This window comes from Leucoraja erinacea, chromosome 1 (assembly GCF_028641065.1).
Source record: "Leucoraja erinacea ecotype New England chromosome 1, Leri_hhj_1, whole genome shotgun sequence".
Classification (NCBI taxonomy): domain Eukaryota; kingdom Metazoa; phylum Chordata; class Chondrichthyes; order Rajiformes; family Rajidae; genus Leucoraja; species Leucoraja erinaceus.
This window is the reverse complement of record NC_073377.1, coordinates 21,488,274-21,632,452: the sequence shown is the minus strand read 5'-3', so window position 1 is coordinate 21,632,452 and position 144,179 is coordinate 21,488,274. Positions and strand designations below refer to the sequence as shown.

Sequence of the window (144,179 nt, the reverse complement as noted above, 5' to 3'; positions counted from 1 at the left end):
AACAGCGAGAGTACACCACACACACACACACACCTCGAGAGAACTAAACCCAGGGCCGTCGGGAAACCCCGTGGCAGACCAATGCCCCTGTCCCTCAATCGGCGAGGGGGATGATCCAAGGAGTGGCCTACCCCCCAGGGACCGCCACAATGTGATAGAAGGAAGTAAATCAAGCTTGAACCAGTTAGAGTAGGAGTCGATACCCTACCCACAATACCATGTGCTCTAATTTTAGTCACCAGTCTCCCATGCGGGACCTTATCAAAGGCTATCTGAAAGTCTAGATACACTACATCCACTGGCACCCCTTCATCCATTTTACTTGTCACATCCTCAAAAAATTCCAGAAGATTAGTCAAGCATGATTTCCCTTTCATAAATCCATGTTGACTTGGACTAATCCTTTTACTGCTATCCAAATGCTCCATTATTACCTCTTTAATAATTGACTCCAGCATCTTTCCCACCACCGAAGTCAGGCTAACTAGTCTGTAATTCCCCGTTTTCTCTCTCGCTCCTTTCTTGAAAAGTGGGATAACATTAGCTATCCCCAGGAACTGATCCTGAATCTATTGAACATTGGAAAATGATCACCAATGCGTCCACTATTTCTAGAGCCACCTCCCTGAGGACCCTGGGATGCAGACCATCAGGCCCAGGGGATTTATCATCATTCAGTCCCATTAGCCTACCCAATACTATTTCTTGCCTCATGAAAATTTCTTTCAGTTCCTCTTCTCCCTTAGAGGATCCTCTGTCCTCCAGTACATCTGGGAGATTGTTTGTGTCTTCCTTAGTGAAGACGTATCCAAATTATTTATTCAACTCTTCTGCCATTTCCTTGTTGCCCATAATAATTTCACCCATGTCTGCCTTCAAGGGATCCACATTTGACTTTGCTACCTTTAACCTTTAACATATCTAAAGAAGCTTTTACTGTCCTTCTTTATATTCCTGGCCAGCTTCCCTTTGTACTTCATCTTTTCAGCCAGTATTGCCAGTTTTGTTTCCTTCTGTTGTCCTATGAAAGTTTCCCAATTTTCTCTTTGCTGTGCTATACATCTTTTCTTTTAGTTTTATTCTATCCCTAACTTCTCTTGTCAGCCTTGGTTGCCTCCTACTCCCCTTAGAATCTTCCTTCTTATTTGGAATGAAATGATCCTGCGTCTTCTGGATTATGGCCAGAAATTCCTGCCATTGCTGTTCCACTGTCATTCCTGTTAGGATCACTTTCCAGTCTACCTTGGCCAGCTCCCCTCTCATGCCTTCTAAATCCCCTTTGTTCAGCTGCATCGCTGACACTTCTTATTTAACCTTCTACTTCTTAAATTGCAGATTAAAACTAATCATATTATGATCACTACCTCCTTACATCTCAGAAGCATTCTACAAACTCTCTTTCTTGGTGTCCCGAACCAACCTGATTTTCCCAGTCTACCTGAATATTGAAATCCCCTATCACCACAGTGGCATTACCTTTGTTACATGGCAGTTTTAACTCCTGCTGCAACTTACACTCTACATCCGGGCTACTATTTGGTGGTCTGTAGATAACACCAATTTGTGTCTTCTTGCCTTTGCAATTCCTCAACTCAATCCACAGTGACTCTACTTTGTCATTCCCTATATCTTCCCTCGCAAGGGACTGAATTTCATCCCTCAATAGCAGAGCTGACCCCCCCTCCTCTGCCCATCTGCCTGTCCTTTCTATAGGATGTATAACCCCTGAATATTAAGTTCCCAGGACAGATCCTCCTGCAGCCACTCCTCAGTAATCCCCACAATGTCATATCTACCAACCTCTAAATGAGCCTGAAGCTCATCTACTTTACTTCTTATACTTCGCGCATTCATATACTAGCAATGTTACAAAATTTTGAGATTTAAAAAATCAAGTCTGCAATTTATCCCATCAGATAAAGCATAACAATAAGTTTAATTTGACACCTAATTCACTTTCATATCTCAAGTAATAAAAAAGTTATGGCCATTTTCATACTCGGAAATTAGCATCTTGTTCCTTATTGATTTTCTATGGAAATAACAAAAAAGCTGTGATCGTGGACAGTCAAAAGCCCATAACCTTCTTAACAATTAAGAGAACTGAATGAAATTTTCAGTTATCATAGATTGAAGCATTCTGAAACAAATATAAAATAATCTTACTTGGATGACCTGAAATTAAAGTATATAATTAGTTAGTTACCCAATTGTAGCTAATTTCAAACTTCAATTACTAGATCTAAACATCTATCTATTTCTTAATAAATGATTAACATTTTTAAATAGCCTAAGTGTCCAAATAATATTCACAAATAATTCACAATAAAACATGATTTTTAAATCTCATTTACATCAATTTATAGGCCAAATGGAAGGAATTTAGTGTTCAATTGCTGTAAATTAAAGTCAATTTAAATCAGCTTTCTAGTGGGTTCCTGTGAACGCGCTGGTTTAGAACGTTCACATTGCGCTGGATTTGTGCCCTCAAGTGCCCAGAAAAATACTGCGGGATATAAAGAGCCCAAAATGAACTACTCGCTATAGAAAACTTTATATACAGGGTTATTTACAAGCCCCATTTAATGTAAAAATAAGGTACATACCTTTAATTGTTTGCTTTATAAAACCCTGGGGCTGCGAGAGGTTGCGGGTTGAGAGAGTGATTTTTAAACTACTATAACTATTATACACGGCCATAAAAACTAATAATACCTTTTGCGACGGGGTCTTTCAGTGATTTTCCGTTAATGATTTACTAGGCTGAACATTTTCGATTGCAACAGCCTAGTAAAAATCGTGTTTTAAACCCGCCCCCTCTAAACAGCGCCAAAATCGCGCACACGGGGTAGGGCAGATGCTCAGCCACGATTCAGGTAGGTTTTGTAACATACCTACATATACAATACTTTTAATTCCTTACGAATCTCACCTTTCACATCGATCCCTATTACACTTGGCCATACTCTCCTATCCCTTTCAGATTCAGATTCAATTTTAATTGTCATTGTCAGTGTACAGTACAGAGACAACGAAATGCATTTAGCATCTCCCTTGAAGAGCGACATAGCAAACGATTTGAATAAAAAATAATATTTTTATATTAGCTTTGTGAGCTTTCTTTCCCGTTAATTCTGGGGGTCATTAACAATCCCTTTACTCTCTTTCCCTTTAACTCCGTCCTTGACTATCCCATTTGACACCCCACCCCCCTTATTCAGTTTAAAAGCACCCGTGTAGCAGTGGCAAACCTGCCTGCCAGAATGCTGGTCCTCCACCTGTTAAGGTGCAATCCGTTCCTTTTGTACAGTTCCCCCTTACTCCAAAACAGATCCCAGTGATCTTAGAATCTAAATCCCTGCCCCGTGCACCAGTTCCTCAGCCACACGTTCAGGTCCTGTATCTCCCTGTTCCTGCTCTCGCCAGCACGAGGAACTGGAAGGAAACCGGAGATAACAACCCTGGAGGTCCTGCTTTTCAGCATTTTTCCGAGCTCTCTAAAGTCACGCTGCAGAATATTCATCCCCTTCTTTCTGATATCGTTTGTACCAACATGCACTACCACTTCCGGCTGTTCACCTTTGCCCTTGAGGATTTTCTTCTCTCTGTCCATGATATTCTGGATCCTGGAAGCAGCACACTATCCTCAAATCCCGTTTGTTGCCGCAGAAACCCCTGTCCGTACCTCTCACAATGGAGTCTCCAACTACCATGGCGTTGCCTGACATTGACCTCTTTGGTTTTGGCTCAACAGCCCTTTGTGCTTGGCAAGCAAGTCCGCCACTCAGTGCGTTGACGTCTTCTATCCCGATAGCTTCTAAGTGGGTGAACCTGATCTCAAGAAGTACAACACCCAGGGACCTTTGCATTTCATGTTTCCCTCCCTTTCTCACTGTCACCCACCTTCTCCCTTCCAGTACTTTAGGTGTAACAATCTTGCTGTAGGACTTGTCGAGACATGTGACAATAAAGTACCATTGAACCATTGAAATAGTTATGCAAGATCTATGTATGCTGAAACTACGGTTTAGGTAATCTTATGGACATAATATGCCCCTTTTTACTCTGAAGCATTAGTTAAAATGATCTTTACAGTGAGGAGATACTTGCTCCTTTTTGGATCATCTCTCCCTTATATTCATTTTTGTACGCATTACCTGATCAAGGGCAGAAGGTTTAAATAAATACTTTATTGTCTCATGCGACAAGTCACAGTGATATTCTTTGTTTTTCATACCCAAGGTACACAAAGAGTGGTTTTTAGGCAATGGTCTGTGTTCTATGCTTATGCTAAGTGTTCAGAGTACTATGTTTACATATTCTGTTATGCTGCTGCAAGTAAGAATGCCATTGTTCTATCTGGGACAGATGACTCTTGACTCTTGTTCAGATTCAATTGTTTTTTATTGTCGTTGTGCAGTGTACAGTGCAGAGACAACGAAATGCAGTTACCATCTCCCTAGAAGAGCGACATAGAATATGAGCAATAAATAAATATGTTCATAATATGGGTTTTAAAGATCAATAGTAAGCATTCTCAGTTGCTTACTCCATCTTCCCACTTTTTCATCTTTACAATACGCATAATCCTTAAGTCTCAGAAGTGGAGATTTTTCAATTGTGACAGAATTCCGTTTGCCATATCTTGGCTGTGACACGACCAGGGACAATTAGTGTCCCAATAGAAGCGGTTTTGTGATGTGGGCACATGCCTCTTTAAACTCTGCCGACAACACGTCAAGAACTGCTCACATAGAATTCTCTCTACGTGATGTGCTTCTTGCATTCTGCAATTATCTGAAGCGACAGGAAGTAACAGGCAAGTTGGAGAGTGGAACTCAGAAAACCAAACCACAAACTCAAATCCTCAAGCAAAACATGAAGTGCTGGAGGAACTCAGCATGCCAGGCAGCATCGGTGGCGAGAATGGACGGGCGATGTTTTGGGTTGGGACCTTTCTTCAGACTGTAAGATCTGTCCTTACACCTCCTCCCTCACCTCTATCCAGGATCATAGATAGAGTGGATGTGGAGAGGATTAATCCAGTAGTGGGAGAGTCTAGGACCAGAGAGCATAAGCTCTGAATAATAGGATTTACTTTTAGAATGGTGATGAGGAGAATTTGTTTAGCCAGAGAGTGGTGAATCTGTTGAATTCATTGGACATTGTCAAAGGAGCTGAAGTGCTACAATGCTGAGATCTATATTCTACACTCTGTATCTTCCCATTCCCCTTGGTTCTACCTATTGTAATTGAGTTTGACTTGATTGTACTAATGTGTGGCATTATCGGATCTGATTGGATAGCATGCAAAACAAAGCTTTTCACTTTACCTTGGTACGCGTGACAATAATAAACCTAAAACAGAATTTTTAGTACACCCTAAACAATTGGTGGAGCAACTCAACAGGTCAGGCAGCATCACCGGAGAACTTGGATTGGCGCTGTTTCGGGTTGGGACACTTCTTCAGACTGATTGTGGTGGGGGACTTAGTAACATGTTATTAGGCCAATAACTTCAGCGAGCGGCGTCAGCAAGACGAAGCAGGGCATGATCTAATTCACGAAACGTGGTGGAGTACATGCTCCACATGCTGAGTATAGACGTTGGGAGGTCACGTTGCAGTTGTGTAAGACATTGGTGAGTATTGTGTTCTGTTCTGGACACTGTCTTGTAGGAAAGATGTTGTCAAGCTGGAAAGGGTACAGAGAAGATTTACGATGTCGTTGCCAGGACTAGAGGGTCTGAGCTATAAGTGGAGGTTGAGTAGGCTGGAATTCTATTCCTTGGAGTGCAGGAGGATGAGGGGTGATCTTATAGAGGTGTATAAGATCATGAGAGGAATAGATCAAGTAGATGCACAGTCTCTTGCCCAGAGCAGGTGAATCGAGGACCAGAAGACAGGTTTAAGGTGAAGGGGAAAAGATTTAATAGGAATCTGAGGGGTAACTTTTTCGCACAAAGGGTGGTGGGTGTATAGAACAAGCTGCCAGAGGAGGTAGTTGAGACGGAGACTATCACAATATTTAAGAAGCAGTTAGATGGGTACATGGATAGGACAGGTTTGGAGGGATATGGACCAAATACTGGCAGATGGGGCTGTGTAGCTGGGACATGATGGCCAGTGTGTGCAAGTTGAGCTGACGGGCCTGTATCACTGTATCCACACTGTATCGCTCTACGACTCTATGACTCTATGACTTCAGTCAACAACAACAGTGCTGTAGTGGAAACGAGTGACAGCTTCACCACGATCCCCCACCACATGCAATCTGAAGGGTCCCAACCTGAAATATCACCTATCCATGTTTTCCAAAGATGCTGTCTGACCCGCTGAGTTAATCCTGCAATTTGTGTCTTCTTTTCATAAACCAACGTCTACAGTTCTTTGCTTTTCCTTTTGTTACACCTGTTTGTTAAATAAATGGGAATGATTTTCTAAATAACAGGGATTCAAGTAACTATAGCAGAGAAAAAATAACAGAGATGAAAGACTACAAAGAAGTGCTGATCGCTGATAAATTATTTCAAAAGTGTTAAACCCACACGTAACCATTGGGTTGCCCACTTTAAAAAGGCTGTAAGTGCCGTGAGCCAGTGAAAGACTTTGGGTTCTCCTGGAGTGTTTCCCACTGCATGCTGTAAAGGCCTTGAATAAACCCATTTGTTCGAGAAACTCACTACTGTTCGACGAGATGTGCTGTCCTGATCTTCAGCAGTAGTTAAGAGGGCGACTGAGCTCCATGTGAATGGCACATTCAGGGTACATGTCAACCAGCCAATTTCCTCCAACTAGTGGTACTCTGAGCAGGGTACAGTGCAGGATGACCATCAACAAGGTGGCTCCTCACCAGGTAAATATGTTTCATCTTACCACTCGTAGTTAGAGTAAATCAATATTGTTGTCAGTCGACCGTAAGCTCTACTAAAATAAAAAGTTGGAGGAAAACCTTTGGAGGCGTATAGATATTGGTATAATGAAGAGTATGGGCTACACCGATCCTATGGAAAGGATGTAAAGAAATGATCCACTGACTGTCCCAGCAGCTTAATTTTGTACAGTAGTCAGGATGACAGAGGGGCAGACTACACAGACGGACTATGAGGAACCTTTGACAGCCTCAAAGAAACAGATGATTTAAAAAGAAATACATGTCCTAATGAGGAAAAAAAGCAGGAATCAGGTATTTTGGGATGTCAGCTGAGGTATAGGAGTCTCAGGTGTCGGCAGTAGTGTGGGAGAAACGAGGGAACAGTAAAGGAAGAGAAACCAGAGGGTATGTGTTTAAAATGTGGGAAACCGAGTCACTTGACTGGGGAATGTAGGTCATTGTGACAGCAACCAAGGAAAGGAACAGGATGTCTCACAGTTTTAAAATGTAGTGGGAATTGGAAGCTGTTAGAATCTGGGGATGTTAATGTATGTCTTTTCATGAACAATAACTTCCAGCATTCTTGTGTATCAAAGCCATGAGAGTTTCAATGATTTCCTTGAAGTGTGTGCGATTGTGTTTACTCTTGTCTGAGTGGAAATTGCATTGTGATTGAAGTGTGTGAATGCTCTGTGAATTTCAGCATATAGCATGAGGTGTGGAAACTCGTGAGTTAATTTTGATTTAGAGTAAGTAGCATAAAGTATGTGGCTGCAGAGGTTGTTACTTGTTAGTTAAATCTGTTCTGGAGAATATTGAATTAATCCTATGGAACAGATGGAAGAGGATGTACCGAATGATTCTGTTCCTCTATGTAAAATACATTTGCAGTACAGTACCTCTTGTGTCTAAGAGGCAGTGACACTTTAAGAAGTAGAGTGAGTTGTGTGAGTGGGTCCCCTGCAGCTCATTCATCTTTTATTCTTTGGACTACACGGCTGAAGCTTTCAGTGTGGAAACTAAATGTTTATTATTTTCTTATTTTTCAGAATAAATGTCCACAACAATCTTACATTAATTAAATAATGTAGTGGCGCAGTGCTAGAGTTGATGCTTTACTGCACCAGAGACCCGGGTCCGATCCTCACTACGGGTGCTGTCTGTATGGAGTTTATACATTCTCGCTGTGAATGCCTGGGGTTTCTCCATGTGATCCGGTTTCCCCCCACATTCCAAAGACTTGCCGGTTTGTAGGTTAATTAGCTTTTGGAAATTGTCCCTAGATTGTCCCTAGTGTGTAGGAAATAACACGCGTATGGGCGATTGCTGGTCAGTGCAGACTCAGTGGGTCGAAGGGCCTGTTTCCACGCTGTATCTCGAAATTAAACTAATCTCAGCACTGTCTTATGCTTTTCGCTGTTATCGGTTGGGGCAGGTTTAGCCTGCTTCCTTTAGCCTGCTTCCTTTTTCCATTGTGTAGGAAGGAACTGCAGAAGCTGGTTTAAACCGGAGAAAACCTTTTCACACAGAGAGTTGTGAATCTGTGGAATTTTCAGCAATGGAGGGCAATTCTCTGGAGGCTTTCAAGAGGCAGTTAGATAGATCTCTTAAAGATAGAGGAGCGAAGGGATATGGGGGGAAGGCAGGAACGGGGTACTGATTGTGAATGATCAGTCTGATCACAGTGAATGACAGTGCTGGCTTGAAGGGCCGGATGTCCTACTGCTGCATCTATTGGCTATTGTCTATAGAGTGCTCTGAAGAACATACAGAAGATGGAATAGGCCATTTCAGTCATAAGGAGAGACTGATTTTGCTGACCTTGGAGCAAAGACCTGAGATGGAACCATTTGAGGCAGCATAAATTTGAAATGTAGGCTTTAAATGGGATCCGAAGAAAAAGGGACAGAAGTTTAGGGGTAATATGAGGGGGAACTTCTTTACGCAGAGAGTGGTGGCGGTGTGGAATGAGCTCCCAGTGGAAGAGGTGGAGGCAGGTTCATTGGTATCATTTAAAAATAATTTGGATAGGCATATGGATGAGAAGTGAATGGAGGGTTATGGTACGAGTGCAGGCAGGTGGGACTAAGGGGAAAAAAATTTGTTCGGCATGGACTTGTAGGGCCGAGATGGCCTGTTTCCGTGCTGTAATTGTTATATGGTTATATGGTTTTCACCCTGAAAGTGATTGGAATCTAAAAGTACTGCCTAAGAGGATAGTGGCAGCAAGTAATCTGACAAGGTTTAAGAGTTTCTGGAATAACCCAGGCATAGAAGACTATGGATCAAGTGCTGGTACATGGACTTGGTATAGAGTCATAAAATCATACAGCCCAACAACTACGGCACAACTTGCCCAAGCCGACCAAAACGCCCCATCTACAGTAATTCCACCTACCCACAGTTGGCCTATATCCCTGTAAAACCTTCCTATCCATGTACTTGTTTGAATGTCTTTAAATGTTACTAGTCCAAATGGGACCCGTTGTGTTCCGTCCCCTCAACGTGCGGGGGGGGGGGCCTGAGGTGGGGGGGAGGGAGGGGACATTCCCTTCCCATCCATATAACTATCCAATTTATTTTTAAATGATAAAAATGAACCTGCCTCCACCACCTTCACTGGAAGCTCATTCCACACAGCTACCACTCTCTGAGTAAAGAAGTTCCCCCTCATGTTACCCTAAACTTCAGTCCCTTAATTCTCATGTCATGTCCCCTTGTTTGAATCTTCCCTACTCTCAGTGGGAAAAGCTTTTCCACATCAACTCGGTCTATCCCTCTCATCATTTTAAAAACCTCTATCAAGTCCCCCCTTAACCTTCTGCGCTCCAAAGAATAAAGCCCTAACTTGTTCAACCTTTCTCTGTAACTTAGTTGCTGAAACCCAGGCAACATTCTAGTAAATCTCCTCTGTACTCTCTCTATTTTGTTGACATCCTTCCTATAATTAGGCGACCAAAATTGTACACCATACTCCAGAATTGGCCTCACCAATGCCTTGTACAATTTTAACATTACATCCCAACTTCTATACTCAGAAAAGCTTTCTTTACCACCCTATCTACATGAGATTCCACTTTCAGGGAACTGTGCACAGTTATTCCCAGATCCCTCTGTTCACCTACATTCTTCAATTCCCTACCATTTACCATGTACGTCCTATTTTGATTTGTCCTGCCAAGATGTAGCACCTCACACTTATCAGCATTAAACTCCATCTGCCATCTTTCAGCCCACTCTTCCAACTGGCATAAATCTCTCTGTAGACTTTGAAACTCTACTTCATTACCCGCAACCCCACCTATCTTAGTATCATCTGCATACTTACTAATCCAATTTACCACACCATCATCCAGATCATTGATGTACATGACAAACAACAGTGGAGCATGTTGGTGCATGTCTGGCCAGAACAGCATTCCTTTCGCATGTTGAAGGGTTATTTCTGCAGCGGGATGCCCCCAGGACAATGTCAAAGTATTTGCTGTGAAGAGACTTAGGGATGACCATCTTGTGTCCTTCCATTATCACGCCGTCCTCAATGACCAGTTCATCGCGGACTGGGAAAAATGGTTGGGCAGCTTGTGGCAGGTGGTGCTGTTTGTGTGGCCAGCTGCGGCGGATGACAATGGCCAACGACTGTAGTGTTTTGTCTGCAGCTGTTTGTGACACTAGGATGTCTAAAGCGGCAGATGGGAGGCAGGAGACCATCATAACTGTGTACCCCTCATACTCATCATCAGACAGGTGTTTTCACAGGTTGGGAGAGGTGCCATTGAGAGGGTGTGAGCTAAGTGCATGTCCCTACCACGTTTGTAGGTTAGTCTGATATCATATCTCTGTAGTTCCATCAACATGCGTTGTAAGCGCGCTGGCGCCGTGTGGATCGGCTTACTGAGGATACTGACCAGGGGCTGGTGATTGGGTTGCCAAAGGTAAAGTCCTTGAATTTCTTGCAGGCAAAGGTTACTGTGAGTAGCTCCTTTTCGATTTGAGCGATGCGCTGTTCAGTGTCGGTCATGGTACGAGAGGCATAGGCAACTGGTCTGGAGCACTTTCCATTGTTTTGTAGACAAGCAGTGCCCAGTCCATACTGGGAGGCATCACAGGTAAAGGTGACGGGTAATTTGGTATCAAAGTATGCGAGGGTTGGAGCACACGTCATTAGTTGATTGAGGGTTTCAAATGCCCTCTGCTAGTGTTGGTGCCAGGACCAGTGCGTATCCTTGTGGGTCAGTTGTTGCAATGGGGCAGATAGCTCGCTGATGTTTGGGATGAATTTCCCAATTTACCATGCCTAAGAATCGTTGTAGACAGAGCCGGCTTTAAGCCGATTGGAGCAATTTCTCCCAATTGGGCCCCGCGTCTAAGGGGGCCCCGCGTTAATTTTCCGTATTTCGTACGGAAATACAAATTTGCTTTGTTAAATAAATATATATTTTAAAACATTCGCCATACGGATTTTTTTACAAACCGAACATGGATAACAACCACTGCACGGTGATCAGACACAAACGATTTGTTAACTACTACTGTAGCACTTGTTAACAGCAAGTAGTTATACAATGTGTCATCAATGCATCGATCCACATTCCTCAGTAAATGTAATTGTGTTTTGAACAAGTATTAATAACGCTGCGTTTCTTTGAATACAATTCACGTGGGCATCATTAATACTTGTTCAAAACATTATTACATTTACTGAGGAATGTAGATCGATGCATTGATGACACATTGAGAATTTCTTAAAACTCACCATCATGATTGAAGGCTTCTTCTTGGTGTGCAGCAGGTTAGTCATTCAATTTACCTACCGACACACATTGTGTGTCTCTCTGTCTTTCACTCTCTCCCTCTCGCACGCTCCCTCTCTCCCGCTCCCCATCTCGTCTCTCTCTAGCTCTCTTGGCATTCCCGGAAATATTTATGTTTTGCAGTAGACAAAAATGCTGGAGAAACTCAGCGGGTGAGGCAGCATCTATGGAGCGAAGGAAATAGGCAATGTTTCGGGTCGAAACCCTTCTTCAGATCCGGCCCGAAATGTTGGCTATTTCCTTCGCTCCATAGATGCTGCCTCACCCGCTGAGTTTCTCCTGCATTTTTGTCTACCTTCAATTTTCCAGCATCTGCAGTTCCTTCTTAGACGTTTTGCGGTGATGGCTGCATCTGCGGTTCCTTTCTGTTGGGGGGGGGGGGGGGGGGAGGGGAAGAGTCCTGCCCCCCTGGCGGCTCCTGATAAGTGATATGTTCCCTCTGCGGGTGCCGCCTTGCCCGCTGAGGTCCTCCAGCATTTTGTGTTTTTTGTTTGGCTCTGAAGTTGAAGGTGGTCCCCACTGTGTCTACCTTCAACTCCCTGTCTGTGGTGGCTCAGCGGGACAGGCAGGGGCTCTGGGGAGACGGTTGTATTTCTGGTCGAGACCCTTCTTCAGACAATCACAAGTACTCTCACCGACGAGAGTTCAGTCTGAAGAAGGGTCTTCTCTCCAGAGTCGCAGTGCTGCCTGTCCTGCTGAGTTACTCCAGCTTTTGTCTATCCTCAATTTCAGAGTTAAATACAATTTCTCATGGGGGGCTTATAGCGGCCCCCCGCCCGCCCGCCACCCCCTTCCTGCCCAACCTCAGCCTCACGGATCTTAGCGTATCCCTAGTTCCTAAAACCCATTTCCATCACTGATTGCAATATATATTTAACACCACATTGCAGGTTCTACAGAGATTTTGATTATATTGAGTGGATGTTTCTAGATTAATTTATGGGAACTAAACATTAAATTCCTTCCATTTGGCATATAAATTCAATAGGGAACAAGACGCTAATTTCCGAGTATGAAAATGGCCATAACATTTTTAATACTGAAGATATGAAAGTGAATTAGGTGTCAACTTAAACTTATTTTTATGCTTTATCTTTTGGGATACATTGCAGACTTGATTTTTTAAATCTCAAAATGTTGTAACATTGCTGGATAATGTACCTGCATCTTGGAGGCCAAAGGTTAGGTTGTTCGCCAAGATGGATAGACTTCGTTATCCCTCCCTACAGCAACATCAAGAACGATGTTGCTACACTGAGGGATAGCCAAGTCTATCCCTCATTAGCCAAGGCTATCCTTCATTGCTAGCAGCTGATGGGAATCGGCTGTAAAGTGGGAAGTGGCTGTGAAAGGACAGCGCTGCTGGGGTGGGGGGAAGAGTTCCTTTCACAGCGTGTGGGTTGTCTGTCCAGGAGTAAAGTTTTGATGAGGGCAGGAGCATTGAGAAGGAGGCGGTCAGTGATCATGCCAGCAACCAGCTCAAGAGCGGGTCAGCGTGCGATGGATAACAGGACAGCGGGCAGTGGAGCTTACTCCATATGTCAGTGCGAGTAACCTCAATTGATCCCTTGTTCATGCTGACACAGGAGTAAGCTCCACCGCCAGCTGTGATGTTATCCATCTGACCTGCTACGCTCTATGATCTTTGCTCTTGAGCTGGTCCCCTCACTGTTCTGACGGAGAGCACTGCCAGAGGTGAGCGGGCCGGCAGAAGGCGCTCAGATGGAAGTCATTTCCGCTGTCTGGTGATGGCGGTCGCATGTAGCCATGCAAGCTGCTTCCCTCCCCGGCCACAATGCGGTGGTTCCGTGCCTGGAGCGCCGCGGCAGCGCTGAGTGAGTGGGTTACTGGCATGAACCCTGACCCCCCTCCTTCTCAATGCTCCTGCCCTCCCCGCAACTTTACCCCTGGCTAGACTCCCCACACGCTGCAAATGGAACTCTCCCTCCAATTGGTCCCTTGAACTAGTATAGTCATTCAATAAGATCACAACTTGTCCCGGTGTGTTCCAGTTTTTCCCACCATATTTCCACCTGCCGTCACCCCACCCAGTCAGTAATTCAGAATGAAGGAGACTGGGAAGCCTTGGGCAAATTGAATTGTTACTTCATTTATTTTTATTTTTACGGACAATCTGCGCAGGCGCGGTTTAAGATTTTTTTTAAGCCAACTGACTGTCATATATTTCACGACACGTGACTCATTTATAATTATTTATTTATATTTCTATGAAACTTGTTCCCAATTAGGCCCTGCACCTCCTAAGGCTGGCCCTGGTTGTAGAGCAGTCACTTCCGCAGGTGCTGGCATTTCGTTGATGGCAATGGTTTTAAACGTGTCTGGTTTAAGTCCATTGTTGGTGAACACATGGCCCACATAAGTCACTTTGTTGACCCGGAACCTGCATGTGAATGGCTTGAGTTTGAGATTTATCTCCCTGGCACGATCCAGGACCTGTTTCAGGTTTGAGTCCTGTTCTTGTGCCTTGCGCCCAGTGACCAGGATGTCGTTTACAATTATGTAACATGGGTAGCTATCAAAGAGTTGTTCCATAGTACGCTGGAAAACCTCACTGACTGAATTGATGCCAAATGGCATACGTAAAAATCGGTAGCATCCGAAGGGCGTCGCGAATGTGGTTAACATGGAGGATGCATGGTCTAGTGGCATTTACGAAAATGAGTTATTTGCATCTAGGACACTAAAAACTGTGGCTTTACCCAGGTTGACAGCGACTTCTTCCACCGTCCACATTTAAAAAAAAAATTATTTATTAAAAAATAATTTATTTAATTTCAACATGATACAAAAACCAACAAAAAACAAAACTGTGGTGAAATACCCACCACCATGTTACAAAATCATCAAACAGCTGTGTTACAAATATTCTAATAACTACTATACAACCCCTTTAAAGGGGCAGGCATCTGGCTCGGGCAAAGCCCTCTTCCGCCTGGCGCTGTGACTCGCCGATGGCCAGCTTGGCCAGGCCTAGGAGCAACCCAACCAGGACATCTTTAGCCCCGCCTACTCCCTAGATCCCATTACCAGTTCTTCGTTCACTGACAGCAGAGCCACTCCTCCCCTTGCGGACCCTAGGTGGAGTGGCGGTGCTCCTTGCCCTGCGGACCCATCCACCATCCACATTGGGTGGTTTGGCCGTTTGATGGCAGTATTTAAATCCTCAGGGTTAATGCAGATTCTTATTTCATCTTTGTTCTTCTTGACTGCTGCAACCTTGGTGGAGACCCAAGAGGTGGGGTCGTTGACAGGGGCTATTACATCCAGTTATTCCATTCTGTCTAATTCAGCTTTGACGCGGTGCTTCATTGCGTACGGGATTTTGTGAGGAGAACAAACAACAGGTATAACTTCCTTGTCGTTACAATGCTGTATTCTGTGGGAAGCTTGCCCAGCTGATTGTCAAAAGGGTCTTTGTATTGTTCGAATAGTTGTTGGGTAGGACTTTGAGAGGTCGACAGCTGTTACACTGTTTTGCCAAAGAAAACTAGGTTCATATTACGGCATGCCTCATTGCCCAGAAGAAGTGGCACTTCCCTTTTAACAATAAAAAATTCCAAGTTGTAAACTTGAGATGCTAGATGGCATTGTAACCCACGCATACTTTGATGCCAAATAACTAAATTTCATGCCATCTCACCAACATCTTGTACAACTGTAAAATAACATCTGACTTCTATACTCATTACCCTAACTGATGCTGTTCTTTAAGCTTGCTCTACCTTTCAATTTGATCTGATTTTGGCCTTCAAAATTTGCTGTCTGTTTTGTAAAACTGTTGATCTCCTTATAGTCCAAAAATCTAAACCGATCACTTGAGGTAATTTCACACCAGCTCATCTGACTATTGGTTGGATGACCAATCGATATTGAAATTGAGAGGGGTAAAAACAGAATGGCAAACCATACCTATCAATTTACTAATCTACCAGTATTGAGATATAGAAACATAGAAACATAGAAAATAGGTGCAGGAGTAGGCCATTCGGCCCTTCGAGCCTGCATCGCCATTCAATATGATCATGGCTGATCATCCAACTCGGTATCCTGTACCTGCCTTCTCTCCATACCCCCTGATCCCTTTAGCCACAAGGGCCACATCTAACTCCCTCTTAAATATAGCCAATGAACTGGCCTCAACTACCTTCTGTGGCAGAGAATTCCAGAGATTCACCACTCTCTGTGTAAAAATGCTTTTCTCATCTCAGTCCTAAAAGATTTCCCCTTTATCCTTAAACTGTGACCCCTAGTTCTGTACTTCCCCAACATCGGGAACAATCTTCCTGCATCTAGCCTGTCCAACCCCTTAAGAATGTTGTAAGTTTCTATAAGATCCCCCCTCAATCTTCTACAATTCTAGCCAGTACAAGCGAGTGCAATATGTTATCCTAAGCATGGTATAGATGAAGTATATCAAAATTACACCACAATATATTGCAGAAAATTTAGCGAAAGTGAAATGGAGAAATGTGGAGAAAGTTATTAACAAAGCAAATTATTGGAAGTGGTGGTGGTGGAAGCAGATTAATTGGCAGAAAAGAGATAAACTTTTCGAGATTTTTGGAGGGAAAAGACAAGACCCCCACAGACCAGATGGGCTAAATAGTTTCCTTCGATGGTGAATTATTCGACGTTTCTGAGTGTAAATCAGTGTATCCAAAATAAATAACCATGGAAATAATAGCCAAAGTTTGTGCTGAGTTATTTTCTGCGTTTGTAAGCATGACACCAAGGGAGAGCTACAGTTTCTCATTGTTTCTGTTTTTCTTTGTGGCATAATTAATATGTTAAAATCCAGACCCAATTCTTGCATGAGTAGATGTTTCTCCAGAGCTTTAGATGGATCTGATCGGTAAAGTAGGGCGCTGAATTAGTTGTCATTTCGAAGTTTGAAATGACAGCGTACGTTTGGGGAAATGTCAGGCCATGTTATGTAAATACTTAAACATAAATTAAATGCAGTCGGTTTTGACGGTGACAGCCCCTAATCCTTAGATCCACTGAATTTCCTTGTGTTATATGGTAATTTGAACAAAACCCCGTTTATAACGACCATATGTCAGTAACAGCCTGAGGCATTTCTTTGATGACCTTTTGCTTCTTCTAGACCAGTTAGGAAGATGCATTTAATCAGCAATTCAAAGCTGTCACAATTGGTCCACCATGGAACAGCTATACCAAAGGATACAATCTGTCCCTGTCAGCATCGAGGTCGATCCTCTGATCATATCAAATGGTTACTTACACACCATTGACAATTCACACCGTTTCCCCCCCCCCCCCTAATATTGACCACCTGTCTATATCAGCCACAGAGGGGCTGTTCAAATGTACCAGATCAGTTTAACTCCATGCACAGAAATGTGTCAGTTCATTAGGATTGAGTGCGCATAAGCACAGCTAGAAAAATACTGCCATCTGGCCACTTCACCATCTACATTGCAAGCAACCCCAAACAGTGGATAGAGTAATGAAAGAGTTAACATTTTTCGTTCTCGCTGTCGGGTCAATGTTTCAAGTGGGACCCTTGATCAGAAATAGCCACTTCTGAGGAAAGGTCCCATCGGAAACATTAACTTGTCTCCCTTTCAGATGTTGATTAATCTGCAATGTATTTTCAGTGTTTGGGGCTTGCGGTTACATTGTATGGAAAGAAATAACAAGCCCTTTTTTTGCTTGGTAATCTCATTAATACCATTCCACCTGTGATAATGTATACCTGATATTGATCCCTGTTCCCTGTTCTAATGAACATATGTGTCATGTGGTGAAAAACATATTGGAGTGATTTAAACCACTTAACCTTCTCAAAGCTGCTGATCATAAATCTCAAAACACCTACCTTCGCACATTGGCAACAAGTTGATTTAGGCAGCAGCCATATTACAAGCAAAAGAAGGCAATTTACTGTATAACTTGAGTTTCATAACACATGGTCCAATGCAGTGCAATTAACTGCTTAAAAGGTGCTGGAATGAATGAAATCCAGCAGTACCAGTCCATATAAAAGCGGTTTGGTGCTGCACGAAACAGGTGGTGTATTTATGGTGGGAAATCAGTGGAAACTCCAGAGAAAGCTCAAATTTCCCATCTATAGTTATAGCTGAAGGAATGTTCAATAGTGTAAAGTAAGGAATTTGTGTGGCATTGTGCCGATTGAGCTGATCAAACTTTCCAGCAACCGGAGCAAGAAACTGTCACACAGTATCTTTACACTCATTTAACTCTGCATGATGTTACCTTGCGTCATAACTTCAAAAGGGTGGCACTGTAGCACAGTGGTAGAGTTGCTGCTTAAAGGGCCAGAGGCCCAGGTTCTGACTGTATGGAGTTTGTACGTTCTCCCTGTGACCTGCGTAGGTTTTCTCTGGGTGCTCCGGTTTCCTCCCACACTACAAAGACGTACAGGTTTGTAGGTGAAATGGCCAGGTTTAATTGTAAATTGTCCCTTTTGTGTGTAGGATAATGTTAGTGTGCGGGGATTGCTGGTCGGCGTGGACTCGGTGGGACCGAAGGGCCTGTTTCCGCGCTGTATCTGTAAACTAAACTAAAGTAGCACCAGAATTGTGCCATTCGGCCCATCAAGTCAACTCCTCCATACAATCATAGCTGATCTATCTTTCTCTCTCAACCCCATTCTCCTGCCTTCTCCCCACAGCCCCTGACAATCCTTGAATGGCAGAGAGGGTCCAGAGGAGGTTTACAAGAATGATCTCACGAATGAGTAGGTTAACTTACGATGACCGTTTGTAGGCACTGGGCCTGTACTCACTGGAGTTTAGAACAATGAGGGGGGGCTTCATTGAAACCTACAGAATAGTGAAAGGCTTGGATGTGGAGAGGATGTTTCCACTAGTGGGAGAGTCTAGGACTAGAGGTCATAGCCTCAGAATTAAAGGATGTTCTTTTGGGAAGGAGATGAGAAGGAATTTCTTTAGTCAGGGGGTGGTGAATCTGTGGAATTGTTTGCCACAGAAGGCTGTGGAGGCCCCGTCAGTGGATATTTTTAAGTAAGAGATAGATAGATTCTTGATTGGTACGGGTGTCAGTAGTTATGGGGAGAAGGTAGGAGAATGGGGTTAGGAGGGAGAGATGGATCAGCCATGATTGAATAGCGGAATAGACTTGAATGGCCTAATTCTACTCCTATCACTTACGACCTTATAACTTTATGTTGTCTTACTGATAATCTTTTACATCAACTTCTCTTTCCTCAGCGGTGATTTAAGGTAATTCAACTCACTGGTTCTCTGACCAGAACATACGGTGTTTATTTTGCTCTCTTTTTTGTATTTCTTTTTCAAACTTTATATTATAATTTTCAATCCATATGGCGAGTATGTAGACATTGATTAATTTCCACTTTCTCTTCAGATATATTGACCTAACTGTTTCTATCTCCGATTTGCGATCTCCCCCCCCCCCCTCCACACACACCCCTGCAGGGATGTATTGAATAATTAATTTAAAATTATTTCTTTAGGGCAGCTTTCTGAAGCTTTGAAGGTAGATGCAAAAGTAACTCAGCGGGATAGGAAGCATCGCTGGAGAGAAGGAATGGGTGACGTTTCAGGTCGAGACTCTTCTTCAAGCTTTACTTGACCATTGGGAGAAACACGGAACTCCTCAGGAAAGTTATTTAATTATTTATTTAACATGAACAAAATAAAAGACAAAATATTCCAACTGATGGTTAGAATTTGATAATCCATTGCTTTGCATTAGAGATAGTTTGACATAAAGTCTCCCGTGTAGTTTGTATTAAATTGTAAATTGTAGATTGGCCAGTTCTGTGATGTATAACATCCATGCCTCCCATGTGAACACATTGTAGATACATTGTAGTTGGCTATGTCATTTATCGCATTGATACCTCGTGTGAAGGTGTGCGGTGAACACAGGTTGTTAACATGATCTACAGCATTAGTAACCCCTCTGTGGGTGAATATAATGGATGCTGCTCACTTATGTAATATATAGCATGCTACGGTGTATGCAGGCATATTGTGGAAACCAAACATAGACACAAAATGCTAGAGTAACTCAGTGGGACAGGCAGCATCTCTGAAGAGAAGGAATGGGTGACGTTTCGGGTCGAGACCCTTCGTCAGACACAATGACAATTGTGGAAACTGAATGGTTACATCAGTTTATCAGGTTCCCACTTGATAACCCCACGACATGTTCTGTGGGGTTTCATGTTTATGTGCTTGTTCACATGTAGGTAGCTGATTATTACATATGGAGTCAGTTTCCAGGAAAGGCCATGATGTTAGGCCGCAGTGGGGACAAACGTACGATATGGAAAAAAATTGCAAGTCCGTCGAGGTAAGAGATTGAAAAAAAAGGTTTCTATCTCTGCCTATCTCTGCCTTAAAAATATCCACTGACTTGGCCTCCACAGCCCTCTGTGGCAACGAGTTCCACACATTAACTACCCTCTGACTAAAGAATGTCCTCATCGTCTCTCTAAGAGAGGACCCGTTGATTCGGAGGTTACGACCTCTGCTCCAAAAATCTCCCACCAGTGGAAACATCCTTTCCACATCCACCCTATCTATGCCTTTCATTATTCTGTAAGTTTCATTGAGGTCCCCCCTCAACCTTCTAAACTCCAGCGAGTAGAAGCCCGGTCCTGTCAAACGCTCATCATATGCTAACCCACTCATTCCTGGAATCATTCTTGTAGGCTCAATCAAGGTTGAGACATGAAGGGATATGAGAACAAAGCTGAGACGTTCAATAGCCACATTACATCATCAGAAAGTAAATGGACGATGTGTTGGTTGTTACCAGGCATAAGATTGGCAGGCAGATATTGGAAAATCTGGAAAATACCGCACAGGTATTGGAAAATTGCAGTGCCTACATTACATGCTGAACTGCATGAACATCAGAGCATCATTCTGCAGAAACCCATTGACAGACAGCCAGGGAGATCGGAGCCCATATCGTGGTGGCGACCCTGTCCTGGGGCCACTCACGTGGTGAAGGATTGCCCGTTTGGCATGTAAATGCAAGCATTTCCCAGCAAAATCCAACCCAATGGCTCTTATCTTCCCAGTATTCAATTGAAATAACTCTAGTTCATTTTACTTTATTGTCATGTGTACAGTGAAAATGTACAGTGAAAAGTTACAATGAAAAACTTTTGTTGGGTGCTGTCTAGTCAGCAGAAGGACGATGCATGATACAATCGAGCCATTTACATTGCAAAGATACATGATAAGGGAATGACATTTAGTGCAAGGATAAGCCAGCAAAGCCCGATCAAGGATAGTCTGAGGGTCACCAATGAGGTAGATCGTAGTTCAGGACTGCTCTCTGGTTGTGGTGGGATGATTCAGCTGGGAAGAAACTGTCCCTGAATCTGTAGGCGAGCTTTTTGACACTTCTATACCTTTTGCCTGATGGGAGAGGGGAGAAGAGGGAGTGGCCAGGGTGTGATTTGTCCTTGATTATTGCTTTCTGCTCTTCCCATACTGAATATTGGAAAAGTACTCCAGCGATTTAAGCCCCATGGAGGAATGAAGAACGCTGGTGCAAAGGTAGAGCTGGACAGTAGAAGTACTTATCCATAAATAGGAAATCTGCAGTGGAGCACAATTGTAGGCCCCTCTTGCACACTTCCAACAGTTGGTGAAAACTATTAGGGAACTTTTAACTTTGTTTTTGGAATAGTTTATTATTTAGAAAATGTAAATACTGCTCCAGCAACCAACAATCTCTCCCTTCTTTTCTACACAATTATGTAATTCTATACACGTTTAGTCTCCTGATATGTTATTTACTTGAGGAATTCAAGGTAGAATCTTATTTTTGATGACATGTTAAGCTAAATGCTACCCAAACTCCATGTTGTGTGCTCAACTGGTTAGAACACAGGGGACTGCAGTCAATCTGCAAACTCTGCTTTCCATTATAATGGAAAAATATATTTAGAAGTCAAATGTGTAAGCCAAAAATAGTAATTTAACACTCCCAATGGGAAGGTTCAGTATGAGAACGCATGGGTTTGAGAACAGGGGCTAATGTTAGAGTTTTATGGCCAAACTTTATTCTCTTGTGAGAGTTGTGGAATTACTCTTTAAATAGCATGAAAGTTACCCTTGATTTTATTTGTGAGGTGAGTTTAATGATTTAATCAGTTGAAAATGCTATTATAAATAGTCATCCAGATTGCAAAAACAAAAGGTCTGGGAATGATTCTGTCTTCCTGTCGTGACATCAGAGTGCATTAAAATCCTGTTTCTAAATTTCCTTTGAAAGCATAATCAAAATGGAATAAAATAAAGATACAATGAGGTGTGACCACCATGATTACTTACATGTGTCGCTATTAGTCATTGTTGATGAGATTGATACATGTAAGACCATAGAACCATAAGACATAGGAGCAGAAAAAGGCCATTTGGCTCATCGGGTCTGCCAAGCCATTCATTCATGGCTAATATTTTTTTTTTTCTCTCAATCCCATTCTTCTGCCTTCTCCCTTTACTAATCTAGAATCTATCTAACTCCACTTTGTGTGGCGAATGACAGTGGTGAATTTGTCAGTGAGGGTATTAGGTCGCCATAGTGGGACAGGCCCTTAAGTCAACAAGCAGATGGGCGATGGGTAAGTAAATTTAGATATGAGTTACATTCAGGCAGCAGAGATGTAGATGACCTTGCTTTTTGTGTTAATAGCAGTGCCTAATTTCAAAATTAAATACTAAATGGCCGACAATTGATTCTCATTGTTTATATATGCTTTGTTTCATTTAGTTTAGAGATACAGTGCGGAAACAGGCATTCCAGCTCACTGAGTTCGTGCCGACCAGCGATCCCTGCATATCAACACTATCCTACAAACCTGTACATTTTTGGAGTGTGGGAGAAAATCAAAGATCTCAGAGAAAACCCACAAGGTCGCGGGGAGAACGTACAAACTCCATACAGACCGTAGTCAGGATCGAACCTGGGTCTCCGCCGCTGAAATCGGCGTAAGGCAGCAAATCTACTGCTGTGCCACCATGCCGCCTTGATGAGGTGGGGGAGAGTGGAACCTTAAGGGCCTGTCCCACGAGCATGCGACTGCATGCGGCAAACGCGACCAAACCGATCGAGAGATCCCGTACGAGTTGACGTGAAGTTCGAGCGAAGTCCGCGGGACGTTCGCGAGTGACGTACGGCGTCAAGAAGCTGCGTACAGCATCAAGAAGCTGCGTACGGCGTCGAGAAGCTCCGCACGCCTGTCGAGGTAGTGCGTACGGCCTCAATGCGGCTGCGGGCCGGCAGGACATTGCCGCGCGGAATGTTTGGACAGTGTCAGTTTTTCGGACCAGCTCCGCACAACTCCATATGGCTCCAGAGATCAAAGTGGGACCGGCCCCGCGAGGCCGTGGGGCTCAAGCGACCACGCTATGTTGCGCTTGCCGCATGCAGTCGCATGCTCGTGGGACAGGCCCTTTATGTGAACAATTCATGAAAAATATCTGATCCCTCCCTACTTGAGTGATAATCTAACAGAAAACAGCATAATTTAATGTATGTCTCGTCTCATATGCCCTTCTTTGTATTTTTACGTATTTTCAGGAGCGAAGCGCAATGGTTTCATGCTCCATTGGAATCCCAATTGAATGAAGTGCAGGTCAGCAAGAGGTCAACAGGTTCATGGTACTGATTCCCCAGCTGATTCAATGACCTTGTGCCATGATATATGTTTTCCACATTGCATTCCAGGAAGTCACTTTGTAATATCCCAGTTTAGACACGGCATTAATATTCTTTCAAATTTCGTTGTACAAATAGTCACTCTTATATAAATTCTGTAAATCTTTAACTTTCCATGCAATTATAACTATCTAATCTATCAGAAATACAACTCTTCAGTGATGGTATATTACTAGTAAAACCTGACATTAATTTATTTTGGAAATCAATTCACAGCTAGGAAGAATGTTTACCTTGGAGTCCCATAAACATTGTAATTATTGACACTGGTATAATCTCCAAGCCTAATCCATCGCTTCTTCATTCAAGGGCTGACTGCTTCTGAGTTCAGTATCTGATCTTCCTCCATGCTCAATGAACAACTGTTAATGTGGTCGCCACTACTTCACTGGTGCCCTTGGATAATTCCATGAGCCTTCCAACTACGCAAACCCATCAATACACCACAGAACCATATCTGGAAACTTATCCCACAAACCCATTTTTTATTGGTTTGATAGCTTCTGCCAGACTTCATTTATTATGCTTACTGGGATTTTTACTAGTTGATAGTGATCGTACTGCACATCACATACATTCCATAGGTCAATTTAGCATTGAGCTGGCAAGTAGCTTCCTTACTATCTTGCAACAAATTAGTTGTCACATCAATGAGAGTAACACTGACTGCCTTTTCCTACTGAGGCTCTGATTCTCACAAATGGTTTCTGAGCTTTATGTTCATGTTCAGTGTTATTATTGTATTGAGGCACAGTTATTATGCATTGAGGTACAGTGACATGCTTTGTTTTGCATGTTATTCACTCTAGTTCCACAGTTCTGCAGTGACTGGCCATGCCTCTCCAGTTCTCATGTCTTCACAACCAAGTGGTCCTGCATCAAACTTTCATTTGATTTCCTGAATGTTACAATTTTTTCAGGCTCTTTGTTTGGCCGCTGTCATGGCTCTTTCAGCCCCCCCAAAAAATTAAAATGTAACAGCAGACTTTTATTCGAATATAAATATGCAAAGCTGGTCACTGATAAGTCATAGCAATTTGGAAGTTGGGGTGTGTTTTGGAGGTGAGGTTGTAATGGAGGCATTTTAGTTATTTTACTATTTGGCACTTCAGGTGGACTTCACAACATTAGAGAAATTTCCCTAATTTGACTTAAACTTAATGGGTGCAGCTGCTGTTGAAGTAATAATTTCTATGGATAGTGGAGGCCAGGTCCCTCTGGGAGAACATTAAATCTTTCCCAACATGGAGGCCCCACCTTTCCCCAGATGATCAGATGGGGCTGCGTCCGAGTCATAGAGTGATACCGCGTGGATACAAGCCTTTTGGCCCAACTTGCCCACACCTACCAACATGCCTCATCTACATTAGTATCACCTACCTGCCTTTGGCCCATATCCCTCTAAACTATCCATGTACCTGTCTTAGACGTTGCAATAGGACCTGCCTCAAGTACCTTCTCCTGCAGCTTGTTCCATATACCCACCACCCTTTATGCAAAACAGCTACCTCAAGGTTCCCATTAACTCTTTCCCCCCTTAACTTAAACCTATGTTGTTTGGATCTCAAAATACCCAATGACCCCAGGTTAAATCACTGATGATGTGTTCAGGAGCATTAATAGATGTATTTTTATCTACCACCAGAATTATTTTTCATTAACAAAATCGTATGATGTAGTCTCTGCCAAACTTTCCAATTTCTACATTATTCTACAGATACCTACCTTTACTCCCGTAATAAGTAGTTATTATTTGAGGTAAAATGTTAAGATGCTTTATTCCACGTTTTTGTACCAAATCTGGAACAAATTTGATTGAAATTACACAATACAGAATATTGAATTTGCAGCAATAGTCAGCATTTATTTTCTGTTCCTAATGACCCTGGAGGGAGCCCCAGTCATTAAAGACCCAGTCTCTTCTGGTGAAGGTATCCAACAATGTTGCTGAGAAGAGAGTTCCAGGATTTAGAACCAACAACAGGGAGGGACAATGCAATATATATCAGCGTAATGATCACCGTATGCCTCAAATGGAAACCTTCAGGTGGTCATGTTACCGTGTACCTACAGCCCTTTCATTTCTTGGTGGAATTGCAAGATCTTGTAGATGCTACAGGAGCAAGTAACTGCAGTCCTTCTGAGAGTGTGGTTATAATCAACATTGATGACCCTTTCTGAAAACAGAATCAGTCTAAGAATTTTGCGTTTAGAGGCTAACAGACAAGAATGGCTGAGAAATAAATTGAGGTAAAATTCTGGGAGTGGATCTACCTTTGGAACCGGCTTTGTTTCATATTAGGAGATACTCCAGCAGTGACAGGTATTCAAAATCAGAAATATTTGCTTGGGGTGATGTTGTTGATTGCTAAATAGATGCTAATAGTGCAAGGAGAAAGGAAATGCCACCAAATATTCAACAGTGGAGGGAAAAATTGAAAAATGTATACTTGATGGAAAGTATAATTGCTAAACTCCTGTTGAGGACCGATGCCTTTAATATTATATGGAAACCGGTACTATTACATATGCCAAGATTGATTAAAGATATGATTGGATGAGCTTGCTCTGGTGCCTGTGAATAAGATGATTCTATGATAGAATGTTAAGAGGATTTGATGCTATGATAATAAACGTTAGGTGATTTGTATTTTGTCATTTTGATATAGTATTTTGTGTTTCTCTTTGTTTTGACTGTATGTGTATTTTGTTATGTCAATAAATGTCGAGTTAAAAAAAAAAGAAGTTATTTATAACTCAATCCTTATCAACGTGAGATCCAGCCAGCAAGTGTTCAATGAACATGGACTAAATAGTGGATAGGTTGACTTTAATGAATCTGGAGGGTTTTAATAACTCAGCCTCAACAAATTAATATACGATTGTGGGGTATAAACTCATAATCTCTGAGTAACTGAACAGTATTATAATATTAAACTCTATGTAGCACATGAGACCGCTAAACTTTGACATTGAAAGAATTCTACAACCAAAGTGGAACAACATTAAGTGCAGCTTTGTAATAAATTTATATGTAATCGTTTCTGAAGTGCAACCAATCGTAATGTTTTGCAGTAACAATTTATTGATTGTTAATGGGATGTTTTCATGCCTGAAATTATTTCTGTGATACTTACATTCATTCTTCTTTTCAGGTCATAGAGCTGCAGAACCCGTGGTTCCACAGGCAGACTGTTCAAAGGTAGATATGGCAGTGCAAGGTTTATCTGACGATTCCGTCCGCTGCTGTCCCAAAAGTACAACCAGTGCCACTGGGTTACAGAAATCACACTACATTCATAGAAATTATGGAATTTTTAGAAAAACAAATAATTTATTTGCTTGGGTCAGCATCCGATAAACATGCTTTTTTATTAATTACTGGCACCAATTAAATCAACAGATTTCAATTGCTTTCTTCACTGCCTGCTGCACCTGCATGCCTACTTTCAATGACTGGTGTACCATGACACCCAGTTCTCGTTGCATCTCCCCTTTTCCTAATCGGCCACCATTTAGATAAGTCTACTTTCCTGTTTTTGCCACCAAAGTGGATAACCTCGCATTTATTCACATTATACTGCATCTGCCATGCATTAGCCCACTGACCCAGCATATCCAAGTCACCTTGCAGCCTCCTAGCATCCTCCTCACAGCTAACACAGCCCCCCAGCTTAGTGTCATCCGCAAACTTGGAGATATTGCATTCAATTGCTTCGTCCAAATCATTAATATATATTGTAAATAGCTGGGGTCCTAGCACTGAGTCTTACAGTACCCTACTAGTCACTGCCTGCCATTCTGAAAATGACCCATTTACTACTACTCTTTGCTTCCTGTTTGCCAGCCAGTTCTCTATACACATCAATACTGAACCCCCAATACCGTGTGTTTTATGTTTGTATACTAATCTCTTATGTGGGACCTTGTCGAAAGCCTTCTGAAAGTCCAGATATAACACATCCACTGGTTCTCCCTTATCCACTCTACTAGTTACATCCTTGAAAAATTCTATAAGATTCGTCAGACATGATTTACCTTTCGTAAATCCATGCTGACTTTGTCCAATGATTTTACCACTTTCCAAATGTGCTGCTATCCCATCTTTAATAACTGATTCTAGCAGTTTCTCCACTACCGATGTTAGACTAACTGGTCTGTAATTCCCTGTTTTCTCTCTCCCTCCCTTTTTAAAAAGTGGGGTTACATTAGCTACCCTCCAATCCTCAGGAACTACTTCAGAATCTAAAGAGTTTTGAAAAATTATCACTAATGCATCCACTATTTCTGGAGCTACTTCCTTAAATACTCTGGGATGCAGCCTATCTGGCCCTGGGGATTTATCGGCCTTTAATCTATTCAATTTACCTAACACCACTTCCCGGCTTACCTGGATTTCACTCAGTTCCTCCATCTCATTTGACCCGTGGTCCCCTGCTATTTCCGGCAGATTATTTATGCCTTCCTTAGTGAAGACGGAACCAAAGTAGTTATTCAATTGGTCTGCCATGTCCTTGTTCCCCATGATCAATTCACTTGTTTCTGACTACAAGGGACCTACATTTGTTTTTAACTAATCTCTTTCTCTTCACATATCTATAAAAACTTTTGCAGTCAGTTTTTATGTTCCCTGCCAGTTTTCTTTCATAATCTATTTTCCCTTTCCTAATTAAGCCCCTTGTCATTCCTCTGCTGGTCTCTGAATTTCTCCCAGTCCTTTGGTAGGCTAATTTGTACACTTCATATTTTGTTTTGATACTATCCCTGATTTCCCTTGTTATCCACAGATGCACTACCATCCCTGATTTATTATTTTGCCAAACTGGGATGAACAATTGTTGTAATTCATCCATGCAGTTTTTAAATGCCTTCTATTGCATATCCACCATCAACCCTTTAAGAATTAATTGCCAGTCAATTTTGGCCAATTCACGTCTCATACCCTCAAAGTTACCTTTCTTTAAGTTCAAGTCAAGTCAAGTCAAGTTTATTTGTCACATATACATACGAGATGTGCAGTGAAATGAAAGTGGCAATGCTCGCGGACTTTTGTGCAAAAGACAAACAACCAAACAAACTATAAACACAATCATAAGAAACATATTCTTTTACATGATAAATAATGGAAGGAAAAACATTCAGTAGAGTTAGTCCCTGGTGAGATAGGCGTTTACAGTCCGAATTGCCTCTGGGAAGAATCTTCTTCTCAACCTCTCCGTTCTCACTGCATGGCAACGGAGGCGTTTGCCTGACCGTAGCAGCTGGAACAGTCCGTTGCAGGAGTGGAAGGGGTCTCTCATGATATTGTTGGCTCTGGAGTTGCACCTCCTGATGTATAGTTCCTGCAGGGGGGCAAGTGAAGTTCCCATAGTGCGTTCGGCCAAACGCACTACTCTCTGTAGAGCCTTCTTGTCCTTGGCAGAGCAATTCCCAAACCAGATGGTAATATTTCCGGACAAGATGCTTTCCACCGCCGCTGCATAGAAGCATTGGAGGATCCTCGGAGACACTCTGAATTTCCTCAATTGCCTGAGGTGCCTTGCCTTACTCACGAGTGCTGAGGCGTGTGATGCCCATGTCATATCCTCGTAGATGTGGACTCCCAGATATTTAAAACAGTTCACCCTATCCACAGGATCCCCATTTATCCTCAATGGAGTGTACGTCCTCGGATGATGTGCCCTCCTAAAGTCCATGATCAGCTCCTTTGTTTTTTTGATGTTCATATATTCGTGGACAAATTATTTCATACTCCGCGGGATTAAAAAAACAAACTCAAAAAGAAATACTTATATTGGCTGACGTGCTAAAGAAATTGATAAAAAATATTCAAAAGCTCCTAGTTTAGAGTATAAGAATAGAGTTGAACTTCAATTGAGATATGATTTGTTATTAGTATCACTGATTGAGAACCAGCTACTTAAAACCAAAAGTCAATTTTATATACATGGTGAAAAATCTGGTAAATTACTCGATAATCAGTTGAAAGCGGTGTCGGCCAAACGTCAGATTACTAATGTGAGTAAACGGGATGGTACACTAACTGTAGACCATGACGAAATTAATAAATCCTTTCAGGAATTTTATACCTCCCTATACCAATCAGAATTTCCTACTGATTCCAATATAATGCATGAGTTTTTAAAGAAACTGAACTTGCCAAATTTACCACATAATGAGTCTCTGTTGTTAGATGAACCCATCACGGAGGAAGAAATAGAGAAAGCAATTTTTTTCAATGAATTCTAGTAAAGCTCCCGGTATAGATGGGTTTACAGTAGAATTTTTAAAGTATTTTTCAAGTTTATTGTCTCCATGGCTATGCAAGGTTTTTAAAGAAGCCTTTTTAAGGAATAAATTACCACAATCCTTTTATGAAGCATCTATTTCTTTAATTCTTAAAAAAGATAAAGACCCTACTGAAATGACATCATATAGACCTATATCACTGTTAAATGTAGATTCCAAAATTCTTTCCAAAATATTAGCTATGAGATTGGAAAGTATTTTACCACAAATTATTTCTGAAGATCAGACAGGTTTTATTAAAAATCGTTACTCATACTTTAACATTAGGAGATTAATGAATATCGTATATACAGCGTCAAATAAAACCCCAGAATGTGTCATTTCACTTGATGCCGAGAAGGCGTTTGACAGAGTAGGATGGGAATACTTATTCAATATACTTGAACAATTTAAGATTGGTCCAAAATGTATTTCTTGGATCAAGCTGATATATCATATACCTCAGGCTTCTGTACTTACCAATAATCAGAGATCCCCTTTTTTCAGGCTCTTTCGAGGTACTAGACAGGGCTGTCCTTTAAGTCCTTTACTGTTTGATATTGCTTTGGAACCTTTGGCCTATTAGGGAATCCCCTAATATTTTTGGTATTGACCGTGGGAATAAGACACATAAGCTATCTCTTTATGCAGATGATCTGTTATTATTTATTTCTAACCCTGAGAAATCTATTCTGGCAATAATTGTATTACTTAATCAATTTAGTAGCTTCTCTGGTTATAAACTAAATCTTAGTAAGAGTGAGCTTTTTCCATTAAACCGGTGCTGTCTAGTTTCGAATTATGGACAGTTTCCACTTAGATTGACTACCGAAAGTTTTACTTATTTAGGTGTTAAGATTACCAAGAAACACAAGGATTTATTTAAAGCTAATTTTATGCCTTTAATTGACCATAGAAACATAGAAACATAGAAATTAGGTGCAGGAGTAGGCCATTCGGCCCTTCGAGCCTGCACCGCCATTCAATATGATCATGGCTGATCATCCAACTCAGTATCCCGTACCTGCCTTCTCTCCATACCCCCTGATCCCCTTAGCCACAAGGGCCACATCTAACTCCCTCTTAAATATAGCCAATGAACTGGCCTCAACTACCCTCTGTGGCAGAGAGTTCCAGAGATTCACCACTCTCTGCGTGAAAAAAGTTCTTCTCATCTCGGTTTTAAAGGATTTCCCCTTTATCCTTAAGCTGTGACCCCTTGTCCTGGACTTCCCTAACATCGGGAACAATCTTCCTGCATCTAGCCTGTCCAACCCCTTAAGAATTTTGTAAGTTTCTATAAAGATCCCCTCTCAATTCTTCTAAATTCTAGAGAGTATAAACCAAGTCTATCCAGTCTTTCTTCATAAGACAGTCCTGACATCCCAGGAATCAGTTTGAACCGTCTCTGCACTCCCTCAATGGCAATAATGTCCTTCCTCAGATTTGGAGACCAAAACTGTACGCAATACTCCAGGTGTGGTCTCACCAAGACCCTGTACAACTGCAGTAGAACCTCTCTGCTCCTATACTCAAATCCTTTTGCAATGAAAGCTAACATACCATTCGCTTTCTTTACTGCCTGCTGCACCTGCATGCCTACCTTCAATGACTGGTGTACCATGACACCCAGGTCTCGCTGCATCTCCCCCTTTCCCAATCGGCCACCATTTAGATAATAGTCTGCTTTCCTGTTTTTGCCACCAAAATGGATAACCTCACATTTATCCACATTATACTGCAATCAAACAACAGTTTACTAAATGGTCTCCAATGTCCTTATCTTTAATTGGCCGAATCAATGTTATTAAAATGTTTATCTTACCTAAATGTTTGTATTTATTTCAAACAATACCAATTTTTATTGCCAAATCTTTCTTTGATATTATTGATTCCAAAATTGCTTCATATGTATGGCAGAATAGAAATTCCAGACTAAGCAAAAAATACTTATAGAAATCAAAAAAAGACGGTGGTTTGGCACTGCCGAACCTTAGATTCTACTATTGGGCAGTTAATGTTCGTAATTTAACGTTTTGGACAAAAGATTTAGAAGATACCCAATACCCAATGGATAAATCTTGAACATGATTCTATACAAGGGCTATCATTGGCTTCTATTCTAGGGGCCTCGTTACCTTTTACAATTATGGGATTGAATAAATATATGACTAACTCAATAATAAGACATACATTTTGAATATGGTTTCAATTTCTTAAGTTTTTTGGACTGAATGATTTTATCTTATCGAGTCCTATCTTATCTAATTTTCTCTTCCAATCTTCTAGTACTGATCAAGCCTTTCTGTTATGGAAGGGATTAGTGGCTTTTCGTGATTTGTTTTTGGATGGTTGTTTTATGTCTTTCGAATAACTCTCCAATAAATATAATTTACCTAATTCACACATTTTTAGATATTTACAAATTAGACATTTTTTGAAGGCTACTCTACCCTTTTTTCCGCTACCTCATCAAACCGAAATCTTGGAAAACATTTTACATTTGAACCCTTATCAGAAAGGATTAATAACATTTATGAGTTGATTTTGAAGTTACAAATAGATATATTTGATAAAATTAAGAATGACTGGGAAAGAGAACTCCAAATTTCTCTATCTATAGAGAAATGGGAGAGGATTCTTCAATTAGTTAATACTTCCTCAATGTGTGCAAGACACGCTCTGATACAATTCAAGGTGGTTCACAGAGTTCATATGTCAAAAGATAAGTTAGCTCGATTTTATGGTCATATAAATCCTACCTGTGACAGATGTAACTCTGAAGTGGCCTCACTGACCCATATGTTTTTGTCCTGCCCACTTTTGGAAAAATATTGGAAAGAAAATGTTGATACTATTTCTGTAGTTTTCGGCATTGATTTACAACTTCATCTTATTACTGCATTCTGCTACCAATGTTAGATTCTATTCATTTGGCCCGTTCCGCCCATCGGCTGATTGCTTTTACCACATTAATCGCCAGAAGATCTATTTTATTTAAATGGAAAGGCTCTAACCCTCTAACCCTCCGACCACACTCAAATTCAAAGTCAAAGTCATTGGTACTCTGAAACGATATCATGTTTAAATTTAGAAAAAAATCAGGAGTGACATTGTTGAACCCTTGGTTACATTTGATAAGACTTGGGGAAATTTTATTCAACACTTTCACACAACATAAATTGCTCCCTCTCCAACAGTTATAAAAATTATTTTACCTTTATATGGTGGAACGGACTTGACGACAAACAGGGACTTAAATTGTTGAAATTCTCAGCTCAGATTCTGTTTTGCTTTTTTGTTACTAGTTAGGGGTGGTTTTGTTTCTTCCTTTTTTCTCTTTTCTTTTTTTCTTTTTATCTTTAAGTTTTTTTTCTACATAGATGTTTTCTTTTAAACATTTATCTATATATAGGTCTATATTCAATGTGTATTTTGATACTGGACTCATATTTAGGTTATACCCGTTATTAATGTAATCCTGATCCCTATGTATCAATATCATTGTTATGTTTATCATAATTCTTTTTGTTTTGTTTTTTGTTTTGTTTTTGTTTTTTGGAAAAAAAGAATGAAAAGATTTAAAAAGAAAGAAAGACAGCAACCGTAGTCAGGATCGAACCTGGGTCTCTGACGCTGCGAGCACTGTAAAGGGGCTGTCCCACTGCGGCGACCTAATCTGCAAGTTCAGAAGAGTGTCTTCGACCTTCCAACTCGAGGGCACTCACCTGAAAAACCTGAAGCTGGATCGACTGTCCGCATTGAAACCGCGAGCTGGATCGACCAACCGGACACACACACACACAAACACCTCGCGAAGGCGGGGGCCAGGAAAAGCCGGGGAGCGCTTTCTGAAATTCACACCTGAAATGAAAAGGAAGGTAAACGGCTGCCACAGTGTATGGTAAATCCTTTAGAGAGGGGGGGGGGGAGAGAGAAGGGGGGGGGAAGAGGAAGGGGTGGGGGGGGAGGAAGAGGGGGGGGGGGGGAGAGAAGGGGGGGGAAGAGAAGGGGGGGGGAGGAAGAAGGGGGGGGAGAGAGAAGGGGGGGGGGGGGAGAGAGGGGGGGGGGAGAGAGAAAAGGGGGGAGAGAGTAGTGGAGACCACTTTTAAGAAGTCAGACAAACGTTTAGCGGGCATTTTACCTACCGGTCAGTTTTCCCTGGTCCTGAAAACTCCAATGAGCAAGCCAAAATGCCCGGTCAGCGAAGGAGATTGCCTACGGCTGCCCTCGACTGCCTGTAACTAAATAGCAACCCCACTCCACTGCACTACGAGTCAAAATGAACCATGCCGTCCAATTTTTACTCGCGGAAAATATTTCAACATGCTGAAAATTTTCCATGACCTAGTTGAGATCGTGAGTATTCGGAAACTTCCCTCAAGCATGAAGGAGAGTTCCAGTGACTTCACAGGACATCCTAGGACCTCGTGTCGACCATGCTGCAAGTTTGAGTCGAGGGAAAACTCTTCCAAACTCGCAGATTTGGTCGCCGCAGTGGCTACTACCGCTGTAACTTAAGTAACTTAAGTAACTCTACCGCTGCGTCACTGTGCCGCTCTATCTCCCATAAATTTCATCAGACCTTGAGAATCTATCCACCCAAAAGGCCTAACACCTCTTTCTAAATACTGAAATGCTCTAGGATATCCACTTACGTACCCCGAGCTCACCACCTTCAACACCATTCTCTCTGGGGAATACAGATGAGAAATATTAATTTCCCATTTGGTCACTACCATTACTCTTGTTTCTTCCTTGCTCCTCTAATGTATTTATAGAATATCTTGAGATTCTCCTTAATCTTTCCTGTGATAGATATATCATGTTCTCCTTTTCCCTCCTAATATTTTACTTAAGTTATTTCCTGCACCTAATGAAGAGATTATCTTGTTTTCAGTTGCCTATAACTATCATGGGCTTTTTGCCCCCTAAATGGTTGCACTGGTGGGAGAGTCTAGGACTGGAGGTCATAGCCTCAGAACTAAAGGGCGTTCTTTTAGGAAGGAGATGAGGAAAAATGTCTTTAGTCAGATGGTGGTGACTCTGTGAAATTCTTTGCCGCAGAAGGCTGTGGAGGCCAAGTCGCTGGATATTTTTAAGGCAGAGATAGATAAATTCTTGATTAGTACAGATGTCAGAGGATATGGTGAGAAGGCAGAAGAATTGGGTTAGGAGGGAGAGATAGATCAGACATGATTGAATGGCGGAGTAGATGATGGGCAGAATGGCCTAATTCTACTCCTATTCCTTATGACTTTATGACCCTGAATAGTCCTTGTCAAACAGGGTTCCCTCATCTTACCAACCTTGTCTTTCACACTTACAGGAACATGTTGGCGATGTATCTTACTTTTAAAAGACTCTGGCTTATTGGATGTCATATCTGCAATCAGCAGCTCCCTATCTACTTTTGTCAGGTTAGTGTCTTAACCTATGGAAATCAGAGAAAGAGACAAGGAAGTATAGATGCTGGTTTACAAAGAAAAACACAGAGTGCTGGAGTAACTCAGCGGGTCAGGCAGTATCTCTGAAGAACATGGATAGGTGACGTTTTGGGTTGGGGCTATGGAAATCAGCTTTCCTCCCCCCTGTTCAAAACTTTAACCTGTGGACCAATGTTATCCCATTCCAGGACTAAGGAAGGACTTATCATTTATTTTATCTGTATGAAATAATAAAACCATTTCAGGAATATACTTTGACATAAATCGGAAAATAATCTAACTTTCATCGCAAACAACCCTACAAGTGTACAGTAGATGGCGCTGTTGACCAAAATGCTTCTATTTCAGCTGCATTGTTATTTATATTTATTCCATTATTCTATTAATGTCTCTCAATCTTCCTTAGCACAATGAGTTTTGCGTTAAGCAGCGGAAAATGGAGAACGTGTGAAAGCTCTTGGGAAATGAGGCTCGTGGAGCTGGAGAATTGTTTGAACACGTTGGACCTCAGACTATCCTTTGCTGGCTTTACCTTGCAGTAAATGTTATTCCCTTATCATGTATCTATGCACTGTAAATGGATCGATTGTAATCATGTATTGTCTTTCCGCTGACTGGTTAACATGCAACTAAAAGCTTTTCACTGAACCTCGGTACACGTGACAATAAACTGAACTGAACTGAGTACATTCATTTACATTTATTTGTGAAACAACTGCAGATTCGTATGGCTGGATGGTGACCCCAAATTTCACTGTACCAATTGGTGCATGTGAACAATAAATGTCTCTTGAATCTCTCTTGAATGCTGGAAAAATCGTAGGAATAGGTGACGGGTCGGGTCTGAAGGAGGGTCTCGATCCGAAGCGTCACCTATTCCTTCGCTCCATAGATCTTGCCTCACCCGCTGAGTTTCTCCAGAATTTTTTGTCCACCTTTGAGTACTTTTATTTATTTTTCGGCAAAAAGACAAACCACCTGAGAATTTATGGGGACAGCCAGCATCTGTAGAGGAAAATGGATGGACAACATTCTGGGTTTTTCACTCTTCTATGGATTGATGTAGTAGAGAGGAGAAAGAGGATGGGGGGGGGGGGGGGTGGTTGGGGGGTTGGGGGGAGTTGGCAAGTCATAGATCTAAGGAAGGAGGGGGTAAATGGCAGATGAGTAGGGTTGGGGAGAGAAGGTTGGAGTTAGTAACAAAGGCTGGAGATGATTTGGAGAAGACAAAGGGGTGGGAATGGTGGAATATGATGCGAAAGGAAGGCAGGGAGTGAAATGCAGAACCAGTGAGAGGGATGATGGGTAGTTGGGAACTGGATGGGCAGGTGGTGGGGGGTGGTATGAAAGGACAGTGTAAGGACTGGAGAATGAGAAGTGGATTAAGGAGGTGAAAGAGGAAAAGAACTAGGTGACAAGGTTGGGGCAGTAGAAAGAAAGATGTGTGTGGGGTTGTGGAACTGGGTAGATAAGAAAGAAAAGTGAGGCTTACCTGAAACTGGAGAATGCAGTGTTTATACCATTGGGTAGTTGGCTACCCAAGAGAAATATGAGGTGCTGTTCTTTCGCTTTACATGTGACTTCAGTCTGACTAGAGGAGGCGAGGACAGGCAGGTTGGTATGGGAATGGGAAGAGGAATTGAAGTGGTTTGCAACTAAGAAATCCAGCTTGCCTTAGCAATTATAGTGTAAGTGTTTGATGAAGCAGTCTATGCTTGGTCTCAGTGTAGAGGAGGCCACGTTGCGAGTACTGTATACAATAATACAATAGACAAGGATGGAGGAGGGGATGATTGTGTAATGCGATCTCTTTTTAAAAGTTTTAAATGTAAAATGGCTCAATTTTAATATTATAGCCATTTTTATGCTCCCTCTTTTTATATGGTTCTGTTGCCTTTTATGATGTTTCTTGGTGTCCTCCTCAGCTGCATATTATCGTGAACTCAAGGTTTCATCAGTGTTGAGAATATAAGTACTGAAGCATTCATGTAAACCTCTGTCTCACCTGTAAGGGCTATTTGGGTTCCTGAAAGGAGGCGAGAGACCAGGTACAATAGGTAGTGTAGATGTTGCACATTTTGTCATTGCAAGGAAAGTCCATGGGGATAGGAAGGGGAAGATGGGAGGAAAGAGTGAACCAAGGAGTTACAGTGAGTGTGCTGCATGTCTAAAGCAGAAAGGGGTAAGGACGGGAAGAGTGCCTGGAACATGCTGCAAGGGCAGAGCTGCCAACTCTCACGCATTGAGCGTGGGACTCACACATATCGCCCAATTCTCATGCTCTCACGCTGATCATAGAATTTCTCACGCTCTGTCCAAGTCGGATAACAATCAAGCATTTGGCCCATGTTGACCAACCTGGGTCTCACTGCACACCTGGTACTACTCCTGACCCTGACTCCTACTCTCATTCCTGACCCTGAGTCCATCCTTACACCTGGACCCCTATTCTATCCTGATCATAGCTGCTTACCTCACTGTGATGGAAGGCAAAAGTCTTATCTCTTCCCTTTGTTCTACTAAGATCATTCATGTGCTGCACCTGTTGATCCGAGCCTGGCTCTACTGTGGAATGTAAATAGGAATGTAATTTAGCCTAACCTTATTCATAGCTAATCCAATTTAAAGCATAAATATTGCATTCAAGTGTGTTAAAAGACTCGTATGGGAGATCCGTCCCATTGTCGGCGTTGACGGCGTTAGAAGTCAATTTTTATTTTACTCCAGCAATTAAATTATCCAGCGATGTTTTTTAAAAACTTGATAGAACGGATGTTGGAGCGATTTCTCTGCAGCAGCTAAACAGCCTGAGAAAATCGCAGGCAGGAGTAAACGGCATTTTAATCCCGCCCCCCCCTCTCAAAGGTGCCAAAGTCGCGCACACAGCCAGTGGCAGAACTGCAGCGCCGCTGAAGGTAAATTTTGTAACATACCTGCATAATGAAGGATGACTCTTACCCCAAACACTTCCTCTTGCATCCATTGCATCCATTTGCGGCGGCACAGTGGCGCAGCCATAGAGTTGCTGCCTCGCAGTGCCAGAGAATCGGGTTCGATCCTGACTATGGATGATGTCCGTGTAGGGTTTGTACATTTTCCGTGACTGCATGGGTTTTATCCAGGTGCTCCAGTTTCCTCACATATTCCAAAGACATGCAGGTTTGCAGTTTAATTGGCTTCTGTAAATTGCCCGTGTTGTGTAAGATGCGAAGCAGGGATAACATAGAACTTGTGTACAGGTGATAGTTGTTTGGTGTGGACTTGATGAGCCAAAGGGCCTGTTTCCGTGCTGAATTTCTAAAATTAAAAACTAAAAACTAAAACTAAATTAATTCTCCAGCTATATTCTGTTGCTGCTCGATTTGGTTAACTGTGAGAAATCAAGATGTGTATATGGAATATAATTTGATTGACTTTGATTGCATTGTTGTTGACATAACATGCTGCAAACCACCTTTGCAGTTATGCTTCCAATATTTGCCTTGCTTGTAACGGTTTTAGTGAATCTTTCTGCTACCCTATCTTTATATTATATGGATGCGGCTATGGTGGTGGCTGGAGATTTTAATAAATCAAATCTCAAGAAGGTCATGCCGAACTTCTACCAACACATCACGTGTGCCACCAGGGGGGAGAGAACTTTGGACCACTGCTACACACCGTTCAGGAAAGGCTACAAGGCCGTTTCACACCCTCCCCTAGGAAAACCACGCTGACCACGTTGCTATTTAGTTCCTATTGCCAGGAGTAAGATAAATGTCGACTGCAATATGTTCAAAGCAAGAGGATAGTTCGGGAAGCGTCACGGACTTCATCACAACAGTTTAGATTAGAGAAAGAGGCGAGGGACGTAAATTCACTAGTCCAATCCTACACACCAGGGCCAATTTACAGAAGGCAATTAACCTACGGAATGTGGGAGCACCCTGGAAAAACCCATACGGTCCCCGACCAGTCAGAGGCCATGCTGCAAGATGCACTGAGTGATGTCGACTGGAATATGTTCAAAGCAAGTTCCAGTGATGTCAGTGAGTTCGCGGAAGCAGTCACGGACTTCATCGCAACAGTAACCGACAACATCGTCCCCACGGTAAGGGTAAGCACCTTTCCGAACCAAAAACCCTGGGTAGACAGGTCTGTTCGTGTGGCCTTGAATGCTCGTACCGCTGCCTATAACTCAGGCCTGGCATCCGGAAACATGGACGTCTACCAGGCAGAGTCCTACCGACTGCGAAGGGCGGTGAAGGACGCAAAGAGAAGATACAGGGACAAGATGGAGTTACAGATGGAGCAGTAGGACACCAGAAGCCTGTGGCAGGGGCTACGGATTGTAACCAACTACCGAAGCACCCCTCCCTCATCCGCATGTGCCGGCACCTCCCTAGCTGACGACCTGAACTCCTTTTACGCTTGTTTCGAGAGGGGCAACACCACTCCAGGTCTGCTGACTATCGACAATACCGCCAGCGGGCTGGCTACCGAAGCTGAAGGGAGGAATGTGCACACATTCTCGCTGTCCGAGCACGACGTGAGGAGGGCACTGACACGGGTGAACACAAGAAAAGCTGCAGGCCCCGATGGCATCTCGGGGCGAGTACTCAAGTCCTGTGCTACGCAGCTAGCTCCAGTGCTCACTACATTATTCAACCTCTCCCTGGACAAGTCCGTGGTCCCTGCCTGCTTCAAAAAATCCATCATTGTACCGGTACCAAAAAATGCCTCCCCAGCCTGTCTGAATGACTACCGTCCGGTGGCCCTTACCTCGGTAGTCATGAAATGCTTTGAGAGGCTGGTGAAGAATCACATCTGCGCCTTCCTCCCTCGGAACATGGACCCGTTGCAGTTCGCATACCGTCCGAACAGGTCCATGGACGATGCGGTCTCCCAGGTCTTGCACACCGTTCTCTCCCATTTGGACAGCCAGAAGGGGGGCTACGTGAGGATGCTGTTCATAGACTACAGTTCAGCCTTCAACACGATAGTCCCCACCAGACTGGCCGGGAAGCTAATGGAATTGGGGCTCAACACCTCCCTGTGTGCCTGGGTCCTGGACTTTCTCACCGCCAGGCCCCAGGTAGTCAAGATGGGAGGGAATACATCAGAGTCCCTCACCCTGAGCACAGGATCGCTCCAGGGTTGCGTCCTCAGCCCCCTATTGTACTCCCTGTACACACATGACTGTGTGGCTAGGTTCAGCTCCAATTCAATAATTAAGTTTGCTGATGACACTGTGGTGGTGGGCCTGATCTCAGACAATGATGAGAAGGCCTACCGGGAGGAGGTGGCTGATCTAGCACTCTGGTGCCAGGATAACAGCCTCCTCTTGAACATCAAAAAAACGAAGGAGCTGATCATGGACTTTAGGAGGGCACATCATCCGAGGACGTACACTCCATTGGGGATAAATGGGGATCCTGTGGATAGGGTGAACTGTTTTAAATATCTGGGAGTCCACATCTCTGAGGATATGACATGGGCATCACACGCCTCAGCACTCGTGAGTAAGGCAAGGCAGCGCCTTTACCACCTCAGGCAATTGAGGAAATTCAGAGTGTCTCCGAGGATCCTCCAGTGCTTCTATGCAGCGGCGGTGGAAAGCATCTTGTCCGGGAACATTACCATCTGGTTTGGGAATTGCTCTGCCAAGGACAAGAAGGCTCTGCAGAGAGTAGTGCGTTCGGCCGAACGCACTATGGGAACTTCACTCACCCCCCTGCAGGAACTATGCAACAGGAGGTGCAACTCCAGAGCAAACAAAATCATGGGAGACCCCTTCCACCCCTGCAACGGACTGTTCCAGCTGCTACGGTCAGGCAAACGCCTCCGTTGCCATGCGGTGAGAACGGAGAGGTTGAGAAGGAGTTTCTTCCCAGAGGCAATTCGGACTGTAAACGCCTATCTCACCAGGGACTAACTCTACAGAACGTTTTTCCTTCCATTATTTATTATGTAAAAGAATATGTGTGTTATGATTGTGTTTATAATTTGTTTGGTTGTTTTGTTGTTTGTCTTTTGCACAAAAGTCCGCGAGCATTGCCACTTTCATTTCACTGCACATCTCGTATGTGTATGTGACAAATAAACTTGACTTGACTTGACTTGACTATTAACAAACACTTGTATTCAGAACAAACATTGACCATGAGATGGCAGTACAGAGTCAGAGCTCTGTCTCAGTCACTGTGCAACATTTGTACCTACTACTCTGGTAGAATATCGTTGCACAGTTGGTCAGTCCTGGCCTCTCCTGATCATTTTTTTCTTTTGCTTTTAAACAGATCAATTTACTCCAAGTTTCTATATGAAGGTTCTGGATGATATTCTTGCCCGAATTGATTTATCAGCCTTGACACTATTTTGTCAACTTGCGGACAGTCTGAAGATATTTTATTTAATGGAAAGTGGATGAACGGGATCCTAATAAATTAAAAAGACTAGCATTTCTATGTCACCTTTCATGATCTCAGGATATCCAAAAGCGGGTTCGTTTTGCTTGGAGATACAGCATGGGAACAGACCCTTTGGCCCACTGAGTCCATGCCAACCAACAATCCCTGCATATTAACACTATTCTACACACACTAGAGACAATTTACAAGTATACCAAGCCAATTAACTTACAAACCTGTCTCTCTTTGGAGTGTGGAAGGAAACCAGTGAACCCAGAAAAAAATCCAAGCAGGTCACGGGGAGAACGTATAAATTCCGTGCAGACAGCACCCAGAGTCAGGATCGAACCCGTGTCTCTGGCACTGTAAGGCAGCAACTCTACTGCTGAGCCACTGTGCTGCCCAAAGTTAGTAGCAGATCAAGTACTTTTTGAAGGTAGACATCTGAAGCATGAGATTCTGCCTGTCCCGCTGAGTTACTCCAGCATTTTGTGTCTAGCTTTGATTTAATCCAGCATCTGCAGTTCTTTCCTACACATTAAGTACTTTTTGAAATATAGTCACTGCAACAATGTTAGAAAGATGTTGATTTTTTTTGCACCAAACCAACACTAATAAATTGCAGTGTGACAACAGTCCGATAATCTGTTTTTAGGTGTTGAGTATAGGACTTCCCATTGACCCCCACCTCACATCTATCTCTTTGGAGACCTTCAAACTATCTTTAATCAGACTTAGTTCAGACTTTATTGCACTTTATTCTGCACTAAATGGTACATCCTTTATCCAGTAGATGGCTTGATTGTAATTATGTACAGTCTTTTCACTGACTGAATAGCACACAACAAAAAGCTTTTCACTGTACCTCAGTACACGTGACAATAAGAATCTAAACTAAAGTAAATAAACTAAATAAATATTGTGAAGATAGCAGTTCATCTTCAAAACCATGCCTTGGGATGTATTAATCCACCCATGGAGAAATTTAACATTTCACCTGAAACATTGCAATTCCTCAATTCCGCAGTGGAGTGTGTGCATTAATCTTTATACTCAAGCCTTGAGAGTGGATCAGTCCTCAGCAGTAAAGCACAAGCTCGCTTGAATGATCACAAATCATTGTGCCTGCCACCCAAAGATTTTCAACCAACATTAACCTAAAATTGCCTGCAAAGTTAGATAAGGTTAGATAATCTTCTGCCCAATTTATAGATATGAATGAAGATAGACACAAAAAGCTGGAATAACTCAGCGGGACAGGCAGAATCTCTTAAGAGAAGGAATGGGCGATGTTTCGGGTCGAGACCCTTCTTCTGACTGGTTATAGATAAGGGAAACAAGAGATATAGACAGTGATTTGGAGAGATAAAGAACAATGAATAAAAGATATGCAAAAATGTAACTATGATAGAGGGAAACAGGCCAGTTCATTGGCTATATTTAAGAGGGAGTTAGATGTGCCCTTGTGGCTAAGGGGATCAGAGGGTATGGAGAGAAGGCAGGTACGGGATACTGAGTTGGATGATCAGCCATGATCATATTGAATGGTGGTGCAGGCTCGAAGGGCCGAATGGCCTAATCCTGCACCTAATTTCTATGTTTCTATGTTTCTATTCTTAGCCGTTTGTAGGGTGAAAATGAGAAGCTAGTGTGACCTGGGCTGTGGAGGGATAGAGAGAGAGGGAATGCTGGGGCTACCATGATACAGATATGCACCACAGTATCTATGCAGCCACAGCGTTCATCCTATTCCCTGCTATCAAACTTCTATTACAAATGTTATATGTTGCTGATCTCTTGAACCTTCTATGCTATTCTGTCTGAAATGGAGTATCACATTTCAGTGATTGTATACCTCTTAAATAATTATTGGATATTTTTTCAATACAACAATAATGAATAAGTTCTGGAAATTATTTACAATGGCAACTTAAAGAATGGCTCATGCACGGCATATCCTTGCTGAACAGTGATTTACCAATGGTTTTGTAATAGATCCAATATTTCTATATCTATCTATCTTCTATCATATCATATAATATATAAAACTCAAATCCGTCCGCCGTCCGTCCGCCTGCAGTACGGATCCCTTCCTGCCTTTTGATTCGTTCCCGTCGTGTGATGTCACAATGCCCAATGCTCGCAGATGTCCAATCGGGATGGATTCATTTACATATGCCTTTGCGCCAGCCCCAGCCCCTGGTGACCGTGTCATCATGTGATGTCACAATGCCCAAAGACATTATTGCCATAGAAGGAGTACAGAGACGGTTCACCAGACTGACTCCTGGGATGGCAGGACTTTCATATGAAGAAAGACTGGATAAACTCGACTTGTACTAGCTAGAATTTAGAAGATTGAGGGGTAATCTTATAGAATCTTATGTTTCTATGTTTCCCTCTCCTCACCCCTCTCCCTCTCCCACCCATCCCTCTCTCCCCCACCCCCTTCACTCTCTACCCCACCCCCTTCCTCTCCCCCCCCCCCCCCCTTCCCCTATCCCTCTGCCCCTCTTCCATCACTCCCGCTACCCCTCTCCACCTCCCTCCCCACTCTTCCACTTCTCTCCCCCTTCCCCTCCACTCTCCTCCCGACTCTTTCCCCTCTTTCTAATCTGAATGGAGCTGTGTATTGCATGCTCATCAATTGAAATTATCAACAATAGGATTTAAAGTTTTGGAGTTATGCTGCAAGCAAACAGGGCCTTCGGCTGAACTTGCTTATGGCAACCAAGTTGCCCCATTTACCCATATCCTACCTACCTGCATTTGGTCCCATATCCTACCTACCTGCATTTGGTTCATCTATCTATCTATCTATCTATCTATCTATCTATCTATCTATCTATCTATCTATCTATCTATCTATCTATCTATCTATCTATCTATCTATCTATCTATCTATCTATCTATCTATCTATCTATCTATCTATCTATCTATCTATCTATCTATCTAATATAAAACTCAAATGCGTCCGCCGTCCGCCTGCAGTACGGATCCCTTCATGCCTTTTGATTCGTTGACGGCTGCTCCTTCCTATCAGCTTCCAACACACTTCGAAACAAAGTTGCAATACAGGAACACTGAACTTTTCACTGCTGCAGCAGGCATGGGAGGTGCAATTGAGGGAGGCAGGGAAGTGCTGGAAACTTACATTTGGCAACGGCTTCAATTCCATTGGATGAGACGGGTGCATGGTGGAATATTGGGTTGGGGGAATCACACCATTGGGGGAGCAGACCCAACGGGTCTGCACTTGGTCTAGTATATATATAAAACTCAAATCCGTCCGTCCGCCTGCAGTACGGATCCCTTCCTGCCTTTCGATTCGTGCCCGATACTCGCAGATGTCCAATCGGAATGGCCGATGCTCGCAGATGTCCAATCGGAATGGATTCATTTGCATGTACGGCTGCTGGCTGCATTTCTTCCTTTGATTCATTGCCACGCCCAATCCAGACGCTCAATCTCCGAGATATTTTCCATTTCGGTAGAGATTTCGCTTTTCTTTCTAAGTATCTGCTCCTCATTTCATTTCGTCGTGTTGAAGTACATGTTTTTAATCAAATCCTTCTCCCCCCCCCACCCCACCCCCAAGTATTTCAAAAATAAACAGGCTTCTCCATTTACATGTCAGCTTCCAACACACTTCGAAACAAAGTTGCAAGAGAGGAACACTGAACTTTTCACTGCTGCAGCAGGCAAGGGAGGGCTGCAATCTTACATTTGGGAACGGGCTCAGTTCCAATGGAGGAGACGGGTGCATGGTGGAATATTGGGTTGGGGGATCACACCATTGGGGGAGCAGACCCAACGGGTCTGCACTTGGTCTAGTATACTATTAAAAGTCTCATCTTGTATGTATGTACATGCGTGTGTGTGTGTGTCCATATGTCCTTTTCTACCTTCATCAAAACGCTATGCGGTAACGCTTAATTTTTTACATATTCTGACTTACATTTTTCCCCTCCACGCAGTAATCAGGTTTACTTAAGATTTCATCCTATATTTCACGTGATTGATGATTCAAGTTTAAAAAAAGAGGCAAAAAACTGTTCTCACACAACGTTTTTCCAGAACTTTCCAATGATGATGTCACAATGCCACTAATAGTGCACCAATCACAATGGGCTCTCAAGCTGCCGAGTGCCACAATGACATCACAATGGGACGTTGCCAACGGTAACCGCAGCTTCTCACAGACAGCCTTTTTCCAGGAGTTTCCAATGATGAAAATCACATGAGCTCTCAAGCTGCCGAGTGGCACACCACCCGGCCTCTCCCCCCCCCCCCCTGCTTATTCGCATTCCCACACCCCCCCCTCCCCCCCCCCCCCCCCCCCCCAGGTTATTCACACTCCCTGCCCCCTCCCCGGGTTATTCATGATTAAACTTTAAAATAAAAACAAAACCACCTGTTAGAACACCAGCTTCCAGTAACGTCACAATGCCCCCACCCCCTACCCCCCATGGTACAGTGAAAGAAAATATTCCACCTCCTTCCTGTGACGTCACGGGCCTCATTTCAAAAGCAGCTTCATCAGCTCCCCAACGCACATCTTTGGGGGAGCACTGCACTGGGCCTAGTTACCATTAAAATTGATCGTAAAGAAGTTTGAAAATCTTATTGTACAATTTTTAGCACATTGTAGGCAATCAAGTGAAAATCTGTTGCTCAGTGACCCCAGAACACCAACAGAGGGCACCACGGGTTGCCAAGACAGGTTAGTGCCAAACAAGGATATTGATGGACTTTTATTAGCAATGTTACAGAATTTTGAGATTTTAAAAAATCAAGTCTTTAATTTATCCCATCAGCTAAAGCATAAAAAGAAGTTTAATTTGACACCTAATTTTACTTCGGAGTCACGTGAGTGATTCCGTGAAGACCCCAGCAGGTACTGCGCATGCGGCATTACGCAGCTGTGCAGAACGCGGCCAGCGGGAGTCGGGCTAGCTCCCGCATCCAAGGACGAGAGGTAAGTACTTACCTTAATCGGGCCTTGTGGTTTTTGCTCCAGGGGGAGCAAAGTAGAGAGGCATGGTGAGCGGCCCCGTTTCGACTCCAGCGTGGAGCCGACAGTGGACGGGGGAAAAAGCGCTACCCGGACCGCAAACGCTGCGGACCGCTGCAGGGTGCTGCGCTATACCGGTCCGCTGAACAGCTGTTTGGTAAACAGCAGCGGACCAGCGCGAAGTTTTAAAAACCCGACCGGCAGCCCTGCAGACTCCTGACTAGGAGAATCACCGCCCGGGAACCGCCACAATGCCGCCTGGAATACGGCAGGCAGCCTCTACATGCAGGTAAGGGGAAAATCTTACCAATTTACAGGTTCTACAGGAGCCAACTTCCTCCAAAACTGGCACAGGTTGAAGACAGCAAGAATAAGAGTATCTGTCTCCCCAAGCCAGAGGAGGTCATGGAATTTACCTCCAGGAGAAAAGGGGCACTGGCTGAATGCCAAGGGAGCTGACTCCTACCCCAGTGCTATTGCACTAGCCATCTCCCTTGTCGAGGGATTGATGCAACAGCGGAGTTTGAGCTATGCCTCCTCCAATTTAGCGCACCCCTTTTGCTCCCTTTTTAGAGGCTAGCTAAGGAGGCCAGGGCTGAGCTGGCTTAAGCGCTGGGCAGGCGGACGAGAACAGCAGTATGCCAGGGGAGCAGGATCAGGAAGAGCTACTGGGTGTCGTGGGCCACTACATGGCTCCTCCACGCGACCATCTTCCCAACAAAAGCCCTGCAGGAGCAGGCCTTTCCAGAGGCAAATCCGCAGGCAGCTGGGTCTAGTAGACTCGCAGACAAGCAGCAAATTCTACAGAAGGTCAAGATGTTACCACAATGCCGCCTTTTCCACGGATTATATTCTCCCAGGATAAGGACTATCCCTTTGCACTACCAGGGTGCTGACGCCTAAGATGTTCCCATATTTGGGATACTCGACTGAACAATGGTGCATATAGACCTGCCCGCAACCCCGAATATATGGGGCTATGCAAACCACTGCTGCGGGAAGAGAGGCAGCCAACCTGTGCGCCTCATGAAGGCAGGCTATGGGACGAGCAGGACATCGCATCCAACACCCAGCTGGCAGCACCCCTCGGCATCCACCAGCGATATCAAACAAGGACTGGTGAAAGCCTGGTGACCGCTTCACATCCCCCATAGTTCTTTTTAGACGGGGCCCAGAGCGGAGCCGTGGGAAGATGCGCCGCCCCACCGACAGCACCAGCATACCAGCAAACTACGCCTTCATGAAAAACAACAAGCATGGAGGTAGGTAGTCTGGTTCCTCCCAGTTTACACTAAAACAAGGGTGTTCTACTAACTGCATGGGGGGGGGGGGGGGGGGGGGGCATTTACACTTGTGGATAAAGCATGGGATGCTGTCACAAATAACTAAAATATACTCAACAGTATTAGAGGATAAAAACGAATTCAAATTGGGCATATTACCGCCAGTTCAGCAATGCGCCCAAAGGGCATTTTCTCCCTCTAAGAAAAGAGAAGTGAGAAGGCAAGCTGAACTAAAAAGGCTCATTACTAAACGGATCTTGGGAGTAAAAATGAACCATTGGAATTTGTATCGAATACATTCACCAAAACTATAAAAGATGGTGAATGTAGCATCATCATTGATCTAATATCACTAAATAAATCTGTTGAGTATATCCACTTTAAGATGGAGACGGGGTTTTGTCACTGCCAGACATCTGATCTCCCTAGGATACCTATGGGGAGCATTGATATGGAAGATGCTAACTATCTTATACCCATACACTAGGATCATTATAGATACCTAAATATATTTACCTGGATCATGGATATCCCGGTTAGGGCAACCATGGGAGCATATAGCATTTCATATGGTCTAAACCTCAGCCCTAAACTATTATAAATGGCCATGAAAATATTAAGAAAACAAGCATAATCATGGCACATATTGGATGATATCCTCATATTAGGGGAACAAAGGAATTAGCTGTGGAGCAGTTCTAGCTACGAAACAGCTCCCTAAAGCTGAGGTTCATCCCACGCCCAGATAAACCAGAATTGAAGCGTTACTACCAAGGATTATCTGGGCTTCAATAATAATTCCGTCCATATGACTGTTACTTTGCCAAGATACTTGGGTCACTATAATCAAATCATAAATGTACCCACTGAAGCTATATCACAATTAAGGTGGTGGGCAGACATATATTTGGCATAGTTTTCAGCCCTATTATCATCACCAATCCCAACTTGGTTATATTAAAAACCAATGCCAGTACTTTAGGCTGGGGAGCAACTAAACTCCATATCCAGCACAGGTAACAGATGGACCAAGTCACAAACATCGTTACTACACATACCGGGCATCAACTTCTTGGGATTGGTGATCGCCTATTGGGCTAAAAAGCATATGCATTTCAAATGCAGCACGTACATATGTGGTTACGGATTGATAATACTATGGTGGTGGCTTATATCAACCATATGGGGAGCATAATAATCATTATTATGCAACAAATTGGTCAAACAAATCTGGCAATGGTGTGTCAAAAGACATTTTAACTATCAGCTGCCTATGTCCTAGGAAGCTAGAACACAGTGGGAGACACCATGTCATGGGGTAAAATTTATGATTACATTGAATAGATGTCATAACCCAAAATATCTGCTAAATTTATTAAGCAGTTTGGAAGCCAGATATCAATTTGGTTGCACAAGATGGAATCACCAGTAACCCATGTATGTGACTTAGGAACCAGATTAGAGGCAGCAGCGATAGATGCCTATACGCTGGAAGGGGGAATTTCTGCTTTGCCTTCCTCCCTTCTGCCTCATCAGTCGGGCACTTCGCAATACAGATGGGATCTGTCTCCGAGATATTGAACGTGCCCGACCAGCCTACACTGCCATGGTTCCCAGTTCATCACGACACGGTGGGCGAGTCACCTATGGATTTCCCTAGTGGACCATGGTTGCTGACTCAACCCAGTATCAGGCATAAGCCACCCATGCCAGGGAAACATCAAACTCCTGGGTGCAGGTTTTGAATAGACCTTACCAGGGACTGGGATTATCCAAAGGAACCATTACCACCATGTCGGCATCCCTGCGAATAGTCACTAAAAGCTAACATGGGTAAAATACTGCCACGACGCAGGGACAACGAACTATTCAACCACTGACGCATTGGAGTTCCTGGAACATCTACACCATGACTAAAGGTGAGTTACAGTGCCGTAAATACAGCATGGAGCGCCTTATCTGCTTATCTAAAACAGCATGTCAGCAGAGCATGGGATCCCATCCACTGAAGGTAAACTTATGAAGGGCAACTATAATATAAGCCCCAAACACCCAGGTATATACCCATGTATGGGATATTGGTGTGATATTGACATACCTCAGAGAATGGCACCAGCCAGATCCCTCAGCTTGCTTAATCTATGTTTTTTAAAAAAGGCTCATGCTTATGGCTCTCGTACACGCTCAAAGAGTCCGGTCACTCCATAAACTAGACTGGATACATGGTGATTACCCCAGACGCATCAAGTTCATATTTAGGTCTGGTAACATCTAACTCGCAGGTATATGGATTCGGCACGAACTAGCAGGGTCGAGATCGCCTGTGTTTTCCGTGCTGTAGTCGTTATATGGCTATATGGACCAGGAACGCCCGATTCACTGGTGGGATTCCGGGCCTACCCACCAGAGTCCAGGTTGAGTGTGGTGACCCATCTACTACTATATATAGACACAACCCACTATCTCAGAGGGAGAGGAAAGCCTATGGGTCAACCACAGTAACCCAAGATGGGGTACGAGCCAAACCACTCCAAGGTGGCTCAAACAGGTACCGAAAGCTGCCGGAATAGATATAATACATTTAATCCCATTCCACTAGGGCAGCATTGGTATCAGCGGCTGAACGAATGGACATCCCGGTTGACCACATTTTCAATACAGCAGAATGGTCAAGGGAACCGCGTTCAGAACATTTTTTATTATAAACCGTTGATAAACCTGATTTAATTGCAGGAGAATATCACCAACTGCAATATTAATTTAAGCTCAGAGGAGCTCTTTTATGTTGTTATTGTTAACAAATACCTTTCTGTTTCTTTTGAAAGCAGATCCACTGGTTGATTACGATAACACTTCCTCCCTCATAAACTTCGGCAGTGAGTGAAATAAAAACTGTTACACGGTTTGAAATCACAGACCTTTGAAGTCTTCACGGAATCACTCACGTGACTCCGAAGTAAAATAGTAAGATTAAACGAGTACTTACCAGTACGAAGTTTGATCTGTATTTTATGAGGAGTTACGGTGAGGGATTAAGTGCCCGCCGCTCCCACCCTCATTATACAGATCGAACTAGTAAACTGATGTCTCGTGATCTTTACTATCTTACTTCAAATATTGTGTCCATTCTGTGATTTCACACCGCTGCTTCGAAGTATGCCGCATGCGCACTGGAGCTGGGGTCTTCACTTAATCCCTCACCGTAACTCCTCATAAAATACAGATCAAACTTCGTACTGGTAAGTACTCGTTTAATCTTACTATTCACTTTCATATCTTCAATATTAAAAACGTGATGGCCATTTTCATAATCAGAAATTGGCATTTTGTTCCCTATTGCTTTTTCATTGACTTAACACAAAAGCTGTGATCGAGAACATTTAAAAGCCGATAACTTTCTTAAAATTTAAGAGAACTTTTCATTTATTATAGATTGTTTCATATTTGTTTCAGAATGCTTCAATCTTACTTAGATGACTTGAAATTAAAGCATATAATTAGTTAGTTACCTAATTGTAGCTAATTACAAAATTGAATTACTAGATCTAAACATCTATCCATTTCTTAAGAATAGATTAACACTTTTGAATAGCCTAAGTGTCCAAATAACATTCACACAAGAATTCAGACTATAACATAATTTTTAAATCTCATTGTCATGGGTTTATAGGGCAAATGGAGGGAATTTAATGTTTAATACCTGTAAATTAATGGCCATTTAAATCAACTTGCCTGTGGGATTTTTTGGAATGGGACCATTTAGAACGTTGAGGGTGCGGTGAATTTATACCCCCATATCTGCAGCAAATACACTGCCGGTTCTTCGGGGGGGGGGGGGGGGGAAAAATCACCATTTCACAGCTTAAAATGTGAATTAAATACATCTTAAGAAACACTTTTATACATAAAAATAAACTACTTTCTTTTACCTGGTCTTCCATAAAATCCGTCCCCACCCCCCCCCCCCCCCCCCCCAAGCGCGCCAAAATCGCGCACACGGCCAGTGGCAGAATTGCAGCGCCACTGAAGGTAATTTTTGTAATGTACCTACTTTTATCCCTATCTTTGAGGGGTAGGATTAAGCAGGGTAGGGTTGTAAATTTCAAATGAAGACTCACCCCTGCCCTTCACGAGCTCTCTAGACGTTTTCTGGATTTTGGTGGAACAAGTCTAGATTTGGTTTCTTGTTTTGTTCAAAGCATGCACAAAAAGTATTTCTTCAATATTTTCCCATGAAAAGCAAATGTGATTAAATGTGACTTAAGGCAGCCCTTTGATTAACAGTTGCAGGGAGGTGTGTGGTATGAATTCTAGACAAACTAGTACCCGACTCTATAGATTGGCGCTTCCACAAACTCACCCATTTGTGTGGTGACTTACAATGTAATTATTTATTTATCTGTGCATTTATAATATTCCTGGCTGCATTTAAGAAGGGTAATGTGATACAAATTTACCACAAATAAAAAATAGATTTTTAAACAGGGTATATGACGTTGAAAACTTACAGAGAAACGTCTCTTTTACTGCTGCATATCAGTCAATTTATTAGTAAATTACATTTATTAGTAAATTAAATATATTTTAAAATTAGATACTTTTTCACTATTATCTTTTATGTTATTATCTATTACCAACATTGCAGCGAAGTCCCTCACCCTGAGCACAGGATCGCCCCAGGGTTGTGTCCTCAGCCCCCTATTGTACTCCCTGTACACACATGACTGTGTGGCTAGGTTCAGCTCCAACTCAATAACTAAGTTTGCTGATGACACTGTGGTGGTGGGCCTGATCTCAGACAATGATGAGAAGGCCTACCGGGAGGAGGTGGCTGATCTAGCACTCTGGTGCCAGGATAACAGCCTCCTCTTGAACATCAAAAAAACGAAGGAGCTGATCATGGACATTAGGAGGGCACATCATCCGAGGACGTACACTCCATTGAGGATAAATGGGGATCCTGTGGATAGGGTGAACTGTTTTAAATATCTGGGAGTCCACATCTCCGAGGATATGACATGGGCATCACACGCCTCAGCACTCGTGAGTAAGGCAAGGCAGCGCCTTTACCACCTCAGGCAATTGAGGAAATTCAGAGTATCTCCGAGGATCCTCCAGCGCTTCTACGCAACGGCGGTGGAAAGCATCGTGTCCGGAAATATTACCATCTGGTTCGGGAATTGCTCTGCCAAGGACAAGAAGGCTCTGCAGAGAGTAGTGCGTTCAGCCGAACGCGCTATGGGAACTTCACTCACCCCCCTGCAGGAACTATACAACAGGAGGTGCAACTCCAGAGCAAATAAAATCATGGGAGACCCCTTCCACCCCTGCAACGGACTGTTCCAGCTGCTACGGTCAGGCAAACGCCTCCGTTGCCATGCGGTGAGAACGGAGAGGTTGAGAAGGAGTTTCTTCCCAGAGGCAATTCGGACTGTAAACGCCTATCTCACCAGGGACTAACTCTACAGAACGTTTTTCCTTCCATTATTTATTATGTAAAAGAATATGTGTGTGTTTATGATTGTGTTTATAATTTGTTTGGTTGTTTTGTTGTTTGTCTTTTGCACAAAAGTCCGCGAGCATTGCCACTTTCATTTCACTGCACATCTCGTATGTGTATGTGACAAATAAACTTGACTTGACTTGACTTGACTTGACTTAAAAAAAGAAGGAAATCACATTCGAGTCGATTTCGGACAGATTTAGTTGAATTTTGCAAAGGTGGGTAATTTGATCTAGGGAGGGTTCTTTAGTTTTGACAATGATGGCTTTCAAAGACATATATTTTGAACTGATGCAAAGATAACTATTACATTCAGTTGACAATGAAAAGGGCACACATCCTATCGGAAAACTGACTGCAGCCAATATCAGGGTGAAGTGAGTGCGAATTGAAAACAAAAGGTTGATTGGGTGGAACCTGCTCTACCAGCGGAACATGGAGGAATAACTATTGATGGAAAGACCTGGTGAGCAAGTTAGAGATGCCAATAATACAGGTGGAGCCACATGGATAAGTCATGCACAAGAATCCATAGCAACAACAAAACCGCACAGTGGAAAATATTGTTGGATGTGAAACATGGAACTGGAGTTAATGGGAATTACTTTGATTTGGTATGTCAGTGTGGCAGGGCCCTTCTACTTTCCTTCCAACACCTAGTTAGTTTCTTAAGAGGGTAAGCGCTTAGAATGACAAGGTGCAATCCAGAGGGAAAATAATTTAAGGAGCTACTGGCATGTTCATGGTTAACCGGGTGGTGCCGGCAACGATGTCAGCCTTGCCAACAGTCTGTCTGTCTTTTTTTCTTTTTTTTTTTTTGCTATTTTTAGCATGTTTTAAAAGTTTGTGTTAATGTTCTCTGGTTTGTTTTATGTGGGATTTGCGGGGGGGATCGGGATTTAATTTTTTTTTCAATCTCTTACCTTGCCGGAGATGCAATTTTTTTCCCGGATCTTATCTCCAGTCGCCCTGCTGCCTAATATTATGGAGCTGGCGGCCTTGCTCTGGACTAACCTTGAGCCCCAGCGCAGAGACGTGGATTTACCATCGGAGCCAATCCCTTGCCTGGGATCGACGCTCCAACCGCGGCCTGCAGATTTCAACATCAAGGAGCTCGCAGTCTCGGGTAGAGACCGGTGTCGGGAGCTCCAAACAAAGCATAAGGTTCGACCCAGGGTCAGATCGCCTGGCGCCGGGGAGCTGAGATTCCCCTCCGATGCGAGAGCTTGATCGCCCCGACGCGAGGGCCCAAACGCCACCGGCAACGGGAGCCAAGAACGCCTCATCAACGGAAGGCTCGAGGCCCCCGACTGCGGGAGAACAAAGAAGGCAACAGATTGAACTTTTTTTTCGCCTTCCATCACAGTGAGGAATGCGAGGAGTCACTGTGGTGGATGTTTATGTTAAAATGTATTTTGTGTGTTTTGTTGCCTTTTATTGGTATGACTGTATGGGAAATCAAATTCCTCGTATGTTGCAAAACATACTTGGCCAATAATGTATTATTATGATTATGATTATGATTCACTCTCGGAAGATGGCTGACTCTGCACAAACCTGACCACTATCTATTCAAAACAGTCAGAACGCACCAGAGGTCTATTCATCTGCGAGGGTACAGTAGGAAAGTTGAAACATTTCAAAGGGAGTTCACTCCAGTCTCGTCATCCACATTAGTTCAAATTACAGCCAAGATTACATCTTTAACATGTTTCAAGTTTGTACCCAAGTGTCACAAAAATACTACAAAAGCCTTTGTGGAAATGTGAACATGATCTTTAAGCATGAGTGCAGTTCTCTTTCCGAGCTTCAGCTGGCAATTAGGCTGCCCTGTGGGAGAATGAACAAAGCGGATAAGAAGTATAATGAAGTTCAATATAGTGCATTCATTAGGAAGTGATGGGAAATCTGGATTGCTTCAGTAATAAGATAGGTGCAGATCCAATGGAATCAAGTGGCCTGCTTTTATTGCACCTCAACAAGAACCACCATGCTGAAGTATGGAATGTGGAGCAGCACAGAAGGGGGAGGCATTCGGCCTATCTTGGCCATGCTGGCAATACGGTACTTTACATTTATCCCACATCCCATATCTTCAGTTAATAGTTTTCATCCCAGATAACATTAGAGAAACCAGACTTTCTTTTCCTGCTGTTATATGAGAATTCAGGAGAATTCTCAAGTGAAGCACCAACATAAAGTGGAACCAGTTGAAAGTCAAACTTTGAGGTTGCCTGTTAGATAGAGGATTGCAGGACTTTGGCAACTTGGGAAAATAAATTTGCAAGAATAGCCAAATCCCATATTCCATTGTTGCCATATCACATGGACTTCCGTCTACTCTGCCTGACACAGTGGTACAGCTGGTGGATCCACTGCCTCACAGCTCCAGCAACCGGTTCAATCTTAAGTTTCAGCACCGTCTGTGTCCATCTGCCAGTGACTACGTGGGGCTCCCTTAGTGCTCCAGTCACCTCCCTCATCCTCAAAGTGTGGGGGTCGGTAGGTTAATTGACTGCTGTAAATTGTTCCTGGTGGGTAGGTGAGTGGTAGAATCTGGAAGTTGATGGGAAGATGGGGAGAATAAAATAAGTTAATCTAGGATTAGTATAAAAACAGGTGCTTCATGGCCAGCATGAACTCAGTGGGCTGAAGGGCTTGTTTCCTTGCTGTATCTCTAACACTGTGACATTTTGGATTTGAATAGCCTTATTCAGTGGTGTACATAAAAGGCAATACACTGTGGAAAAGGGAGGGACTTCTGCACTTTGTTCCCTTTTACTTTGATAAACCTGACGTTTTCCATTCACCTCTGTCCTTAGTTGTTTAAATATGTAGGTGTTGTCAGCAAGTTAAATAGTTGCAACCTACTCTTTAAGGGGACCAGTCTCACAGATGATTGCTTTACACAGTTAATCAGAGGCTAATACAATTATGATTACGAGCTACTAAATGACAGTGAAAGATCTTCCAAAACAAAGTTACCCTTTATCATGATCCAAAAACCAGGGGGAAGGGCAGAATTAATTAAAGTCAGCCATCACTCTAATGAACCCACTAGCTACTCCTTATCTGGCTTTATTAGGGATCTCTTAAATAACATGACTAACACTTAATTGGCACAGTAGCACTAAATAAAGTACCATTGACCATTGAAGAGCTGCAGTGGCTGCATTTCTTTTCACTGTGGCAATTTGATCGGTTGCCAGGAAACATATGTTTGGGACTATTAGTCATTGAAATCAAACTGGGTGGTATGATGGTGAAGCAATGATAGGGATCAAAGATCAATCATAACCTTGACTATTGTCACAAGGGTATTGCACATTCTCCGTGACTACATGGGTTTCTGCTCTGGTATTCTTCAACATAGAACAAGTTAGGGCTTTATTCTTTGGAGCGCAGAAGGTTAAGGGGGGACTTGATAGAGCTTTTTAAAATGATGAGAGGGATAGACAGAGTTGACGTGGAAAAGCTTTTCCCACAGAGTAGGGAAGATTCAAACAAGGGGACATGACTTGAGAATTAAGGGACTGAAGTTTAGGGGTAACATGAGGGGGAACTTCTTTACTCAGAGAGTGGTAGCTGTGTGGAATGAGCTTCCAGTGAAGGTGGTGGAGACAGGTTCGTTTTTATCATTTAAAAATAAATTGGATAGTTATATGGATGGGAAGGGAATGGAGGGTTATGGTCTGAGCGCAGGGACTATGGGACTAGGGGGATTATGTGTTCGGCACGGACTAGAAGGGTCGAGATGGCCTGTTTCCGTGCTGTAATTGTTATATGGTTATATTATATGGTTAACATCCATAAAAGATGTGTTCAAGTTCAAGTGTTCAAGTGAGTTTATTGTCATGTGTCCCTGTATAGGACAATGAAATTCTTGCTTTGCTTAAGCACACAGAAAATAGTAGGCACTTACTACAAAACAGATAAATGTGTCCATATACCATGATATAAATATATATACACATGAATAATTAAACTGGTAAAGTGCAAATAGCAGAAAGTGGTTGTTAATAATCAGAGTTTTGTCCTGAGCCAGGTTTAATAGCCTGATGGCTGTGGGGAAGTAGCTATTCCTGAACCTGGTTGTTGCAGTCTTCAGGCTCCTGTACCTTCTGCCTGAAGGTAGCAGGGAGATGAGTGTGTGGCCAGGATGATGTGGATCTTTGTTGATACTGCCAGTTTTTTTGAGGCAGCGACTGCGATAAATCCCCTCGATGGAAGGAAGGTCAGAGCCGATGATGGACTGGGCAGTGTTTACTACTTTTTGTAGTCTTTTCCTCTCCATGGCGCTCAAATTGCCGAACCAAGCCACGATGCAACCGGTCAGCATGCTCTCTACTGTGCACCTGTAGAAGTTAGAGAGAGTCTTCCTTGACAATCCGACTCTCCGTAATCTTCTCAGGAAGTAGAGGCGCTGATGAGCTTATTTGATAATTGCGTTAGTGTTCTCGGACCAGGAAAGATCTTCAGAGATGTGCACGTCCAGGAATTTGAAGTTCTTGACCCTTTCAACCATCGACCCGTTGATATAAATGGGGCTGTGGGTCCCCCTCCTACTCCTTCCAAAGTCCACAATCAGTTCCTTGGTTTTGCTGGTGTTGAGGGCTAGGTTATTGCGCTGGCACCATATGGACAGTTGCTCGATTTCCCTTCTGTACTCTGACTCGCCCCCAACAGTGGTATCGTCAGCGAACTTGATGATGGAGTTTGCACTGTGACTGGCTACGCAGTCATGAGTATAGAGTGAGTACAGCCAGGGGCTGAGCATGCAGCCTTGAGGTGCTCCCGTGCTGATTGTTATCGAGGCTGACACATTTCCACCAATACGAACAGACTGTGGTCTGTGGATGAGGAAGTCGAGGATCCAGTTGCAGATGGATGCGCAGAGACCCAGTTCTGCGAGTTTGGTAACCAGTTTGGAGGGGATGATTGTGTTGAATGCCGAGCTGTAATCGATGAATAATAGCCTAACATATGAGTTTTTGTTGTCCAAGTGCTGAGAGATTGACAGCTACTTTAAAGTACTTATTAGTGTAGGTAAACGACAAAATGAATGGAAATAGGTTGATGTAGGCCTGTAGGTAAATATGGAGAGGGGAAACTACAATCTACCTCTTTGATGACCCTCGGACTATCCTTGGTCAGACTTTGCTGGCTTTACCTTGAACTAAACATAATTCCGTTATCATGTACCAATACACTGTAAATGGATCGATTGTAATCACGTATTGTCTTTCTGCTGACTGGTTAGCATGCAACAAAAAGATTTTCACTGAACCTCGGTAAAAATGACAATAAACTAAACTTAACTGAACTAATTCCTCTAACTTCAACAAATCATCTATTAAATTCACAATTTACCCAAACCTTATCTGTTGAATTAGCCTGTATTTTTACTATACGTCAATATTATAACTACAGCAAAGTAAAGCCACAAGTTTAGTCAAGGCCATCAATGTTAAATATGAACATATTTTCCACATAAGCTTTGTAGCCTGCAGAATGTTTCCATCATTGTCAGAGTAAGTGCAAATCCAACATAATCCAGGATGAAGTAACCTTCTGTATTGGTACACCATCCATCATCCTAAACATTATTTCCCTCCACTGACAGTGTTCAGTGGCATCAGAGTGCTCCATCTCAAACACCTGCGCAAACTGCTCGGCCACCCTGCAACCCGACTCGCCCTCCCTCCCTCGACCACTCCGGCTCAGTCGCCGCTTGGCCCATCCCTGTCCTGTTCACCCCTCCCCCCACCTACTGCCGCTCGGCCCGTCCCCGCCCTACCCGCCCGCTGCCGCTGCCAGGCCGCGGGGGGGGGGGGGGGGGGGGGGGGGAAATGGAGTTGATGTTTGTCACGGTTGGCACCATGAGTTTCAATGCGGTGGTGGAGACGGTCTCCTCCGAGAATGCCGTGAGGGTGAATTACCGCAATGGCGGCGGTGGAGGAGATGGATCCGGGGAGACGGCTAGACGGGACTGCCATTGCCACAGAGGGGGGGCGGGGAAGAGGGGTGATTGAAGAAGGCGAGAGAGACAGGACCATGGCCTCCACTGAATCCCCCGTGGCCGCCGCCAGTGGTGCGGGAGACGATAGACAAGTTACGGTGAGGAGGGGAGAGAGGAGTTTTAGAGTGAGTCGTGGCATTGACTGATAGGAGAAGAGACCAATCTGCGTGGCGCTGACTGAAGGAATCTGTGCACGTGCGGTTTTTAAGATTTTTAAGCCTCGACATATTTTACAATATAAAACCAAACAGAACAAAACGTGTTGCATTCACAGCACAGACGAACGGTGAGTGACCTCACAACGTGTTGCATTCACAGCACAGACGAACGGTGAGTGACCTCACAAAAAATCGTAGCGCTGTTCTTGCAAAAATAGAAAAACCCGGCAAACCGAAAGAACACAGGATCAGAGCTTTAGTGATGTAAAGATAAATAGATAGAAGATAGATTTCCCCAAAACTACTATGTCTCATCAAATATATAGGGCAGCATCTCTTGAGATGCATACATATCTATACCTAACTAAAACTCTGATCTTGTTATCTTCCGGTTTGTGCGGTCTTTCTATTTGCACAAAAACTTTGCGATAGCGATAGCGCTACAATTTTTCACCAGTTCACAGCGCGCGTGGATTAGTCTCTTCCCCTGTCACTCCCCGGGACGTTCCATCCCTTCCTGCGCCGTCACGTCTTTACTGGAGCTGAGGAGGGCTGGCAGAGGTTTCCAACCGGCCACAATTTTCGGAGGGACCTGAAGCAGCCCAGCCCCAAGCAGCACAGCCCCAAGTAGCCCAGCCCCAAGCAGCCCAGCCCCAAGCAGCCCAGCCCCAAGCAGCCCAGCCCCAAGCAGCCCAGCCCCAAGCAACAGTCCCAAGCAGCCCAACATCGGAGACCCGTCCCAGCCCACCATCGGAGACCCTGTCCAGCCCAGCCACAGCATGGGAGACCCAGCCCAACCCAGAGTCTGAGATGTCACCGATGTCACCAAACGGAAAGCGGAGACTCCGATACCGGCAGTGGAGAACGACCAGTGCTCGCTGTGAGTCCCCATCGCCCCTCAATTCCAGCCACTACACCTCAGGTCCCCCTCGCTGGCACCCTCCTCCCCTCCCCCGTAATACCCCCCTCTACCCATGGATCTGCTCCATCTTTCCTCCGAGCTCACTCCCCCCTAACCCTTTTCACCCCTACCCCCCGCCCACACACCCCTCTCCCCTCTACAACATCCCCCTGCTCCCACACCTCCCCCGCCCCCACAACCCCCTGCACATTTGGAAAGTGTATAGGTGGTTTGCCAGAATGATGCATGGATTAAAGAGTATTAGATTTAGACTTGGATTGTTTTCTCTGGAATACCAGAGGTTGAGGCGAGGTCTGATAGCAGTATATTAAATTAGTATATTATGGGCCAAAGGGCATGCTCCCGCACTGTACTGATCTATGTTCTTTGTTCCAATGGACCTCAACAGGTTCCCACATAATACCTCCAAAATCCCTATAATTTAGGTGCTTAACCTGTCTGTCAGTCCTATCCTTTTCTATTACTTAAAAACTAATAGCATTGTGGTTATTTGCCTCAAAGTTCTCCCCCACTGACGCTTCATTCACATGTCCTACCTTGTTCACTAAGATCCAGCATTGCACTCTCTCTAGTACGGCTCTTTACAAAGAAGCTTTAGAAACATAGTTACATAGAAACATAGAAAATAGGTGCTATCTGCAATCTTCCAACACATCTGCTCATCTAATTCACGCTGACTATTTGAAGGTCTATGATATAGTCCCATTAAAGTGATCATTTGCTTCCTGTTTCTAAGTTTGACCCATAAAACCTCATTGGACTGTTCGATCGGTTTTGGAATCAAGGCCTAACCACTGAGTCCAGATGAAGTCAGATTTTATCATTAGTACAGGATATGTGTACTTCCAAAGTGATATCAACATCCTGGTGGAATAAAGATATACCTCTGTCCCATATTAGTACATTACACTATTATTTTCATAGATCTATGGAGTCAATTATGTAATATCTATGATGAGGTTTTTCTAAAATGGCTGGCTTAGTTAGAAATAAACTCCCTGGGAAGGTTGAGATATAATCATTCCTAATAACACAATGGGTATGAACATCTTCCTTGTTTATGCACACTTGTATTTTAAACTCCCAGCTTTTATTTGACATAGGGGAAGTCTGCACTGTTTATGGTAATATACTAAACATCACATGGTCTTATGCTAATATAGGAGATATTAGTTCCTTGGCAATCTTAAACCAAGTTATCTCTCTCAGGCTTTAACTGAAATTGTCACTATACTATTTTGAAAGCCTTTGCCAGTAATAGTACACTTTGAAATATTCAGACTGATTCACATTCAGAAGTTTTGTTTTTACAGGATTTCTACACGGCAAACAGCTGAATGTATGACGACCCAGCTTTAAGAAATGTTTTTTTTACTGTTGGCAACCTGCCAAAGAGGAAGTACAAAGGTGTAGCTTGAGTTTCAGAGACAATTAACATGTTGTGCAGTGTAGACAAGAAAGAAAGAGTTTCAATAGATCATCGGCTACAAAACTTTTCAACTAGCTGCACGAATGAATATCACCACGCTCAATGCTTTGGATAACCTGCTTACAAAGCGTTCGTGCTGGTAGCAGCTCGTTCAGCAGGTGCAGTATTACAGGCATTTCCAGTTTTCAAAGATCCACATCCATTTTAGAAAGGTGAGTATTATTTACTTTTCTTTTACTTAGAGTAATAATAATCCTGATTACATAAATTATTTTTGTTAGGGAAATCTGATGTGTTTTCTGTAAGAAGGATCTGCAGATGCTGGTTAAAACCAAAGCTGGACACAAAAAGCTGGAGTAACTAAGCTCTTTCTGGAATACATCCAGTGAATTCTCCTCCACTGCCTTCTGTGGCAGAGAATTCCACAGATTCAACTCTCTGGGTGAAAAAGTTTTTCCTCATCTCAGTTCTATGAACAGGCCATTTCAAACTTAGAAACATAGAAAATAGGTGCAGGAGTAGGCCATTCGGCCTTTCGAGCCAGCACCACCATTTAATATGATCATCGTTGTTCATCCAAAATCAGTACCCCGTTCCGGCTTTTTCCCCATATCCCTTGATTCCATTAGCCCTAAGAGCTAAATTTAACTCTCTCTTGAAAACATCCAGTGAATTGGCCTCCACAGCCAGGTGGCATTGAATTCCACAGATTCACAACTCTGGGTGAAAAGGTTTTCCTCATCTCAGTCCTAAATGGTCTACCCCTTATTCTTAAACTGTGACGCCTGGTTCGGGACTCCCCCAACATTGGGAACATTTTTCCTGCATCTAGCCTGTCCAATCCCTTAAGAATCTTATGTGTGTCAATAAGATGCCCTCTCATCATTCTAAATTCCAGTGAATATAAGGACCTCGACCCAAAATGTCACCCATTCCTTCTCTCCAGAGATGCTGCCTGTCCTGCTGAGTTACTCCAGCATTTTGTGTCTATTCTCAGAACATTGTCCTGAATTAACAGTTCATTGGGAGCTCAGGAAGAATTAACAGCGATATAGCATTGCATACACATAAATAACCGATGGTTAATTTCCTGTCATCGTTGATTGACGTCTAGAATTAGTGAGTCAGGACAAAGACCACTCTTGTAAAGTGGGGCCACCGGGTAAAAGAAAATTGCACATAAACCAGTAAAAGGAGGGTAGATGCGGTTAGAAGCAAATGGGGGAGAAGATAAAGGATGTGTGGAGAATGTAGGGAGGTATATATTGGTTCAAGCAATGGGTAACGGTTGATAGGTAGAAGTGGGTTACAGTCTGAGGAAGGGTCTCAACTGAAAATCAAATGAGTGCCTGTCAATACATAATTACTTTCAAAAGTATTAATAGTCAAGTTGATGACGTGCTGCATTGTACCTTTTACTGGGACACACAAAAGCACTGAAAAAAGCACACTGGACCAACAGTGGCCATATAGTTCTGAGCAGTTCCATATTCTGATCGGTTTGGTTCTTACCTTTTACTGTACATCTTTTTAGTACTGAGGCATAAACATGAAATGCTGAAAACGCTCAGCAAGATGATCAGCCACAATCATATTGAATGGCGGTGCTGGCTCGAAGGGCCGAATTGTCTATTCCTGCACCTATTTTCTATGTTTCTATGTTTCTATGACGATCTAGATCAAATGCCCTTACACAAAACTGGGAAGGAGAGAAAACAACCAAACATAGACCCGGCAATTGTTTTATTAAACACTTATGCTCAGTACGCCTTGGCCTACATGGTCTCCCAGTTGCCAAACATTTTAACTCCCCTTCTCATTCCCATACTGACCTTTCTCTCCTGGGCTTCCAGAGATGTTGTCTGACCAGCTAAGTTACTCCAACATTTTGTGTCTATCCTCGTCTTTTTATGGTGTGGGAAGAGCAAAGGGATGAAGAGGACAAATAAATATATTTGACAGGGTAAGACTGTGTTGCCATGGTGATGTTGCTAATAATGCTTTTTCCACCATGGACATGTTTGTTTTTCTTTAATATCTATTTTTTGCAGTATTTCTTCTTCTGCTGTCTTGCATAATTTATGTTTTGTGTGTTTGTTTGAGACCATCTGCCTGTGATGCTGCTGTAAGTAGGACTTTTCATTGTACTGGTACCTCACCCATACCTGTACACATTGACAATAAAATCAGCATGATTTTAGGTACCATCCCTCCTCCACCCTGTCTGCAATTTAAAACTAACTAAAGGGCCTGTCCCACAAGCATGCGACTGCATGCGACAAGTGTGACCTAACGAGGTCGCTTGAGCCGTACGGCCTCGCGGGGCCGGTCCTACTTCGATCGCCGGAACCGTATGGAGTTGTGCGGAGCTGGTCCCGACATCGCATGGGGTTCCGAAAAACTGACACTGTTCAAACATTCCGCGCGACAACGGCCTGCCGGCCCGCAGCCGCATTGAGGCCGTACGCACTGCCTCGACGGGTGTACGCACTGTCTCAACGCTGCATGCACCGTCTTGACGCCCTACGCACCGTCTTGACGGCATATGCCTAGCGCGAACTTCCTATGGACTTCGCTCGAACTTCACGTCAACTCGTACAGGATAACTCGACGTCCGCACGGCCCCCGCTTCCGGTTTAGTCGCGCTCGCCACATGCAGTCGCATGCTGGTGGAACCGGCCCTGTACGGGGATCACTCGACCTCCGCGCGGCCCCTGCTTCTGGTTTGCATGCTCGTGGGACAGGCCCTTAACTTCCTTTATTTTCCTATTCTGACAAAAAGTCTATAACCGAAACATTAATTCTGTTTCTCTTTCCTACAACCGGTGCCTAGCCTGTTAAATGTTTCCAGTATTATTTTGGTTTTCAGATTTCAATTATCTATATTTTTCTGGTTTTCATTTATCTGTTGGTATTCCATCTGTTGAAGACTCGGGTTATTGAAGAATACATTGAGGGGACATTGAGGGATGTGGAGAGGATGTTTCCATTAGTGGGAGAGTCTATGACTAGATGTCATAGCCTCAGAATTAAAGGACATTCTTTTGGGAAGGAGATGAGGAGGAATTTCTTTAGTAAGAGTGTGGTGAATCTGTGGAATTCTTTGCCACAGAAGGCTGTGCAGGCAAATTCAGTGGATATTTTGAAGACAGAAATAGATAGATTTTTGATTAGTACCGGTGACAGAGGTACTGGGGAGAAGGCAGGAGAAGGGGATTAGAAGGGAGATATAGATCAGTCATGATTGAATGGTCGAGTGGACATGATGGGCTGAATGAGATAGATAGATTCTTGATTAGTACGGGTGTCAGTGGTTATGGGGAGAAGGCAGGGGAATGGGGTTAGGACAGAGATATAGATCAGCAATGATTGAATGGTGGAGTAGACTTGATGGGCCGAATGGCCTAATTCTACTCCTATCACCTATGACCCTATGTCATCTATTATTGAGGGAACTACATCAATGTTGTTACGGATCTTGCCAATAACGGTATACTTTCTCCCTACATTCCACCTCCCAAAGTGCAGCACCTCACACTTGATCATATTAAACTCCATCTGCCATTTATCTGCCCTGTTCTGTAGCTGATCTATCTCCAGCTCTATATTTTAACAGCCTTCCTCATTGTCCGCAACTCCATTAATTTTGGATAGACACAAAATGCTGGAGTAACTCGGCGAGACAGGCAGCACCTCTGGAGAGAAGGAATAGGTAACGTTTTGTGTCGAGACCCTCCATCAATTTTGGTGTCATTTGTAAAATGACTAATCAACCCAACTACATTTGCATCCATGTCATTTATATATATATCACATATAACAAAGTTCTATTGGTCATATATCTCCAGCCAAAATAACTCCCACCACAACCCTCTGTCTTTTATGAGTCAGCTAGTTCTGAATCCAAATTACCTGGTCACAGTGGACCCCATGCGTCTTAAACTTCTGGGTCAGCATAACACGAGGGGCTTTTTCCATATGCCAGACTAAATTCCATGTAGACAGCATCCACTGCCCTGCCCTCATCCATCACCTTTGTTGTATCCTTTTAAAAAAAACCCTCAAGTTTGTAAGACATGACTTGCTGTGGACAAAGCAAAACTGACTATTCTTAATCATGCTGACTATCTCTAATTATCCCATTATCTTCCAAATGAGAGTAAATCCTAACCCAAAGGATGCTCTCTAATAGCTTCCCTACCACTGACGTGAGGCTCACTGGTCAATAATGTTATGGATTATCTCTACTCTCCTTCTCATAAACAACATTGGCCACTCTCCAGTCTTCCAGGATGTTACCAGCGGCTAGTGAAGATAAAACGATCTTTGTCAAAGCTCCAGCAATTTCCGCTCTTTCCTCTCTGAATAACCATGGGTAAATCCCATCATGCCCTGGGGATTTATCCACCTTAATGTATTTCTAAATGACCTATTGTCATCACCTCGATCTCAAACTACCCTTGCAGTTTGTAATCACATTGTTTTCTATGTCCTTTTCCTGAGTGAATAAGATGCAAAATAGTACCTTGTCTACATGTGCTGCCTCCAAGCATACAATCCTTGTTTGGACCCACCCTCTCCCGTTCCCTCTTATTGGTTAATGTACATATAAAAATCTTTTGTATTTTATGCAATCCTACTCACCAATTACATTTTGTTGGCCCTTGTAGTCCCTTTTAGGAATTCCTCCAGGGTACATCCAACAAATTCTGCCCTGAATAAACCTTTCGTACCGAGTTAAGTTCCAGTCAATATTAAAGACGTTAAAGTCACTCATTTCAACAACTTTGTTGCTTTTGCACCGTTCTGTAATCTGTCTACATGTCTGTTCCTCTATCTCCTACTGGACATGAGATACATACAGCCCTAAGTAAAGTGAGGTAACAATTGTGAATCCCTGGGAATCCATTCGTTGAGCCCTATTTCATTCTTGGGTAGAATTGCTAACCTTCATGTTGTGTCCTCTGCAATAACAGTAGATGCCATTGCTCTATTCTGCCTGGTTACCATCTCTTTGATCAATGGTAATAGGAGCAGACCAGTGCATCGGTTAATATGGTCCCCTTCAATTGGTTTATATTGTGCTAGGACAGCAATGTAATTACTAATTCTTACTTGCTCGGTTGCAATTTCAAATGTTTGAAATTATTCATGTTGCAGTAGTATTCAAGATGTATTCTAACTCAGAAGCTAAAACAGAAGTTTAAAAAATATATAACTAGACTAAGTGGGACCCGTTGGGTCCCATGTTCACAAGGGAGGGCTGGTCCCCCAACACAATATTCCACCTGTCCACCAATTCCAATATTGGTGGCCAGTGGGGGTGGGGCTTTCTGGAGCGCTGGTATGGGTGTTGTGGGCTGAAGGGATTCTTGGGGTGGCAGCTCAGCCCCTCAAGCCTGATGTGCTGGCAGCTCACTGACAGCTGGTGGGCTGGCAATTGACTCACAGCTATTCCTTGAAATTCCATTTCAAGCAGGGTGCAAGGCCACCAAATTCAAGTGCAGTTTCATACTTCTCAGAACTGCTGTAGATTTGGGAGCAACAGCAGGAGGAGATTAGCAAGAGATCAGACTGATTGGCTCTAGCCCGAGTGGGAGGAGAGAAGTGAGTCAGTGCCGGGAAAACAGTTGAAAACTGAGGAATTTGGTTTGTAAATTGGTAAATCAGGCAATTTATCAGTCAATTTAAGCAAGACTGCTCTTAGGGAGCGGCAGTGAGTGAGGGAAGTGCCCTGTGAGTAAAGTGTGAGTCTTTACTCGAGAGTCTTCGAGGAGGCTGAGGAGAGGAGACCACACATTACGCTTGAGAGGTAGAGACGAAAGAAGGAGATGTCAGGCAAGCTGATTCAGTGCATTACTTGCAGTATGTGGGAGGTCAAGGACATCGCTGGTGCCTCTGGCTGCTACAAATGTGAGAAGTGCATCCAGGTAGAGCTCCTGAAGGGCTGTGTTGGGGAACTGGAGAAGCAAGTGGATGACCTTCGGTTCGTCCGAGAAACTGAGTCGTTCCTCGACAAGTCCTACAGTAAGATTGTTACACCTAAGGTACTGGAAGAGAGAAGGTGGGAGACAAGGGAGGGAAGCATGGAATGCAAACGTCCCCGGGTGTTGTACCTCTTGTGAAAAGGTTCACCCACTTAGAAGCTGTCGGGACAGAAGACGTGTTTACACTGAGCGGCGGACTGGTTTGCGATGCAAATAGGGCTGTTGAGCCAAAACCAAAAAGGCCTAAGGCAGGCAATGCCATTGTAGTGGGAGACTCCATTGTGAGAGGTATGGACAGGGGTTTCTGCGGCAACAGACGGGATGCGAGGATGGTGTGCTGCCTTCCTGGTGCCAGGATCCAGGATGTCACGGACAGAGTGCAGAAAATCCTCAAGGGCAAAGGTGAACATCAAGAAGTGGTAGTGCATGTCGGCACAAACGATGTCGGAAAGAAGGGGATGAATATTCTGCAGCGTGACTTTAGAGAGCTCGGAAAAATGCTGAAAAGCAGGACCTCCAGGGTTGTTATCTCCAGTTTGCTTCCAGTTCCTCGTGCTGGCGAGAGCAGGAACAGGGAGATAAGGGACCTGAACGTGTGGCTGAGGAACTGGTGCACGGGGCAGGAATTTAGATTCTTAGATCACTGGGATCTGTTTTGGGGTAAGGGGGAACTGTACAAAAGGGATGGATTGCATCTTAACAGGTGTGGGACCAGCGTTCTGGCAGGCAGGTTTGCCACTGCTACACGGGTGGTTTTAAACTGAATAAGGGGGGGTGGGGTGTCGAATGGGATAGTGGAGGATGGAGTTAAAGAGAAAGGGTTTCTTAAATGTGTGAGCGTAGAGACAGAGGGGTGTAAAATGAGGGTAGAAGCAATAGGTAGCAAGGTGAAAAGTAAAAGTGGCAGGCCGGCAAATCCAGGACAAATATTAAAAAGGGCCACTTTTCAGCATAATAGTATAAGGGTTAAGAGTGTTGTAAAGACAAGCCTGAAGGCTTTGTGTCTCAATGCAAGGAGCATTCGTAATAAGGTGGATGAGTTGAATGTGCAGATAGCTATTAATGACTATGATATAGTTGGGATCACGGAGACATGGCTCCAGGGTAACCAAGGCTGGGAGCTGAACATCCAGGAATATTCAATATTCAGGAGGGATAGACAGAAAGGGAAAGGAGGTGGGGTAGCGTTGCTGGTTAGAGAGCAGATTAACGCAATAGAAAGGAAGGACATTAGCTTTGAGGATGTGGAATCAATATGGGTAGAGCTGCGAAACACTAAGGGGCAGAAAACGCTAGTGGGAGTTGTGTACAGTCCACCTAGCAGTAGCAGTGGAGTTGGGGATGGCATCAAACAGGAAATTAGAAATGCATGCAACAAAGGTAAAACAGTTATAATGGGTGACTTCAATCTACATATAGATTGGGTGAATCAAATTGGAAAGGGTACTGAGGAAGAGGATTTCTTGGAATGTATGCGGGATAGTTTTCTAAACCAACATGTAGAGGAACCAACGAGAGAGCAGGCTATTCTAGACTGGGTAATGAGGAAGGGTTAGTCTTGTTGTGCGTGGTCCCTTGGGCAAGAGTGACCATAATATGGTTGAGTTCTTCATTAGGATGGAGAGTGACATTGTTAATTCAGAAATTAAGGTCCTGAACTGATTGTGTTTATAGTTTGTTTGGTTGTTTGTCTTTTGTACAAAAGTCCGCGAGCATTGCCACTTTCATTTTCACTGCACATCTCGTATGTGTATGTGACAAATAAACTCGACTTGACTGGAATTGAACTTAAAGAAAGGTAACTTTGAGGGTATGAGACGTGAATTGGCCAAGATAGACTAGTGATTGATTCTTAATGGGCTGATGGTGGATATGCAATGGAAGGCATTTAAAGACTGCATGGATGAACTACAACAATTGTTCATCCCAGTTTGGCAAAAAAATAAATCAGGGAAGGTAGTGCATCCATGGATAACAAGGGAAATCAGGGATAGTATCAAAACAAAAGATGAAGCGTACAAAATAGCCAGAAAAAGCAGCCTACCAGAGGACTGGGAGAAATTCAGAGACCAGCAGTGGAGGACAAAGGGCTTAATTAGGAAAGGGAAAATAGATTATGAAAGAAAACTGGCAGGGAACATAAAAACTGACTGAAAAAGCTTTTATAGATATGTGAAGAGAAAAAGATTAGTTAAAACAAATGTAGGTCCCTTGCAGTCAAAGAAACGGGTGAATTAATCATGGGGAACAAGGACCAATTGAATAACTACTTTGGTTCTGTCTACTTGGGGTTGGACAGGCTAGATGCAGGAAGATTGCTCCCGATGTTGGGGAAGTCCAGGACAAGGGGACACAGCTTAAGGATAAGGGGGAAATCCTTTAAAACTGAGATGAGAAGAACTTTTTTCACACAGAGAGTGGTGAATCTCTGGAATTCTCTGCCGCAGAAGGTAGTTGAGGCCAGTTCATTGGCTATATTTAAGAGGGAGTTAGATGTGGCCTTTGTGGCTGAAGGGATCAGGGGGTATGGAGAGAAGGCAGGAACAGGATACTGAGTTAGATGATCAGCCATGATCATATTGAATGGCGGTGCAGGCTCGAAGGGCCGAATGGCCTACTCCTGCACCTATTTTCTATGTTTCTATACCACTTCAAGCAGGAAGGCCACCAAATTCAAGTGCAGATTCATACCACTTCAAGCAGGGTGCAAGGCCACCAAATTCAAGTGCAGTTTCATACCATTTCAAGCAGGGTGCAAGGCCACCAAATTCAAGTGCAGCTTCATACCATTTCAAGCAGGGTGAAACCACCATAAAACCACACAAAACACCACACTCACAGTTCAATAGACATTCAGTGTGTTCAGTTGATTCACAGCTCAGACAGTCCCTCTCCCTCCCTCATCATGCAGAGACTGAGCCACACCCACACTTCCGGGTTTTATAATCCCTCCCCCCCCCCCCCATCGGAAAAGGTGTGGCCTTCATGGCGTGACTGACAGGAGAGAGAGATTCTCAACATTTTTTAAACACTAATAACATTTTATTTTTAATTGATGGGAAGAATCCTCTGCACCTGATGAGAGGAGGGGTACTGGGTAAGATGGCCAAATATCACAGCCGCAAGTGGTAGCATTTTATCTAAAATCAATATACAGTGCAAACAGGAAGTTGTCAAGTTTAGACCACCAACCATTTGCAGTGCTTTTACTTCAACCCAAAACCCCACCAACCATTTGCAGTGCTGTTACTTCAACCCAAACCCCCACCAACCATTTGCAGTGCTTTTACTTCAACCCAACAACATTTTCATTTTCAAACTACATTCAGGGCACTCAAGGTCAGTAAAACCACACTCACAGTTTAGTGGACATGTGTTCAGTGTTATTCACTGCTCGGACTGAGAGACGTGACCCTCTCACTTCCCCCATCTTGCAGAGACTGACTGAGGCAGAACACTTCCAAGTTTTATAATCCCTGCCCCCTCCCACCGGAAGGGGCTTGGCTTTCATGGCGTGATTGACAGGAGAGAGATTCTCAACATTTTTTAAAACACAAATAACGCTTTTATTTTTCATTGAAGGGAGGAATCCTCTGCACCTGATGAGTGGAGGGGGACTGAGTAGGATGGCCATAAATCACAGCCGTAATTGGGAGCGATTTTTCTAAAATCAATATAAAATGAAAACAGGACTTTGTCAAGTTACCACCACCCACAACCATTTGCAGTGCAGCATTTCAAAGCAGTTACCACCACCAACAACCATTTGCAGTGCAGCATTTCAAAGCAGTTACCATCACCAACAACCATTTGTAGTGCAGCATTTCAAAGCAGTTACCACCACCAACAAACATTTGCAGTGCAGCATTTCAAAGCAGTTACCACCACCAACAACCATTTGCAGTGCAGCATTTCAAAGCAGTTACCACCACCAACAACCATTTGCAGTGCAGCATTTCAAAGCAGTTACCACGTTTTCATTTTCAAAACACATTAAGGGCACTCTTAGTTGAGACATGTGTTCAGTGTTATTCACAGCTCAGAGAGACGTGACCCTCTCGCTTCCTCCATCTTGCAGAGACTGAGTGAGGCACAACACTTCTGGGTTTTATAGTCCCTCGCCACTCCCACCAGCAGGGGCTGCAGAGAGAATGTCAATATTTTTTAAACATTAATAACTCTTTCATTTTTCATCGATGGGAAAAATCCTCTGAGTAATATGGTAAAAAATCACAGCCGTAAGTGGCAGTGTTTTTTTCAAAAATCATGAAACAGAAAAACAGGAAGTGGTCAAGATCTTACTTTTACTAATATAGATAGATTATCAAACACACCCATGAGATTATATTATCAAATTGTGGGTAGCATTACTTTGTTTAAAATCTTTCTCCTCCATCTCCTGTGTTTATTCTGCATTTACCTTCAGTAAATATCACTGTTATTTGTTTGTGAAATTATCATAAAAATACGTTCAAAAATTAAGATTTATTTTTCTAATATGTAGTTTTATTGACATTCTGGGTGAGTCAACTGCACATTTGGTTTTGTTTCTTCACACTTCATACAGTCACTTCAGCAACGTAAATATTTAAACACACATATTTGTTTTTAAATTCCAGCTTATTACAGTATATACATTTTCTTGCTCAGCATTCTGTCCAGAGAACAAGATAATATTTAACTGAAGAATAGCCATAGTACAATTATTTGGTACCACATTAGTTTTGTTTAGAGATAAAGCACAGAAACATGCCCATCAGCCCACTGAGTCCGCAAGGACCAGCAATTAACACTATCCAACAGCACCCGTAGTCGTGATCAAACTGAGGTCGGTAAGGCAACGACTGCACCGTTGCACCCATATTGTTTGGACATTTTTGTTGAGCATAGAACAGCCAGGAGTTGCAGCAGCTGAATACTTCCAAACAAACGGATTCACAGCAGTGAATGTAACAACTGACAGTGGACCGTGAGGTAACAAATCTGAAGCAGGACATTCAATACTGCCTGGATTAGAAAGTATTAGGTATAAGGAGTGATTGGACAAACTTGGATTGTTTATATCAGTTCATAAGTGATAGGAGCAGAAATAGGCCATTCGGTCCATCAAGTCTACTCCGCCATGCAATCATGGCTGATCTATCTCTACCTCCTAACCCCATTCCCCTGCCTTCTGCTGGTGCCCGAGAGCATTTTATTGTCAAGTGACCCAAAATGGACCAATGATATTCTTACTTACAGCAGCAGTACTGTATAACAGATTTGTAAACACAGTACTCATAAGATCATAAGAGATAGGAGTAGAGTTAGGCCAATCAGCCCATCATGTCCACTCTGCCATTCAATCATGGCTGATCTATCTCTCCCTCCTAACCCCATTCCCCTGCCTTCTTCCCATAACCCCTGAGACCTCTATTTTCTATTTTCTCTGGATATATAGGAGGTTGAGAGGAGACCTGATAAATACATAAAATTATTGGCAGTATATAGATAGATAATCGGAACCTTTTTCAACGGTGCTTTATTTGCCACATGTGCAACTGCACAGTGAAATTCCTTTCCCAGGGCTTTCGGGGCTGTTGGTGGAAGCAGCTATGATAGTGGCATTTAAGAGGCAAATGGGTATGCAGGGATACGGGGATATGGATACCACGCAGGCAAAGGAGAATAGTTCAACTTGGTATCATGTTTGGCACAGATATTGTGGGCCAATTCTTGTCCTGCACTATTCTGTGTTTTCTGTTTTAAAATTAATCTATTAGAAAGGTAGCAGAGGATAGACAGGTGCTGGTGCCCGAGAGCATTTTATTGTCAAGTGACCCAAAATGGACCAATGAAATTATTACTTACAGCAGCAGTACTGTATAACAGATTTGTAAACACAGTACTCATAAGATCATAAGAGATAGGAGTAGAGTTAGGCCAATCAGCCCATCATGTCCACTCTGCCATTCAATCAAGGCTGATCTATCTCTCCCTCCTAAACCTATTCTCCTGCCTTCTCCCCAGTACCTCTGTCACCGATACTAATCAAAATTCTATTGATCTATATCTGTCTTCAAAATATCCACTGAATTTGCCTGAGGTGTGCACAGACTGTAAGCGCATTTAAATCGGGCCTAAAAACACTGTTGTTTACTATAGCCTGTCCATAACTCGACATGCAGGTAATCTTAACCGTCTAATTTTAACCCTTTTATGTGCTTTTTAAAATCGTTTTATTGTTTCATTGACCTTGTTTTATTATTCATACATTTGTCGTATTGCTTATTTTGCAATTTTTAATTATTGACTATTTTATTTTTTCTTTCCTGTAAAGCACCTTGAATTGCTGTTTGCACGAATGGTGCTATACAAATAAACTTGCCTTGCCTGCACAGCCTTCTATGGCAAAGATTTCCATAAATTCACCACCCTCTGACTAAAGAAATGTCTCCTCATCTCCTTCCTAAAAGAACGACCTTTCTTGTAAACCTCCTCTTACAGACTAATAGCCCTGTCTCACGGTGCAAGCTGACCCACGAGGTGCCCTGAGTGAAAGACTCGTGGTTGTGTACGAGATTTCAAGTGTATGATCAAGTGTTTAACCGAGTTCCCACGGGTATGACAAGTTTGCCGTTTACTTGTCATTTCTGCGATGTTCCAAGTTCGTCTCCCGAGTTACTCTTGAGCCAACCCTGAATGAAGGTCTGTTTTAATAAGCAACAGTGGAAACAACAACTTTCTCTCTCAGCAGTTGAAGTTTTATCCTCATCCAAGTTGGCATTTACTGAATGTATACTTAGAACAACAACCATCTTGGATCGTCAAATCTTGGAAAAAATTAACACATTCCCAAACTAACACAATACCCATGCTCCCACTATATGAGCTTTTACTTGAAATGCAACCAGGAATGTAAATTGCTATAACCTACTTTGATGAGGATTACAGGCTTCTAGTACCGTATGGTAAAACATTCTCCAAGAGCTTTAAACTGTTTTAAACCCTATCTTTTGATTATCATCTTACCACAATTTTAAATCTGATGGTCTTAATCGAGGCTAGATTAATGTATTGCAGAATACAAGGTGCTGGAGTTACTCGGCTCCAGGTTTGTTTACTGGATTTAAGTATTGTTCATGCCAGTGAGGGCCCAGGTTTACGAATAAACCCTGACATTGAAAAGTAAGGTTTGTTCTACTAGGAACATTGTTTAAGCTTCAACTATTAAAATGGTATTCAGATTTCCGTTCATCGAATAGCAAACACTGACCATTCAGAATGTCTGTTGTTAGACAACGTTGATTAAGGTTAGGTTTAGGTTTATTATTGTCACGTCTACCGATATACAGCGAAAAGTTTTACTTTTTGTGTGTTATCCATTCAAATTAGGTAACACTGTACATAAATACCATCAAGCCAAACTTAAGTAAAATAAGCAGAGCAAGGAAAGATTCAGAGCGCAAAAAATAGTTCTCTGCATTTTAGCGCATCAGTACCAAAGACAAAGTCCTATATCCGTAGTGGGGTAGAGGTGAATTGGACAGTACCTTAGCGTTTGGAAGATATTTCTTTGGAATAATATATTCTTTGGAAAATATATAATGATCAAAGTATATTTAGTCAGGCGAAAATCGATACTTTTCTAATTATGCTATCGGTCGAGAGCTGAATTGAATCACAAATTCAGCGTGTTATAGTTTCAATTAGAAGCGTCCAACTAAGAGAGAAGTCTCCCCTCTTTCCAGGGTTAATCACTCCACTGTTTATAATGCTCTCTGCATTATGAAGTCCTCGACAGTGAACCCCATGGGCAATCACTGCCAAAGTGTCTGCTCACACAGTCAGTACACTTGTCTCCTGCACTAAGTCACCCCAACCCCCTCCTCTCCCTCCACTCTCCACCCTCTCTCTCCCTGATTAACACTGCATCTCCTTTACCTCTTTAGCCTCTCTCTCTATCAAGTCTGACCATCGAACCCTGGAATATTGATCTGCCATTCATGGCCTTCTCACAACCACATTTCAGCAATCGCCACAACATTATAGTCTCAAGAAATGTTTCAGGCTCTAAGTTCATCTGCACTCCCCACACTAATCCTTGCCCATCAGGACAACATATTCCTTCACCTCTCCCTGATTGTCCTTCTTTTGACACTTAGCTTCCTAACCTCTACCTTCCCATCATTCCTTCCAATTGCTGACCTACTACTCTGTTCTCACCACCCCCCCCACACACCCCTCACACCCCTCCTCTCCGCCCCCTGTCTCTTACCCTCTCTAGCTAATCTCCCTGTGTGGATCAGCTGGGGGAAGGGTGGGGGCAGCGTTTCAGAAGATATTATATAATTATGCTAATATTTATATTAAGATGACTGGAACAGAGATGTAATGCTGAGGCTCTATAAGACACAGGCCAGGTCGCATTTGGAGTACTGTGAGCAAATTTGGGCCCCATATCTGAGGAAGGATGTGCTGTCTCTGGAGAGGGTCCAGAGGAGGTTTACAAGAATGATCTCAGGAATGAGTGGGTTAGCATATGATGACCATTTGAGGTAATGGGCCTGTGCTCACTGGAGTTTAGACAGTTGAGGGGGGGACCTCATTGAAACTTACAGAATAATGAAAGGCATAGGTAGAGTGGATGTGGAAAGGATGTTTCCACCGGTGGGAGAGTCTAGGACCAGAGATCACAGCCTCTGAATTAAAGGGCGCTCTTTTAGAAAGGAGGTGAGGAGGAACTTTTTTAGTCAGAGGGTAGTTAATCTGTGGAACTCATTGACATAGAAGGCTGTGGAGACCAAGTCAGTGGATGTTTTTAAGGCAGAGATAGACACATTATTATTAGAATGGGTGTCAAAGGTTATGGGGAGAATCTAACCTCACTCGCATGTGACATCAGGAGTAATCCAACAATTATTACCCGTGGTGCTGCTTTTTGATCTTTTGCCCTCCCCTCTATTCATTTAGATGTAATTACGACTTTCAAAAGACATTTGACAGATGTATGGAAGAAAGGGTTTTAAGGGACACAGGGCAAATGGGTCCAGTCCAGATTGCCAAAAAAGTCGGCATAAACAAGGTGGGCCGATGGGCCTGTTTCCTTGCCATATGACGATGATTCTAAAATGTAATAATGCTCTGACCTGCAAATTAATCATCACTGATCAGAAGAGATACAAGAAAATTATCCTGCTTTGAATCATCAAAACTATTTAAGTCATTGCCTAAAGGTTTCTCTTTTGTTGCTAATTCAGGTTTTATATTATTTGCATCTGTAATGTACAACACAGAGATCAGAGCATTGGAAACTAACAGTCATGAAAAAGAAGAAAGAAGTCCATTATATGGATCTGCCATGACACACATCAAAGAAGAGACAGAATATATTAAAGAGGTACATTAATACTCATTTGATTGGCAATTTACAATGTTATTTGTTTAATCTAGTGATATCATTACTCAAAATATTCATTTGGGGCTCATGTGATGGTCATTAATTAACATTTGAAATGTCTGCCAAAATGAAAATGATGCATAAAATCATAGCAAAGTTAACCAATTTGCATCATGAGGACATCACAGTCAGTGATGGACTTCCTGCATAACAAGAGGCAGTGGTCAGGCATGGAGAGAAGAATGGGGTCCATTGGCTCCATTTACTTAGCAATTTTGGATGGGTATGAAGGTTGGCGTGGGTAGAGTGGACATGGAGAGGATGTTTCCACTAGTGGGAGAGTCTAGGACCAGAGGCCAAACCTCAGAATAAAAGACATACCTATAGAAAAGAAAGGAGGAAGAATTTCTTTAGTCCGAGGGTGGTGAATCTGTGGAATTAGTTGCCACAGAAGGCAGTGGAGACCATGTCAATGGATATTTTTAAGGTGGAGATTGATAAGTTCTTGATTTATAGGGGTGTCCAGGAGTTATGGGGAGAAGGCAGCAGAATGGGGTTGAGAGGGAAGGTAGATCAGCCATGATTGAATGGCAGGGTAGACGAGGGGCCGAGTGGCCTAATTCTGCTCCTATCAATTATGAGCTTATGAAGGAGTGGTGGTCAGCAAAGTGGGGTGGATAGTCGATGGCAGCATTCCACAGTTTCAATTTAAGCCAGTAGGAAGTCTAAATTCATATTCCGCTTTAACAGACTGTTAAATGCAAACTACTGCAAATATTAGATATTGGAAACATAACCAGAAAATATTGGAAATATTCAGTAGATCTGGCATCAACTGGTCAGAATTTAGGGCAACAATCTTTCAGCAGATAATGAAATGTCAGTGAACACATAGAAACAAGGAACTGCAGATGCTGGTTTACAAAAAAAACACAAGGTGCTGGAGTAAAGGGCCTGTCCCACTTTCCCGAGTCCTCTGCCGAGTTGAAAGGAGCTTAAAAAAAAATCAAGATTTTTGTGATCCCGACTCTTTTTTTACTCATTGGACTTTTTTGACCCGCTGGAAAAAAAAGTCCCGACTTACCTGATGCCCCGAGTACCTACGGCTGGCATATCGAGCCGCTACGATATTTCTACCGACTCCTACGGCCTCCTACAGACTCGCTACGGACCACCTCCGACTTTGAATCAAGGGGAAAACTCGGGAGAATTTGTGAGTAGCTCGGGAAAGTGGGACAGGCCCTCACAGGAACTCAGCGAGTCAGGTAGCTTCCCTGGAGAACATTGAGATGCTACATGACCTGCTGAGTTACTCCAACCCTTTGTGTCTCTTTTTGTAAACCAGCATCTGTAGTTCCTTATCTCTATATGTTAATTTTTTAGTGACGTTTCATGTCAGGACCTTTATTCAGACAGATTGTAGGGCAAGGGTTGGCAAGACAGCTGGAAGAGAGGAGGGGCAGAACAAAGTGTGGCAGGTAATCAGTGAACACAGGTGGGGGGGGGGGGGGAATGGTTGATGAGGTAGATGGGTAGGCAAAGGGAAAAAAGGTATGAGGCTAAAGGATTAAAGAGTTGTGAATTGTGAAACTAGAAGAATGGATTTAGGAGAGAGTTAGATAGAGCTCTAGGGGCTAGTGGAGTCAAGGGATATGGGGAGAAGGCAGGCATGGGTTATTGATAGGGGATGATCAGCCATGACCACCATGAATGGCGATGTTGGCTTGAAGGGCCGAATGGCCTCCACCTGCACCTATTTTCTATGTTTCTAAGAAAGAAAGTCGGGGGAGGGGAGAAATGGGTGTGGGTCCAGGTGGGTCACGAGGGAAGAAAGGGGGTGTGTGGGGAAGAGATGTTTGTTAGAGGTCACCTAACATTGGCAAATTTGTTTTTAATACCATTGGTTTGTAAGCTACCCAAGCGGAATATGAATTTAGTTTAATTTAGAGATACAGCGCGGAAACAGGCCCTTCGACCCACCAATTCCGCACTGACCAGTGATCCCCGTACATTAACTATCCTACACACACTAGGGACAATTTTCATTTATACCAAGCCAATTAACCTATGAACCCGTATGTCTTTGGAGTGTGGGAGGAAACCGAAGATCTCAGCGAACACCCATGGGGAGAACATACAAACTCTGTGCAGACAGCACACATAGTTGGGATTGAAGTCGGGTCTCTGGCACCGTAAGACCTGTAAGACAGCAACTCTACCACTGCTCCACTGTGCCAACACTAATTCTTTATAGCCACTGTTTGATGTCAAATCTTTCTAGCATATTCTATTTTTATTTTGCATGAATGCACATTTTGTTGCCTGCATTGATAACCCTGCAAAACATATCCTGACCACCAAGATCCCACTCACCAAGCAACAATTGTAACTAGAATAACTTCAAGTCCTGTTTATTTATTGGTTTTAGATTTCATTCCTTTGAAAGAAAAGAGCCGTTTAAACAGTTTATTGCAACATTATACGTTGTATAGTAAATTACACCCTACTATAAAACTCTGTTAATCTGACTTTGGTGCTGGACTGGCAGATTTTCTAGGAGGAGGATTGGATTTTATTCCTATTAATACTCCAACACGTCTTTAATACACAACATTTAGAACTTACATGGCAGCATATTACATTTCCTCGAAAACCTGTTTTAAAAGGAGCGTGAGAATTGGATCCTGGTGGTTTAAAAAGAGTGTCGGAAACACGTTCCAGAGAGTTTAAAGGAAGCATAGGAAATAGGTTCCTGTTGAATTTAAGGATTCAGGAAATAGGGCTCTGGTGGGTTTATTAGGAGAGCAAGAAATGCAGCCCTGGTGAGTTTAAAGGGAGTACGGAAAACCAAACCAATGCTGAGCCAAAAGGATTTCTGAGGAATGTTGGCACTTGGCTCTTGGTTATTAAGCATTAAATATTTGGCTAATACAGGCATAGAGCTGGTTCTTGTTTAAGATAAAGTCTCTGGTGCAAACCAAGAGCTTGATTTATGAACAGATTATGATGTGTCAGTGTTGAAAGTCTGATAATTTCCCCCTCTCCCCCCCCTCTCTACATTGTCATCCAACTAGATGCGAATTACACTGCGGAGAGTACGAGAGCAGATGTTCACGATTGAAGATGGAGCCACTCACAGCCCATTAACTCGAGAGATAAAGGTACTATTGACTATGTTTGTTGAGCTTACTGCTGCTCCCTGAGAATGGGGAAAATGTATTTACAGATACAGCGTGGAAACAGGCCCCTCAGCCCACAGAGTCCACGCCGAACATCGATCACCCATACACTAGTTCTATGTTATCCCAGTTTCACATCCTACACACACTGGGCTATTTACAGAGCCGATTGACCTACTGAATTGAATGGCGGTGCTGGCATGAAGGGCCGAATGGCCTACTTCTGCATCTATTTTCTATGTTTCTATGTTCACTGTCATTGAAATGTTGTGAATGCCTTTGACATTAACTAATATTCAAAATCACATGGGATCAGTTTTTTGTTTAAAAAAAAGCTAAATAAAAACTAAAAAATGGAAATTCAATTGCTAGCTCTCTGTCATCTTTTTATGGCCAATTATGTATAATAAATACTGGCCTTGTCTTTGGTGCCCAGATTAGGGAAAATTATTGATTACTTAAGAGCATAGTATGGAATTTGCTTTTGTTACATCTTTTGCTATACTTAGAATTGTCTTTTGATCAGTAACGTACAACTACAGTTATACACGCAATATTGGTTGGTATATGGTTCCTAATCTGAGGAAAAACATTCTTGCCATAGAGGGAGTACAGAGAAGGTTCACCAGACTGATTTCTGGGATGGCAGGACTTTCATATGAAGAAAGACTGGATAGACTCGGCTTATACACGCTAGAATTTAGAAGATTGAGGGGGGATCTTATAGAAACTTACAAAATTCTTAAGGGGTTGGACAGGCTAGATGCAGGAAGATTATTCCCGATGTTGGGGAAGTCCCGAACAAGGGATCACAGTTTAAGGATAAGGGGGAAATCTTTTAGGACTGAGATGAGAAAATCATTTTTTACACAGAGAGTGGTGAATCTCTGGAATTCTCTGCCACAGAAGGTAGTTGAGGCCAGTTCATTGGCAATATTTAAGAGGGAGTTAGATGTGGCCCTTGTGGCTAAAGGGATCAGGGGGTATGGAGAGAAGGCAGGTACGGGATACTGAGTTGGATGATCAGCCATGATCATATTGAATGGCGGTGCAGGCTCGAAGTGCCGAATGGCCTACTCCTGCACCTATTTTCTATGTTTCTATGTTTCTATAAGTGTAAGAAGTGCAGAATGTGACCAGCCATCCACCTTATCACAAAATAAAACATAATGTGTAGGAAATACCCAGCAGGTCAGGCAGTGTTTGTGGAGAGAGGTGGAGTATGGTTTCAGGTCGATAATTCATTCTTCCATTCAGCCTGAAACGTTAACGGTATTTCTCATTTCACAGGAGCTTCCTGGCCAGCACAATGTTTGCCGAATTTTCTGCTTTTTAGATTTCCAGCAACTACAGTTTGTTTTATCCTGGTTGCTTTCTGGTCACATTATTATTACTGGAAACAAAGCTGTGGAGGCCAGGTCAATGGATATTTTTAAGCCAGAGATAGATAAATTCTTGATTAGTACAGATGTCAGGGGATATGGGGAGTAGGCAGGAGAATGGGGTTTGGCGGGATAGATAGATCAGCCATGATACATCTTGATCTGTCGAATGGCCTAATTCAGCTTCTATCATTTATGAAACAGTTGGCCTGTGAAAACTTTGCTTTGGGAAAACAGTGGACCACTTACAGCGCCAGAGACACAGGTTCAATACTAACTACGGGTGCTGTTTGTGCAGAGCTTTTATGGTCTCCCTGTGAACTTGTGGGTTTTCTCCGGGTGCTCCAGTTTCCTCCCACACTTAAAAATAAGTAAAGGTTTTTAGGTTAATTGGTTTTGGTAAAAATTGCAAATGGCTGCCAGTGTGTAGGATTTTGCCACTGTGTACGAGGTGATCGCTGGCCAGCACGGATTTGGTGGGCTGAACGGCCTGTTTCTGCATTGTATCTCTAAAGTGTTGTGATTACCAGGTGAAGAAATGCTGCTTTTCTCTCCAAGTTCTTTTATTTAATAAATTACTTTATTCAAATTACAAACTATCCTCCAATGATTCAGCAAATGAATGAGGAAGATACTAAGCGAGTTGTATTCCTCCAGGGATGCTGCCTGGTCCACTGAGTCACCCGGCACTCTCTGTTTTACTAAAGATTTGCACTGTTCTTTGTTTAAGAGCAGGACAAAAATCCGTTCAAAGGTGTTTTTTTTCGCTGGGTTAGGGATACTCTATTCTGAGTCTGAAGGATGATGTACAATTGCAAGATGTAAGTTGAAATTAACTGGACACCACATTGCAGTACTCAGAGTACTCAGAGTTAATATACACAGTGAGTCAAGTCTTTCTTGAAGCATAACTGATCTATTTGGGTTTTTTACACGTTTCAGTTGTGAGAAAGACCTCTCTGTTGTGCAGGTGACCATTAATGTTAAAAATATTCTTAAGGCAATTTCAACATTTGGAAAGGCATTCTCTAGTTTGTCTTCTGTAATTGTGTTGTAAAGTTCCATGTGAGTGAAAGATGTTTTCTTGGTTGTTTTAAACTTATGAAGAACATATGAATGGAACTGCTGAAGCTCTGTAGACAAAGTGTTGTTCATGTCATCTGGATAAGCATCAATGAGTGTCTGACAAGTCTTTGAGTACCTTTCACTTTCTGATAATTGGGAATTAGCACCTTGTTGGGTGGCATTAGGAACATCTGTCAGACAAGAGAATCTGTCTGAGGTTACACAAAAAAGCTGGAGAAACTCAGCGGGTGCAGCAGCATCTATGGAGCGAAGGAAATAGGCAACGTTTCCTTCTATTTCCTTCGCTCCAACGTTTCCTTCTATTTCCTTCGCTCCATAGATGCTGCTGCACCCGCTGAGTTTCTCCAGCTTTTTTGTGTAACCTTCGATTCTCCAGCATCTGCAGTTCCCTTAAACAAGAGAATCTGTCTGCTATTTCAGTGGACACCTTTCGTCTCCTCCTCATTTCCGTTTCTAACTTTTCAACAATTACATAAAAAGTGGAGATACGGAATTTGTCTCTGGCACTGAGAATGACCTCTGGTGCATTTCCATCGTTGGGCATTCTCTTTCTTATACGCTTACGCGTTTGAGTTGCTTTGTATTCTACATCAGGGAGCATGTCCTTTGCAAGTGATTCAAATCTCTCAAACTCATCTCTTGATGTGTGCAACTGGTCTGCCAATGATGAATACAAATCTGCACATGTTTGCAAGCTCACATTTTCACTTTGAAGAAGTCGACTTGTTCTATGAAACTTTTCTAAAGTTTCATTCCAAAAATTCAGCATGAACACAAATTCCAGTTCTTGCATCTTGTTTGCAATATTCTTTGCCTCCCTTCTAGTGTCACCTTTTTGCAACTGGTCGGCTGATAAATCTTCCAAAGCTTCCATAATCTTGAAGAAAGAGTTGATAATTGCTGCAGTTGCCACAGCATGTGCTTCCCGTCTGATGTCTGAAAGTGATTTCAACACTTTTTCATTTCCAATGCAATCTTTGAGAATTCTCCACCGAGCAGTTGAGGCTGAAAAGAATGTGTGGAGCAGTTGTACAGTGGAAAAGAAATCTACTGCAACTTGACAGCAATCCACAGCACTTCGTCCAACTAAATTTAGTGAATGAGCTGCACAGGGTACATAAATGGCAAACTGATTTGCATCCAAAATTTTTGCTGCTTGCCATTGTAACGTCCAGACATGTTGGCAGCATTGTCGTATGACTGCCCTCTGCATTTAGCAAAATCCAATTTACAATCATCACATAAGTACTTCAACACCTGCTGTGCCAGAGCTTCACCAGTGTGGTTTTGTAATTCCAAAAATGTGATAAATCGTTCAACTGGTTGTCCATCTTGCAAGTATCTGAGCACTATGCTCAGTTGGTCAACATGCGAAAGATCAGGCGTTGAGTCCACAGACAGACTGAAGTACCCAGAAACATGAATTTTGTCAATGATGATGGAGTGCACTTTCTTTGCCATTAACTCAATAAGTTCCTCACATATCGTTTTGGACAGGTACAAACGGTTGCCTTTTCCAGCATTGCCATACCGTGATATGTGAGCAGCCAAGAATGGGACAAACTGACATCAATTCGAGTAGCCCCAAATAATTCCCATTATTGAGAGACCCAAATTTTTCCACTTTTCCTCGGAATGCCAATCCTCGTTCAGCCAGTGTGCAAATGACTGCTATAACCCGCCGAAGCACATTCTCCCAGTAATTGTACTCCTCTTCAATTTGGGTCTTCAATAAATATGTCAACATGGCATCTCGGTGAGTTGTACTTTTTTCATGGTTGTCAATTACAGCAGTGTTTTGCCAGTCACTGAATCCTTCATTTCTAGCAAAATGCATTGACCCTTTGGGTGCAAATAGTTTACAAACAAAACAGTAAACTGATCCTTTTGAAGGAGAGTACAACAGCCATTCTCTCTTGTAGTGTTCACCATTGGCTTTTATTCCAAAAAAGATTTTCTGTGAACAGTATCTCTTTGGCTTCCCACTGATGAAATTGTGACACGATTTGTCAAATGGCCCATTGTGGTGCTGACATTCACTGGGTCCACAAGCAACCCGATAAGTCACATCATCACCATAAAATTCATCCCACAACCCTGGGTCCTTAGCTTTGTTCATTTCATCCTTGGTCAGTTCTCTAAACTCCTTGGACAGTTCAAAAGCATTTACACATCTTGTCGTAGAACTAGGTCCAGGTTGTGGCACTTCATCATGTGCAACGTCATCATGAAAATCTGGCCTTGCACCAACACTGCCTGTTTCTGATGAAGGAGATAGATTTGATTCACTTGCTGTCTCTGAAGACTGACACTGGTTTTGATCTGGATCATCTTTCTCTTGCAGTTTGTAAGAAGAAATCTGTCAGCTTTCCTGTCTTGGCTACAACAGACAGATTATTTTGCTCATTCTCTTTTGCACGTTTTCTCTTTTGCGCACCACTCAACTGAACACCCTTCATTTTTGACATTTACATGGGGCTGAAATTAAAAAGGGGCAGAGAGGGTCATTGAAATGACTGTCATGACAACTGAATTTGGCTCCATCATTTTACTTTTAAACACATGCTATGACACTGCACCTCGCCAACAAAAAATAGCTTAAATCAGGCAAAAGTAGACACAAAAAGTCTCAAAAAAGATCGACAGATAAGAGACAACTATGTATACTAATTAAATAAAGGATCATTGAAGCTGTATGACATCCTACCAGTGCAGTGGTCTTAGATTTCCAAGGATGTCGCACACATCATGTCTGAGGCACAGAGGCCAGTCGAGAATATTCCACAACAGGAAACATGTGACAGTGTTAATGATCTTACTGACCAACAGAGGTCAGAGTGCACTGTGCCAGCAGTGCCCCTTGTGGTACACCTGGGAAGATAACCCTAGGGTGCACCATGATCAAGAAACAGCACATTATGATCACTTTACACTAGTTTTATCATTTTTTTTTTTTACAAATCTTCATTCGTTTTTTTTTCTTTTCACCCTTTTCCCAACTTTGTGGTGCCCCCTTTGGCCCTGGTGCCCTAAGCATGTGCTTAGTCTGCTTAATGGTTAACCCGCCCCTGCTCAGAGGGTGCAGTCCAATAAGAGAGATGGCAATTTCAATGAAATCCTTGAGTTGTGACCCACTCCCTCTAAACCTTTCCTGCCTATGGACCTTTCCAAATATCTTTTAAATGTTGTTATGATATCTGCCTCAACAAACTCCTCTGGCAGCTCATTCCATATGTCAACTACTCTCTGTGTGAAAATGCCACCCCTCAAATTCCTATGAAATCTTTCTCCTCTCACCTTACACCAATGTCCTCTGGTTCTTGATTCCCTTACTCAGGGTAAAAGACTGCTTATCTACACTATCTATTCCCCTTGTGATCTTGAGCACCGCAAGATCACTTTCATCCTCCTGTGCTCCAAGCAATAAAGTCTGCCCAACCTCTCCCTGTAATTGAGGCACACAAATCCTGGCAACCTCCTCATAAATCTTCTCTGCATTCTTTTCAGCTTAATGACAACTTTGCTCTGACAGGGTAACCAAGCTGAACACACAACATCAAATGGCATTTGCTAATCTTGCTAATTTTGCCTTGTACATTCTCATCTAAATACAGTGGCAAGGAATGGGAGCTAGAGGGAGGAATAACCAAAGGGAAGGTCGGTGATGGACTAGAAGGCAGGAGAGATAAAGCAATAAAAGACACATGACTATAAGTAAAACAGGGTGGTAGAGGTACAAGTAAAGAAGCTGAGACGCTATTAGGATTTGTAACTCTTCCTCTCTCTCACAGAACAATTGTCATCCCAGTTTGTCATTTAATCTGTTTTTCTGCCTTTCATAGATCTTTCTTTCCACTTATTAGTCTCCCTGCTTCTTTTCCTTGTGAATTCATTTGCTTGACACCTCTAATTTCTCCCTTTTTTAAAGCAAAGGTCCTGGACCAGAAATATTATTTGTCTCTAAATTAACATCTAATTCCTGACACATTGTATTCTTCCAGCATTTTATGACTTTATTTCAAAATCTTTCATTATCTGTTAACTACTTTGTGGTGTGCAGCGGTTTTCAAGGTATGATTTTTTTTTTCCCCCCCAACCACTAGTCCTGTAATATAATTCACTTTAAACATATATTGACATTTTGTGTTGACATATGCCTGTAAAATGCCTGGAGAACAATGTGTAATGACTCAGTGGGCGGTAACACCTGTTTAAAGCTGCACCCTGGGTGATGCAAGTCAGCTACAATGCCACACCTATAGTTCTGTGTGTTACCCCTCGGGAGTGAATACGAATTTGGATGGATTTCTGCCACACCTGCATTAATAACATTTTTCCAGTTGCTATCTCATTTATTAAATAGCTTTGGTTAGAATGGGGGAAGTTAATGGCCCTGATTTAGTTGGAACTGCTGGTCTTTGGTGGGGAAATCTGCTCTTGAATGCTTCAGGAGCCCAGCCATTTTAAATGTGGAGTTGTAGGAAACTAAGAATGTAATGCATGCATACTTTGATTATTTAGAACATAAAACAGTACGGCACCGGAACGGGCCCTATGGCAGACAATATCTGTGCCGAACTTAATGCCAAGTTAAACTAATTTTCTCTGCCAACATCTATCCCTTGATTCTGATGGCTCTTAGGTCTAACAGAATCAATGGATATGGGGAGAAAGCAGGAACAGGGTACTGATTCTGGATGATCAGCCATGCTCATATTGAAATGCAGTGCTAGCTCGAAGGGCAGAATGGCCTACTCCTACATCTATTTTCTATGTTTCTATCCATATCCATGTGCCTATCCAAACGTTTCTTGATGCCACTACCCCTCTACACTATGCAGTTCGTTCCAGGCACCACCCTCTGTGTAGTTTAAAAAAAAACTTGCCCCACACATCTCCTTCAAACATTCCCTTTCTGACAAAGCTGTGCTCTCTAATCTTTGACATTTCCATCCTGGGAAAAAGGTTCTGACATCTGCCCTACCTATACCACTCAATTTTTAAAATACTTCTATCAGGTCGCCCCTCAACCTCCAATGCTTCAGGGAAAACAATCCAAGTTTATCCAACCTTTCCTTTTAGTTAATATCTTCTAATCCAGCCGGCCTTCTTGTAAACTTATTTTGCAGCTTTGCATATGCTTCCTGTAATGGGGTTACAAAAACTGCACACAATATTCCAAGTGCGGCCTAAACTCGTTATAAACTCGGGTGCATAACTTCCTGACTCTTATACTCAATGCCAGAGCAATGAAGGCAAACATACCATATGCCTTTACCACACTAATTACTTGTGTGCTACTTTCAGTGAGCTATGGACTTGGATCCCAAGATCTCTCTGCACATCAATGCTGTTAAGAGTCTTGCCATTTGCAGGAAAACGCCTGATAAATACAGGCCAGTGATCCTAACATCTGTGTCGGAAAATTACCAGAGAATATTCTGAGGGATAATATATACATGCATTTAGATGGACAAGAGCTGATTAGGGAGAGTCAGCATGGTTTTGTACACGGGAGGTCGTGTGACATGATTCTGAGAATTCTGAAGATGTGACCATAAAGGTTGATGAGGGAAGAACTGTGGACGCTGTATGTATCGATTTCAGCAAGACATTCGACAATGTTTCACATGGTAGGCTGCTCTGGAAGGTTAGAGCACATGGGATTCAAGGAGAGTAAGGGAATCAAGGACCAGGGACATAGGTTTAAGGTGAAGGGGAAAATATTTAATAGGATTCAGAGCAGTAACTTTTTCACACAAAGAGTGGTGGGTGTATGGAACAAGCTGCCAGAGGAGGTAGTTGAGGCAGCGACTATCGCAACAATTAAGAAATAGTTAGACAGGTGCATAGGACTAGTGTAGCTGGAACATGTTTGCCGGTGTGGACAAGTTGAGCCAAAGGACCTGTTTCCACACTGTATGACTATGACTGAAAGATAGCTGAATGGATAGAAAATTGGCTTAATAAAAGGGAGCAGAGGGTGATGGTGGAAGATTTTATGGACTGGAAGCCTGTGACACAAGATGCGTCACAAGGTTCAGTGCTTGGTCCATTGTTGTTTGTCATCTCCATCAATGATTTAGATGAGAACGTACATGGAATGATTAGTAAGTTTGCAGATGACACAAAAGTTGGCGGTATTGTAGATAGTGAAGATGGTTGCCAAAAATGGAGGCAGGATCTAAATCGCTTGGGCAGGTTGGCTGAGGAATGATTGATGGAAATTGATACAGAGAAATGTGATGTTTTGCCTTTTGGAAAGTCTAACATGGGCAGGACCTACACAGTAAATGAGAAGGCTCTGGGGAGTGTTGTAGAGCGGAGAGATCTAGGACTACAGGAACATGGCAGGGCAGCTGTGCACAGGACAGGACCCAGGGGGCACTGTCCTGTGCACGGCTGCCCTGCCAGCAGTTGGTTAGTTAAAGTGTTTTGTTTGGAGGTCTAGACTTTTTATGTTGGGGGGGGGGGGGGGGGGGGGGGGGGGGGGGGGGGGGGAATGGGGGGGAGGGGGGAAACTACCTTTCAGGGTTCCCTACCTGGTCGAAGAGGCAGCTTTTCTCCGGGCTGCAGCCCCGTCCTCGCGGCCTAATGGAGCGGCGTTTCCTGTTTGGGGAGAACCTCGGCTTCGGTGGCGGCACAGCGCTGGAGCGCTATCGTGGAGCGGGCGATGCTTTGCCTAGGTCGCCGCGCTGGAGCTCCGGTGAGCTGAGACCGCCGGGAACAACATCGCGGAGCTGCGGGACTGAGGAGCGGCCAGCTGCAGGCGGCGGCGCCGAACTTTACACCGGGAGCCTGGGATCTTGCGACGAGATCGCCAGTTGTGGAGCTCCAACCGGCGCGGCCTTGTCGGCTTCGGAGGCGGCCGTTCCAGGGTTCCCATGCTGCTGTGAGGACTCTCACGACGCCGGAGCACCACCACCCAGCGAGAACGGCCAGGAACATCGGGCCTCCGTAGAGGCAACTGTGGAGGCCTCAATAGGCCTGACTATGGGTGAACTGGGGTTGGGGACTGGACTTTGTGTCTTCCCTCATGGTGGGAGCCATTGTGGGGGGATGTTCTTTGTGTTTAAGACTCTCATTGGTGTTATGTCTGTATTCTTTTGTGTGCTGCAAAATGGCAAAAAGCATTTCACTTCATTACACCTCGGTGTATGTGAATGTGACCAATAAAATACCTTTGACTTGACTTTGACTTTGACATAATTCATTGAAAATGGTGGCACAGGTCAGTTAAAAAAGGCTTTTGGCACAGTAACCTTCTTCATTCAGAGTATTGAGTATAAAATGTGTACGAAGGAACTGCAGATGCTGGTTAGAACCAGAGATAGACACAAAAAGCTGGAGTAACTCAGAAGTTAGACAGCGTCTCTAGAGAAAAGGAATATGCAACGTTTTGGGTAGAGGTCCTTCTTCAGTCTGAGAGTCAGGGGAAAGGGAAACAAGAGATATAGATGGTGATTTGAGATATATAGATCAAATGAATGAAAGATATGCAAAAAAGTAACGATGATAAAATAAACAGTCTATTGTTGGCTGTGGCCTAGAAGAAAACAAGATGTACAGACAATAAAACTCACCAAGACGAGAGTGAAACGGGGGGGATACAGAGCTTGATCTCACTGTCTCCATCACAGGAGATAGACTATTGACTGAAGTCTATTATAAACCTATTGACTCCCACAAACATCTAAACCACATTTCTTTCTACCCTGCCTCCTGCAAACACTCTATTCCCCAATTCCTCTATTTACAGTATGCCGCAACTGTTTACCAGGAAATACCAGGACAACCAAGATGATCTCATAATTTAGGGAATGGGATTCCCCACTTCTAACATAGATGATGCCCTCATACGTGTCTCCTCAGTGTACCGCAGGTCCGCTCTTGCTCCCCCTCCCCTCAGTCGCAACAAAGGCAGAGTCCCCCTAATCCTTTCTCCCTAACAGCCGTTGCAAACAACACAATCCTCTGACATTTTTGTCACCTCCAACGAGATTCCACCACTAGTCGCATCTTCCCATCCTTACCCCTTTCCACCTTCGCAGCGTCCGTTCCCTTCGCAACTCCCTGGTTAAATCACCCCTTCCCACCCAAACCAAACCCTCACCAGGTACCTTCCCCTGCAACTGCAAGAGGTGCAACACCTGTCCCTATACCTCCTCCCTCAACACTGTCCAGGGACCCTGACAATACTTTCAGGTGAGGCAGAGATTCACTTGCACCTCCTCTAAACATATCTACCGTATCCGTTGTTTCAGGTGTAGACTCTATACATTGGTAAGACCAAACATAGACTGGGCAATTGTTCAGACACGTACATGACCAGGATAGGTTTAGAGGGATATGGGTCAAACGCAGGCAGGTGGGACTAGTGGAAATGGGACATGTTGGTCGTTGTGGGCAAGTTGGTCGCTGTGGGCTGAGTGCCTGCTTCCACGCTGTATGACTCTATGATTAATTGTAATAATTCCCCTTGCATTTTACCTTCCAAAAATGGAACACCTCACACTTACTCAGATTAAACTGCATTGTCTATTTCTCTGCTCATAATGATAATTGATGTAAATCCCACTGTACCCTTTGACAATCTTCCTCAATGTCCGCAACTTCACCAATTTTGATATTCTCTCCAACCGCTAGCCAGTTCATCTACATTGATGTCCTATTCATTTTATACATATCGCAATAACACTGGATGTCCTTGCGCAGATCCCTGCAGAACACCACTGGTCCACAGACCTTCCAGCCAGAATAATACCCTGTCATTACTATTCTATTTTCTATGGGGAAGCCAGTTCTGAATCCAAACTATCCTCATCATGGATCACATGCATTTGTGTTTGATTTAACATGTTAATAATTTAAATATGTTTTTGAATATGTTTACCTTAATGTGTTTATTTTAAGAGTTTGAGTGGCTCATATTCTTTTGTTCAAAAATATTATAATTTATAAATGTTTAATTTCTTAGTTTATTCTAATACTTTTTAAATGTTTGAGTCAGAGATGTTTAAATTGAGCATGAAGTAGCAGGGAATGTGGTGAGTGTAGGTATTTCGGTTTCAATTTCAGTTTAATTTATTGTCACGTGTACTGAGGTACAGTGAAAAGCTTTTGTTGCGTGCTATCCAGTCAGCAGAAAGATAATACATGATTACAATTGCACCATTTACAGTGTATAGATACATAATAAGGTAATTATGTCTAGTGTAAGGTAAAGACAGCAAAGTCCGATCAAGGATAGTCTGAGGGTCACCAATGAGGTAGATAACTGCTCTCTGCTTGTGGTAGGATAATTCAGTTGCCTGATAACAACTGGGAAGAATCTGGAGGTATGCTTTTTCACATTTCTATAGCGTTTTCCTGATGGGAGAGGGGAGAAGAGGGAGTGGTCAGGGTGCAACTCGTCCTTGGTTATGCTGCTGGCCTTGTCAAGGCAGCATGAGGTATAAATTGAGTCAATGGAAAGGAGGCTGGTTTGTGTGATGGTCTGGGCTGCATCCACAATTAACTGCAATTTCTTGCAGGCTTGGATTAAACTGTTCCCAAACCAAGCTGTGATGCATCCTGATTAAGTGCTTTCTATAGTGCATCTGTAGATGTTGGTGAGAGTTGTAGGTGGCATGTTGTATTTCCTAAGCCTTCTGAGGAAGTATAGGTGTTGGTGTGTTTTCTTGGTCGTTGTGAAAAGGTTACTTCTATAACAATCAAACAGGTTCGCTTCTTAATAAACAGACAACTCACAGTTGGTAGACCAGTTCAAAACTTTACTTATTATCGGCCGATGGAAGTGGCAAGGAAAACCCCAGTCAAGTGAGCAACACAGACACTTCACTATCCTCAGTCCACTTCTCTGAACAACAGAATTACATGGTATTATATAGTGTTTTTTTGTCACCTTATCACATTCCACAAACATTAGTCATGGTCAGAGGTACAGAGAATAAAGGTTACTACAGGATGCATGTTATCTCGTCACATCAAAGGCATCTTGTCATATGGTACAAGGACTTTACATATCAAAGGCATCGGGCATTTGGTACAAGATACTTGCATATCAAAGTCATCAGTCACAGCATACCTCAAAGGCATCCAGGACAAAGGGTCACAGCTTAAGGATAAGGGGGAAATGCTTTAAAACCGAGATGAGAAGAACTTTTACATATTAAAGGCATCGGACAAAGGGTCACAGCTTAAGAGGGGAATTATCTCAATACCGCTTATTTAAGAGGGAGTTAGATGTGGCCCTTGTGGCTAAGGGGATCTGGATGATCAGCCATGATCATATTGAATGGCGGTGCAGGCTCGAAGGGCCGAATGGCCTACTCCTGCACCTAATTTCTATGTTTCTATGTTTCTATGTTTCAAAGGCATCGGACATTTGGTGCAAGGTATTTTACATATTAAAGGCATCGGACATTATCTCAATACCGCTTACTGGGATTAAGCTGGGCTTCTTCTCTCGCCAAATGGTAGATGAAGTTGGATGATCAGTTGGATGATCGGCCATGATCATATTGAATGGCGGTGCAGGCTCGAAGGGCAGAATGGCCTACTCCTGCACCTATTTTCTATGTTTCTATGTTTCTATGAATTTTAAAGTCATTCATTATGTTAATACACAGCAACCCGAGGCAAACCTAAACTTGCCTTTCTGTATCAATCTACTGGAGAAAAGCCTGATTTGAGACTACATATAAATTGTAAGCTGGCCCAGGAATCCATTTAATATTTTCTTATATTTTTAACATAATTCAGCCTTATCATTTGTAGCTACTTGTTTGTAATACCGATATGCTCCAGGATATCATTGTTCCCTCCCGTGTAAATACGGACAAGAAGAATTAATTTAAGACCTCCGCATTCTCCATGGCTGCTCATCCAGCTTACATCACTGATCCTTAACGGAACTTACTCTATCCTTTTCCTCTTAATATATTTTATTGAATCATTTTCGTATTCTCCTTTATCTTGTCCACCAGGGAAATGGACAATTGTGGCCCCATTTTGCATTCCTAATTTCCTTCATTATTGTACACCGACATCCTTGTACTCCTCAAGGGACAGGGTTGATCCCAATTATCTGTACCTGACATTTGCCTTGCTTTTTCCTGAGCAGGCCCTCAGTATCCCTCGTCAAACAAGATTCCCTAGTCCTGCCATGCTTGCTCTTTACTCTAAACATGCTGGCCTTAAACTCTTCCTATTTCTTTTTTAAAAGCCTCCCAGATGCTGGAACTCCCCTTTACCTGGAAACGGCCTCTTTTGATCAAGATTGTGAGTTGTATACAACTCTGCCTTGGACAGTTACCAGGAATGTTTTATTATTGATCGCTGAGGAAATAGAATTAATGGTGGTCATGGTGGCGCAGTGGTAGAGTTGCTGCCTTACAGTGAATGCAGCGCCAGACACCTGGGTTTGATCCTGACAACGGGTGCTGTCTGAGTTTGTATGTTCTCCCATGACCTGCGTGGGTTTTGTCCGAGATCTTTGGTTTCCTCCCAAAGATATCCAGGTTTGTGGGTTAATTGGCTTGATAAATGTAAAAATTGCCACTAGTGGGTGTAGGATAGTGTTAATGTCTGGGGATTGCTGGTCGGAGCAAACCCGGTGGGCCAAAGGGCCTGTTTCTGTGCTGTATCTCTAAACTAAACTAAACTAATTAATATCCTTAAGGGCCTGTCCCACTTAGGAGACCTAAACAGCAACTTCTGATGACCTTGCCCACCACCCAAAAACAATAAATCAAGGACGAGGTGACCTGCAACCTCCTATCACCTCCCACGCATTTGCTGAAAACCTTCCTCGACTATGAAGAAAACCAGCTTCGACTAGACCTGCGACTAAAAAATTATCGATTTTTAAAGGCAGCCTATTTTTAGTCGAGGCCGGTTTTAATCATGATGAAAAAATAGCAGCAACCTAGATGAAGCCTCGACCACGCGGAAACCACTTTCGACCATTAGGGAGAGTGACCTAAACGTCCTGTGACCTCATGGAAACCTTGGGCGGCAGGCAAGGTCACCAGAGGTTGCTGTTTAGGTCTCCTAAGTGGGACAGGCCCTTAAGCTTGCTTTTGTTCAGTTCTTATGGCACTATGACATTTACCTGCAAATGCAAACTGGCTCCCTTTAAAAGGAAATGTCCCTTCACAAAATACTAATTAAACCCTTTTTTTCCAGAATAGTAGCACTAGCACATAAACTGACATGAAATATACCCATGCCAAGAAATAGACTCGGGGATAGCTACTTACCAGATAGCAGCAATTAAACACTATGTGATGTTTTACAGATACCTGTGACAGAGTCGTCCGATGTTGATGAATCTGACCCTTGTTTGGCTGAACTGTGCTCCAAGTATCAACAGATCCTTGATCAAATTAAAATAAAAGATGCTGAGCTTCACGCCATTCTACAAGAAAACAAGGAACTGGCCACACAGGTACGGAGCGTTAATTATTGTGACAGAGATTATGGTGCAGTAGTAGGAAACTAAAACACTGGAATTGCAGACTGGGTGCACACAAAGTAAGTTGTCATGAGTTCATTTCTGAAGAGGTCTTGTACTGTTGGAGAGGTTTTACTTTGGGCAAGAAGTCAAATTGTCGGGCTTTGGAAATATTCAACCTCTCAAAAACATTCCTCCCTCAACTACTATCACTGGAGAAAAAAACATAGTCATAGTAACAAATGTCCTCCGTCGAAACCACGGTGAATGGAGCTCTCAACCTAATTTCCTTGATTTCCCGTGTATCAGCACTCTCCCCTCTCTCGAGGACAGAATATTGATAGATTTCCAAAGTGCTCACCTTCTTCATCCCCAGTCTTTGCACGTAACACATTACCCTTCAAAATTTCCACTAGAATCGGACTCATACAGTGTGGAAACTGGCCCTTCGGCCCAACCCTCCCCTCGCCGACCAACATGTCCCATCTACACTAGACCCACCTGCCTGCGTTTGACCTATATCCCTCTAAACCTCTCCTATCCACGTACCTGTCTAAATGTTTCTTAACCGTGGCGATAGTACCTGCCTCCACTTCCTCCTCCGGCAGCTCGTTCCAAAACACCCACCATCATTTGTGTAAAAAAAAGTTACCTCTCAGGTTCCTTTTAAATCTTTCCCCCTCACCTTCAATCTATATCCTCTGGTTTTTGATTTCCCCTGCTCCGGGCAAGAGACTCTGTGTGTTTACCCGATCTATTCTTTTTTATTTTTTTTATTTTATTTATTAGAAGTAAGTACAATAATGTGGCACCTTTTTTCCAGGTGCCAAATATATATTGGCATGTTACATTTTATGTACAGCTTCATTTTTTTATTTTTTAAATGAAAGAGAGAAAGAGAGACTAGATAATAGAGAGTAGAAAAACATGTGATGTATAGTGTGTGGAAAAAAAACAAGGGAAGAGAGAGAGAAAGTGAGGAAAGGTAAAAAAAAATAAGAAAAGAGAGAGAAAAAGAAAGAACACAAAGTAGGAGATAGGTGTGTCCCTGGAGAGGGAACATGCGGTGTTCACGGGGACTTTGGAGGTATTCCGTGGGCGCTGGTCACCGCGTGGGGTTGAGAGTATTGTGAATAATGGTTGTAATGTTGTACTGTAATGACACTTGAAAACAAGTTCGTTTTGTGTAGAGAATCTGTTGTAAGGTGAAAAATTGAAGAAAAGAGAGAGAAAAAAAAAAAAACAAAGTTGGAGATGGGAGATAACTATTTATATTCTTGACCATCCCTCACCCAGTCCTGAAACAGTTGGTATTCTTTTCATGATTTTGTACATCTTTTATCCTCCTGCATTCTGAGGAATAGGGTCCTAGCCTGCTCAACCTCTCCCCCTAGCTCAACCTCTCTAGACCTCGTAAATCTTTCTGCACCCTTCCCAATAAGATGGTGCCCGAAATTGAACACTAGCTTCAACATAATCCAACCTCCAGTTACATCTTCCCCTCTTCTCCTCTTTCTGTATTTCACAGGGACCATTCACTTGATCGCTCTCTCTTCCATCCCCACCCGCTGTGCCCCATCCGGCAGCACCTTCCCGTGCGGACCTCTAGGACTAGTGGTCATACCTTCAGAATTAAAGCACCTTCTTTTAGGAAGATGAGGAGAAATTTCTTTAGTCAGAGGGTGGGAAATCTGTGGAATTCGTTGCCACAGAAGGCTGTGGAGTCCAAGTTAGTGGATATTTTTAAGGCAGAGATAGATAGATTCTTGATTAGTGCAGGTGTCAGAGGTTATGGGGAGAAGGCAGGAGAATGGGGTTAGGAGGGAGAGATAAATCAGATATGATTGAATGGCAGAGTAGACCTGAAGGGCTGAATGGCACAATTCTACTCCTATTCCGTATGACCTTATGAGCAGAAAGAATTGGAAAACTTAACCATTCACCTCTTTCCTTCCTGCTATCCAGGGTCATAAACAATTATCTCAGGTGAAGCATCAGTTAATTTACACTTCTTCCAAACTAGTCTATTGTATTTGGAGTTGACAATTGTGTTCAAAATGTTGCCTCCTATATATTGGAGAAACCAAATTCATATTGGGTGATCACTTTGTGGAGCAGGGATGATCCTGAGCTTCTGGTTGTATGACTTCTGATTCTCAATCCATTCCACTATTGACCTTTGATTCTACAGGTGCCTCCACTGCTATTCTGTGGTCCAATGTAAACTAGAAGATATTGTAGCGGCACCAAACGTGGTGAATAAGGCCAGACGTCAGGCAGGTTCAAACGGTAGTTTTATTCAGGTGTTACATGTTAAGTTGGTCCGCTAACATAATTGTCATTGCTGCTGTAGCTGAGCTGTAGAGGTTGTTTTCGGTAGGCGGCGCGACTCTCGTCAGCAGCGGCCTCTGCAGCCCGTCTGTGTTTTTATTATTTTTTGTCTATGTTTCTGTGTAGTTTTTGTTATTTTGTTGGGGTGGTGTCAGTGGGTATGGGGGGGGGGGGGGGGAATGGGGGGGGGGGGGGGGGAGAGGATAAATCAGATAATGCTCCCTGAATGGGAGGACCTTTTACCTGAAGGGCTGAATGTTGGGGCAACAAGGAGCGGCTCCTATTCCGGGGGCTATGACCTCATGAGCAGGAAGCGGAGCTGGAAAACTCCGGAGCCATTCACCTCGGTGGTGGAGCCTGCTATGCAGGGTCATACCTCCTATTATCTCAGGTGAAGCAACAGTTCATTTGGCACTTCTTCCAAGCCCGCGGGTCCCTGGAGGGACACCGCTTTGCAATGCTTCCGCAACGCGAGACTCCCGCCCGATTGCGGGGTCGAAGAGCTCCTGGAGCCGGGCCTTACAGCACCGCCCCGCGCAGCTTGGAATGGCTGCGGGACTCTGCGAGCGCACGCTGGGGGCTCCAACATCAAGACCCGGTCTGCGACCTTGCACCACCCGGCTGATTCTCAATCGCGGGACAATCGCCATCGCCACCTTTGATTCTACTTTGCTCTCCAATTGCTATTCTGGGGGGGAGGGGAACTAGAAGATATTGTAGCGGCACTAAACGTGGTGAATAAGGCCAGACGTCGGGCAGGTTCAAACGGTAGTTTTATTCAGGTGTTACATGTTAAGCTGGTCCGCTAACATAATTGTCATTGCTGCTGTAGCTGAGCTGTAGAGGTTGTTCTCTCGGGCTCAGCTACCTGTTGACTCCCCTCATCTCAAGGTGAGATGAGCTTAAGTAGCAGGACACGCCCCCTAGCCCATGACGTCACGTGCCAGCCCTCGTAGCTACTGACGAGGGTTCGACCATAAGTGGTCTGTGTATCAGCTGACGCCACAGAACCACCCCACCCAGAACAAACGGGAACGAATAGAATGGTCGAGTGCGGCTCCTGCATGTGGGTCGGGGACACCCCGGGCGTGGGTTGGGACGGAGGGGCTCGCGGGCGCAGTCGACGCTCCACGTGGGCGATCCCGAGGTATGCCAAGGGGTGCGAGGAGACCGATACAAAAGCCGCCGGACGGAAGAGACACAGTCGCATCTCCTCAACCAGCTTAGGGATCGCGTCCAGAGAAATATGGCCCCCAGCAACGGCTGGGAGACGTCGGCAACAATGAATAAAAAACCTAAATAAAATAAATAAACTGATTGCTGAACCCGGCGTGGTGATGCAGTGTAAACAAAGTGAAAAGAAGCAACACAATATCATTGTATCTTCATTCCAATCACTTTGCAACCTTCTGGAATTAACATTAAATTGTACAATATCAGCGAAGTTCCCCTTTCCTGTTTTCATACCTTTCTTACCCTGTTTAGAAAATAGAACAATACACAATACGAACAGGCCCTTTCAAACTTAGAAACATAGAAAATAGGTGCAGGAGTAGGCCATTCGGCCCTTCGAGCCAGCACCACCATTCAATATGACCATGGCTGTTCATCCAAAATCAGTATCCCGTTCTGGCTTTTTCCCCTTATCCCTTGATTCCATTAGCCCTAAGAGCTAAATTTAACTCTCTCTTGAAAACATCCAGTGAATTGGCCTCCACAGCCAGGTGGCATTGAATACCACAGATTCACAACTCTCTGGGTGAAAAAGTTTTTCCTCATCTCAGTCCTAAATGACCTACCCCTTATTCTTAAACTGTGACCCCTGGTTCTAGACTTCCCCAACATCGGGAACATTTTTCCTTCATCACATCGGGAGCATTTTTCCTGCATCATTCCTTTCCTTTGGCTCAACTTGTCTGCATTGACCATGAAACATATCTAACCTGATCCTGTCTGTCTGCACAGAGTCCATACTATGCCATTCCCTGCCTGTTCATGTGTCTGTTCTCAATGCCTTTTACATGTTGCTTTCATATCTGCTTCTACCATTTTCCAGGCTGTTCCAGGCTCAGTATAATTTATAAAATGATTTACAAATCTCCTTTAAACATACTCCATCTCATCTTAAACCTATGTTTAAAATGGAACTGCAGATGCTGGTTTAAACCAAAGATAGGCACAAAAAGCTGGAGTAACTCAGCTGGACAGGCAGCATCTTTGGAGAGAAGGAATGGGGGATGTTTTAGGATGAGACCCTTCTTCAAACCCTACCATCTTTAACCTATGCCCTCTAACATAATATCGAACAGAATACAGCGCAGGAACAGGCCCTTTGGCCTACTATATCTGTAGTGACCATGTACCAATTCAAACCACTCCCATCTGCCTGCACATGGTCTGTATCGGTCCATTCCTACCTATTAATTTGTCTGTCTAAATCCCTCTTAATCATTGCTATTGTATCTGTTTCCACAATTTCTCTTTCCACCACATTCCAGGCACTTACCACTGTGTGTTTGATTAAAATAAATGAATGCCTTGTTGATCTTCTTTAGCCTTTTTCCCCCCTCTGCTGTTTAGTATTTGACATTTCTATCCTGGGGTGATAAACGCTAACTGTATCTATGCCTATGAGAAGTATATAAATAGATATCAGGTTGTCACTCAGCCTGTGATGCTCCAGAGAAAACAATCCTTTTGTTCAACCTTCCATTTATAGCTAAGATTTTCTAATCCAGGCAAAATCCTGGTGGATCCCTCCTGCAACCCCTCCAACGCTTCCACTAAGCTTCCACATCCTTTTTATAATGCAATAACCGGAGCTGCTCACAATACTCCAAATGTGGCCGAACCAAAATTTGATAGGGTCACGGCGTGAATTCCAGTCTTTTATACAACAACCTGATTAATGATGGCAAGTGCGTTGTATTTCTTCTTAATCACTATCTCAGATGTCACTTGCAGAGAGATCTTTATTTGGACCCCAAGATCCTTCTGTGCATCACTGGTGCTTAGGGTTCTGCCATTTACTGTATTTCCTCCTCTTGCATTTGACCTCCTAAAATGCATCATCTCATACTTGCCTGGATTAAATTTCATCCACCATTTCCTTGACGACCTTCCTTGTTATCCACAACTCCATCAATCATTGTCTCATCCGCAAACTTGCAAATCAGGCCATTATAATCATTGATAATATATCATATACATAGAAATTAGGTGCAGGAGTAGGCGATTCGGCCCTTCGAGCCTATTTCAATATGATCATGGCTGAAATATATTTTTCTGTAAAATGCCTCACTAACAGGCATTACACAAACTATCAGCTGCTTTGTCGTAACTCGTCTCCATGGATCTTTTGTGTTGCACCTCGCTGTTCCACCACCCCCTGCTTGGCTTTAAAAAATAACACCACTCCACTCTTCCCTCAGTACTGACAGAGCGTTCCTGAGACAACATTGACTCATTGCTTTCTCAATAGATGCTGTTTGACTGGCTGAGTTATTCCATCATTTGTGGTTTTGTAATAGTGACTCCACTCTTCATTAGTTGGTAAAGTGATTTTTTTTTTGTAGATTCTGAATAGTTGTATGCTGACTATGATCTATATATCACATAGTTGACATCACTTCTTTGTATGCAAGACTTGTTTTATAAAACATGATGAATCAATGCAAGACTAGTCATTATATCGTTCTCCTTGAAATAAATTGTGCGATAGTTCCATAATTGTGCTGTTCTTTAAAATAAAATGACAAGCCTCGTTAAAAATAATTATTTTATCTGCAGTCTTATTTGAATTTGCAAAAAATCAATATACAGCACCACATAATTGGTATGATGTTAAATAGTTTGGACTCACTACCAGGTCAACTGAAACCGTTTCTGGCAAATTATCAATCTTAAGTAACAGTTAAACCGTGCAGATGGATTTTCAGTGGAGTTCCTCTCACTTAATGTTTGAAACTGAAACATACATTCAAATCCGACCATGGCAGGAGGGGAATTTAAAGTCAAGTGATTCAATATATCTGAAATGAAAAGGCTTGTATCAGTAATCATGGCCATGGCACTATTGAATTCTCATTGAAATCCATTTTGTTCACTAATATCCTTCGAGGAAATAAATCTGCCAACCTTGCTCAGTTTCTCCAATGTGAGATTCCACACTCGCAGATATGGTTGCCTCTTAATTGATGATTCGGTATCTTTGATCGGACGTTACTAGGTTTACCTTGCACTAAATGTTATTTCCTTATCATGTATCTGTACATTGTGAATGGGACAATTGTAATCATGTATTGTCTTTCCGCTGGCTGGTTAGCACGTAACAAAAACTTTTCACTGTAACACTGTTCTGTTTATGAACCCATCTGGTTCACTAATGATCTTCAGGCTAAGGACTTAGGAGTAAATGTGACCCTGATCTCCAAGAGCAAAACTGTCCAGGTGCACAAATGTGTGAAGACCAGAGACAAAAAAATGCAGCTTTTGCAGAGTTTCTGGGGAAATTCATCCAGTAAAAAAATAAGTGAATAAATAAAAACTCTCATTCGTTCATTTTGGTTTAGAAATGTGTGAAGTTGAAAATCTCATTGCAGTGGTTTTTTTCCTGCTTCTCTTGATGTGTTGGAGAGCAATGAGGCCTAGGATTTCAACTGTGCATTGTTCCCTAAACGTGTTTTGGCACACTGGCCTCGCTCCAACAGGGAACTTGGAAAGCAACAGGGAACAGGGAGCTTGGAATGCAATGTTCCAGTTGTACAAGATGTTGTTGAGGACACATTTACATTATTGTATTCAGTTTTGGTCACCCAACTATTGTGGAAAAATGCCATATAAGCTGGAAAGAATTCTGAAAAGATTTATAGAAACATAGAAACATAGAAACATAGAAATTAGGTGCAGGAGTAGGCCATTCGGCCCTTCGAGCCTGCAACGCCATTTAATATGATCATGGCTGATCATCCAACTCAGTATCCCGTACCTGCCTTCTCTCCATACCCTCTGATCCCCTTGGCCACAAGGGCCACATCTAACTCCCTCTTAAATATAGCCAATGAACTGGCCTCAACTACCCTCTGTGGCAGAGAGTTCCAGAGATTCACCACTCTCTGTGTGAAAAAAGTTCTCCTCATCTCAGTTTTAAAGGATTTCCCCCTTATCCTTAAGCTGTGACCCCTTGTCCTGGACTTCCCCAACATCGGGAACAATCTTCCTGCATCTAGCCTGTCCAACCCCTTAAGAATTTTGTAAGTTTCTATAAGATCCCCTCTCAATCTCCTAAACTCTAGAGAGTATAAACCAAGTCTATCCAATCTTTCTTCATAAGACAGTCCTGACATCCCAGGAATCAGTCTGGTGAACCGTCTCTGCACTCCCTCTATGGCAAATAATGTCCTTCCTCAGATTTGGAGACCAAAACTGCACGCAATACTCCAGGTGTGGTCTCACCAAGACCCTATACAACTGCAGTAGAACCTCCCTGCTCCTATACTCAAATCCTCTTGCTATGAAAGCCAACATGCCATTCGCTTTCTTCACTGCCTGCTGCACCTGCATGCCTACCTTCAATGACTGGTGTACCATGACACCCAGGTCTCGCTGCATCTCCCCCTTTCCCAATCGGCCACCGTTTAGATAATAATCTGCTTTCCCGTTTTTGCCACCAAAATGGATAACCTCACATTTATCCACATTAAACTGCATCTGCCAAACATTTATGAGGATGTTGTGAGGGCCTGAGCTGCAGGGATAGGTTGGACTTTATTCCTTGGAGGCTGAGGAATGATCCTAGAGGTGTATACGATCATGGAATAGATAGGGTGAATGCACAGACCCACTTACTCAGGGTAGGGGTGTCAAGAACCAGACGACATGGGTTTAAGGTGTGAGATGATAGATTTAGTTGGAACCCGAAGGGTAACTTTTTCATTCGGAGCATAGTGGATATATGGAACGAGCAGATGGAGAAAGTAATTAAGACTGTTACAGCATTTAAAATATAATAGTATAGATGACAGCATTGTGGTGGGCTGAATCCTGAACAAAGACGAGATGGAGTACTCGAAGGAGATGGAGTACTTAGTAACATGGCGTCAGGGCAATAACCTCTCCTTTGATGTCAGCAAGATGTCAGCAAGATGTTGACCTCAGGAAGTATGAAGAAATATATGCCCCAATCAACATCAATGTTGCTGAAGTGGAAATGGTTGAGAGCTTCAACTTCCTTGGGCACCATAGTACCAATGATCTGTCACAGACCATCAATAATGATGCAACAGCCAAGAAGACATACCAGCACTTCTACTTCCTTAGGAGACTGAGGAGATACAGCACATCTCCAATGACCCTTACAAACTTCTACAGATACACCATAGCAAGCAGAGTGTCAGATTGCACCACAGCCTGGTTTTGGAACTGATCTGCTCAAGACTGCAAGTTACTGCAGGGAGTTGTAGATGTAGCCCAGATCATCACACAGACCACCCTCTCCATCATTGACACCATCTACACCAGGCTGCATTGGAAAAGCAGCCAATGTAACCAAAGACGTCCTACCACAGGCATTCCTCCTTCTCCCCACTCCCATCCAGCAGAAGGTAAAGGAGTTTGAAAGCATACACCACCAAACTCTGGAACAGCTTCTTCCTCTCTGTTATCGGGCTTCTGAATGGTTCTTCCATAAGCTAAGGGCCAGACCGATTCACCTCTACCTCATCGTGGGCATTGTACTTTGTCAATGGAATTAGTGTGCTACAGTGCTGAGAACAATATTCCACACTCTGTATCATGTCCTTTGCTCTGTCTATTGTAGTTGAGTCTGCCTTGATTGTATTTATATATTGTATTATCTGATCTGTTTGGATAGCACACAAAACAAAAAAATTCACTGCACCTCTGTACACGTGACAATAATAAACCTACAGGAACATGAACAAGGGTTTAGAGGGATATACACCAAACGTGGACAAATAGGTGCAGTTTAGATGAAGCATCTGCGTTTGCATGGACGACCAAAGGCTTGTTTACGCATTGAATGACTGTGGACTGTGACTGAGTCAGAATAGCATTCCTCCCACAAATGTAAATACATTTTCAGCACTGTATCAGGTAGTATTGTTTGATTCACTACGTTGCACTGATTAAAAGGGCACAGGCTTCATTCTTCTTGTAAATGTTTGATCTCTTCGATAAGGGAACAATAAAGGTGGTTGATATCCTGCCCACATATAGATCGGATAACTTGTCCACATCAGCAGAGTGATCAAGACTTACTTAAGTCAGTGAAGCAAATCTACTTAATAAAATTGTATGACTTCCTTTCAATTTGTTTGTGTCATAGAGTGATACAGCATTGAAACAGGCCCTTTGACCCTACTTGCCCACACTGGCCCACATGTCCCAGCTACACTAGTCCCACCTGCCTGCGTTTAGCCCATATCATTAGAATACATGCAGTGTTTCATTTTTACTGTGAAACACAGCTTTGAGGGGACATGAGAAGTTGAGATGCAAGGAATTGCAGATGCAAAAATAGACATAAAGTGCTGGTGTAACTCAGCCAGTCGAGCAGCATCTCTGGAGAACATGGATAGTGACATTTCGGGTTGCAGCCCTTCAAGAGACTCACTGATATGGTGGAGAGAAAACTGGAAGAGTGGTTGGGGCGGTTTTTGATTGGCAGTTGATTGGACAAAGGCCAGAGATGAAACAACAAAAGGTTTGAGATGAGGATTGAAGAGCTGAGAATTGTGAAGCCAGAGGAACAAATATAGATGGAAGGTGTCTGGCAGAGGAGGAAGGGGGAAAATGGGGGAATCCGGGTGGGGCAGAGGGAAGTGCTACCTACTGCTCACCCCACGTGGAGCTAATGACTGTGAAATGCCGACCCTTCTACTTACCCAGAGAACTAACAGCTGTCTTCATAACCGCTGTCTATGTACCACCGAGCGCGGACGTGAAGGAGGCTATGACAGTGCTCTATAACAACATCAGTGAGCAGCAGAGGGAACATCCAGATGCTTTCTTCATGGCAGCGGGGGACTTCAACCAGGCAAGTCTCAAATCTGTTCTGCCTAAATTCTACCAGCACGTGAACATTGCAACCAGGGGGAAGAACAAACTAGACCTGGTGTACACCAACATTAAAGATGCATATAAAGCAGCCCCCCTCCCCCATATCGGCAACTCTGACCACTTAGCGGTCATGCTCACACCTGCATATAGACCCAGGGTGAAACAGGACAGGCCAACGGTCAAAGATGTCAGAACATGGCCACAGGGAGCAACGGCAGCACTACAGGACTGTTTTGAAACCACACAGTGGGCCATCTTCAGAGAGGCAGCAACAGACGACAGTGGCATCAACCTCCAAGAATATACAGAATCCGTCATCGCATACATCAACAAATGTATTGAGGATGTAACGGTGGTAAAAACCATCAGGAGGCGTGCCAATCAGAAACCTTGGCTAACTGGGGAAGTGTGTTCCCTACTGAGAATCCGGAATGCAGCATTCAAATCTGGGGACAACGAAGCATACAAACTGGCAAGGGGTAACCTATCCCGGGGGATCAGGGAAGCGAAGAGGCTGTACGGACAAAAGCTCAATAGCCACTTCGCAAATGACAAAGACACACGTCGCTTGTGGCAGGGATTTCATACCATCACTGACTACAAGCCCCCCCCGATGCGAATATGCCAAAGCAACCCCTCCCTACCAGATGAACTGAACGAGTTCTACGCACGGTTTGAGGTTAAAAACAGCAGCACCCAGACACACTTATCTGCACCACTGCCATCTCCCACCAGTGACCAGTCGCTCAGGCTGTCCGCAGCCAGAGTTAAAAAGGCCTTCGGCAGCGTCAATCCACGCAAAGCTGCAGGGCCAGACAACATTCCTGGATGCGTTCTAAGAGACTGTGCCGAGCAACTGAAGGATGTCTTCACAGACATTTTTAACATCTCACTCTGCCAGGCAGTAGTGCCGAATTGTCTTAAGAGTGCCACCATCGTCCCTGTACCGAAGAAACCAAAACCCAGCCTGCCATAACGACTTTCGACCAGTGGCCCTAACACCCATTGTAATGAAGTGTTTTGAGCGACTAGTTATGCAGCACATCAAAAACAGTCTACCTGCCAACCTAGACCCACTGCAGTTCGCCTACAGAGCCAACCGATCCACAGAGGACGCAGTCTCAACAACACTGAACCTCGTGTTGTCACATCTCGATCGGAAAAAAACCTATGCCAGGATCCTCTTCATAGACTTCAGCTCCGCTTTCAACACAATCATCCCGCAGCAGCTGGTGGAGAAGTTGGAGCTGTTGGGGGTTGATGCTGGCACATGTAGCTGGGTCCTGAACTTCCTGTCGCAGCGGCAGCAGACAGTCAGGGTGGGCAGTAGGACATCAAAAACGATAGCCGTGAGCACTGGCTCACCCCAAGGCTGTGTCCTAAGCCCCCTTCTGTTTAGTCTGCTGACACACGACTGTACTGCCAGACTCAATAACAAATTCATCAGCAAGTTCGCTGATGACACAACAGTAGTGGGTCTCATCAGTGACAACGATGAATCGGCGTACAGGATGGAGGTGGAGCTGCTCACAGGTTGGTGCAAATCCCACAACCTCATTCTTAACGTGGGAAAAAAACTAAGGAGATGGTGGGTGACTTCAGGAGGGCGGGGAAAGAAAACAACACCATACACCTCTGCACATCGACGGAGCTGATGTGGAAAGGGTCAGCAGCATGAAGTTCCTAGGACTACACCTGTCTGATGACCTGACGTCCACGGCCAACACCACAGCTCTGGTCAAGAGAGCCCAGCAGCGACTTCACCCCCTCCGAAGACTACGGAAAGCAGGCCTCCCCACCACACACCTACGGACTTTTTACAGGGGGACTGTTGAGAGCACACTGACATACGGCATCACTTCCTGGTTCGGGAGCTGCAAGGCGTACGAACGTCACCAACTGGACAGGATAGTGAAGACCGCAAGCAGGATTATTGGTGCTCCACTCCCCTTCCTGCTGGACATATACAAGAAGAGATGCATCAACAGAGCCATCTCCATCATCAAAGACCCTTACCACCCATCGCATGACTTTTTCACCATCCTCCCATCTGGGAAGAGGTACAGGAGCATCAGCTGCAAAACCAGCAGGATGCTCCTCAGCTTCTTCCCACAGGCTATAAGACTGTTAAATGAACTTTCCCCCCTGCCAAGTATCGCGCACAAACACCCCGCTGCCAGTCGGAACGGCTGTTGAATGTTATTGAGTGTTATTAGAGGGTTAAATTGTTCATGACATGTATTTTAACTTTAATTGCTATTTATTTTGTAACGAAAACTGAATGGACACTGGTCGAGAAACGTTTTTTTTGTTTCCTCCGAGTATGCGAATACTCAGGAAATGACAATAAAGATTTACAATTACAAGTGGGGAAGTGGGGAAGGGTGGGTGGTGGTGTTTGTAAGTCAGATACCTAAAATATGAAGCCCCTCTTTTCCCGTCAGAGTCCTCTGAGTCATCATGAGGAGGCTTGTCAAGGGAATGGCAATATGAGCTAGTAGTGGGAGGGGGTGAGGAGACTTGGCATTTTCCGATTCTTAATTTGGTGTAAATTTGCATTTCCCAAGACCATTGTCTTTACTATGAAGATAAGTACAGCAGTACCATCACTATACCATCTGATACATCACTATAACTTCATTATTGCTTGGTATAAATCATGGTGTTCATCCCCAACAGTACTATGAGTGTACATTTACAAGCAAGGCTACAGTGATTCAAGAGGTTGTGTGATCACCACTCACTCAAAGACAATAAACAGTGGCCTAGTCGCTAATACCCGCATCTTGAAAAAGAAATTTAAAAAATGATCAGACAGAGTTAGCTCTCAATATGTTGGGTATGAAAATTACACATTGTCACAAGTGTGCAGTTGGAAGAAAACATGATGTGGTTATGGTTGAATCTATCATCGGCCAATGTCTAAAGAGATTGTAACTGATCAGAAGGTCATAAGGAATAGAAGTAAAATTAAGCCATTCAACCCATCAAGTCTACTCTGCCATTCAATCATGGCTGATCTATCTCTCCATCCTAACCCCATTCTCCTGCCTTCTCCCCATAACCTCTGACACATGTACTAATCAAGAATCTATCTATCTCTGCCTTAAAAATATATACTGACTTGATCTCCACTGCCTTCTGTTGAGTTCAAATTAGAAAAAGGTGCTTGAAATAGATAACATACCACTTCTAAACATTTACACACATTGCTTTGCTGGGACATGCATGTCTACTTTTGTACCATTCGTAAGTGCAGGGTTGATTAAACTTTAGAGATGCAGCATGAAAACAGGCCCTTTGGCTCACCGAGTCCACACTGACCAGCGCTCACCCCGTGCACTAGCACTATCCTACACATTAGGGACAATTTATAGAAGCCAATTAACCTACGAACCTGTATGTCTTTGGAGTGCATGAGGAAACTGGAGCACCCAGAGAAAACCCACATGGTCACAGGGAGAACATGCAAACTCCATACAGACAGCACCTGTAGGTGGGATTGAACCTGGGTCTCTGGCGCTGTAAGGCACTAACTCTTAACGCTGCGCAACTGTGCTGCCCTAAAGCAGTGCAGCACTCTTTACCTGCTCCGGTTCTAAAATGTATTTTGTCTTTAGTTGGAGGCCACTCAGGAAGCGGGAGCTGCGGCACTTCGGAATGCCTCACAGAAACTCTACAAGCAGTATCAAAAGCAGATGGATGAACTAAAGCAGAAGCATGAGCAGGAGAAGCAGAGGCTTCAGGTAACGTGTGAAGAATATACAGGAAAAGGAGTTGCAAAGAATGGGTAAAGTAGCATTTGTAGACATTGCACCTCAAACTGTAGGTATGTTTCTGGTCTTATTTGAACATCCAGAAAAGAAACCGTATAATCTCACATGGAAAACGGTTTATTTTGTGTTTGAGTAAAAAATTAAAAAACAGCAGATATTGGACATCTAAAATAAAATATACTCTGAGCAGCATTTGTAGAATAATAAAGAGTTAACATTTTGCACCTGACAAAGGGTCCTTAACCTAAAGTATCAACTCTGTTTCTCTTTTCACAGATAGTGTTTGAGTTGCTGAGTTTTTTCCAGCATCCTCTGTCTATATTTAACCTTCTATTGATCTTGTTGGCAGCAGAGGCATGGAAGTAGGTTGCACACCTGCCAAACACTTTAACAGGGCATAGAAACATAGAAACATAGAAATTAGGTGCAGGAGTAGGCCATTCGGCCCTTCGAGCCTGCACCGCCATTCAATATGATCATGGCTGATCATCCAACTCAGTATCCCGTACCTGCCTTCTCTCCATACCCTTTGATCCCCTTAGCCACAAGGGCCACATCTAACTCCCTCTTAAATATAGCCAATTAACTGGCCTCGACTACCCTCTGTGCCAGAGAGTTCCAGAGATTCACCACTCTCTGTGTGAAAAAAGTTCTTCTCATCTCAGTTTTAAAGGATTTCTGCCTTATCCTTAAGCTGTGTCCCTTTGTCCTGGACTTCCCCAACATCGGGAGCAATCTTCCTGCATCTAGCCTGTCCAACCCCTTAAGAATTTTGTAAGTTTCTATAAGATCCCCTCTCAATCTCCTAAATTCTAGAGAGTTGGAGAGATTGTGCAATTTGGTGCATACTGTAGCGAGTCTTATAACTTACACTTGAATGCAATATATATGTTTTAAATTGGATTGGAGCGTTTTTGAAAGGGGAGAGGCTTTGCGGTCACTAATCACTGGCCTTGGGGGTACCCGGTGAGGGAGTGGAGCAACCGAGTGGGGAGAGGGTGTGGAAGAAGGATAGGAACTTTTTTAAATTTGATGTATTAAAATCATGTTTTAGTGCACTGTAGAAGTATGATTTCAATGTTTTTTGTATGAACTATTTTTAAGAGGTAACTTTTTAAGGGGTAACCTTATCCACACAAAGAGTGATGGATGTATGGAACAAGCTGCCTGAGGAGGTAGTTGAGGCAGGGACCATCCCAACATTTAAGAAAAAGTTAGACTGATACATGGATAGGATAGGTTTGGAGGTATGGACCCAAAGCAGGTAGTGTAGCTGGGACATGTTGGCGGGTGTGGGCAAGTTGCGCCGAAGGGCCTGTTTTCACACTGTATCACTCTATGACTACATTATACCTCCACCATTCATGAATGCTTTAAAACCAAGTGATCGAGATTTATTGCCATATACTCAAGCATAGAAACATAGAAAATAGGCCATCAGCCCTTCGAGCCAGCACTGCGATTCTATATGATCATGGCTATTCATCTAAAATCAGTACGTTTCCTGTTTTCTCCCCATATCCCTTGATGTCGTTAGCCCCAAGAACTAAATGTAACTCTCTCTTGAAAACATCCAGTGAATTGGCCTGCACTGCCTTCTGTGGCAGATAATTCCACAGATTCACAACTCTCTGCGTGAAGAAAGTTTGTCCTCATCTCAGTCCTAACTGCCCCCCCCCCCCCCCCCCACCCCTTCTTCTTAACTGTGACCCATGGTTCTGAACGCCCCCAACATCGGGAACATTTTTCCTGCAGTTACAGTAAGTGAAAATCTAGCAGACAAGCAGGATGCTTTCTCCAACCACCCCTATTTGAAGTCCACTACCTTCCACCGTTTCTACGCAGTACCGGTGGGCGACGCGACTCTGGTCAGCAGCGGCCTCTGCAGTCTGTCCGTTTTATTATTTTCTGTCTGTGTTTTTATGTAGTTTTTGTTATTTTTTGTTGGGGTGTGTGTGTGGGGGGGCGGGGGGTGGGTGGGGAGGGGGGGGGGGAAACTTTTTAAAATCTCTCCCTGCACGGGAGACCCGACCTTTTCTCGTCGGGTTTCCGTTGTCGTTGGGGCCGCAACGAGGAGCGGCCTCCAACAGGAAGAGACCGGGGACTCTGGTGCCGACGACTCACCTCACCGTCGCGGAGCTGGCCGAGTCCGGAGCGGGTGGAGCGGTGGAGGAGCGCTGCTGCTGCTGCTGCTGCTGCTGCTGCGGCCCGACCGGAGAGTCGGAGGCTCCAACGGCAGGTCTGTGGACGGCGGCACCGGGAGCCCGCGGGTCCCTGGAGGGAGACCGCTTTTCAGGGCTCTCGCAACGGCGACTTCCCCCGCCCGAGTTGCGGGGTTGAAGAGCTCCTGGAGCGGGGCCTGACATCACCGCCCCGCGCGGCTTGGAATGGCCGCGGGACTCTGCGAGCGCACACCGGGGGCTCTAACACCAAGACCCGGTGTGCGACCTCGCACCACCCGGTGTGGCTTTAATGGCCGCGGGACAATCGCCATCGCCAGCCAGGGGGCTTTGACTTTGACTCTGACATTGGGGGGGGGAGAGTGCAGTGGAGAGATAAGTTTATTTGGCCTTCCATCACAGCGATGTGATGGATGTTTATGTAAATTATGTTGTGTCTTGGGTCTATGTGTTTGTAATGTATGGCTGCAGAAACGGCATTTCGTTTGGACCTCAAGGGTTCCAAATGACAATTAAATGTATCTTGTATCTTGTATCTTGCTTGTACTTACTTCCAGCAGCCACTGGTTGTCCTCCAGGATGCACCGAGCTGCAGCCTGATCCATGCCGGTCGCCTGGGCAAATTCGACACAGAGAGGACTCTCTCTCTCCGTCTCTCCCTTTCCGCTCTCTCTCTCCTCTCTACTCCCCCCCTCTCTCTCTCCCCCTCTATCTCTCATCCCCATGCAGTTTATCCCTCTATTTTCCCCCTCTCTCTCTCTCACCTCTCTCCCTCTCCTCTCCTCCCCTCTCTCTCTCCTGTCTCCCCATCTCACTCTCTCCTCTTCTCTCCCCCCTCTCTATCTCCCCGTCTCTCCCTCTCTCTTTCTCCGCTCTCTCCCCTCTCTTTCCCCCTCTCTCCCTCTCACCTTACTCTTCCTCTCTCTCTTTGTCCTCTCTCTCTCCTCTCTCTCCCCCTCTCCCTCTCTCTCCCCTCTCTTTCCCCCTAACACTCTCCCCTCTCTTTCCCTATAACTCTCTCTCTCCCCCCTCTCTTTCATCTCTCTCCCCCCTCTCTCTTCTCTCTCTCTCCCCCTTGGACATGCTTCCCCCCAACCTCTTTCTCCCTCCCTCTCTATCCCCCCCTCTCTCTCCCTCTCCACACACTCTCCCCTCTCTCTTTCCCCTCTCTCTCTGTCTCTCCTCTCACCTCTCTCTTCCCCCCCTCTCTCCTCCTCTCTTCCCCATTTCTCCCTCCTACCTCACTCTTCCCCGTGCCCTCTCTCCCCTCTCTTTCTCCTCTGTCTCTATATCTTTTTCTTTACCCCCCTATCTCATTCTTTCCCCGTTTCTCTTTCCCCCTCTCTCTCTTTTACCACCCCTCTCTCTTCCCCTTCTCTCTCCCATTCTCTCCTACCCTCTCCTCCCTCTACACCCCCCCTGTCTCTCCCCTCTTTCTTCCCTCTCACCACCCCCCTCTCTCTCTCCCCACTGTCTCCCTGTCTCCTTCCCCTCTCTCTCTCTCCACCTCCCTTTGAGAGTCTGTCCCTTCGTCACAGAGACTCTCGCGGCAACGACACAACGCTTCCGACGCCTCCACGGACCGGGACTTGCACTGTCCATAGTGCTCCATGGCCAGAGCTGCAGCGAGCGACACACCGGCCCCGGCAAACACTCGTCCGTCCCCGCTCCCCGCATCTGTTCCGGCCGCTGGTTCTACTCCCATTCCTCCCGCAGCCCCGGCTCTCCAACACCCGCGGACCATGCAGTTTATCCGAGTTTTAAAATTTTCGTTGATCACAAAATTTCTCACCACTGAGCGTGAGAAATTTCTGATGAGCATGAGGGCGTGAGAGTTTGCTTGAGGACGTGAGTCTCACGCTCAAAGCGTGAGAGTTGGCAGCCCTGACTTTAATGTGTTGTAGGGTGAACTGAAGAGAAGGGAGAAAAGCCTTCACATGTCCAGAACGCCATTCATGTTCGAAAAGCTGCTTTGGAATGTTGATTGAACCTTGCAATTTAAAGGAGAAATCCTTTGGGTACTAAAGGATAAGAATATATGATGGATATCCATGTGAGCATTAACGTCCCATGTTATGTTTCCCTTTCAGGCTTTTACCGAGGAGCAGGAGGAGAATTTGAAAAGTAGCGTTGAAAATTTCAATAACCTGGAACTGAAACTTCTACACAAACAGAACAGCCTGACAGAACTGGAACGGCGAATAGACAGGATGGAAAAGGTAGATTGAATGAGCCTGAATTAAAAAAAAACATTGCTACCTTTGGACATGATTGCCCTCGGTTTTGATAGATTGAATGTATGCAGGCACAGGGCAGCACAGTGACCATGTGGGTTTTCTCCGGGTGCTCCAGTTTCCTCCCATGCTCCAAAGACGTACAAGTTTGTAGATTAATTGACTTCTGTAAATTGTGTGTTGGATAGTGCTAGTGTACGGAGTGATCACTGGTCGGTGAGGACTCTGTTGGCCGTGCTGTATTTCTAAAGTCTAAACATAAAGTCTAAAGATAGTTCTGTTATAATGTCTGTGGATATATTTCGACTGAGACATTAAGGAGCATCATTAACATTACATGGGCCAAATTAGTTTATTATGCAATTTCTATTAGCGGCTAGAGAATCACTTAAAAGTTATTCCCCCCTCCCCATCATTACAATCAGTCTGAAGAAGGATCCCAACTTGAAACATCACCTATCCATTTTCTCCAGAGACGCTGTCTTGCCTGCTGAGTTACTCCAGCACTTTGTATTTTACTCAAGATTCCAGCATCTGCGGTTCCCTTTGTCCCCAAATTATCAGTAATGCTAGGTAATCAGACCATTACATTGGAACCCAAAATATGTAGGGCCACCGATTCAAAATCCATGGTAGATATGAGGAACTGCACATGCTATTCTACAAAAAAAGACACAAACTGCGGGAGTAACTCAGTGGGTCAAGCAGCATCTCAAGAGAACATGGTGATATTTCGGGTCAAGACCCTTCTTCAGAATGGTTGCATTGTAATATCCATAGTAGATTGTTGCTGAGGTAGGGTTATGGCTAGGGTTGTGCAGCATGGCTCAAGAGCCTGATGCTTGATGAGAAGAAGATATTCTTGAACCTGGAGGTCATGGTTATCAGACTCTTCTACCACCTTCCCAATACTATCAATGTTACAAAATTTTGAGATTTAAAAAATGAAATTTTTAATTTATCTCATCAGATAAAGCATAAAAATAAGTTTAATTTGATACCTAATTCACTTTCATATCTTCAGTATTAAAAAAAGTTGTGGCCATTTTCATACTCGGAAATTGGCATCTTGTTCCCTATTGCTTTTTCATTGACTTAACACAAAAGCTGTGATCGAGAACATTTAAAGGCCGATAACTTTCTTAAAATTTAAGAGAACTGAAAGAAATGTTCAGTTATTATAGATTGAAGCATTCTGAAACAAATATGAAACAATCTTACTTAGATGACTTGAAATTAAAGCATATAATTAGTTAGTTATCTAATTGTAGCTAATTACAAAATTCAATTACTAGATCTAAACATCTATCCATTTCTTAAGAATAGATTAACATTTTTAAATAGCCTAAGTGTCCAAATAACATTCACACAAGAATTCAGAATATAACATAATTTTTAAATCTCATTGTCATGGGTTTATAGGCTAAATGGAAGGAATTTAATGTTTAATACCTGTAAATTAATGGCCATTTAAATCAGCTTGCGAGTGGGATTTTCTGGAACGGGACCATTTAGAACGTTGTGGTTGCGGTGAATTTATACCCCCATATCTGCAGCAAATACACTGCCGGTTCTTCGGGGGGAAAAATCACCGTTTCGCAACTTAAAATGTGAATTAAATACATCTTAAGAAACACTTTTATACATAAAAATAAACTACTTTCTTTTACCTGGTCCTCCATAAAATCCGTCCCCGTTGTCGGCATTGACGGCTTCAGAAGCTGCTTTTAAAATCATTCCAGCGATTAACTTGTCGGGTGAATTAAAGAAAAAAAAACACAGAACGGCCGTAGGAACGATTCTTTAGCAAAATCTTGCACTCCAACAAATATAATTCAAGACCAGGTCAGAAAAAAAACCCGTTTTAAACCGGCCCCCCCCCCCCCAGCCAAAATCGCGCACATGGACAGTGGCAGAATTACAGCGCTGCTGAAGGTAAGTTTTGTAACATACCTACCAATACTAGCAATGGGATGAGAGCATGGGCAGGGTGGTGTGAGTCTTTGATGATATGAGCTGCCTTTTTAAGGCAATGCTTCCTGCAAATCTCTTCCATGCTGGGAGGTCAATACCAGTGATGGGCAGTGCCCACCACTTTCTGCAGCCCATTTCATTCTTGGGCATTTGAGGTACTGAACCAGGGCATGATGCAACTGGTCAGTAGGTTTTTACTGTGCAAGTTGTATAGAGTATTCAGCAACATGTCAAATCTCCTCAATGTTCTGAGGAAATAGAGGCATTGACGTGGTTGCTTTGTCATTGCATTGATGTGCTGGATTCAGGCTAGATCTTCAGAGGTATGCACATCCAAGTACTTGAAGCAGTTGACTCACTCCACCGCCACGCCGTTGAGAAAGAGTGGTTCATGGATACATTAGTTTCATGTATAAATGGTTTTTGAACTCTTTTTGAGAAATCAATGCAGTGTATATTGAAAATGTGTACAGTATCTTCAAAAACTGGGTGTACCTTGTGATTATACTTTTGAAATATTATTGTGTCACAGCAGTTAGATTTCATTTGGTATTGTCCACAATCAATGAAAAATGTGAAGCCAACAGCTCAGTATTAAACAGTAATATGGAGATGTAGTTGCAAATGGCGTGGATGTCTGGGGAAATGATAACTGGTCGGGTGACATTTTACAAAGTAGTCTGGAGCAGACACAAGGTTGCTAGGTTTCGGATGGGGCAATAGACTGGAATATTTGCAAGCACATGCAGGAGTATGCAACATTAGATTGCAATGTAATGAGAGAATGCAACATTAGATTGGAACCTGTTTGAACCTGTGTGAAGCAGTGTTAGGAGGACTACTTGATGACATTGTTCAAGCTCTTGACTACGTGAGTCTTGTATCCCATGAGGGTCATTGAATTGAATAATTTATTGTCACTTGTGACAAGTCACCACAAAATCCTTTGTTTGCATACCCAAACTATGATAGTCATAGCCATAAAGGGCCATAAAGGCCGCTTACAAATTTATAAATTCCCTCCCCCCTCCCGCAGCAGTTTTCCCTTTGTTCTTCCCTCCCTCCCTCCACAGTGGTCCCCCCACGCCGGGCCCTCCAATGTCCACTATTCTTCCCCCTCCCACATGGTGCCCCCCCACCCACACAAGGTCATAATGGTCAAATTGAATACATTCTGAACTTTGTATTTCCAAAGGAATGTATATGTTAATAAATGGATTTCCAAGTGAAGTAAATGGATTCAGTGGAAGAAAGATTTGATAATGTAGTCTCTTAACAAAGATATAAGTGCAATCAGATGGCACAAAAAAAAGAGACATAAGAGTTGAAGGAAAATAATTTTGTGCAGCTCATTAGTTTCCTCCCTTATCCCAGGGATATGCCGATAGGTTAATTAGTAATTGTAATTTACCCCTAAGCCTTGTAGTTTTGTGACAAAAGTATCATTGCGGTGTTGATGGACCTGTACGAGGATATGAGCAATCAACATGGTCCCAAACAAATCGAATCCTTGTGTTGTATAATATGTATGTAAGGAAGAGGAAATCTATGCATTTTCTCTTGATATTCATTGACATTCTCTCACTTAGACCCCAACACCATCATTCTGCGAGTTACATAATCCTGAGTCACCATTCATCCAAAATGTAATTAGACAGCAAATACATGTGGGTACAAGCCAAAGGCTCAAATTCTGCAGTGGATGACTCATTTCCTGACACTTCATAACCTTTAAACATTTTATAAAGCAATAGTCAATGCTACAAATGAATACTCTCTAGCTCTCTATTAAAGATATCTATTAAAGACAGCGGAGTCAAGGGATATGGGGAGAAGGCAGGAACGGGGTACTGATTGTGGATGATCAGCCATGATCACATTGAATGGCGGTGTTGGTTCAAGGGGCCGAATGGCCTACTCCTGTACCTATTGTCTATTGTCCCTAAATTAATTTTATTTAGAAATGTTTTGGAAACCAAATACCATCCAAAACAAAATATTTGTTCCTTTTCCAATGAAGCAGCAAGGTTCTTGTGCATACCATTTTAAAGATGCATTGTAATTCTTCATCAAGGTTTGTTCAGTAGGACCTTCCATCTTGCAGCCTTTACTACCCAGAATAATAAGAGGAATACGTGAATGCCATTTCTTGTAAGTATCCTTCTCTAAACTATCATACACCATCCTGATTTGGGCATCTTTCATATTTCCTTCATTAGTACTGAAAACAAAAACCTAAATGGCCAAATAACAGAAGTACAGTAGTTGCGAAACAGAGTTCAGTTCAGAGTACTTTAGACTTTCGAGATACAGCACTTAAACAGGCCCTTTAGCCCACCGAGTCTGCACTAAGCAATGATCACCCCATGCACTAACACTACCCTACACACAAGGGACAATTTAATATTTTACCGTAACCAATTAACCTGCAAATCTGTACGTTTTTGGAGTGTGGGAGGAGACCAGAACGCCTGCACAAAACCCAAGCAGTCAGAGGGATAACATACAAACTCCATACAGACACCACCTTTAGTCAAGATCAAACCTGGTTTTCTGGCGCTGTAAAAAAATCGACTCTACTGCTGCGCCCCTGTGCCGCCCACAGTTCTTTAGACCAATTAGGGACAGGTGTTGAATGCAAAGCACACATGGGACAAACACACAGAGATTGCTTTAATAACCAGACTATACAGATTAAAGTAGTTGGCAAAAATTGGAAATGCATTTTTATTCATGGAATTATTTAAAAAATGGAGAGCATTGCTAAATGTGATGGTGAATTCAGATTCAATACCAGGATTAAAAGGGAAATTGGAAAAATACCTAAAGGGAAGATTTTCAGGAGTTTAGTGACAGAGTGAAGGAAAAGGAATATAATTAATTGATTTTCACGTTAGGTTGTGGGTAGTTCAGACTCAAAATGACACAAAGTGCTGAAGTAACTCGGCAGGTCAGGCAGCAACTCTGGAGAACATGAATGGGTGAGGTTTCGGGTTGAGACCCTTCCTCAGTCTCCACATGTTGCTCTATGATCAGCCAGCACAGTAACTGGTGACTCAGGTTTGAGTCTGGTCCTGGGTACTGTCTGTGTGGAGTTCACATGTTCTCCCTGTAAATTTCCACAAGGAACTCCCATGTCCCAAAGGCCTACTGGTAGGTTAAATGGTTGTTGTAAATACTTCTAGTGCAAGTGAGTGGCAGTCAATTAGGAAAGAAGAGGAGTCGACCGTCAAGAGAGTCAAGAGTGTTCTATTGTCATATGTTCCAGACAGAACAATGAAACTCTTAAAGGCCTGTCCCATGAGCATGCAACCTGCATGCAGCAAGCGTGACCTAAAGGCCCGGTCCCACAGCATGCGCCTGCATGCGGCAAGCGCCTGCATGCGGCAAGCGCAACCTAACGTGGTCGCTTGAGCCGCGCGGAATTTTTAAACACGGTCAGTTTTTCTGAGCCCCGCGCGATGTCGGGACCAGCTCCGCACAAATCCATACGGCTCCGGCGATCGAAGTAGGACCGGCCCCGCGAGGCCGTAAGGCTCAAGCGACCACATTAGGTCGCGCTTGCCGCATGGAGTCGTATGCTGGTGGGACCGAACCTTTAGGTCGCGCTTGCCACATGCAGGTTGCACGCTCGTGGGACAGGCCCTTTACTTGCAGCAGCACATCAGAATTTATACAGAGACATATGAGAGAGAATAAGTTACAGGGAAATAAATAATGTAATGCCTTGACATAGATTATTTTGGCCAAATTGCTGCCTCCTTCATCATAAGTTTGTTGAAAGTAAGCATGCAGGTACAGCAGGTATTGAAAAAATCAAATGGCATGTTGACCTTCATAGCGAGAGGATTTAAGCATAGGAGCATGGAGATCCTACTGCAGTTGTACAGGGCCCTGGTGAGACCGCACCTGGAGCATTGTGTGCAGTTTTGGTCTCCTAATTTGAGGAAGGACATTCTTGCTATTGAGTGAGTGCAGCATAGGAACACATGGTTAATTACCGGGATGACTGGACTGACATATGAAGAAAAAATTGATCAACTGGGTTTATATTCTTGTATTTAGAAGGATGAGAGGGACTCTTATAGAAACATATAACATTTTTAAGGGATTGGACAGGCTAGATGCAGAAGATTTGTTCCCGATGTTGGGGGAGCCCAGAACCAGAGGTCACAGTTTAAGAATAAAGAGTAGGCTGTTTAGGACTGAGATGAGGAAAAACGTTTTCACCCAGAGAGTTGTGAATCTGTGGAATTCTCTGCCACAGAAGGCAGTGGAGGCCAATTCACTTGATGTTTTCAAGAGAGAGTTAGATTTAGCGCTTCGAGCTAATGGAATCAAGGGATATGGGGAGAAAGCAGGAAAGGGGTACTGATTTTGGTTGGTCCACCATGATCATATTGAATGGCTTACTCCTTCACCTATTTTCTATGTAAGTTGGTGCAAGTATGTGTACATGGTAAGCGCACACTTGCAGAATTGTGTGCCGTTCTGGTCGCCCAGCAAAAGGAGGGATGTCATGAAGCATGAAAAGGTGTAGAAAAGTTTCAGGATGATGTTGCTGGGACTGCAGTGCTTGAGTTCTAATGAGAGTCTGGATAAACTGGGATTTTTGTCCCAGGAAACTGATGGAACAAAGATATAGAGATAGATAAAATTATGAAGGCCATAGACAAGGTGAATAGCCACCATCTGGGGTGGCTTGGGCTTAAAGTAAAAGGGGGAAAATTTAGAAGGGTCCTGAAGGGCAACTTTTTCACATAGATGGTGGTGCATAAATGCAATAAGCAGTCAGAGGAAGTTGTAGCAGGTACAATAATAATAGTACGATTAAACGAGAACTTACCAGTTTGACGTTTGATCTTTATTTTATGAGGAGTTACATCAAGGGATTACATGAAGACCCTGCCAGCACACATGCGTGAGATTCTTCAAAGCAGCGGTGTGAAATCATAGTAATAGTAAGTGAAATAAACATAGTAAGATAAGAACAACTAGGATACCAGTTGACCTTTATGATAGAGGGTGGGCATGGAGGGCACATAATCCCTCGACGTAACTCCTCATAAAATAAAGATCAAACTTCAAACTGGTAAGTTCTCGTTTAATCTTACTATTTTACTTCGGAGTCACGTGAGTGACTACGTGACGATTTTAAAGATCTCTGATTTCATGCCGTGGAACAAATCCATGTTTCACTCACTGCTGAAGTCATCCAAGGGAGGAAGTATTTTATCGTATTCAGACATGAATCAAAATTTGAAACAATAACGATTTAAAGCTGACCCTTAGCGCCAATTCGCTTCCTCTTAAGGTTTTTGTAGACTTAAGGTATAGCAGTAGGTGTGTCATAACACACAGACGGGTGTCAGATGGGTATGCCCGGAATTCCAAATTCAGTCCTGATGTTCCTGGTCTACTTTGTTTGACCAACTCCAAGATCCGGAAGGTTATCTTGTCTGTTGATACCTTCATATTGTCCAGTCTTAGTTTGTGTTTTTTCTCTTAGCATGATTGATAGCGCTGTAGCTCAGTCCTTCATCAAAATGAAGGCTGGATAGGAATTCCAGGACATTGGTGACTGTAGCTGTATTGTATGCTACGCCAGTCCTTGAGCAGTACAATTCCCATTTCCTAATGCTGGAGAGGTACTGTTTTCTTAGTTGACTCTCGATAGGCCACCGTGATCATGTTCATGGTCCTGTCTGTCAGTCTCAGATCCAGCAAAGGTCTTTTCAGATTCTGCAAGCCAACAGATTGATCCTGTCATGACACGGATGACTCTTGCCCGTAACAGGATGGACCAAAAGATCTGGTCTTTTACTGATGCTCATATATGATTCAGAGACCATGTCGAGAACCACAGGGAACCATGGCTGTGTAGGCCAATTGGGTACTACCAAGATACCTGAAGCTGAGTCCATTTGTATTTTGCGTAGGACCCAACTGATGAGGCAGAAGGGGGAAAAAGCATAGAAAGACAATTTTCTCCAATTCAGCGAAAAAGCGTCCATCGCTGCTGCCCCAGGGTCTGGTTCCCAAGCGACATATGTTGGCAACTGGTGATTGAGTCTAGATGCAAAGAGATCGATATCAGGTGTACCATATTGCATAGTAATATCAGCAAATACTTTGTGGTTCAACATCCATTCGGTGTTGTCATTAAATTTTCGTGACCTGGTGTCTGCCACTGTATTGAGCTTACCTGGTAGGTAAGTTGCTGATAACCAAATATGTCTGTTGACACACCATTGCCAGATTGTATTGGCCAGATTGTCACATGATATCGATTTTATTCCACCCATATGATTAATATATGCCACCACGTGGTATTATCAATTTGTAGGCGGACATGCAGATGGTGCATAATTGAACAGTAAGCTTTTAGCCCATAAAACACACCCAACATTTCTAAATAATTTATACCCAGTGTTTGTAGTAATGATGATTCTTGTATGTTCCATCTACCACCAGTACTGGACATAGTGTTAGTTGCTCCTCAGCCATGAGCGCTGGCATCCGTTTGTAACGTGAATGATGGGTTACTGATAACGATGGGGCTGGAACTATGCCAAATATTTTCCTTACACCAAATTGCTTTGGCTGGTAATTGCATAGGTTACAGACATGTGGATAGAGTTAATTGTAAATCCCAGACAGTCCATAATTGTGGATGGTGTCAACTTAGATTTATCTGGATGGATGATAAACCCCAGTGTTTCAAACAAATGTTTGGTAGCTAAAACCGCTGAATTAGCTAATTCCAGGGTTTTCCCCACAATCAAAATATCATCAAGATATGCCATAACAATATGTTTTTGTTTCCTTAGTATTGCCAAGGCCGGTTTCAATATCTTGGTAAATAGTCTTGGGGCTGATGTTAATTCATTAGGCAATGCTTTATACTGCCAGTGTTACCCCATCCAGTTAAATTTTAGGTATCTACGATGATCCTTATGTATGGGTACTGAATAGTATGCATCTTTTAGATTGATGCATGCCATGAAGTATCCCTCAGTAACTAACTGTTTGGCAGTAACAAATGTTTCCATTTTGAAATGAATATACTTTACAAAAGTATTCAGTCTAGTTAAGTCAATGATGATGCGACATCCACCATCTTTCTTGGTTTTCGTAAAAATGTTGGATACAAATTCCAGAGAGTCATGTGCCGACCTCTCTATTACACCTTTAGCATGTAACCTCACCAGTTCTGCATGTCCTTACAACTTTTCCTGTTGTGAGAGTACAAACTCCCGGTTAGGTACATGTTGAACTGGTGGCATACCTTTTTGGATGAACTCAATTTTGTATCCCTGAATACTTTGTAGTATATATTTGTCAGTTGTAATAGTCCTCCATGCTTCCCAAAACAAGTGTAACCTTCCCCCTGTTAGTACAGGACCTACACCTTTTATGTTCTGGAAGGAACCAGATCCACCTACCTCCATGGTTACCAGTGGTACGTTCATTTCTTTGGCTTTGCCTCTTCTGCGGTCGAGTTGCTGGAGTGTGAGGTTGCTGCATTTTCCATGAGGGTCTCTCTGGGCTTTGGCCTAAAAAAGACCTTTATGGTTGCTGCGTGACTCTCATGCTTTCACCAGCATCCTGGTGTCAATGCCTTCTGGTGGATGCATAGGGGTGCTGCCGTCTGGGGTGTGTGGTCTTGCTCGTTCCTGCGGATGCCCTTATGAGCACAATGGCTTTAGACTCTTCATTGAGTTCTTTTACTTGTTTTAACACCAAACAGCAGTATCTGCGGTTGTGCTGTAGCAGTTTTGCACAACCCTGTGAATTTGGGGTTCAGAGCAGGTTTGATTGCGTTCTTCTTTAAGCAATTTATTTCGTACTGGGTATTACAAAGTAATACCAGTGTGTCCTGCTGATGGTCCGTCATTTCAGTACCATCAACAGAACGAGTGTATGATGTTATGCCTGAAGTCTGAAGTTTTAGGATCTTCTGAAGTTTGACTTCCTGAGTTCTTATGCCAATCCCGATGTACCCCCAGATTTGACTGTTGACTGCGGGTACATTCAATGAAACGCAGTTTTCAGGAGGCATATATCTCTCCATTGTGTCGTTAACTACCTGTTCCTGCAGAGGGTGGAAGGACAGGTAGTCTATGCTAGCCGCCAGTTTGGTCTGCAATGGTTGTCCCAATTGCGGTGGTACTGCAAACTTGGTGACCACTCCCAGCAGCTCTTTCGGGTCCTGCACCCCCAGCACATTGCTGGTATCTTCAGCCATGTTCCCCTCTTCAAGGCCAGCCCAGCCCTGGCCCGCAATGCTCCCCTCTGTCGAGGGAGATGCATTGGACAGCGCCGGATACGGTGCTGTTGTCGGAGTGTGAAGACTCCCATAGTGAGCTTGCTCCATCTCCGAATAAGAGAAACTTACCTGTAGGTCCCGTTTTTAAACGTTGCCGCGGGAGAGCATTTCCCCCGCCCGTCGCTGTGCAATGTGTGAGACGATATGTCGCGCATGTGTGCTGGCGGGGTCTTCACATAGTCACTCACGTGACTCCGAAGTAAAATGTTTTATAGACATTTAGATAGATACATTGATAGAAAGGGTTTGGAGGGATATGGGCTAAATGCAAATAAATGAGAATAGCTGAAGTAGACAATTTGTTCGGCTAAAGGATCTGTTTCTTTGTTAAATCTGAGACTCTAAATTATGTTACCAAGGAGGTTTGACACATTGCTCAAAATGAGTTGCATGATTAGATGGAAGGTTAGGGAAAATTAAACTATTTCACTTCCCTATTTTCCATCAATACTGGCATGTGTTTTGCCCAGCTTATTCATTAAATGCTGTCACATTAAAAGACTACAAAAAGTAGTAAACACTGCCCAGTCCATCATCGGCTCTGACCTTCCTTCCATCGAGGGGATTGATCGCAGTCGCTGCCTCAAAAAGGCTGGCAGTATCATCAACGACCCACACCATCCTGGCCACACACTCATCTCCTTGCTACCTTCAGGTAGAAGGTACAGGAGCCTGAAGACTGCAACAGCCAGGTTCAGCAATAGCTACTTCCCCACAGCCATCAGGCTATTAAACCTGGCTCGGACAAAACTCTGAACATTAATAACCCATTATCTGTTATTTGCACTTTATCAGTTTATTTATTCACATGTGTATGTATTTATATAATGGTATATGGACATACTGATCTGTTTTGTAGTCAATGCCTACTATGTTCTGTAGTTGCTGAAGCAAAGCAAGAATTTAATTGTCCTATCAGGGACACATGACAATAAACTCACTTGAACTTGAACAATCCTTCTCAAGGTTCACAATTGTGATTCAGGATGGTTTCCAGTGTTTATGATGACTTGATAAGACCTTTCCCAATACGGATATCTTATTGGCAATACTCATATTGTGTATTTAACATCTAATATATTATTTGAGTAGAATTGTAGGCTGTGAAGAAGCAAGATATATGTTGCCTTTGGGGTTTAATTTATTCCAGTGCTGCACTAGTGAGCAACCTGCATGTCATTTTAGTTCTGTTTTTGCATCTGTTTTATTTTGTGAAGGTGGTTTACAACACTATCTTAGCCAATGTTGTCCAAATAATTTAAGTCCTCCTGCTCGTCTTGCATTAAGAATGGGTTGTTTTAATAACAATCTACATAAATTTAATGTCGACTCTATTTGTTTTGAAATTTGCTATGTACATAAAGGGCTCTTATGGGGTGCAATTCACATATTTTTCACAGGAGAAGGAAGAGTTGATGGGAAGGAAGCTTTCTGTGGAGAAAGAGATGGAATGCAAGAATTCAATGGATTACCCAGACGGCTCAAAAGGGTAGGACATTCACTTTCCAGTCACCTCATCCTTGATACATTTTAATGTTCTTTGCCTCGTTGGTTTGCTAGCAACATTTGCTCTTCTTTTATAAAACTGGGCTCATTTTAATGATGAAATGAGCACACAAGTATCTTTGGGGTACCAGCAGGTCAGGCAGCATCTTTGGAAAACACAGTCTGGTGACGTTTCAGGTCGGAACCCTTCTTCGGATTCTTCAGACTGAAGAAGGCTCCCAGCCCGAAATGTCACCTATCCATGTTATCCAGCGATGCTATCTGACCTGTGGAGTTACTCCAGCTTTTTGAGTCTTTGATAGACCAGCAGCATCTGCATTTACTTGTTATTACACAAGTATCTTTGTTAGTTTACTGTGCAAGTGAAGGTGAATCCTTTATTAACATTTCCTTACCCTGCTATATCATTTATGCCTCTTTATATTTCATCTTATTTTTGTCTGTCACTGTTTCTCTACTTCTTCCCCCCAGTTTGCTTGTAATTCCCCTGCGCCACTGCTGCTTCCAGTATATAAATAAATGTCATAATATTGAGTGCATAAATAGATCAATGACTTGCTTCTCACCGGTTGCAGTCAGATTCATGGATACTTGTACAAATTGCGTACTATATTGAAAAATGATAGAATACCATCTTCATGAAGTAATCCCAAGTTATTCTGATGAAATTTATGAACAAACCTTCCTCTCTCCACCCCGCTCGTCACATTCCTTCTCCAGACGTAGACTTCTGTGTGAGTTCACTAATGTTGACAAATCTTCAATGATCCATACACTGAAATCTCTACTCAGGGATCCAAGCTCCCAGCAGCATTGCAGAAATCGAAATTATATTGACTAGACATGTATTCATAGCTGCATTAAAACTGAGCTGAAAATAGATACAAAATGCTGGAGTAAATCAATGGGTCAGGCAGCATCTCTGGAGAAAAGGAATAGGTGGCATTTCGGGTTGGAACCCTTCTTCAGACCTGGCATTCAGATAAAACTGATCCCCGAATATTCTCCATTTCTCTTTCTCTGATGGATTTATCCACTTTTCTGGTGCAGACTTTATTCCTCAAAATATATAAAAACAATGAATTATCTTTTTTAAATGATTGCATGTGTTCATCTGCCATCACAGAGCTTAATCTAATCTCGAAAATGGCATCAGCCATCCTTCCTCACTGGCTTTGTTTAAATTTTAAGTGGCTGAATTTTGAATATATACATTATTTTATATTGTGAACTCTCTTCTGTGAATCCTAATTGCCATTATTTACACAGACGAAGAGTTTAAAATATTCTGTATCTTTCTTAATTGATCAATATATTATTCTAGAAAATTCCCTTAGAGATATTCCATGAATTAATCCTTCAAGCTCTTTTTGTAAGTTCCTTTGAGTTATGTTCTGCACAGTCCTGCTAGGGAGGCTGTGAGCTTCTCCCATATGTGTTTTCTATCCTTGTTTTGTTTTAATTAGAGTCATAGTCATAGAGTGATACAATGTGGAAGCGGGCCCTTCGGCCCAACTTTCCCACACCGGCCAACATGTCCCAGCTACACTAGCCCCACCTGCCTGCATTTGACCCATACCCCTTCAAACCTGTCCTATCCATGTACCTGTTTAACTGTTTCTTCAATGTTGGGATAGTCCCAGCCTTAACTTTCTCCTCTGGCAGCTTGTTCCATACACCCACCAACCTTTTTGTGAAAAGGTTGCCCCACATTGAATCTATAGTTAATCTTCTGGGCTGAAATTCTGGTACCCCATACTTCATGAGGAGGGCTAGTCTCACTATTTTCATTTTGCCTATCTTTTGTAAAAGTGTTATTGCTGTAAAGATTTATTTCCCAAGATAAGTCATTATTTATTTCTATGTAACCCCTTTATTCATACCCTTAAAGAACATGAGTTCATTTTTGAGGAATTGATTATACTATTAACTGAAAGCACCGTATTCCAATCTGATCAACCTCACTAAATGATCGTTTGTACATTCAAACCGATTATATTAATTATTCTTATCCATTGCTTCAGCAGTACCTTGTACCTGGTGGATAATGACAAAGGCTGAAGCACCTCCACTAGTGTAACTGGGGTCCCTTGCGAAGCCTGAGTCAGACAGTAGAACTATGTAGCATTGGAATAGGCCCCTAGGCCAGTATATATGTGCTGACCATGATGCCAATCTAAACTAATCCCATCTGTGTGCATGGTCTATATCGCTCAATTCCCTGCCTGTTCATTGGCATTGTCTAAATGCTTTTTAAATGTTGCTATCATATCTGCTTCCACACCTCATTGGGCAGTGTTTTCCAGGTTCAGCGTTAAAAAAATATGTGCCTTGTAAATCTCCTTTACGCTTTCTCTCTCTAACCTTAACATATGCCATCTATTATTTGCCACTAATATTCTGGGAAACAGACTCTGACTATCTATGCCTCTTATAACTTGATAATACTGTACTTCTATTAGGTCTCTCCTCAGCCTCTGACATTCAAGAGAGAACAATCCAAGTGAGTTCAACCTCTCCATATGGCTATTACGCTTTCATCTACGGAACATCTTGGTGAATCTTCTTCTAATCAAAGTAGCATACTCCTGCATCATTAGTTCTTGACTATTATACTCAATGTCCCAGCTGATGAAGTGAAGCAATAATATGAAGGGGTGCCCCAACCCGAAATGTCACCTACCAGTGTACTCCAGGGATACCCGTAAATGTCACCTATCAGTGTGCCCCAGGGATGCTGCTGAGCTGCTGAGTTACCCCAGCATTTTGTGTCTTTCCTTGGCACATCAGAATCTACATGTCCTTATTTCTACAGCATGACATATGTTGTCTTTACCACTTACATCACCACTTTTATTGCTGCGGACTGGCACTCCAATATCCCTTTGTACATCAAGGCTCCCAAGGGTCCAGCATTGAACACATTCTCTTACATTTGTCCATTCAGCATAAAACAACCCATAATTGTCCAACTGCCATTTCACCCATATTTCTAACTCATCTCTATTCTAATGTATTCTTGGATAACCTTCCCCACTATCCATAACTCAACCAATGTTCATGTCGTCTGCAGTAATTTATTTTCTCCCTACTATAACTAAATCAATCAAATCTAAATCCTTATCTAACCCAAGGGAACAGAGTCTTAGTGCTGATGGGTCACAGAGAGATATAGCATGGAAACAGGCACTTCAGCCCATCGAATCTACACTGACCATTATCTACCTATTTACACTAATCTTATATTAATCCTTTCTTTTATTCTCGCATTCTCATCAACTACCCGCAGATTCTACCACTTACCTACTTACCTATCAACTAGGGATATTTTGCAATGGCTAATTAAACTACCAGTTCACAACCCTCACGGACCATTTACACCCATGTCATTCCCTCCTCTCCTCTCTCCTGTTGGGCTGAAAATACAAAGCTTGAAAGCACATACCTCCACATTGTACTAGGGGACAGAGGACCTAGGGTGACGGAGGAACTGAAGGAAATTCACATTAGGCAGGAAATGGTGTTGGATAGACTGATGGGACTGAAGGCTAATAAATCCCCTGGGCCTGGTGGTCTGCATCCCAGGGTACTCAAGGAGGTGGCTGCATCCCTATAGATTCTGGATCAGGGGATAGGGTAGCTCCCAAGAAAGGAGGTGGCTCTAGAAATTGTTAGCTTGACGCAGTTGATGCTGGAGTCATTTTAAAATAGTCCATTTAGATTCTGGATGAGTTCTTGCATGGATTGGAGGGTAAATAATGCTTTAATCTTCTGGACTTTTTTGAGGATGTAACAAGTAAAAGGAAAGTTTGTAGAAACCTGCCTTCAGAAAGCCTTTGATAAGGTCCCACACAGGAGATCAGTCAGCAAAATTAGAGCACAAGGTATTGGGGGTAGGGTATTGACAATGATAGAAAATTATTGGGCAGACAGGAAACAAAGAGTAGGGATTAATGGGTCCCTTCAGAATGGCAGGCAGTGACTAGTGGAGTGCCACAAGGCTCGGTGCTGGGACTGCAGCTATTTATAATATACATTAATGATTTAGATGAAGGAATTAAAAGTAACATTAGCAAATTTGCAGATGACACAATGCTGGGTGGCAGTGTGAACTGTGAAGAGGATGCTATGAGGATGCAGGGTGACTTGCACAGGATGGGTGAGTGGGCAGATGCATGACAGATGCAGTATAATGTGGATAAATGTGAGGTTATCCACTTAATTCCCGGGATGGCGGGAATGTCATATGATGAAAGAATGGAGCAACTGGACTTGTATTCACTGGAATTTAGAAGGATGAGAGGGACTCTTATAGAAACATATTAAATTATTAAGGGATTGGACACACTACATGCAGGAAACATGTTCCCGATGTTGGGGGAGTCCAGAACCAGGGGCCACAGTTTAAGAATAAGGGGTAAGCCATTTAGAACTGAGATGAGGAAAAACATTTTCATTTGTGGAATTCTCTGCATCAGGAGATAGTGGAATCTGATTCATTAGATGTAGTCAAAAGAGAGTTAGATGGAGTTCTTAGTGCTAGCAGAATCAAGGGATATGGGGAGAAGGCAGGAACTAGCAGGGGTACTAATAGTGGATGATCAGCCATGATCACATTGAATGGCGGTGCTGGCTAGAAGGGCCGAATGGCCTATTCTTGCACCCATTGTTTATGTATTTAGATTCAGGAACGGCATTTTGCTCACAGTTATCAAGCTACTGAATGGTCCGCTCATTTGCTAAAGTTGATAAAATCTGATCTACATTCTGGTATTTTTCTCTTCACAATACCTGTTGTACTTATGTATGTTTAGTATGAATGTCTGGTTAGCATGAAATCATAGTTCTTCACTGTATCTTGGTACATGTTGCAATAATAATCCAATACCAACACTGATGTCTTTGGGTGGTGGAAGGAAAGCAGAGTACCAGGTGGAATCCCAAGCATTCAGAGGGTGAGCTAGCAAATTCTGCACTGTGCAATACATACGTGACAATAAAGAACCATTGAACCACTGAACTCAAGTTCAGAATTGTTGCTATGTCTCTGATGCCATAAAGCAGAGGCTGTTCTAGTTATGTGCTCTTTTGATAGCATTTTCCTGGCAACTTTCTTCATCCTTGACGCATTACAAAATTCATTATATCTTAGTCAGTCCTTGGATTCCAGCTCAGCAAATCTAAGCCAAGGCTACTGCATCCTAATGGATATTTTCAAGAGAGAGTTAGATTAAGCTCTCAGGGCTAAAGAATCAAGAGACGTAGGGAAAAAGCAGGAATGGGGTACTGATTTTAGATGATCAGCCATGATCATATTGAATGGCAGTGCTAGCTCAAAGGGCCAAATGGCCTACTCCTGCACCTATTTTTCTATGTTTCTATGTTTCTAATATATCCGTAACCTGGGTGTAATTTGCTGAAGTCCTGGTGCTTTCTATTTCCAGCTATATGTCTCTGATATTGCTGTTTCTATCCAACGTTATTTGACGTATTCACAACGAATGTTTCATGCAATTGGTGCTGTTAGGTTGCTTTTAGTTGTTCCAAAAACAATTTGGCCACTTTTATCCTGACAATTTTTGATCTAATTATGTATTAATTATAAATTTGCAATGTGGATCTGTTCTGGGACGCACGCATTGATTGGACAGTGGAATAATTGATACAAACCGTATTAGATTTCATTGATTTCCATAGACTACATTGAATCATTTGCATATGCAGCTGAGATTGAATTTCTATGTCCTTCTATTCACCACCCCCCCACCCTTTAGACAGCAAAAAATATCATTACTCACTAATCAATTGCAACCTTCCTCTTTTGTGCCTGGAGTTCATTACTAGTGCTAAATAAACACTGCTGGAAATGTCACACTTTTCAAAACACCGGTTTAGTTATTTCAGCCCTTTACTTTTAATGTTTAACTTGTCTTAGCTTGTATTTATAGTCTTGGATCTGTTTTCAATATGTTCTGCTTTTACATTTTGACGTATAATAACACTGCTAAGATATTAAATATCTCTGTAATGAGCCACATTTATTGAATCTCTCTCCCCTGCCACTGCCATCGTTAACATTTATCATGCATTTTCAATTGATCCACATATTCACCATGTTCCATGTACTAATGTACTACATTGCTTCAGGGGTTATGCTCCATGTGAAATCTGCTGGTGCTTATTACTTCAAAAACATACTCGGGGGGGGGGGGGGGGGGGGGGGGGGGGGGTAAAACAACCCCGTTCAAATCCAGACCTTTGTTCATGCTTCTTGATAATTCTACCTTTAACTTGGCACTATTCATAGCTGTCTATGCATCTGTGAAGCACCTTGGATATTTATTTTAAAGTGGAGGGTGCTGTACTATTTGTTTGTTCTGTTCTTCAAATCAACTATGGAAAATCCAGCCTGGAAAAGGAATAAATTGATATCAGTCCATGCAGATTCCACCCTGGTTGTCCATGCCTTGGCCAACCCTCTTTTGTTATTCCTATATTTCTTCAAGCATAGAAACATAGAAAAATAGGTGCAAGTGTAAGCCATTCGGCCCTTCGAGCCAGCACCGCCATTCAATACCATCATGGCTGATCATCCAAAATAAGCACCCTGTTTCTGTGTTCTCCCCATATCCCTTGATTCTGTTAGCCCTAAGAGCTAAATCTAACTCTCTCTTGAAACCATCCAGTGAATTGGCCCCCTCTCTCTTCTCTGGCAGAGAATTCCAAGATGCACAACTCTCAGGGTGAAGAAATGTTTCCTCATCTCAGTCCTAAATGGTCTACCACTTATTCTTATATGACCCCTGGTTCTGGACTCCCTCAACATTGGGTACATTTTTCCTGCATCTAGCCTGTCCAATCCTTTAAGAATTTTATGTTTCTGATTCAGATTCAGATTCAGATTCAATTTTAATTGGCATTGTCAGTGTACAGTACAGAGACAACGAAATGCATTGTATGCAGATTCCACCCTGGTTGTCCATGCCTTGGCCAACCCTCTTTTGTTATTCCTATATTTCTTCAAAAATAGAAACATAGAAATATAGGTGCAAGTGTAGGCCATTCGGCCCTTCTATATTCCAGGTACAGAAATTCTATAAGATTGCCTCTCATCCTAAATTCCAGTGAATACAAGCCTAGTCGACTCATTATTTCATCATCCGACAGTCCCGCCATCCCGGGAATTAACCTGGTGAACCTAAGCTGCACTCCCTCAAGAGCAATAATATCCTTCCTCAAATTAGGAGACACAAATTGCACACAATACTCCAGGGGTGGTCTCACCGGGGCCATGTACAACTGCAGTAAGACCTCCTTGTTCCTAAACTCAAATCCTCTCGCAATGAAGGCCAACATGCCATTATCTTTCTTCACTGCCTGCTGCACCTGCATGCTTACTTTCCATGACAGATGTACAAGCACACCCAGGTCTCGTTGCACCTCCCTTTTTCCTAATCTGACACCATTCAGACAATAATCTGCCTTCCTGTTCTTGCCATCAAAGAGGATAACCTCACATTTATCCACAAAATACTGCATCTGCCTTGCATCTGCCCACTCACCCAACCTATCCAAGTCACCCTGCATCCTCATCGCATCCTCATCGCAGCTCACACTGCCACCCAGCTTTGTGTCATCCGCAAACTTGGAGACGTCACATTTAATTTCCTCATCTAAATCTTTAATATATATTGTAAATTACTGTGGTCCCAGCACCGAGCCTTACAGCACCCCACTAGACACTACCTGCCATTCTGAAAAGGACCTGTTATTTCCTAGTCTTTGCTTCCTGTCTGCCAACCATGTCAATACCCTATCCCCAATACCAGGTGCTCTAATTTTGCACACTAAACTCTTTAGTGGAACCTTGTCAAAGGCTTTTTGAAAGTCCAGATACACCACATCCACTGCCTCTCCCTTATCCATTGTACTTGTTACATCCTCAAAGAATTCCAGATGAGTCAGGCATGATTTCCCCTTCATAAAGCCATGCTGACTTTGACCGATCCTGTCATTCTGTCATTGAGCATTCTGTTCAACCTGTGACATGTGTAAGTATTTCTGGTTGTTCCAAAATGTCAGTAATCTACTGCTCATGGATGCTTTGACTCTATAACTCTCATGGAAAGTGCTGTTAAATTTAATTTTGCCAAAGTATTTAAGTGATTGTTGACAATAATGCCCAGAGACAATGAGATACTATTTCTATAAAGTTGATGTGGAACTAAATTGTTGACAGGTTTCAGAATCTTCAGTTGGAGGAACTGCAGGAAAAAATCTTTCACCTCGACAATGTCATCACACAGCAACACCGAAACCTGCACAGTGCAATAAACTCGGTAAGCTGCAGGACATGACGTTAATATGGATGATCATTATGTTTCTTAAAATAAATTTAATTTCTTCAGTCGGGGTAAAAATATCTTCTGATGTCTGGATCTCCAGCTGGCTTAGTTGCTAACTACATCTCACACAGTGACAGTGAGCAATAAAGAGCATGCTACATTCAATCCACGGTCCTGGTTGAGATTGCCCTTGTGTGTAGGGAATGAATTTGAAAGTGGGATAACATAGAACTAGCGTGAATGTGTGATCAATAGTCGGCGTGGGCTCTGGGGAGCCTGTTTCCGTGCTATATCTTTCAATTGATCAATCAAACAAACAATTACTGACCTCAGTTTGGTTGTCAGTGCAGATCAATTCATGGGCCACCTGCCCGCACTCAGTGACTGAGTTACTAAAATGAAAAATTGGAATGGAGAAACATAGAAACATAGAAAATAGGTGCTGGAGTAGGCCATTCGGCCCTTCGAGCCTGCATCGCCATTCAATATGATCATGGCTGATCATTCAACTCAGTATCCCGTACCTGCCTTATCTTCATACCCCCTGATACCTTTAGCCACAAGGGCCACATCTAACTCCCTCTTAAATATAGCCAATGAACTGGCCTCAACTACCTTCTGTGGCAGAGAATTCCACAGATTCACCACTCTCTGTGTAAAAAATGATTTTCTCATCTTGGTCCTAAAAGACTTCCCTCTTATCCTTAAACTGTGACCGCTAATTCTGGACTTCCCCAACATCAGGAATAATCTTCCTGCATCTAGCCTGTCCAACCCCTTAAGAATTTTGTAAGTTTCTATAAGATCCCCCCTCAATCTTCTCTATCAGAGCGTTGCTGGCACCTCTAGGACTCATAGGTCCAAGAGAGTCTACATCAGAGGTGTCATGAAAAGAGAGTTGCCTCAAAGTTGTACAAATACAGACTTTGCAGTTGAGTTGGAGGTTTTCTTCATTCCAAGTGACCTGTGTGTGCATGGTTTAAGCACTCATTCACCAGCGAAAATTAAAAAGTAGCATCCAGCCAAGAGCTGCAAGTAGTTGCACAATGCTCATTGCATCGAGACTCCTCCTGGTGCTGTGTGCCCCCTGATGAACCCTGAAGCGGAAACTGGCCTGAATGTTCCTTATTTTAAATAATGTTTAATTTTTCAGGAAAATAAGATTACAAATGGCCTCACTGTGCAATCTGAATAAGATGGCAGAGAATTCCACAGTCATCGAATGATTCTTTGTAAAAAAATGATTTTCTCATCTGATATCCTAAAATGACTTCCATCTGGATCCTTAAACTGTGACAAATAACCTAATTCTGGACCAATTCCCCAACAGCTGGTCAGAAAGCCAAAATAATCTTCCTGCATCTAGCCTGTCCAACCCCTTAATAATTTTGTAAGTCATTAACATCCCCCTCCAAAATACTTGGTGATTCCAGTATTTCCCTTGATGTAAATGGTTCAAGTGCAGATCAGTCATGCTTGCTTGGCACCTCTTAGGACTCATAGGTCCAAGAGAGTCTACATCAGAGGTGTCATGAAAAGAGAGTTGCCTCGAAGTTGTACAAATACAGACTTTGCAGTTGAGTTGGAGGTTTTCTTCATTCCAAGTGACCTGTGTGTGCATGGTTTAAGCACTCATTCACCAGCGAAAATTAAAAAGTAGCATCCAGCCAAGAGCTGCAAGTAGTTGCACAATGCTCCTTGTATCGAGACTCCTCCTGGTGCTGTGTGCCAGGCCCATAATGAACCCTGAAGCGGAAACTGGGCTGCTGAAAGTTCCTTATTTTAAGTAATGTTTAATTTTTCAGGAAAATAAGATTACAAATGTGTCACTGTGCAATCTGAATAAGATGGTATGTAAAAGTCCTGTCATCGAATGATTGACATTTGTAACACCTTATTATGTTTGTCTGCTTTCTGAATAGTAATGATATCCTGTTATGTATTATGCATTTGGATAATTTTGCAAGTCTCAAATAACAGGATGTTATTTTGTGGACCAATTATCCATCAGCTGGTTGGGAAAGCCAGCAAATGAATCAGAAGCTACAACTGGATTTGCACACACTTCATAGATTACTTCAATCATTAACATCATATTTCTCCAAAATACTTGGTGATTCCAGTATTTCCCTTGATGTAAATGGTTCAAGTGCAGATCAGTCATGATCTAATTACTTGGGGGATTTGATTAGTTGAATGGCTTTCCCTAAATTTTATTATTAAAAAATAGACATTCTTTTTTAATAGGACTTTGGTTAGGCTCCATTTGGAGTATTGCACGCAGGTCTGTTTGTCCCATGCAGGAAGGATGTGGAGGTTTTGTATAGGGTGCCGAGGAGGTTTATCATATTGATGCCTAGTTTAGGAGGTATTAGCTACAGGGAAAGCTTGGACAGACTTGGATTTTTTTTTTGGAACGCCTGAGGTTGTGGGGAGACCTGATAGAAGTGTATAAAATGATGAGAGGCAAAGATAGACAGTCAGAATCCTTTTTCCAGGATAGGAAAATCAGACACCAGAGGGCATAGGTATGAGGTGAGAGGAACAAAACTGAAAGGAGATGTGCAGGGCAAGTTATGTTTTTACAAAAAGGGCAGTGAGTGCCTTGAGTGCGCTGTTAGGAGTGGTGGAAGCAGATATGATAGTAGCATTTAAGAGCGTTTTGGATTGGCATATGGATATGCAGGGTAATAAGAATATGGATTATGTGCAAGCAGATAAGGGTTGGTTTTGGCATCATGTTTGTTGCAGACATTGTGGGCCAAAGGACTTGTTCTTGGGCTGTAGTAATGTGTGTTCTATGCTTAACCAAGAATCCTTAAACTGTTTCAACTTATGTTAACCAAGAGTGATCAGTCGGATTTGATGTTATCAAGGACTGTTCTTTTAACACATAGATAAACTAGGAACTTTAAGGTAATCCCTGCTTGACTGGGAAATCAGTGGCTGCTATTACTGCTTTTCACGCAATGCTTTTTCATTTTATCTCTATTCACAGATTGAAAACTCAAAAATGGAGTTGGCAAAACAGGATGTAATCATTTTGAAACTGAAGGAACAAGTAGGCATACTTGAAGCAGAGGTATGTATGTACTTTAAAAGTGTAAGTGCACAGAACTGAAACATTGATTGAAGTTCATTTCATTGTGACCAGGAAGGTAGAGAGATAAGCTTCACACTTTTATCATCCCTCTATTTTTATAATCACAACAAAGAAAAGTTAACACTGCTCAGATGTGAGAATTCTTTTAGAAGGGAGCAATATTGCTCCTGTCTCTACAAATGTTGCCTGACTTACATATTACAACACAGATGAAGGACACTAGGCCTATCAGGTCCATGCTGCTTCCTGGCAGAGCAGCTCCATCAAACGAGGTAGTTGAGGCAGGTATTATAACAATATTCTTTTAGGGAGGAGATGAGGAGGAATTCCTTTAGTCAGAGGGTGGTGAATATGTGGAATTATTTGCCACAGTGGGCTGTGGAGGCCATGTCAGTGGATATATTTAAGGCATAGATAGATAGATTCTTTATTAAGGATGTCAGGGGTTATGGGGAGGAGACACGAATATGGGGTTAGGAGGGAGGGATAGATCAGCCATGATTGAATGGCAGAGTAGACTTGATGGGCCGAATGGCCTAATTCTGCTCCTATCAGTTCTGACTATATTAACATTTAAAAGACATTTGGACAGGTACAAGGATAGGAACGTTTTATGGATAGGAAAGGTATATGGGCCAAATACAGGCAGATGGGTCTAGTGTAGATGGGGCATTTTAGTTGGCAAGTTGGGCCAAAGGGCCTGCTTCTATGTGTTATGACTATCTCTCAATCCCCTGCATATCCATGTGCTTAGCTAAATACCCCTTGAACATGACTATCAATCTGCTTCCACCACTATCACTGGAAGTGTGTTATCTAAAGTGTAGTGTATTTAGGTAGTGGGAGGTAACTGGAGCACCTAGTGGAAACTCATCCAGGTTCCATGGGTGAGCAACACTAACTGCTGCACCACCATGCAGCCCATGAGCCAGTGTTATATTTCCATCACAATTTCATATTTATTTTAATATGGAATTAGGGGCAGAAGAATCCAAATTGGTTTTAATACTTTTTGGAAAACAATATCTAACTGAAGTTTAGTTACAATGTCTTTCATAAAATTAAAATGGATAGTTGCTTTGTAAGTTAACTTTATACTTGAAATGAGTTTCTACTTGTGTAGAGGAAATAATAAATTCCAGGGCAATGGAGACTGAATGAGTGAATAAGGCCGACAGGACCACAGTTTGAATAAACCTGGCTGTTTATCCCTATTTTTTCCAAATGGGAAAATCAGACCAATGTATAACGGGCCCGTCCCACGAGCATGCAACCTGCATGCGGCAAGCGCGACCAAAACGGAAGCGGGGGCCGCGCGGAGGTCGAGTGAGCGACGTGAAGTTCGAGTGAAGTCTGTGGGATGTTTGAGCGTGACGTACGCTGCATACGGCGTCGAGACGCTGCGCACGCCCATCGAGGCAGTGCTTACGTTGCCGCGCGGAATTTTTGAACACGGTCAGTTTTTCGGAGCCCGATGTCGGGACCAGCTCCGCACAACTCCATACGGCTCCGACGATCGAAGTGGGACCGGCCCCGCGAGGCCGTACGGCTCAAGCGACCATGTTAGGTCGCGCTTGCCGCATTCAGTCGCATGCTCGTGGGACAGGCCCTTTACACTCGGAGAACCTGTGCTTATTGTTCTGGTTCACTCAGTGACATAAATAAAGATTGCAGCCTGTACATGGTCTCTCAATGGGATATGCTCTTTGATATTCAAGAAACCAGCTAACAATATTTGATATAGAGTAATGAATTTATTGATGGCTAGGCGAAGAATGCATCTGAAATATTACTAGCTGATGTAATATAGTAAATATATTGTACTTTAAATCTCGAGTCTTTGAGTCATGTGTATTAGATTTGAGCTATTGACACAGCCCATGGTTGACTGGTAATGCTGTTACCTTTTGGAATACAAAACCTCATTTTACCTCCTTGGATTATGTTCGTAAGGAATAAAATTAGGCCAATCGGTCCATCAAGTCTGTTCCGTCATTCTATCATGGCTGGTTTATCTCTCCCTCCTAACCTCATTCTCCCGCCTTCTCCCCATAACCTCTCACACCTGTACTAATCAAGAATCTTGATTTTTGCAAGTTTCCAATGCATGAAATCAACGTCGGTGTTTCAGCTCAAGCAATTTTGTCATCGTTATTGACACCATTTATTTTCATTTGTCATTCCAAAAGTTTCAACATAATTTAGTTGGATCTTCAGCAAAATCATCAAGTTCTGTGTCTGACTCTTTTCTTGGAGATTATTACCTGTCCTGCTTAATTAGTTGCAACAGAATTTATTAACCTAGAACATAGTAAAGTACAATGCAATGAAGCCCACAATATCTGTGCTGAATATGAATTGGTTTTAGAGATACATTGGGGAAACAGGCCCTTTGGCCCACTGAGTCCGCCCCGACCAACGATCACCCTATACCCTATACATGAGGGACAATTTACATTAACCCACAAATCTGCACATCTTTTGAATGTGGGAGGAAACCAGAGTACCCGGTGAAAACTCATGCAGTCACAGAAAGAACGTATAAACTCCGTACAGACAGCACCGGTTGTGAGGATCGAACCGGGTTTCTGCCGCTGTACGGCAGCAACTCTAGTGCTGCGCCATTGTGCCCCCCCACCCCCACCTCTGCACCACTGTGCCACCAAGATAAACTAATCCTATCTGTTTACATATGATCCATATCCCTCCATTCTCTGCGTATCCATATGGTTATCAAAAAGGCTCTTAAACACTACTGTCAACAGCACCCCTGGCAGCACGAACCAGAAACCCACCACCCTCTATATTTGCCCTGCACATACCTTTCAACATTGCCACTCTCATCCTAAAGTTATGCTCTCTCCTCTTTGACATTTCCTCCCTAAGGAAAATTATTTTTTGAAACTATAAAGCTGCAGATTCTTGAAATACTTGGTAGCTCAGGCAGTGTTACAGAATGGAAACAGCAAATGTTTCTGATCAATGAAAGGTTCCGATGAAGGGCCACATAACAACAACGCTGTTTTTTCCACTACAGATGCTGCCTGTCCTGCAAAATACTGCACATTTTCTGCCTTAGTTCTTTGTTATTTTTAACCTCTATCTCTGGCTGGTGACTATAAAATGAGCTGTATTCTTTCTATAAATGTAACACATGTTTAGTCTCAATATATCAGAGAGCCTCCTATTAATGTAGTAGTGGAATATGGAACTGTTTACAAATTAATGGGAGTAAATACTTTTAACTGTCTATTTATTATATAGAGCAATCGTCTGAAAAGTAAAGTTGAAGTTTGCTCTGAAAAGCAAAAGGAAAATGATTCACCAGCTTCATCTGACAGGTAGGCTTTCATAGGTTTTTCCTAAGCAATACAATTTTGTAATCAAATAATTCTGAGAGGGGAATACATAAAGTGAGGTGAATTAAATGCTTTTCTTTAAAACGTGCTCACTTTGTTGATCGGAGCAATTGATAAAATGCCAAATGTTAATACTAAACAGTTAAAAAACTAAATGCCATAAATATGATTTAAAAAAATAGAACATAGAAAATAGGTGCAGGAGGAGTCCATTCGGCCCTTCGAGCCAGCAGCGCCATTCATTGTGATCATGGCTGATCGTCCCCTATCAATAACCCGTGCCAGCCTTCTCCCCATAACCCTTTACTCCACTAGCCCCTAGAGCTCTATCTAACTCTCTCTTAATTCCATCCAGTGACTTGGCCTCCACTGCCCTCTGTGGCAGGGAATTCCATAAATTCACAACTCTCTGGGTGAAAAACGTTTTTTTCTCACCTCAGTCTTAAATGACCTCACCTTTATTCTAAGACTGTGGCCCCTGGTTCTGGACTCGCCCAACATTGGGAACATTTTTCCTGCATCTAGCTTGTCCAGTCCTTTTATAATATTATATGTTTCTATAAGATCTCCCCTCATCCTTCTAAACTCCAGTGAATACAAGCTTAGTCTTTTCAATCTTTCCTCACATGACAGTCCCGCCATCCCAGGGATCAATCTCGTGAAATCAAATTTGATTGAAGGAAGTAAAGGTAATCAATACAAATTTAATGAAGGCAAACACAGCACAAGCACCACTAAGGTGTTTAAATTAATCATGTATTGTATCAAACAAAATGAGACGAGATTGGTAGCAATTCATTAATTCAGTAAAGGAGTAAAGAGGTTCTTCTGCAGTTGTATAGGGCTCTGGTGAGACCACATCTGGAGTATTGTCTACAGTTTTTGTCTCCTAATTTGAGGAAGGACATCTTTGTGATTGAGGCAGTGCAGCGTGGGTTCACTGGGATGGCGGGACTGTCATATGAGGAAAGATTGAAAATACTAGGCTTATATTCACTGGAGTTTAGAAGGATGAGGGGGGATCTTATAGAAACATATAAAATTATAAAAGGACTGGACAAGCTAGATGCAGGAAAAATGTTCCCAATGTTGGGCGAGTCCAGAACCAGCGGCCACAGTCTTAGAATAAGGGGGAGGTCATTTAAGACTGAGGTGAGAAAAAACATTTATCACCGAGAGTTGTGAATTTGTGGAATTCCCTGCCACAGGGGACAGTGGAGGCCAAATCACTGGATGGATTTAAGAGAGAGTTAGATAGAGCTCAAGGGGCTAGTGGAATCAAGGAATATGGGGAGAAGACAGGCACGGGTTATTGATTGGGGACGATCAGCCATGATCACAATGAATAACAGTGCTGGCTCAAATGGCCGAATGGCCTCCCCCTGCACCTATTTTCTATGTTTCTATGTTTCTATTTCACTGCACATCTTGTATGTGTATGTGACAAATAAAGTTGACTTGAATTGACAGTGCAATATTTTTACATCAAGAAATACAGTATCTTTTGTGAAATGTTATGCTTATATAAAATATCAGTCATTTCATTATTTTCTGGCTCTGTCTTTTGCTCTCTTCCCTTTATTCTTCCAGCCCTCCTCCTAAAACCATTAGTGAATCGAAAAGAAACCAAACCCCTTACCAAATGCTGATGAATTGGAAAAAGTCAACTGCCTGAGCACGGGCCCAGCTGCCTCTACATTGCGGTGCATTTACCACAGAGGAATTCTTAAAGAAGAGAGCTCACGTCTCCAAGCACACTTGCCTGCCAGCTTCTTGTGACCATCTAATTTGTAAATTGCCAAAGGATAGAGTACAAAAACGCATGTCTGAAACTGCATGTACACAGGAAAATTAAAGACCTGCTGCACTCTGTGATTTATGAAAGCAATATCTGTCAGGAAATGAAATGAAGTATTGAAGTGGAAGACTGATTGAGGGAAACATTGGGTAATCAAATGAAAATGCCTCAGAAGGACAGGACAATGCAACTTCCATGTAAATTTTCCACAAATGCAGCTCTAAACTGGTTTCTCAAGAGTGAGCATTTAAAATGTCGACTTAATATGTCTCGTATTGCTTCACTGAGCAAGCAAAAATGTACAGACTTACTTGCCTGTCTGAAATAAATCTATTTAATTGGTCTCATTGTTCATTCTTAAGGGAGCAAGGGATTTGTGGAGAAATCCTATATTGTTGAGAAATCTTATAGAAACTTACAAAATTCATAAGGAGTTGGACAGGCTAGATGCAGGAAGATTGTTCCCGATGTTGGGGAAGTCCAGGACAAGGGGTCTCAGCTTAAGGATAGAGGGGAAATCCTTTAGAACCGAGATGAGGAAAACATTTTTCACGCAGAGAGTGGTGAATCTCTGGAACTCTCTGGCACAGAAGGTAGTTGAGGCCAGTTCATTGGCTATATTTAAGAGGGAGTTAGATGTGGCCCTTGTGGCTAAAGGGATCAGGGGGTATGGAGAGAATGCAGGTACAGGATACTGAGTTGGATGATCAGCCATGATCATATTGCAAAAGTTTTTATAGACTGCAAAAGTTTTTATAGATATGTGAAAAGAAAGAGATTAGTTAAAACAAATGTAAGTCCCTTGCAGTCAGAAACAGGTGAGTTGATCATGGGGAACAAGGATATGGCGTACCAATTGAACTTTGGTTCCGTCTTCACTAAGGAAGACATAAATAATTTGCCGGAATTAGCAGGGGACCGCGGGTCAAAGGAGTTGGAGGAATTGAATGAAATCCAGGTTAGCCGGGAAGTGGTGTTGGGTAAATTGAATGGTTTAAAGGCTGATAAATCCCCAGGGCCAGATAGGCTGCATCCCAGAGTACTTAAGGAAGTAGCTCCAGAAATAGTGGATGCATTAGTAATAATCTTTCAAAACTCTTTAGATTCTGGAGTAGTTCCTGAGGATTGGTGGGTAGCAAACGTAACCCCACTTTTTAAGAAGGGAGGGAGAGAGAAAAACGGGGAATTACAGACCAGTTAGTCTAACATCGGTAGTGGGGAAACTGCTAGAGTCAGTTATTAAAGATGGGATAGCAGCACATTTGGAAAGTGGTGAAATCATTGGACAAAGTCAGCATGGATTTACGAAAGGTAAATCATGTCTGACGAATCTTATAGAATTTTTTCGAGGATGTAACTAGTAGCGTGGATAGGGGAGGACCAGTGGATGTGGTGTATCTGGAATTCCAGAAGGCTTTCGACAAGGTCCCACATAAGAGATTAGTATACAAACTTAAAGTAAACGGCATTGGGGGTTCAGTATTGATGTGGATAGAGAACTGGCTGGCAAACAGGAAGCAAAGAGTAGGAGTAAACGGGTCCTTTTCACAATGGCAGGGAGTGACTAGTGGGGAACGCAAGGCTCAGTACTGGGACCCCAGCTATTTACAATATATATTAATGATCTGGATGAGGGAATTGAAGGCAATATCTCCATGTTTGCGGATGACACTAAGGGGGCAGTGTTAGCTTTGAGGAGGATGCTAGGAGACTGCAAGGTGACTTGGATAGGCTGGGTGAGTGGGCAAATGTTTGGCAGATGCAGTATAATGTGGATAAATGTGAGGTTATCCATTTTGGTGGCAAAAACAGGAAAGCA

General features: G+C 43.0%; 1 protein-coding gene across 2 annotated transcripts; it reads left to right on the top strand.

Annotated features, from left to right (window-relative positions):
* The first annotated feature begins 61,624 nt into the window (after positions 1-61,624).
* On the top strand, positions 61,625-143,063 carry LOC129713201 (coiled-coil domain-containing protein 68-like). Of its 2 annotated transcripts, none has more exons than XM_055662219.1 (11): positions 61,625-62,088; positions 77,139-77,242; positions 80,317-80,403; positions 95,191-95,340; positions 109,377-109,502; positions 113,803-113,931; positions 125,650-125,738; positions 133,995-134,094; positions 137,099-137,182; positions 140,468-140,544; positions 142,153-143,063. In XM_055662219.1, the coding sequence occupies exons 2-11, from the start codon at positions 77,204-77,206 to the stop codon at positions 142,235-142,237; spliced, it is 966 nt and encodes a 321-aa protein (XP_055518194.1). In that variant the 5' UTR covers positions 61,625-62,088; positions 77,139-77,203; the 3' UTR covers positions 142,238-143,063. The 2 variants fall into 2 exon arrangements, with proteins under 2 accessions (XP_055518194.1, XP_055518118.1); XM_055662143.1 differs by having other exon boundaries at positions 61,626-62,088; positions 77,103-77,242; positions 142,153-143,059.
* The last annotated feature ends 1,116 nt before the right edge of the window (positions 143,064-144,179 follow it).

Coding starts and splice junctions, on each gene's coding strand:
- LOC129713201 (XM_055662143.1), top strand. CDS start 77,126: ATGTACAACACAGAGATCAGAGCATTGGAAACTAACAGTCATGAAAAA. Junction 77,243..80,316: donor AGACAGAATATATTAAAGAG/GTACATTAATAC, acceptor TCATCCAACTAG/ATGCGAATTACACTGCGGAG. Junction 140,545..142,152: donor TCACCAGCTTCATCTGACAG/GTAGGCTTTCAT, acceptor TTATTCTTCCAG/CCCTCCTCCTAAAACCATTA.